Below are 135,000 nucleotides of genomic sequence, written 5' to 3'. Positions count from 1 at the left end.
ACTGAATCACATGATTACCTGAGACGACTAGAAGATCAAAATGAGACCTCTCCGTACAGAAATTGATAATGTAGCATCCACTCGCTCAAGGTCTAATCATTTTGATTTATCCTGCCCCTTTTCCCATAGCTCTACAACAGAATTTTCATGCTCAAACTTTAATTAAAGACAATGGATATACACGAGACATATCACTCATATAGTTTTGAATGGGGAAAAATGTAACAATCAATATGGCAAATGAATCGTCCATCGATAAAGACTGATGATTCACCGGGGGAGGGACTCGGACCAGACGTGAGTTTCTACACATTTTGTGTGATCTGAACGTTTAGAAATGAAACTAAAGAGACGGTTGTTGTTTAGTTTTGTTTATGATTCCTAATATGAAATTTAATTTTAAGCTTGGCAAACAATTTGAAGAATTTGATGTTTCCCCTTTCAAACAGAATGCCCAAGAGGAGTTTCAAAGACAGTCGCCGAGTGAAATGACAGAATGAGTTATTTTACCTCTGTGCCATCTTTTCTGCGTGGCATGCGTGCCAGTCCCAGATCAGCAAGCGGGCATCCCTGTGGCCATGCTGAGGGAGAGGGCAGGGTAGTGGGGGCATCCAGTGGAGACCCCAGTCCACCAGCAGGGTTCTGCTGACAACAGCTCATGAAGTGAGACACGGAGCCGATACCTGCAAGTACACATAGAAACATTAAAAATAAATTGCTTTATAACTGCTAAAGTATTCTTAGTGGCTTTTTCATGTGCTTTGGCGGATGTTTAATTGAAGCCGAATGTTTAATGCACCAAATGAGTTTATACGATTTTTTTACCACTTTTATCATGTCAAGCAAAAATCTTGATCAAATGTCTTAATTTGCTTAAAAAACAGCAAACCTCGCAACATGATTTATAGCAAGACACACAGATAAAATATGCACATACTGAAAATGTATGTGTAGCCAGAGGAATGTATGGCTGCATTTCATCTTTAAAACAAACGCAAACTATGAGGCGGGATGATGCCATTTCTTTTTGCGCTTACCAGCTGACCGCATAACTCTGTATTCACGGCTTTTTCACTGTTATCAGTTTGTCTGTGGCCTTGCAGAGCGGAGTTGATTGTGATAACGGGGTTTGAGTTTGATGAAGAACGGTTCCAGAAAGGAGGTAAAACTAAAACAAGCCAAAAAATAAAATAAACAAGTATATAACAGGGAGAGAATGTGGTAAAATCTGAAAAACGTGGTAAATATCAGGCTGCTACGAGGGCTTTTCTTTTTCTGGATTGCTTTTGAAAACACTGTTGGTTGGGTTTAGGAGAGTGGGTGGGCACTGGTCAATCGGTGCTTTTGAAAACACTATTGATTGGGTTTAGGGAAGGAGGAGGGTGGGTCAGTTAATCAGTCAGTCAGTTGACAGCGGCCTCTGGCGGATTAATGCAAGAACAGTAGGTGCAAATGGGAATTGCGAGAGAATTGAGATCTCAAAAAGCGTACACAGCCTTCGGTGGATTAGCGAAAAAAAAAAACTGCAAAAAAACTTTTTTTTTTTGCTGAACATACGGCAAACTATCTATGCGATTGATTTTTTAGAAAAAGATTTTTTCACCTTCTGACATAAATAAATAAATACATAAATAAATAACTTTACAGCTTTAACCAATATTCTTTTGATTTTGGTAGCAATTCAGTAGGAAATATATGCAAATCTGCGGTGGATGGATGGATGGAAAGTGATAGGATAGACAGACAGACCGAAAGTGATAATATAGACCGAAAGTGATTATATAGATATACAGAAAGATAGACCAATCGAGATCGATAATATAGATAGACAGATAGACAGACTAAATGTGATAATACAGACAGACATGTGCAAATTTCATTTTTAAAAAATGTGGTAAAATCTGAAAAACGTGGTAAATATCAGGCTGCTACGAGGGCTTTTCTTTTTCTGGATTGCTTTTGAAAACACTGTCGGTTGGGTTTAGGAGAGTGGGTGGTCACTGGTCAATCAGTGCTTTTGAAAACACTATTGGTTGGGTTTAGGAAAGGAGGAGGGTGGGTCAGTTAATCAGTCAGTCAGTCAGTCGACAGCGGCCTCTGGTGGATTTTTGCAAGAACAGCAGGTGCAAATGGGACTTGCGAGAGAATTTTGAGATCTCAAAAAGCGTACACAACCTTCAGTGGATTAGCGAAAACAAAAACTGCAAAAAAAGGTACCTCCTGGGATGAATAATATTAACATAGATTAATAAAACTGTAAAAATTCATTGCTCAATGGTAGTTTGTTTTAACTAATGTGAAATAAAAGTATTATTCTGAAGTGTTTCCACATTTACAGGCCTTTTTTCTCAAACTGAACATTTTTTTTTCATAACCATAATTCTCCAATAACATATACTGAACATACGGCAAACTATCTATGCGATTGATTTTTTAGAAAAAGATTTTTTCATATATCAACTTTCTGACATAAAATAGAAATAAATAAATAAATAAATTTATTTATTTATTTATTTATTTATTTATTTATTTATTTATTTATTTATTTATTTATTTATTTATTTATTTATTTATTTATTTATTTAATTCATTCATTCATAAATAAATAAATAAATAAATAAATAAATTTATTTATTTAATTCATTTATTCATTCATTCATTCATTCATAAATAAATAAATAAATAAATAAATAAATAAATAAATAAATAAATAAATAAATAAATAAATAAATAAATTAATTAATTAATTAATTAATTAATTAATTAATTATATTATTACTTTACAGGTTTAACCAATATTTTCTTGATTTTGGTAGCAATTCAGAAGGAAATATATGCAAATAATATAGACCGAAAGTGATTATATAGATAGACAGATCGACCGATCGAAAGTGATAATATAGATAGACAGATAGACAGACTAAACGTAATAATACAGACAGACATGTGCATATTTCATTTAAAAAAAATTATTCAGATATTTAAACCAGCATTTAAAAAATCCTGTGATATTAAGCAAAGTTTTTCCTCATTATGATTAATCAGCTGTAAAAACTCTGGTGGCCGCATATATAATACATCTCAAACACAAAAAAGGAACAAATAATTTCAACAATGAAAAAAAAAAATCCCAAAAATTCCACTATATCACCACTTACTCACCTCGTAGTCCAACGCCTCTTGTGCTGACCGTGTAGGGATCTCTAAGGCAATACGAGTGGTATATATGGCACGTAACACCTCGTTTCTCCAATGTTTCCCACAATGCATCATCTCTCTCCTTCAGCCAGGGCTCATACAGTGCCGTTGCTACAACTGAAGCTGCTCCCGTTTCATCTATTAACCCTTGCAGCGCAGTCAAAGATGAGGGCTCTGCCTTCAGGGTCACCAAATGACTTCCACGCTCCTCCAGAGAGCGCTTCAGACTCACTAGTGCCTGATGCAGCCAGTATTTAGAAGCCCCACCAGTTGACATAGTAACCCCAGGACCCTCCTCCTCCATTGCATTCCACAGAAAGACCGGTATGACAGGTGCACCGAGCTCCAGGCAGCCAATCAGAGCAGGGTTGTCCCACATGCGGAGATCCCTTCTGAACCACAGCACAACCGGTCGTGGTCCTGATGGGTTCTTCAGCAAATGCTGCTTCTTACGCAGGCGACGCTTTTGTGATTTTGTGATCTTGTCTCCATTTATGTGCGTTATTGCATTTCTGGTTTTATGTACTTCAGTATCTAGTGTACATTTCGCAGTAGGCTGGTTCTCTGGTACCACAGATCCATCAGCACCTGAGCTTTCTGTACGTACGTCAGCGTAGGTTTTGTAAGACCGAGGAACATGATGCTGATGATCAGAATTGTGCAGTTTGTCTTCTGGGTCAATTATTTTGGTTTCATATAGAGAGAGCGTTAGAGCCAGCTCCAATTCCTCTGATTCATCCTGGAAAAACAACATTTAGCATTAGCTTATACAGACATACAGTTGAAGATTTCTGTTTAGATTTTTCTCAACATAATAGTTTTAATAACTGATTTCTTTTATCTTTGCCAGGATGACAGCACATAATATTTTACTGGATATTTTTCAAGAGACTAGTATTCAGCTTAAAGTCACATTTAAAGCCTTGCCTGGGTTAATTAGGTTAACTAGGCAAGTTAGGGTAAGGCATTATTTGTATATTCCATTAATTGTAAAGCAATGGTTTGTTCTGTAGGCAATCAAAAGAAAATATTGCTTAAGAGGGCTAATAATATTGACCCTTAAATGTAAAAAAAAATAACAATAAAAAACTGCTTTTATTCTAGCCAAAATAAAACAAATAAGACTTTCTTTAGGAGGCAAAATATTATAGGAAATACTGTGAATAATTTCTTGCTCTGTTAAACATCATTTGGGAAATATTTGAAAAGGAAAAAGAAATTCACAGGAGGTGATAATTTTGACTTTAACTGTATGTCAAACTACTGATCTTACCTTTGACAAATTTTATTTACACACTCTTGTCCAAGCTTTTAATTATTTTTAATCACTTTTTAAAAAATTAATAAGTTATTAAAATGTTTAAAAACAATTTTCTTTTATCGGGTGAAGAACCATATGCGGTAACTTCATTGACATTGATTACGATACCATTTAAGTCATGTAATAACCCACAGTAACATTTTAGGGTTTTTCTAGTGAGCATCCTTTAAAGCAGGGGGTGTCCAAACTCAGTCCTGGAGGGCCAGTGGTAAAGTCTAAGGGTGCTTTCACACCTACACTTTTGTTTCGGAACGTATCTCGTTTGCCCAGTTAGTGCGGTTCGATGGGCATATGTGAACAGGGCAATCGCGCTCTGTTCCGCGCCAAAGTAATCGCTCCGAGATCGCTTGAATGAGGTGGTCTCGGCTCGATTGAAACGAACCCTGGAGCGGTTCGATTGCAGTGAGAAAGCGATCCGATCCGAGCGCGGTTTTATCACAGTGTTTTATGGATATGTAATAGGCTTACGGCTTTATGAAGAGAGAATTATGAGTATGGCGGGAAGTTTCACGAGTCTCTGGATGCCCGCAAACGAGTGATGATCTCCCGGTAATCTCACGTCTCTCTCCCAGTCCTCAAATAGGCCTCGTCGCGCACCCTTCTCACCCCTTCCCACCGTGTCTCTCCTCAGACACGTCGCGCGCGTGCACCCTGTCAATCACCACCAAACCACCACCTCTCCTGACAGCTGAGCGGGACGCTGCAAAATAAACCCTGACACTCTGACCAATGTAAGGAGAGTTTACTCGCACGTGACTTGTTTTAGCTCTTTTGGTCCGATTAGAAATTTTGCAGTGTGAAAGCGAACCGCTCCAAGAGCAAAGAGCAACAATGTAACAATTTTAATCTCTGTTTCGGAACAACTGAATCGATTCACAGGTGTGAAAGCACCCTAAGTTGGATATGCGACTGGCCGGAAGTGTGATATGCACAATAATAAAGCAGCATTTTTATTACACTGTATAACAATAATTCATATTTTTACAGTACTGTGATGGTTGGGTTAAGGGTTGGGGTGGGGTGGGAGTAAGCGTTAAAAAAAAACAATTTATTGGGTAATTTAATAGATAGCATAAATAATACTCGGTACAACTACTGTTTTTACAGTGCTGGGATGGTTAGGGTGGGGGTAGTAGACATTAACAAAATACAATAAATGGGAAATTTAATAAATAATATAAATAAATCTTGTTAACTTCCAGCCGAAAACGTATCCGATCTAGAAACAACCAGGGCCAGTGTCCTGCTGAGTTTAGCTCCAACTTGCTTCAACACATCTGCCAGGAAGTTTCTAGTATATCTAGTAAGAGCTTGATTAGCTGATTCAGGTGTGTTAGATTAGGGTTGGAGCTAAACTTGCCAGGACATCAGCCCTCCTGGACCCTGTTTGGACACCCCTGCTTAAAAGGGTTAAACTATTTTCTTCTCACGAAGACAACAATTATTTGATTAAAAATATAATAACCAAATACTACTACTTTTTGAGTATAATTTTAAAATGGATTTCATTCCTAAAATGCAAAGCTTTATTGTCGGCATCATTTACTGTAGTCTTCAGTGTCCCATGACCCTTCTGAAATTATTTTAGTTTTTAATATATTTTTAATATTTTAATATTATGATTTGATGCTCAAGAAACATCTCTTATTACCAACATTGAAAACCATAATTACATTTTCAGTATTAATTAAAACTACAAAAGCACAAAATAGTGACATTTATTTATAATTGTAAAAGTATTTCTTAAAACTAAAAAAGTTGTGACCAAAAACCTACCTAAATATCATGTTAGCCACTCTGATACAGATATATTTTATTTAGGTTTCTATTTAAAACGTACAACAATGCTTTTTAATAATTCATAGATAGAAAGACAGGCAGACATGGATGGATGGATGGAAAATCTTGTTACTTTTTATAAAACGAACTATCTTTTATGTTAAATATAACATTTTAACTACTTTACATAGATCTGTTTAGATATTATTTTCCTTTTCAATTAGTTATTTTGCATTATCATTGCTGTTTTATTTCTATCAAATATCAACCAATCACAAATTAGACAGAAAATCTGAAAAATAGACAAGACATACGAAAGACAGACGAATAGAGACTGAAAGTGATATTACAGAACATTTTGACTTGGTGAAACATGGCATTGATTTTACAGCAATTTAAATAAATTTCTTTATTATTATTATTATTATAAATGCAGTGCATGATTGTAAATTTAACTTGCTGAAATGTTTTTTATACTTATAAATGTATATATTTATATATATATTTTAGTTAAAATAAAATAAAATAACATTTGTACAGTGCAATTTCTTTACAGTAAACAAATTTAGATTCCAGAATATAAAAAAATGTATATATTTGTATTATTTCCGATTATTAATGCAGCATAGACGGGCGGGCGGGCAGACAGACAGACAGACAGACAGAAAGATAGGACAAAGTACCTTAGAGAAGTACTCTAGAAAGACTGAGGTCAGCTGACTGTGTAGATGTTCATACTCTGATGAAAGGGGTTTGATCAGGTCCAGAAAGAGTCTCCGGGTGTCTGCGTCTCCCAGCAGAGACACACACATACAGAAAAACCCTTGCGGATCCTCACGTCCCAATATCAGCTCTCTCAGTAGCTCTCGCACCTCAGACACAGGCTTCGTTTCTTCACCTGCCGACATTCTCGGTCACCAAATCAGTCACGAAGTAGGCTAAGATGCAAATGATATAAAACAGTCGCAGACAGATACAACATATTAAAATCACTAGTAAGAGTTTGCTTAATAAACAAAAAGTTGTAAATCCAGTTTACAAGTGAGCTGATTTACAAAACTAATGCATTAAAGTGTTACACTGAAGAAAATGATTCATTGGATTTACTTATTTTTAAGGTAAGTGGTTGCTAACTATTTATATGGGCTGAATTTAAACAAACAAATAACGTTGAACATTACTATATTTAATTGTTGTTTGTTTAAATACATCCCATACTAATTTTTGCAACCACTTACCTTAAAAATAAGCAAATTCAATGATTAATTTTTTCAATGTAAACATACATACATACAAACATGCAAATATACATATATAAATACATACATATATAAATACATACATAAATACATACATACATATATATATATATATATATATATATATATATATATATATATATATATATATATATATATATATATATATATATACACACATACACATACACACATATATATACACATATATACACACACACAGATATATATATATATATATATATATATATATATATATATATATATATATATATATATATATGCATATACATATACATACATAAAACAGACAAACAAATATACATATACACACACAAACACACACACGCAAACCAAACAAACATGCAAATACACGTATAAATAAATAAGTCCATCCATCCATCCATACATACATACATACCTATATGTATACATACAAACGTATACACATGCGTATGTATACACCATGGTACAAACACACACACATACACACGCAAATACATACATACATACATACATACATACATACATACATACATACATACATACATACATACATACATACATACATACATACAAACAAATATGAAAGCAAGTATACATGCGAGCCGACTTACAAAACGAATGAACGGAGGAATGACGATTTGTCAGGTTACACAAGCTGCTGCTCCGGCGGTTTCATAATCCAATCTTTCTACCGCTTAAACGTTCTTGAGATCAAATTGGTATGCATAGTCATCGATACATGTAAAAATAATTAAAATTTTGACCTGACTACTTTTAATAAATAGATCAACTTTTAAATCGTTAACATGAAGACTATGCAACAGCTGCTCCAGTGAGGGGCAGAGGCGGGGCTAAATGAGCGGTGTGACCATTCATGATCGAGCATCAGGCAATCCTACAGTGAGGCACGTGCCACGTGCTAACCCAAACATGTAAGAACCAATTAATCAGGAAATACAAATATTGCATTTTAAATACATTTGAGGACCAAGACCACAAAGATATCATGACATGCAAACTTAAATTCACATAGGAAGTAATTTTTTTTATTATTTTTTGTGTGCTGTCAGTATATACTCAATTTATTTGATACATTTGTTCACATCACATTATACACATTTAAAATAGTCCTTTAACTTCAGTCATAAATAATAAAATTAAATTAAATTAAATTAAATTACAAATTTTAAAATAAAATTGTTATAATTACTAAGAATATAATTTTTTTATATTTTTAACTATTCTCATAAATTATAATTACTAATAAATGCAATAGAAAATTTACAATACAACTCGATGTTTAATTTAATTAAATTTCTTTTAATTAATTATAATTTAATTTATTTTAAATAATTTTACTTTATTGTGTTTTATTTTCTTTTTTCTTTTTCCATTTTTTAATTTAATTTAATTTTATTTTATTTTATTTTATTTTTTATTTTATTTTTGTTTTATTTTATTTTATTTTGTTTTGTTTTGTTTTGTTTTATTTTTTATTTAATTTAACTTAATTGTGAAGCTTGATATTCAAGGTGTTTTGCAAAGACAGCAAAGTACCAATATGTGATACCAACAGGGGGTGTTGGTTTGATGTATCCTACTGTAATAATGCCTATAATCATAAAAACAAATAATAATAAATGGATATTTTTCACATTTAAAAATGTAAAAATAATAATAATAATAATCAAAATTAAATTCTGTAGTATCTGAAGTGTGCCTTTAAAGCGTATCTATTTAGTCTCTTTGAAGTTCAAACAAACACACACACACACACACACACACACACACACTCAGCACATGCTGTAAAACAATGTGTTACTATCTTTTTCTTTCATGTGTATTGACTTACAAGTAGACTAAAGCCTTTCTAAAGAGGAACAAATAGCTTTAAAATGAAAATTGAACAGGGAGCTTGTGTTTGAGGACAGTGTAATCAATAATGTTTAGACGGTAGAACAAGTCTAACAGACAGCAGATCAATACGAGGAGAAATACCCCCCCCCCCCCTCCCTCCCCCTCGTCCCACTGACCTCATCCAATGATCTGATCAGGTCTTTATTTAAAGCTCACTGAAGGCCGATTACAGGAGAGAGAGAGAGAGAGAGGGAGAGAGAGAGAGAGAGAGAGAGAGAGAGAGAGAGGGAGAGAGAGAGAGAGAGGGAGAGAGAGAGAGAGAGAGAGAGAGAGGGAGAGAGAGAGAGAGAGGGAGAGAGAGAGAGAGAGAGAGAGCATCATTACAAACCATCTAAATGAGTTAATTTAGTTAAATTTGAATAATAATTATATATTTTTTTCTCTTATTTTTTATACTTATATTTTGTTTTATGTCTTATTTGTGAATGTATTTATAAAAATGCAATTGTGTGTGGGGTTTTTTTCTGTATGTATATACACTCATCGGTCAATTTATTGGGTACACCTTACTCGTACGGGGTTGGACATCCTTCAGAACTGCCTTAACCCTTTGTGGCATGGATTGAACAAGGTACTGGAAATATTCCTCAGAGATTTTGGTACATACGGGCTAATAATTCTGACTTCAACTGTATATCTGCATATCTGAACGCCACATAAAACCACATAAAAACAGCTTTTTATAATGTTGGATCTTACTGTATCAGCCATAAAAAAACACTGCCATGATTTGATTGACTGTATTTAATGGTCAAATGTTAATTAGAATACATTAGGATTGCCAGTGTAATCCCATAAGAGCTGGTCCAACTGGCCCAGCCAGAGCTCGATCCAGCAACCTTCTTGCTGTTAGGCAATTGTGCTACCCACTGCACCATTGTGACGCCTAAAAAAAAAAAAAATATATATATATATATATATATATATATATATATATATATATATATATATACACATATGTGTGTGTGTGTGTGTGTGTGTGTGTGTGTGTGTGTGTGTGTGTGTGTGTGTGTGTGTGTGTGTGTGTGTATATGTATTTATATATTAATCCTAATTATTACTTCAGCACATGATTGTAAAGTATTTATTTATATTTATTTATCATTATTTATTATTATATTTATTTATCAACATTCTGTAGTGCATTTTCTTTACAGTAAACGTTAACTTATTCCAGAATTATATATATATATTTATTTCATTAATTTATATTTATTTTAAATAACGCAGTGCATGATTGTAAACATAACTTTGAATAGTTTTTTTTTTTCTTTTTCAAATATTTCCCAAATGATGTTTAACAGAGCAAGCTAATTTTCACAGTGTGTCTGATAATATTTTTTCTTCTGGAGAAAGTATTATTTGTTTTATTTTGGCTACAATAAAAGCAGTTTTTATTTTTTTAAACATCATTTTAAGGTCAAAATTATTAACCCCTTTAAGCTTTTTTTAATTATTAACCCCTTTAAGCTAATTCTGACTTCAACTGAATATTTAAATATTAATATTTATTTCATTTCAAATTAAATATTTTCTTTACAATTTAGAAAATGTGATGAATATCATTTAAACACCAATCTTATGTCCTAATTAATCAATACATGATTGAATTAAATTATTTATGATTAATTTTTGCAATGTCACAACAATATCTCAAACGATTCTCAGTTTTTATGATATTAACTTAAACTTTGGGGGGAAAAAAACTTTGCTAGACATATGCCATTGACTCATATCAATTCTGCAGTATTCTTTATCATTAATTTCATACAGAAATGTCAATATTTTTACAGTAAATTCCTTCATCTTCCTTCGGTTTAGTCCCTTATCTATCAGGGGTCGCCACAGCGGACTTATCCGCCAACTTATCCAGCATATGTTTGATGCAGCGGATGCCCTTCCAGCTGCAACCCAGCACTGAGAAACACCCATAAACCCTCACATGCACACACATACACTACCACCAATTTAGTTTATTCAATTCCCTATAGTGCATGTTTGGACTGTGAGGGAAACCGGAGCACCCGGAGGAAAACCCAGGCCAACATGGGGAGAACATGCAAACAGAAATCCACACAGAAATGCCAACTGGCCTAGCCAGGACTCAAACCAGCAAACCTTCTTGCTGTGAGGCGACCACTGAGCCACCGTGTCGCCCATAAAATATTATTTATTCATTTATTTTATTTATTTAGAGAAATGTAATTGTATTTAGAGTTCCTTATAGCGTGCCTCACCTGTGTGTATTATCAATTGGACTGGACTAACACTACTGTATGTGAAAACTTGAATCAATTGAGCTGAATAATATCACTTGTTACGATAACCAGCGATCATTCTCAAGGAAATCGCTGGTTTCCACTATACTTGAACTACACTTCTGCATATCCCAGGACTACATTTTCATACATGCCCTTCTTCCAAACACGCACCCCTGGTCATTCATCTATCCTGATTGCAATCACCAGCTGAACCTTGTCACAGACTGATATCACACCATACTTAAGCCACACATTCACGCTTCCAGTTTGCCGAGTCTTGTTAACTGTAATAGTAACACTACAACGCGGTTTCCTTGTCTTGTTTCGCCGTGTTTTGACCTTAGCCTAGTTTATCCTTTTGTCCTTGTTTGATGCCTGCCTTCTGACCTCCTTGCCTGTTATTCGACTACGGTTCTGGACTATCTCAATATACCTGTTTACACCTGTATTGACCATTGCTTGCCTGACTACGATTAAACCTGCATTTGGATCCTACCTTCTGTTGTTGGTGTCACTCCCCGTTGTTACAGCACTACTGTGCATTATATAGCAAAAATCTAATTTAGTTAATCACTGATGGATATCTGAAGCATTATCTCCTTCTGTGTATCACTACAAAGCTGCTTTCACACGATCTATGAAGTTTATTTTTCCATGAGGTTAAATAAAACACCACATTTGGGTTCAGAAAATGTACTAATTTATGCAGATAAAAATGCTTTGGAGTGGTTCTGCAGTAAAAGCAGAGCAAATGGAAAAATGCAACCGGAATAAAAAGATGCGTAATGGAAATCAAGCTATCAAGGCGTATAAATGGAGTCGTATATATGGAGTGTGTGTGTTGCTGTTGTGATTTCAGTGCATCCGACCTCTGATTTCTGCACATTCACAGCCGTCTGACGTCACAAATCCCTCAAACCCAAAATCCAGGACAGAATCTATAATGTGCACATGCAGCGTTTGCTGTTTATTGGAGTTGTGCATGTTTTGGTTGTGCTGTTAGTTTATGTGTGAGCATCAGTCTCTCTTAAAGCCTCTCTCAGACTCTCATTAACGCTGCTCTCAGACGCCGTACAGCAGGTGACAGCGAGAACTAATCGCTCTGAAGATTAAAAATAAATGAAGAGAAACGTGTTTTAGAAAAACGCTGGAACGAACATCATAAATCATCCAGGCGGGATCAGGTTCCTCCTCACTGTCCGCACACTGACACACACACACACACAGACTCACACACGCAGACAAATTACATTACTGAAATCACATTACTGCTGCCTTTCAGGAAGGACGCGCGAAGGGGAAAAGAGAGAGAAGGTGACAGAGAGAGAGAGAGAGTTATATTAGATGAGGCATCAAAGTGATAGAACTGCAGGAGAGAAAACAGGATTCTGCATCCAAACGCTTGCATATAGACTGCAACATAATAATAATACTAACAATAACAAAACTGCTTAAGTAGACCATATCCACTACAACAGACTAATATATATAGTCTATATATTATATAATATATAGAGTATATATAGTATGATAGTTATAAAAAAAAAAAAATATGTATATATATATATATATATATATATATATATATATATTTTTTTTTTTTTTATTATTATTTTTATTATAATATTATATGTCCAAAGACATGTGGTACAGGTGAATTGGGTAGGCTAAATTGTCCGTAGTGTATGAGTGTGTGTGAATGTGTGTGTGTGGATGTTTCTCAGAGATGGGTTGCGGCTGGAAAGGCATCCGCTGCGTAAAAACTTGCGGGATAAGTTGGTGGTTCATTCCGCTGTGGCGACCCTGTATTAATAAAGGGACTAAGCTGACAGGAAAATTATATATATAATTTTTACGGCTGTAAAAATTGCAAAATACTTTTAACAACAGCAATTATTATTATTATTATAATTACTGATATTAACAATACCAATTCATAGATGTTGCATTTATTATATTTGGTTGTATTTTGACATGCTTTTAAATAAAAAATCTAACAAAAAATATAACAGAACTGCTTATTTAGACTGCAAACACTACAACAAATAATAATAATAATGATAATAATAATAATAATAACAATAATAATAATAATAACAACAACAACAACAACAACAACAACAACAACAACAACAATAATAATAATAATACAATTAATACCAATAACAACAACAACAATAATACTAATAGTAATAATAATGAGTTGCAGTCTGCATATGCAATCATAATAAAAACAGAACAGAACTTATTTTGACATGCAAAAAATAACAAAACATATAATGTATTATTATTATTTCTATTGTTATTATAATTACTATTATTATTCAAAATATTCCTCCAAATATTAAATAATATTTTGAATAAAACCAGAGCTGCTTAGTAGACTGCTAATAATATTAATAATAATAATAAGCATTATTATTAATGTAATTATTATTTTTATTATTTTTAAAATACAAATTATTGATTTTATTTAAATGATTGTATTCAGTATATTACTAGATTTAATTAAATTTAAACAGAACTGCCAAGTAGACTGCTAATAATAATAATAATAATAACAATAATAATAATAACACGTTTTACTATTATTATTTAAATATGTATTATTGTTTTTATTTTAAATATTGTTATTATAAAATTTGATTTAGTTGTAATTAATTGCAATGAATATAATTTTTCATTAATTAAAATATAATTTTATTGAAAATGAAATAATTTTGCAAAAAAAAAAAAACAGAACTGCTTAGTTGACTGCTTGTATATATATATATATATATATATTCACACACACACACACACACACATAGTCGGCGATTCATTCCGCTGTGGCGACTCCTGATAAACAAGGCACTAAGCCCAAGGAAACTGAATGATGAATATTATATATTCTATACATAACTATATAAAACTAATAAACCAACTTGTAATACTAAAATAGTAGGCTACTCATGCTTTTATTATACTTTTAGTCATTTACTTATTACTGTAGTCGTTATTTGATGATTACAGCATGTTTAACATATATTTAATAAAAATATATCTGCTCTCATGCTTATTCATAAAAAGAATCCCTGATTTAAAATGCCAAGTCTAATTAAATATAATTATAAATACATAAATATCTCATTTTTATTCCTTTATTTATTTTTGTGTAATACAGACTTTTTTAAGATTCATACATTTTTCATTCTGGAGCTAGTCATGTGACCAAATACAACCTTTCTACCGGACAGATGGGAAGAAAAAAACATCCACACATTGCCTTTTATGACACACACAAATCATTCTGCGCATTTATCCTCACAATAGTCACAGAGCATTAGTTTAACGCCTACAATGCCTCAAATAACGAGTTTGCAGCAAAAGCGCAGACTGCAGTTCTTCAAGTGTCCTCTGGAGGTCACTGTTTGACAGAGAGAGCGGCGTCCGCAGAATAGCGTCTGAATCACCGCAGCGCAGGGCCAGAGACGACAACACACACACACACACACACAGAGAGAGAGAGAGAGAGAGAAAATGTCACACATTATTTGTGACTTTCTGCTATAGCAATACGTGTTTATGTGCTCATTTCTCAGTTGCATTTTTTTCAAGAGGGAAAGAAATGCTAGAAATGCAGGACAAATGGATAATACACAGAAGAAGAAACAATAACAACAACAAAAAACCTGATATGAACGGAGTGAGAACAGTAGACAGAACAAGAGGAATCAAGGAAAGCGCCATCCTTTGTTCTCCTCTATTCACTGGGAGCGCGTGTCTGACTCCCTATAGGCAGAATTTCATTTTGCAGCATCTAACACACACACACGCACACACACACACCATGTAATTTGCCCTCCAGGGACACTATCATTTTTGTGTCTTTCTGCCTGTGTTTTTCAGATGAAGTGTGGAGGCGCAAGACCCTCTTAAGTTTATTTTCGGGGGCTTTCCTTGTGATACAAGTAATATTGTTTTCCTTTCTTTCCTTTTTTACGCATGCCAGCATGAATAATAACAATGTTCGACACTAGAATTCATTGATATTGTTGACTTGATTGGTTTTCACTAAAAGATCAGAATTAGACATGAATTGCATTTGCTTCTGTATGGATTTAAGTCAGAATCGGAGAGCAATCGAAAAGATTGAAGCTTAATTTGCAAAAAATAATGAGTAATTGACATTGATAGCTGGTCACGAGTTAAAAATAAATATTAGGAAATGCTTGATTTGTAATCATGAACATAAATAATATGATAATAGCTTTGTCTGGCTTCTAGTAAATAGCTAAATATTCTTAAATTAAGAAGCAAAAAACATTGCCTTGCTTTCAGACTTAATATGCTATGCTAAGAATTAAGTGAGTTTTACCTTAAAACAAGCAAAATAATCTGCCAATGGGGTCAGTAAAATAATATTATATAAAAAGGTAAAACAAGGGTACTCCTTTGGCAGATAATCTATGGCATCTTATGTATTAAAACATTTTTTTTTTGTCTAAAAATACTTCTTAACTTAAGGATTTTTAAATGTTTGGGCTTGAAACGAAACAAACAAATCTAAGTAAGAAGAGCATGTTTTAGTGTAGTAGGTTCATTGTCCTAAATTGAGATTTTTATTGATTTTTATTTTTATAAATTAAATTTTTATTTAATTTAAATATTATTATATGCAATAATATGCCTTATTTTCTATTGAATTTTGAGATTAAATACTGCATTTTATTGACAATCTGTAAGCACTATTTTTAGCTGAATTAGTATTCTTTTTTTATGATTATTAGTTATATTTTTTAAGAGATATTTTTTAAAATACAAATTCTTAAAACTGCACAGTGCACACACAAAATGCAAAATACCTCACATCTCCTTTACAATGCAACACTGCGTTCACAATGCTATAAACACACATCAGAATGAAGCATTTGCATCAAATAGCAAACACGTCTTTCAAAAGCATTTTGTAGCATGTCAACACTGTTGTTCTAAATCTAAAGCTCTTTAGGCTTATATCTACATTTCAATACAACGTATACAAAGTATACAGTGACAGTAATCTGCTGAGAAGAGTCACAGGTACACTGTAAACATATGTATTATGCCTAACATTTGTTTATAGCAAAAAAAATAAAAATAAAATCATAAACATACTGTATGTAAAAATAAAAAAACAACATGTGTAAAGCAAAAGTATATTCTTCAAATATGGTAAAGAGTCTTGGGGTGGGGTGGGGGAGTTGTGTCCATTACCTGCAGAAGCGTCGTGTGGACATAGGGTTGGTCATCATACACTTTACAGCAATAGGCTCAGAAAAACTCTTGTAGTTTTTCAGATGAATTTAGGATTTAGAGAAGGTGAAAATGGAGTCGGTATGAAACTTGTGGATGCGAGGAAAACCAGTTTTCTTTTGGAGTAGAACAGCCCAGTGTCCCATCATATTTGGCCTATAGTAGACTACAGCAGTGATTGGCTAGTGATCAGTTAAAAATTAGTGTTTGCACATATGAGGAGCGTGTGTTAAATGCTGAGAAATAGTTTATGGTTTTGAAGATATGAGGTGTAGTTTTGCATTTTGAGCGAGATGTTTCAGAAATCGTGTGACGAAAAGATTTTGTGTGTAAGCAGTGAGAAAAAACTGTAAAAACTAAAGTATATTACTCTCTCAGAAATAAAGGTACAAGAGCTGCCACTGGTGCAGTACCTTTCTAAAAGGTACATATTTGTATCTGAAGAGTCCATATTGGTATCTCAGGTAAATTTTAGGTGCATTTGGGTACTGATATGTATCTTTGAGGTAAAACTAAGGACTCTTCAGGTACAAATATGTACCTTTTGAAATGGTACAGCCCCAGAGACAGCTCTCCTATCTTTATTTCTGAGTGTGTATCATTTAGGCAAATAACAAACTGGCCAGCACATTCAACTTTACACAGTCACGATTTGGCTATTTGAAAAATAAATAAATAAATTAATTAATTAATTAATTAAATAAATAAATAAAATAATAATAATAAATAATAATAATAGTAATATAATAATAATAATAATAATAATAATAATAATAATAATAATAATAATAATAATAATAATAGTAATAATAATGTAGAGCTTCACTTTTTTTCTAGCCTCTCTTGTAAAAAAGTACATCCATCCATTGAAAATCCATGGATAACAACAAAAGCCAAAATAGTACTCAAATCAATTTCAATATGGGCCACCTTTGTTGCTTTCCACACTTTCATTGCTCATTTTTCTGTTTAAGGAATAAGGTCCAAGATTTAGAATAAACATTACCTGTAAAATTTTTTTTTTTCATTGGCCAAAACCGATTAGCTGAAGTCACACTGAAGCAACAGCCAACGAAGGATTCTGCTTGGTATTAAAGCCTTTTTCAATGGCTTATTTTCACAATTTATAGCAGTCACAATAGGACAAATAAGCTCAAAGTGAGCGGCAGTGGTGGAAAGAGTACTGAAAAAGCATACTTAAGTAAAAATACCATTACTTGCCTAAAATGTAGTATGAGTAAAAGTACCTGTTGTAAATATTACTCAAAGTAGGAGTAAAAAGTAGCCCTTTTAAAAGTACTCATGAGTAGTGAGTAGTGAGTATTATGCGGTTAAAAGTTGATGCATTCACATGTAATTTGTGGATGTGTGTGTAAACGTAACATTCTTTAGTACATTTAGTTATTGCCCAGCAGGTACACAATATCATAAGACGTAAGGTTAGATTTAGGTTGTGATGTCAGGTGACCAAAATTCAATGTCTAGCCAGCGCCTAAGGACAGCATTATTTTGAGGTCCAATAATGATGTTGATTTTAGGTTGTTAGAAAGTGACCAAAATGCAATGTCGGGCCAACATCTTAATCCAACATCCTATTGACGTCAAATAGTGACATTTATTCATCAGGTATGGCAACCAAAATTCAACGTCTGATAGACGTCATAGTGGTAACGTTGACACACCGTCAAGCTTTAACATCATTAGACGTTGATATTTGGTTGGTTTTAGGTTGGACGGTGGACATTGACATCGGGCTGACGTTGAATTCTGATGTAAACCTGATTTTAATTTCCAAACAAAATGCAGTGTCCCAACAGCGATAGGGTATAATTTCAATCTGATGGCAGGTTGACGTCTTGTGCCTGCTGGGTGTTTAAGGCCATTTCGGTCATCATAGAGTAAATATCCATCATCTTCTCATCAGTGACATGCATCTAAACCAGGGGTGCCTAAACTCGGTCCTGGAGGGCCGGTGTCCTGCAAAGTTTAGTTCCAATCCCAATTAGACGCACCGGGGCTAGCTAATCAAGCTCTTACTAGGCTTTCTAGAAACATCCGTGCAGGTGCGTTGAGGCAAGTTGGAGTTAAAATCTGCAGAACATCGGCCCTCCAGGACTGTGTTTGGACATCGCTGATCTAAACAGTCTCTGGGTCAATGCGTGTAAAGGTTTTAAGCATCTTCTTGGACTCTTTTAATGCTTCCAAACAGTTTGCTGCAATGTAAAGTGCAAATGTCTTGAAGTAGTTCATTATGATGCAATTTACCTTCTATGTGTGATTTGACTGGACAGAAATTACAGGACTGATTTTCCTAATTCCCATAAACAAGAAAAAATAAAGTAGTGACTGCAGATTGAAGGAAAGTAGTGGAGTAAAAGTAGCCATACAGCACTAAAAATGTATTCAAGGGAAAGTAGAAGTACACATTTTTAAATTACATTCTTAGTAAATTACAATTTCTGGAAAAATACTAATTTTTCAGCAGTTTGAGTATTTGTAATTAGTTACTTTACACCACTGGTGAGCGGTGGGTCTTCCGAGCTATCTAACGCCCCCTGGCAAAGGGCCTGTTGGGAAAATAAAAAATGCAAAGATTGTGTACATTGCAAGTTGCTTTGAATGAATTACAAGTATAAATGAAAAAGAATTCTGTAGGATTAAATGTAGCATTGATGGAAATATATATACATTTGTTTTCCTTCTCCACAATCACGAATTGTATTTGGCGAATCATTAAGAACTTGTTTATTTTTAGGTGCAGTAAATGTTTATTTGTCTCACCATTTTTAATCACCTCTCTGCCTCCACCAGCTACATTTAAATAATCCTGTGGTGTGACAAATTAATTTTTAAAAGAACAAATACTTCATGTGGGTTCTCAATTAGCATGAGGACATAAACGCTGCATGCGAGACGATTAAAAAAGAATTAGCAAAACACTGCTCAAAACTCTCTGAAACAGGTCATGTCATAATGCAGGACAACATTGAACATCAGGTTCATTTCTGAATACATTTACCTTACAAAAATTCTGGAATGCATGTTAACAGTGTGTTAGGCCTGAGCACAACTACATGAACTTTATTTTCATAGAATTTTGTTCTGTTCTGTTCTGTTCTGTTCCTGGTTCTTTCCGTTCTGTTTTATTCCGTTCTGTTCTGTTCTCTTCAGACTGGATGGATTTATATTTTGGTGCTTTAGATTGTCATTATTATTAAATGTTTCCTCTTAATTTCACTAAACAACTGGTAACCTCTAAAAAATGGCTGATAAAATTCTGCACTGTTTCTATTCAATTCTATTCCTCTGGTGCATTTGTGTCTATTGTATCCTATTATTCATATTCTTATTACAGTTTCATACATTAGATTTCATTAGTGTGTTCTTTTCTTTTCTATTATGTTCTATTGCTTCCTTAGTGTATTTTATTCTGTTCTATTCAGAAGTGGATATTTGATATTTTGTTATTTTAGATTATCTCTAATCTTTTATTCTATTGTAATCTTTTCTATTCTATTTGGAAGTGGATTTAAGAATTTTTTTTTGTTTTAGATTACCTCTAATATTCTATTCTACTCTTTTCTATTTTGTTGTAATCTATTCTATTATATTTGGAAGTGGACTTCTGATATTTTGTTATTTTATATTGCCTCTTATATTCTATTCTACTCTATTCTATTCTATTTTATTTTATTCTATTATATTATATTCTTTTCTATTCTAAAAAAGAAAGTGGATTTGGGATATTTAGTTATTTTAGATGACCTCTAATATTCTATTCGGAAGTGGATTTGTGATATTTTGGTTACCTATAATACTCTATTCGATTCTATTCTACTCTATTCTTATCTATTGTATTTTATTGTCCTCTGCTCTAATCTATTCTATTTGGAAGTGGATTTGTGATATATTTAAATTTTAGATTACCTCTAATATTTAATTATTATCTATTCTATTCTATTCTATTCTATTCTATTCTATTCTATTCTATTCTATTCTATTCTTTTCTAGTTCTATTCAGTTTCTATTTTAGATTACCTCTAATCTACTATTTTTTATTCTATTCTATTCTAAACTATTCTATTCTATTCTGAAGTGTATTTGTGATACTTTGTTGTTTTATATTACCTCTAATATTCTATTCTATTCTAACCTATTCTATTTGGAAGTGGATTTGTGATATTTTGTTATTTTTGATTACCTATAATATTCTATTTGATTCTTTTTTATTCTATTCTATTCTATTCTATTCTATTCTATTCTATTCTATTCTATTCTATTCTATTCGTCGATTGTATTTTATTGTATTGTATTTTATTGTCCTCTGCTCTATTCTATTTTATTTGGAAGTGGATTTGTGATGTTTTGTTATTTTAGATTACCTCTACTATTCTATTCTATTCTATTCTATTCTATTCTATTCTATTCTATTCTATTCTATTCTTTTCTATTCAGAAGTGGATTTGTAATATTTTGTTATTTTAGATTACTTTTAATCTATTATTTTCTATTCTGTTCTATTCTATTTTTTATATTTGTATTTTATATTATATTATTTTATATTTTTATATTACATTATATTTTTTATATTTTATTTTTCTATTCTATTCTATTCTATTCTGAAGTGTATTTGTGATACTTTGTTATTTTGATTACCTCTAATATTCTATTCTATTGTAACCTACTCTTCTCTGTTGTATTGTATGTTATTTTAGATATATTAATATTATATTCTATTTAATTTTATTGTATTGTATTTCATTCTATTCTATTCTGTTTGGAAAGAGATTTGTGATGTTTTGCTATTTAATATTACCTAATTTTTAATTATTATCTACTCTATTCTATTCTGTTCTATTCTATTCTATTCTATTCTATTCTATTCTATTCTATTCTATTCTATTCTATTCTATTCTATTATTTTCTGTTTTATTCTCCTCTATTCTTTTCTACACAGAAGTGGATTTGTGATATTTTGTTACTTTAGATTACCTCTAATATTCTATTCTATTCTATTCTATTCTATTCTATTCTATTCTAAGTGGATTTGTGATGTTTTGTTATTTTTGATTACCTTTAATTATTAATAATTTTCTATTCTATTCTATTCTATTCTATTCTATTCTATTCTATTCCATTATTTTCTTTTCTATTCTATTCAATTTTATTCTAGTCTATTATTTTCTTTTCTATTCTATTCTATTCTACACAGAAGTGGATTTGTGATATTTTGTTACTTTAGATTACCTCTGATATTCTATTATTTTTCTATTCTATTCTATTCTATTTTATTCTATTCTATTCTATTCTAAGTGTATTTGTGATGTTTTATTATTTTAGATTACTTCTAATATTCTATTATATTTTATTGTATTGTATAGTATTGTTTTGTATTGTATATTGTATTGTATTGTATTGTATTGTATTGTATTGTATTGTATTGTATTGTATTGGTTTGTATTCTACTCTGGACCAGGCGATATAGATTCTGGTGTTTTATATCATGTGTTAATATTGCATTAATTAACATTTCTCCCCTCCACCAGAAAAAAAAAATCATCAGTACAACCGAGAAATGACTGATGAAATTCCACACTTATTAGGTATTTGAATACAATTACATCGCATTTCCTTAATGTATTCTATTTGTGCCAGGTGGATTTATAATATTTTGGCTTTTTAGATTATGTATTAATATTGCATGCTTCCTCTCGACTCCACCATCAGCAAACATCAGCATGATAGATAATGGCTGATGAATAAGCAATGCTATTTCATTTTTTCTCCAAGAGTGTTTTTTGTTGGTGTTGTTTCACAGTGCTAAGACCGATTTAATGATATTCATTTGAGTTTAGCTTGACTTCACACACTCTATAGCTTGGAGCGCAATGCATTTTGAAAGAAGGAAGCTCCTAATATTCAGCCATTAGCTTCAATAAACAAAAGTGCCCTGAAGTATTCCCACCACAAATGAAAGGAGAATGAAATAAAATGGCAAGATGGCTTCAAAATTATACATTTGTTTCTGAAGGAATATGAAATAATAAATAAATAAACACGAGAGGTTTGCTTGTCCCGTGTTCAAAATAGAATCTCAGATGACAATTTGTGCATGACTGATTGTACATGTAACACACATGCATGCAAGATCCAGACAAGCATAATAAACACACCTGCTGTCTTTATACTATTCTATTTCTCTATTTTATTCTATCCTATTACACAACCTTCAATACATTTCCTTACTGTACTCTAATCTGGTCTTTCCCTTAGCATACTTCATTCATTTTCCTTCGGTTTTGTCCCTTATTTATCAGGTGTCAACACAGAGGAATGAATCGCCAACTACTCCAACATATGTTTTACACAGCGGATGCTCTTCCAGCTGCAACCCAGTACTGGGAAACACCCGTACACTCTTACATTCACACACACTCATACACTACGGTCAATTTTAGTCGATCCAATTCACAATAGCACATGTACTTGGACTGTGGAAGAAACTGGAGCACTCAGAGGAAACTCACGCCAACATGGGGAGAACATGCAAACTCAATGCAGAAATGCCAACTGGGGCAGCCGGGACTTGAACCAGCAACCTTCTTGCTTCGAGGTGACAGTGCTAACCACTAAGCCACCATGCCACCCATCTTAGCCTCCTTCATTGTATATAATTCTATTCCATTTCGCCAACAACATTCATTACATCTCCTTAGTGAACTTAAGTCTACACTATTCCCCTAGCAAACTTTATCGTAAGTAGAAATTCTATTCTATTATTGCTTAAGCTAAGTTTTCTTATCATACTTTATTCTATTTATATTCTATTTATTTCCTTAGAGTAATCTATGGTATCTTTAATTAAAATGAAAACTTTATTCATTTTATGTCCTTGGTGTACTTTAATCTATTTTTTGCCCTCAGCATAACCTATTGTATACAATTCTATTCTATTCTATTCTATTCTATTCTATTCTATTCTATTCTATTTTATTCTATTCTAATATGCAAACAATTCCTTGGAATCCTTTGTTCTATTTTAATTCTATTTATTCTATTATATATTTTCTTAGTGTTCTCTAATCTACACTAATCTCTTAGCATACTCTATAGTATGTTTAAATTCTATTCCATTTTATGATTGCATATAATTCTATTTGATTCTATAATTGCATGAACTAAAATTTAAAATATTCTTATCATACTTTATTCAATTTTATTACTTTTCCTTATCTTGTTATTTCTATCCAATTCTACAATTACATTCAATATATTTCCTTAGTGTACTATATATATTCTATTCTATTCTATAATTACATAACTTACATTTCCTCAGCTAACATCATTCTATTTTTTTACATTATGCTTCCCTTCTCTATTTTATAAGAAAAGAGATGAAATAAAAACGAGAAACTGTAATTATATAAATTCTATTGTATTTCTGCATGATTATATTTCTTTAGTGTAGTTCATTCATATTTTATTATATTTTCTTTTGGTTAATTTTAATGTATCCAATAATTTTCTAAAATCACATTCATTATATTTCCTTAGAGTACTCCACCTCTAATTCTCCTCTATTGTATATTATTATATTCAGTTCTATAATGGCATGAATTAAATGTAGAATTTCATTAGCATACTTTATTCAATTTTATTATTTTCCTTAGTATTCTATCCAATTATTCAATTACATTAAATATATTTCCTTAGTGCACTATATCCCTCTATTCTATTCTATTCTATTCTATTCTATTCTATTCTATTCTATTCTATTCCATTCCATTCCATTCCATTCTATTCTATTCTATTCTATTCTATTCTATTCTATTCTATTCTATTCTATTCTATTATTATATTAAATTTTCTTTGTCTATTTTATAAGGGAAAAATTTTAATAAACAGAGAAACCCTACTATATAAACTATTAAATTACTGCATAATTATATTATCTTAGTGTACTTTTTTAAAAATTTTATTAGATTTTCTTTTTATCCAATTTTTTGCATTTTTTGCATATCCAATTTATTGCATTTTATCCAATCCTATCCTGTTATAAAATAATATATATTTCCTTAGTGTACTTTATTTTTATATTCTCCTCTAAAGTATATAATTCTATTCAATTCTATAATTGCATGAACTTAAAATTTTTATCTCCTTAGAATACCTTATTTATTTATGTTATTTTTTCTAAGTATCCTATCCAATTCTACAGTTACATTCATTATCTTTACTTAATGTACTATACTATTCTATTTTATTCTATTCTATTCTACTATATTCTATTCTATTCTATTCTTGCATGAATTACATTTCCCAGCATACATCAGTCTGTTTTTATTACTTTAAATTTCCTTTATAATGAAAGAAAATAAACTAAAATAAGAAACTCTCTTGTATAAATTCTACTCTATTCTGTAATTGCATAAATTCTATTTCCATATTGTAATTTATTCAATTTACTTTTTATTGTCTTGTTGTAATTTATTGTATCCTATCCTATTCTTCAATTACATACATTTTATTTCCTCAGTGTTCTATTCCACTCTATTCAATTCTATAATTGCATAAATTTCATGTCCTCAGTGTACATAATTCTATTATATTACATTACACGTCATTTGTGTATTTTATAAGGAAAGAGAATGAATTAAAATGAGAAACAGGTCTAAAATGATACACTTGATTCTAATTCAGAAAAAAAAAAGTAATAAATTTAAAAAACGTGAGAGGTTTGCTTGTCCTGTGCTCAAAATAGAATCTGAGAGATGCCTATTTGTGCACGGGAGTGTGAACATGCAACACACACGCATGCAAGAGCCTGACAAACATAATAGCGCCCCATAATAAAGATGCCCGTTGCTTCTCCACCTGACAGCCACGTGACAAGCATGGTAAGTTTCATTTCATGGTGATCTTACAGTAATATCACACCTCTCCATCTCTCTCTCCCTCTCGCATGCGTTTGTGTGTGTGTGTGTGTGTGTGTGTGTAGGTGAGGAGATTTACTCTCTGCGGCCCTGCTAATGGACAGATGTGAGAATAATGTAGTGTAGAAGAGCAGAGATCCTGCAGCTATCGACCAGGAGACACTCGCACGCACACACACTCACACATATACGTTTTCTTGAACACCATATCAGAGCGGAGGTCGGAGGTCAGAGCAGAGGCTGATGGGAAATGTGATTTATATTCCGAGGTAGCCAAGCGGCCTCCCCATTACTGTTACTCACTAAAATGTGCATGCACTAAGAGAATGCGGAGGAGTTTGAGACTCTCGTCATATTTAAAACACACATTTTGTTTCATTGTAAAAGGTGCATAAAAATGTCATACTTAAGCACAATTCCAAAATGCGAAAATACATATATTTAATTACATTTCTATTCTATTCTGCTCTATTCTGTTCTGTTCTGTTATATTGTATTCTGCTCTGTTCAAATTATATTCTCTTCTGCTCTATTCTATTCTGCTATAGTCTATTCTGCCTTATTCTATTTTATATTATTCTACTCTATTCTATTCTGCTCTATTCTATTCTACTCTATTCTAATCAATTATATTCGGCTCTATTCTATTTAGCTCTAGTCTATTCTAATGAATTCTGTTTTATATTATTCTACTCAATTCTTTTCTACTCTATTCTATTCTATTCTATTCTACTCTACTCTCTTCTATTCTTTTATATTCTACTCTATTCTATTCTGCTATATTCTATTCTATTCACTCCTATTATATTCTATTCTGCTCTATTATATGCTGCTCTATTCTATTCTGCTCTATTTTATTCTGTTCTATTCTACTCTCTTCTATTATTTTCTATTCAACTCTGCTCTCTTTTATTCTATTCAATTCTATTGTATATTATTCTACTCTATTATATTCTGCTCTAATCTTATTCTAGTCTGTCCTAATGCTCTATTCAATTGTATTCTGCTCTATTCTATTCTATTATATTCTGCTATATTCTGTTCTATTCTATTCAATTCTATTCTGTTCTCTTATATTCAGTTCTATTCTATTTAATATTATTCTGCTCTATTCTATTGCTCTATTCTATTCAATTATGTTCACTTATATTCAATTCTATTCTATATTCTGCTCTATTCTATTCTGCTCCATTCTATTCAGTTCTATTCTGCCCTATTCTGCTCTATTCCATTCTCTTCTATTCAATTTTAAATTATTATTTTCTATTCAGCTCTATTCTGCCCTATTCTGCTCTATTCCATTCTCTTCTATTCCATTTTAAATTATTATTTTCTATTCAGCTCTATTCTGCTCTATTCTATGCTTCTCTATTCTATTCTACTCTGCTATAATCTATTCTGCTCTATTCTACTATTCTATTTACTTATTGTAAAATATTTTATTTAGGTCTGTTTCTACATTCTATTCTATTCTGCTCTTTTCTATTATTTCATGTATTACTTGTTATACAGAAGTATTTATTTCAGGTCTATTTTCTTATTCTGTTCTATTTTGCTCTATTCCACTATTGCATACAGTTTATTTATTTATTGTAAAGTACTTTTTAGGGTCTATTTTTATTCTATTCTTTTCTACTATTGGATATTTGACACTTTCTTATTGTAAAGTATTTTATTCAGGCGAGGTGACACGGTGGCTCAGTGGTTAGCTCTATCACCTCACAGCAAGAAGGTTGCTGGTTTGAGTCCCTGCTAGGCCAGTTGGCATTTTTGTGTGAAGTTATCAACTTTGCATGTTCTCCCCGTGTTCGTCTTGGTTTCCTCTAGGTGCTCTGGTTTCCCCCACAGTCCAAAGACGTCCTTTAAGTGCTATATGCCCTATATTGAATAAACTAAACTGTCCGTAGTGTATGAGTGTAAATGAGTGTGTATGGGTGTTTCTCAGTGCTGGGTTGCAGCTGGAAGGGCATCCGCTGTGTAAAACATATGCTGGATAAGTTGGTGGTTCGTTCCGCTGTGGCAACACCTGATGAATAAAGGGACTAAGCTGAAGAAAAATTAATGAATGAATTTTATTCAGATCTATTTCCTTATTCCATTCTATTCTATTGGTATTTTAGATCATCTGCTAATATTTAATTATAATTATATATTGCGTTTATAAGCAGGTTTTTGCAGTTGTGCATTGAGCACGTGTGAAGGATCTCCCTTGTTTGGTTACTATATATTTATAACACATCTCCCACATTTTTTAATACAACAAAACCTCCCAATGTGTGTACTTAAGGCGAAACACTGCAGATGAATAGGGTTAAAAAATAGTTATCAGCTTACTTTCTCAGTTGGTTGATTAAAATAAGTATTGTGAAGATTTTTCATTTAATTTTATTAGGTTTTCTAATGCATGTTTGAATATGCAAATGAGGCAAATTTTTATACATCTCTGGTACAAAACTGAATGAAGCCTGATTTAAAATTGTTTCATTTTTGGAAATTTTAGAGTAAAAGTATTTTAAAGGAAGGATTTGGGGAATCTTTTTGCATCACTCCATAAGTGTGGTGTATGTAAGAGCTGCTGACTCGGAGATTTATTGCTCAGTGCAGGAGAAAAATGCAATTTAAGCCTTTAAAAAAACGTACTGTAATTGAAATCTACAGAGCCAAAATGATAAAGTTTGGTAAAAGCAACATTTAAAAATGTTTTTGAAAGTTTTCTGTCTACCAAACTTTAAAAAAATCCTTTTTTTCTGACAAGCCCAAAATTACCAAACTGACAGGTGGATAAAAAGTGTTATACCTGCATTTTTTCCCCATTTCAAGCACTATTTTGTTAATTTTTTTTTTGTATAAAAAGAATTAATATCAGTGTGTTTAAACTGAAATTCCAAAAAAACTAAATAAAAATACAATTGTGTTGTGTAGAAGTGCATAGTGTATCTTTCAGACAAAACATTAGTGTGAGTGTGGCATTAAGGGACTTACGCAAAATTTGGATGTGCTCCATTCTCTTAACAGTATCCTGCAAAAGCAAACATCTCATTTCCAGCCAGAATCACAGGAAATGCATCCGCTCAGTCTGAAGGACACTAAAAAAGGCAGAGAAATTAAGTGTACACTTGACAGGAAGTTACCAAAATAAACACATGATTTTCTTAACATAATGTATAACATAAGCATTTTCATTAAGTTTTCATATTAAACACTACACAATCATCAGAATATCATGGCTTTCATGTACATTTTTGGGGAAAATGAATAATGTGTTACATGTATAACAAAAGCACATTGTTTTCATATTAAACATTACAAATTTATATTATTATCATCATGTATGTATTATTGCATTTTTGTACTTTATTGCATTGTCTGTGCTGATTGTAATTATTCCCAAATATGTGAAACGGGACTGAGAATGCTACATTGTGCATTATCATATTACCCAAAATATTTCAGAAATGAGCATGCAATGTAATGACCTCATTAGCCATTTTTAAAGATATTGCGTCCTCAATCACTGGGTATAAATCATCAATTTGAAGCAATTAAACTGGCACTATAAATCATGCCGGGAATTGTAAATTGTGCTTAATACTCTCATCGGCTCATTCCTATTCACGATTTTGGAGGGCCCTCATTTTTCTAACTGTGTCAAAATATATTTTTTCATTTCAGTGTCTATTATGATAGTAAAAGTGAGGTTTAAGGTGAGTCGATTTGCATCACAGTGATAAATAACCCAGCTCTAGTGTTATTTATCTTCCATATTAAAAAAAAAAAAGAATCTGGTACAAGAATCTGAACGCTGGATGAAGACTGGTTTAAATTAGTTAATTTTTTTTGACATATTAGAGTTAAAGTATTTTACAGAGAGTGTTTTGGGAATCTTTTTTTGTATCACTTCATGAGTGTGGTGTATATGAGAGCTGCTGACGTGGAGATTTACAGCTCAGTGCATTGAAAAAAAACACAATTTAAAGGGCACCTATTTTACCCCTTTTTCAAGATCTAAGATAAGTCCTTTGTGTCTCCCTACGTGTCTGTAAAGTTTCAGTTCAAAACACCCATCAGATTATTTATTATACCTTTCAGAATATCAGAATTTGCTGCTCCGAACACACTGTAGCTGTTTTTGTTGCCTGTGCCTTTAATGCTAGTTCTCCTCGCCCACCGTTCCCTCATGCCTGTCAGAGTGTGCCTTAATCTCCGCCTCGGCTGCGTCAGATAAACAGCACAGTGACAGACATGAAGGAAGCTCTAAGAAATACTACAGCAAGAATTTTCCCAAACGATTATTTGATGTATTTGTTGAGGAGTTAATGAGAATGATGAGTCGCTCACAATGTCGTTACAAAGTTCACACGCGCACACACACACACACAAACACACACACACACACACACACACACACACACACACACACACACACACACACAAACATACACACACAAACATACACACGGTGCACACGTTTAACTATGCACCAGGCCCGGATTGGCCAGTCGAGAGGACCAGGAGAGTTCCCGGTGGGCTGGTCCGTTTTTTGGCCACAAGGGCCGGTGTTTCTAACTGTTTGCACTCTCAGCAGTCACACTTTTTTATTTATTTATTTATTTATTTGACCATAGCCTCACTCTTTTTATTCATTATTTTGCCACAGCTCCGCTCTTCTTATTTGTTGTCCCGCAGTCCCATGAGCAAAATCCAGCCTGCAGGGTAACGATAATGTAACTATCATTCCGGCCACACAAGCATAACAGCGACATTGTGGTCCAGTGGTCAGCACGTTGCGTTACGGCATCGTCGATCTGTGTTCGTTCCTCACCTGAGTATTTTTATTTATTTATTTATTTATTTATTTATTTATTTATTTATTTATTTATTTATTTATTTATTTATTTATTTTTCATTTTTATTGTTAAGACATATAAAACTGTAAGGTTGTCAAACATTTGAAGTTCTAAAGCAGCTGTCTTCTTGAAAAAGACGTGATCGTGTCATTAGAAACTGAATCGGAAATGACGTTATTTTAATATAGTCAGTCGTGAACTGAGGTGGGCCGGTCTAATGCTTGAAACTCCAGGGCTGAAAAAGACTCCCACTCCGGCCCTGCTTTGCACTATTTTTGCATGCAAATGTGACCTGATATCCACTGCTGTATGGATATCCGTTAATGTACAAAATAAACCTAATTTAACGTCCACAATCTGGGATTAAAGCGTCTTCTTTTATAATACTAACATGTGGCTGTGGTGATGAAGCAAAGCTGAAGTAAATCGCTGTAATTCATTAACATGCACGCTTTAAAAAACGTTTTAAACTTGTGAAACTCACTCTTGATCATATTTGATGATGATGATCACAGAGAGCTGAACAGATCTTTTAATCTCGGTAGTTTTGCGCACGTCCTGTCTTGTTGATATGATTACACGTGTTTCTATATGGAGACATGTTAATACACGGCTGTCAATCAATTAGGTGGTGAGGGAAACCCCACTCCTACGTCATGTTGTGGTAGACCTCAAAATGAGAGGGATTTGGATGCTATTTTGTAACACTTTACAATAAGGTTCATTAGTTAATGCATTTACTAACATGAACTAATCATGATAATCAACACTTGTGAAGCATTTATTAATCATAATTGAACATTTACTAATGCATTATTAATAATTAAGTCCATGCTTGTTAACATTAGTTAATGCACCATGAGTTAACATGAACTAACAATGAACAACTGTGTTTTCATTAACTAACGTTAATTAACATGAATAAATACTAATTGTATTGTATTGTTCAATGTTTGTTCATGTTAGTAAATGCATTAATTAACATTAACTATTGAACCTTATTGTAAAGTGTGACCTGCTATTTTAACATCAGGAAACTTTTAAAAAGGGACTCATTGTGTTTATATCACCCTGACTGTGGACTCACTAAATCTATGCATAGTTCTGTCCAAGCAGTTTCCAAATGATGATTTTCATCATAGGTGCTCATTAAGAAAAGAGTCTTTAAGAATGTATTGTATATGAAATAAAGTTCAATAAAAGAAACATTTAAAGGTGTATTTTGAAAGTTTTCTGTCTACAAACTGAAAAAAATAATTTATAAAAAGTCCAGCACTGCAAAACATGCTGGGTTCCACACAATCCATTTGTGTAAGGACAACATGAAGGAATTAAGTTAACTTATTAGTTTTTACAAATTTAAGTTGATTGAACATAAAACAAATAGGTTGTCCCAACGAAATCTCAAGAATTGTGTTGTTTCATTCATTCATTCAATCTTTTTCCTTCAGCTTAGTAGCTGATTACCCAGGGGTCGCCACAGCGGAATGAACTACTAACTTATTTGGCATGTGTTTTAAACAGTGAATGCCCTTCCAGCGGCAACCCAGTACTGGAAAACATCCATACACACTCATTCACACACATAGACTATGGGCAATTTAGTTTATTCAATTCACCTATAGCATGTCTTTGGATTTGTGGGGGAAACCAGAGCACCCGGAGAAAATCCACACCAACACAGGGAGAACATGCAAACTCCACACAGAAATGCCAACTGACCCAGCCGGGGCTCAAATCAGTGACCTTCTTACTAAGCCATCAGTGCTAACCACTGAGCCACCATGTCACCCTGTGTTGTTTCAGCTTATTAAAAAAAAAGTAGTTTGAACAAGCAACTGAAAAGTAAAACATGAGTGAAAATTGACAGCTGCATTTCTTCTGCATTCTCTCCATAAATCTCCACATCATCAGCTCTTACATACACCACACTTATGGAGTGAAACAAAAAAGATTCCCCAAATCCCCACTGAAAAATCCTTTTATTTTTCATATGCCAAAAAACTGAAACCCTTTTGAACCAGGCTTCATCCAGCGTTTAAATTCTTGTATCAAATTTTTGTTTTTTGTGATATACGGAAGACAAATTGGCGGTTCATTCCGCTGTGGCGACGCCTGAATAATAAGAACTAAGCCGAAGAGAAAATGAATGAAGGAATGAATGAATGAATCTAAAGGGCGTCACACACCAGATGCACCGCTCAGAGACGCAACACTGCGTGCACATGAGAGTTGAAAGTATCGCACACCAGACACGCACATTCGCACGCTATTTAAAATGAAACTAATCAGATGGCGCTCTGTGGTGCAGCAGAAATATGAAAAGTGTCCTGAGTCGTGGCTGGATGCCGCACCGTTTTGCGGCGCTGGTGTGTGTACCCTGATAAAAACCTATTTTTAGAATTCTAAAATGCATGGTGCTGCGTGGCTTCTGGTGTGTGATTCCCTTAAGACAAATAACACAAGAGCAGGGTTTTTATTAAAAAGAAAAAAAAAACTTTAATAAAAACCAACATAAAGGAACTGTATTGTAAAATAGAATAAGTTAGTTTCTGATTTTTTGTTTTCATTATAATGACAATTTTAGAGTATTTGTGTGTTCTTGTCATTTTCATTAGCTTATGCGGTAGAAATTCACCCTCCTGTGAATTTTTATTCTTTTTTAGATATTTCCTAAGTGTTGTTTACCAGAGTTTTTATTTAACACATTTCTTAACATAACAGTTTTGACAACACATTTTTGATAACTTGTTTCTTTTGTCTTTGCCATGATGACAGTACATACTATTTGATTAGTTATTTGTTCAAGATACTAGTATTTAGCTTAAACCAATTCTCTACTGCCTCAATGTTCAGTTTAGAATTGATTTTAAACTTATGATGTTTGTTTTTAATGCTGTCAATGGCTTTGCATTTTCTTATTTATGCGAAATTTTGCACATACACAAACCCAGCAGAGCTTTGTGATCTGGTGACCAACTTATGCTTGAAGTCCCTCAGTCAAGATACAAGCAGTGGGGTGATCGCTCTTTTGCAGTGGCAGGTCCTAAACTTTGGAATATCCTTCCTACTGAGCTTCAATCACTGACCAGCCAGTTTTTAAAGCCAAGACACTTGTTCAAACTGGCGTTTAATAATGCATAGCACTGAAACTTCTCTCTGTTTTAATGTTTGTTGTATTTTATTGATTTGTCTTATATCGTTTTGCATTGTCTGCTTGTGTTGTCTTGTATAATTTGTTTTACTGGTGTAAAACACTTTGGTCAACATTGGTTGTAGTAGGGTGGTATATAAATAAAGGTTAATTGATAAAGGTTGATATAAAAATATATCTTTTAAAATGATAAAAATAAAAAAACTGATTTATAAAAATAAAAATAAATCACAGAGAGAAAATTGAATAAATATTTCTAATAAAAAAGAGAGAGAAAAATATGTACCTCTACACAAATGTTGCAACCAAAAATTGGTTGGTTCATTATTGTTGCAGCTGTCGGTAATTTTAAGCTGCTTACTTGGAATTGCAGAGCAATTTAATTCCTAAATATAAAAGTACATTCTGTATTCAAAAATAAATCATGTGTTTCCTCCAACAGCAGAGTTAGGTGTAATGCATTCCAGAGTAACAAATTACTGTATTCTAATAAATTTTTGTGGAACGCATTAATCTAACAAATTATGTTTTTTATATGTATAACATAAAACTGAAATTTGTATAACATAAAACTGGATAAAACAACAATATTTTAATTTATTGAATATAGATTTATTGCAAAAATACAGTTTTATTTGTGTATCTTCAAATGAATAGAAATTAATAAAGAAATTAATTTTTCTTTTTTTCTTGTTCAGAATATAACTCAGCCTTTAAATGTCATATATAAGGTATTTATAAAGCATAAATAGTCCTCACTTTAGATTAGGTCACAAAACTAGATGAAGTTGAATTAAAAAAGCATTTATTAACATATACAAATGAACTATTGCTATATGCCTGAATAATAATATATACAAATGCTAATTTGAATAGTTTATTAATCATTTGCTCACACATTCTGAATGATCTTTAAAAACCAGCAAGTACTCCTAAATAACTGGTTTGTAAATGATGCAATACTTAATGTAGTAATGAAAAAATAACAATTAAAGTATGAAAATGCAAACATTAAGCACATTATGTTCTTTTAAGTCTAGAATACAGCATTTGTATCTGTAATTATAAACTGCTTACTACTGTCTATTAAATGTAGAGTTAATGCTTAACAGATAATTAATTTCCTATTTGCTAATGCTTAACAAATGAGTCATAGTGTGTAGTTATTATAAAGTGTTATCCAGTTTTCCAGTAGTAATCAGTAACTTGTAATCTATTACTTTTTTAAGTAACTTACGCAACACTGTCCACCGGTTTGTGTGCTACGCATCCCTGATTTTCTTCTGTGTACTGGGAGTTGATGCCCAGCTGGGTAGACATGCCCACAGGGCAGACTATATTTTACCCTCATACACTCTCAACACCCCTTGATAATCCTGAAGAAATAGCATTTCCCCTATACAAACCCTCAGAGACAGAAAGGTGAAGAGTAAACGAGAAAAAGCAATGAGACAGAGGAGATTAGAGAATGTAAAAGGCAAGAGGTATCAAGACGCACACAAGAAACTTATGCATCATTCAAAGCTGAAAACTCACAAACTAATTTGCATATGCATGCCACTAAATGATATGCTAATCCTCTTGATTTGCATCGCAGTGACCTCCTGTTGCGAAGTGCTTCATGCTTAGATTCGTCGAATGAAAGAATAAAAAGCAGAACAGAAGGGAGAACAACTTGTTGGGGCCCAGCGAACAGGCTTGGGTGTCCCTGGAAGTGGAGTATCATAAAAGCACACTTGTGATCTTTGAATGGCACCAAATAAAAGGCACATCAGAGCTGAAGAGCAGCGACAAGAAAAAACGCTATAGAAAGTTAGTGTGGCACGCCGTATGGCGAAGTAAACACGTCAGAAATCTAGCCAGTCATCAAAGAGAGCGCAGGGATCCGAAGTAGAGCGACAGAGTGAGGGATTGAAGGAGGAAAAGGGTGAAGAGTTGGGAGGGTGTGCGGGGGGGAAGGGCACGTCGCAGAGTGGCGAATGAACACGGTGGTTTTGCGAGGTTGGCACAGTGCCATCCACTCAGCGCCGGTGCCAAAGAGGGCGTGTAGGCAGGGTGGCATTACAGAGGAGAGAGGAGGAGAGACAGATAACCAGAGAAAGAGAGGCATCATCCTGCTGCCAATTCTCCAAATGAGATGCTTTCAAAAGTTGTAGCTCTTTGAAGATCTGTCCGCCAGCCCGTCAGCATGGCAACTGTGTGAGTATTTGCACAATGCATTGCCATTAACTGGTGTCTTTTTAACGAATCTTTTATCTTCGTATTGTTTCAGAAAAGCACGGATCTCTTCGCCGCAACTGAACCCTGCGACGGTGCCAGGCTCGATCCCCGGAGAGCTGCCAGCTCATGCCCTGAAGTCGGTGCCACTCGACGTGGGTACGGCGGCATCTGCTTTGCCATAATGGAGATATGCAACTTGTCTTGTTATTCTCGCTGGCATGCACAAACCTTCGGCAGGGTGCCAGGATCTGTGCGCCACCGTATGCCGCTGGGAAGTTGGCGGTGGCTCGGGAATGGCAGAGTGCCAACATGTTCCTGCGGTAACCAGACGCGTGCCACTTGGCAAAGACAAAGAGCCCTAGGGACGAAATACAAAACAAGATTGAAAAACACAATGATCCGACAGCTTAATTAACACTCACAGAGTTTGTTGGGTTAATTAGTGTGACAGATTTGGTGAAGACGAACACTTGTGAGAACAAAAGTGATGGGCAACCCAGACTGAAGGAATGTCAGCGGATGCCAGCGATCTGCATGCCAGCAGTGCCAACGCAAGCGGATGTTCAACAGGGTTTTGTAAGGGATGAACAGAGGGAAATGGAAGGATATTGAAGGCTTGTTGGACATCAGAGATGGGCAGGATGCAAGAACAACTACGGATACAAGCAAACAGGGAGGAGCTAATGCAAAACCAAGGCCTTGACTTGCACAGTGACTCAACAAATCACAGCTATCCTTACGGAATATGACTTGCATCTGCTGAGCAATGGTTGCATAAATACAGATATGAGTGAATGTGGCACGTCGGGGTCACCACAACTGATGGATATTACCATAACAAAGTTAATCAGAGAAATTAACCAACCTTCTAGTGTATTCCAAGTGCAAGGAGAGCAGCTGAAATCTTCATATAAGTGGCTTTTGAGTAACTTTGTGTTTGAATATACAGTAAACTACTCCTTAAAGGAGTTGTTGAGTCAGAAGACGATGGGGCTCTGAAAGTGAGTGAGAGAAATCGTTCCCTCACTGGATGCATTTGACATTGTGGAGGAGTATAAATAATGCAGATTTTCTCTCCTCCTCTTCCTTCTTCTGCTTTCCGAAGGAGTAGATTTATCCACCTTTGCGCTTTGAATGTTTCAGTGGCATCGCTCTCGTTATATGACGGAGGATTTGGGCATTGTTTTTTAGCGTGACCTTCAATAAACTAGTTTAAATTAGACGTTAACAACCTCGCGAAATGGGCCACTTAATTTGGGTTCCTGTTGTTTTTTCATTGCCTTTACGTCTTTCTTTGTACCGATTGCGGACAATTATGTACGGATATGCTAATCGCACTGTATTAATGAGGTTTGTATCGCTGGGATTCTCGCCTTTACTCCTGTGGGGATCTTAATTTTACCTCATCTTTATTATGTAAATGGATTATGCCAAAAATGCACACACACATACACAAAAGGGGTGCGTCAAAGGAAGGCAAAACAGTGGGGGGGAGTGACAGAAAATGAAGGAAGCGCTCCCTCACCGCATTAAAACGCAAGAAACTGCAGAGAAATCTGAAAGGATATTTCTCATCGATGCACCAAAAGATGAAGGACAATTGTGTTGAATTTTCAGCGTTTTAATTCATTCTTTTAGATATTTCTGCAGATTTGCAATGGAGTGACAGAGTTGAAGATGGGATTTGCTAGAAGGAGAGAGAGAGAGAGAGCGAGCGAGAGAATGGTTAATATCCTGCGCTTAATCATGGCACATGAGATTGGCTGTATGCATATCTCATTTGCATCTCATTAAATTGCTGGTGCACCTGCAGAGAGAGGGGAGAGGGGCAGTAGACGGCATAACGAGAAATGAGGGTGTTGTTTCCAAATGCAAATAGTTTCTTAAGCAGTAACTTAAATTCATCTTGATCTTTTGAAGAAAAAAAAAAACATTTTATAACACAGTGCAGTATTGATGATGCATTTCATTATTCTATTGTATTTAATATTAATATTTAATATTAATGTATTTAGTATGAATGAATATATACAGTTGAAGTCAGAATTATTGGCCCAGCTTTTAATTTTTATTTTTTATTTTTTAATATTTCCTAAATGATGTTTAACAGAGCAAGGACATTTTCATAGTATGTCTGATTATATTTTTTCTTCTGGAGAAAGTCTTATTTGATTTATTTTTGCTAGAATAAAAACTGTTTTTATTTTTTAAACACCATTTTAGGGTCAAAATTAAAAGCCCCTTTAAGCTTTTTTTTTCAATTGTCTACAGAACAAACCATCGTTATATGGCAAAGATAAAGTAAATCAGTTATCAGAAATGAGTTATTAAAACTATTATGTATAGAAATGTGTTTAAAAAATCTTCGCTCTGTTAAACCGAAATAGGGGAAAAAACAAATGGGGCTAATAATTGAGAGAGGCAAATATTTCTGACTTCAACTGTATATATATATATATATATATATATATATATATATATATATATATATATATATATATATATATATATATATATATATATATATATATATATATATATATATATGTTTGTTTTTTAAATATAACAAAACACTAAACCTTAAACGGGCTGTTTATGGGGTTGTAATTTTAAATATGCAATAATTTTTTTGACTATTTAATATCAATATTTTACATTATCATTCTTATAAAATGAATATTTTTTTAAACAGGGTTTCATTTTATGCTATTTTATTTATTTTTATGTAAAAACATTTTTTTTATATTTATTAAATAAATAATTATATATATACAGTGCTGAGCATATATAAGTACACCCCACACAAATCTATCTTTTAAATTTATATTTTAATTTGGAAGCTGTAAAATATTATATTTGTGCATATAGATTAGTCACACTGTAAAACCCAGTAAGTTAAGGTCACTCAAACCGTTTGACGAAACCGATTGCAACCAACCATTTGGGTACAAAAACTAATCCTTATGAGTACGGTGAACTTAATCCATCTGAGTAAACAAAGCAATTTGAGCCCAGTTAAACCAAATAAATGAAGAGAACTCAAACCAACCGAGTACTGTAAAACACAATAAGTAAAGGCAACTCAAACCGCTTGAGGAAACTGACAGCTACAAACCATTTGAGTTAAAAATGAATCTATATGAGTACTGTGAACTTACTTTAAGTTGAAGTAATGAGGTATTTAGTTTACTAATTACCTTTAACACTGAGTTCAAAACTCTTTTCAAATGAGTAGAATTACCTTTCATTTAATTTTGAATTAACTACACTTCATTCTTTTGATAAAATTGACTGTTGGGTTTCACAGTGCAGTACTGAAGCCAAATCTGGAGCTTATCTAACAAAATAACTTATGATAACGGTCCAAAAAACGGAAAAATCAAGGAAAAGTCAAGAGAAGCAAAAAAACCTAAATGATGTAGCTGAAATTGTGTAGGTTGTAATTTATTTTGCAATATTTTGCTTGAATTTAATTGTATTATCTCTCAATTTCTAAATATGTTTGGTGACTGAAATATTTTTTTAATAAATATATCTGTTTAATAAATCTGTTTTGTTTAAATGCACCAAATACATTGCCTATATTCACTAAGAAATTAATCAAAATATTTATTCATTATGGAGTGTTCTCAGTTGTCCTGAACATGTAATTATGTATATTTTTTGTTTGTTTTTAAATGGAACAATGTGCCATTGTTGTACATTAATTTTAAAGATACATTCTATTATTCTCTCTCTTATAACATAATGCCTTATCAGACTCATGCTAATTCTCTGTAAACTGTAATTGTAAAAAACACTCGTGGATGATAAATCTGAGATTTGATGATTCTGAGGCATTAAACACAGTATCTAAAGTCCAGCACCGGCCACCAGTTTAATGTATGCATGATTAGTATGCAGCTCTCTGCGTTCTCTAATAGAAGTCCGGGTGAAGACTATTGTCTCTGATTTCAGGATGTGCCATCTGCCCGGCTGCAGAGACTGGCCTTTCTCTTTTGTGTTTCGCACAATGGCCTATTCTGCACTGGACATCCACACATAACTCAAATAAATCATGCCCCAACCAACGGGCCACCAGAGGACCTCCGCAATATTTTCCATAAAAGAAAAGAGACGACTGCACGCCGAGTCGAGGAGAGATTAGGGAAAATTAGAAAATTTCCCATTACTGAAATATAATGACAAACACAGTTGAATGGAAAGCGGAGGACGCGAACATGAAAGTAAACGGGTAACAGTTTGCTCTTCACATTCGCGTTCAGCGCTTACATATTCTGTAAATAAAGTGCAAAAACCTTCAGACCCAAGAAAGGCCGTCCTCCGCTGTGACTTTAATGTAATTACTCTCTGACGGATATATTTAAATCTGTATGTAAACACTGGAGCAGCCAGGTCCACGTATGATAGAAATGTCTGCATCGATTACCCGCTATGAATGTGAAATGTTTAATCTCGTTAAAAATCTCATGCCTAAATTAGACTCCCTCAGCAGCTTTTTAAATTGGGCTATCCATCATATATAATGAAGAAGTGACACAGTGTGTATGCAGGGGGCTCTAATATAAAAATTGTACAAAATATTCCTCATATTAGCTCTGCTGTGGCATAGCCTGGTGCTTTTTTTTTTTTTGATGACATGGTAAACAAAAGACGCCAGAATAAGCCCTAATCCATCGCTTTTGTATACGGTCTGAGTCACAAAGCATTGCTGAGGGACAAACTGTGCGTCAAGGATTTATTCTCCTTTAAGAAACCAAAAGAAAAGGGGGCAAAATAGAAAGAGGGAAAGACATGTGGTGTTGGCCACCACCTGGTGTGATGTCATGTACGATTAAGTGTGTGTTTGTCTGGCACGCTTCATGCCGTTATCAAGTACGCACAGCTCGAACCACTACACTGCGCACTTTTCTTATGCTAATGACTAAATGCTAAAGCCCTCCTCCTTTCCATCCTGCCCACCTTTTCCCGGATCATGCCCACCTGTACACACTCTTAAAATAAGCATCTTCACTTATTTTTACGCAGGGTGTCGGGTCTCCAAACCGTATAACCAACCTTCATACGCCAGACTCCCCCCAGGTCAAAGGGTCAGAGATTTAGCATAATTTATCATATCAGTGCAAGATATTCACGGCAGCCACGCGTAGCCTGTTCATGCTCCTGCTGCCTCTGATTAGCATCTCATTTCACAGGCTTGATTTTTAAAAAGCCCCCCTCTACTAACATGATGGCTCAGTTCCTGCCCTGTAGAAACAGATGCTCGACCGAAATATTATACGGCGACCGTGTCAAACTGACAGCGCAAAGCACAAAAGAGGGGGGAAAACTGCGTGTCTTAGTCAGCAAATGTTTGGATTGCGTTTGCGCTGCATGCTAGGATGTTAAAGAAATGCTACTAACAGCTGTTTTTGCAATGGTGTTTCCAAAAGTTGTTTTGTTTTATATGTTACCAAATTTGATGTGTGTTTTAAGTATTGATTACCAATACAATTCTGTCTAATGAAGTGTAACAGGAGATTAAGATGCATAAAGCTGAATTCAATATTATACAACCAATTTGGAAATGCTAACTCATTCATTCATTCATTTTCTTGGAAAATGCCACAGCGGATTGCCTTCCAGCTGCATCCCATCACTGGAAAACACCCATACACTCTCATTCACACATACACTACGGCCAATTTAGCTTACCCAATTCACCTATACCGCATGTCTTTGGACTTGTGAGGGAAAACCGGAGCACTCGGAGGAAACCCACACAAACACAGGGAGAACATGCAAACTCCATACAGAAACGCCAACTGACCCAGCCGAGGCTCAAACAAGCGACCTTCTTGCTGTGAGGCGGCAGCGATACCCACTGCGCCACCGTGCCACCCCCATGCTAACTCATATTATTATAAAATTAAATGTTTTTTGGGTAAAGATAAACAGTGAAATCATATGTCCAAGGCACTTGAAAAGGGAGTAAAATAATTAAAAAGGCTTTATTTACATGGTAATAAAGGCTTTTAAATATTTTCATGATTTCCTTGTTTATCTTTATGAATCGCTTATCTAAAGAGCATGAACATGAACCCCTGAAGCACTTTTTATTTGATTTTGGATGATTTTGACAATATTTGGGAGTCTAAGTTAAATTGTTACTTTTTACCTACTCGGTATAATACTGTATTTATTAATTTCCACTTTAGATTTAATCTGATTTCATTGTAATCGTATATACTCTAATTTATTGTTTATTTTTCAACTGTTAATATTAAAATTTAATTTTATAATTCTTGTATTTTGTATTTATTTTTTTTACATTTTTTGTTTTTAAATTAACACTTTGTATTATTTTGTAATTAATTATAACTCATAATTATTTAACTGTTTGAATCAATTTCACCCAATTCCTTCAGCTTATTCCCTGCTTTATAAGTAGTCGCCATAACAGAACAAACCACCCCGAATCAATTTATTTAAATTTCAGATTATTTCAATATATAATTATTAATTCATTCATTTTCTTTTCGGCTTAGTCCCTTTAGTAATCCGGGGTCACCACAGCGGAATGAACCACCAACTTATCCAGCACGTTTTTACGCAGCGGATGCCCTCCCAGCCACAACCCATCTCTGGGAAATCTCTATACACACTCACTCACACTCATACACTACTGACAATTTAGCCTACCCAATTCACCTGTACCACATGTCTTTGGACTGTGGGGGAAACACGATCACCCAGAGGAAACCCACGCGAACGCAGGGAGAACATGCAAACTCCACACAGAAACGCCAGCTGACCCAGCCGAGGCTCAAACCAGTGACCTTCTTGCTGTGAGGTGACAGAACTACCTACTGCACCAATGCTTCGCCAAATATATAATTAATTAAATTTAATGAAATAATTATTTTACAAATAAATTAAATAAAGAATTATTTATATATCTATATATCTATATATATATATATATATATATATATATATATATATATATATATATATATATATATGTATATATATATAAACATTTTCACTTTGTTGATCAATTTAAAGCATCTTTTTTTAATAAATGTCTTAATGATAATAACTAATTGTCTTCATAGGGAATTTGATTTTAAGAATAACTGATATACTCTTACTTGAGATGCCATTCTTTCACACAGAGTTTGGCTGATCTGCATCTGACCTCCAATTATGCTTCATATGTATGGAATGAGCTTTAAGATATACTACATCTGGAATCAGAACCATTTATTCATTCATTTTCTATTCGGCTTAGTCTTTATTAATCAAGGGTCACCACAGCAGAATGGACAGCCATCTTATCCAGCATATGTTTTACGCAGCATGTTTGGCTTCCAGCCACAACCTATCACTGGAAAACACCCATACATTCTTGCATTCACAGACACTACGAACAACTTAGCTTACGCAATTCACCTATATCGCATGTGTTTGGACTGTGGGGTAAACCGGAGCACCTGGAGAAAACCCACGCCAACACATGGACAAAAATCTTGCTTTAAGGCTACAGCACTACCCACTGCGCCACCTCACCGCCCTGAAATCCATACCATCTATCGTTATATTTAAAAATATTTTAAAGTCTGTAAATTTAGCATAGTGGACATGTTTTAACAATGGTTTATACTATTTTGTGTGTCTATGTGTTGGGATATGTTTTTTTTGTAACTGTCCTATGCTGCCTGTCCTTGGTAGAAGAGATATTGTATGTCAATGGGACATTCCTGGTTAAGTAACTAAATAACTAAATAAATAAAAATAAAATACCTATAGCTCTGTGGTTGTTAATTGGTCGAACGTGCATTTGTTGAACCCGTTTGCATTGATTCAAATAAAAAAAAAATTGTGTTTATTACAAATAAACTACGTTACCCATCATGCTTTACGAAGAGTCAACCAATCAAAATGGATCTTTAGCTCCACCCACTCATATTAATAACCACAAATTGACTCCATATGCTCTCAAGAGATTTAAATACTAGTATTATTTACATTTATAAACTATATTGGTTATGAAAACCAGAAACTTTCATTTGGGGTGACACGGTGGCGCAGTGGGTAGCACATTTGCCTCAAAGCAAGAAGGTTGCTGGTTCAAGCCTTGGCTGGGTCAGTTGGTGTTTCTGTGAGTTTGTGTGAGTTTCCTCTGGGTGCTCCGGTTTCCCTCACAGTCCAAAGACATGCCCTATAGGTGAATTGAATAAACTAAATGTGTGTGAATGAGAGTGTATGGGTTTTTCCCAGTGATGGGTTGCAATTGAGTGGGCATTCGCTGCGTAAAACAAATGCTGGATAAGTTGCCGGTTCATTCCGCTGTGGCGACCCCAGATTAATAAAAGGACTAAGCCAGGGGTGTCTAAAGTTGGTCCTGGAGGGCTGGTGTCCTTCAGATTTTAGCTTCAACTTGCCTCAACACACTTGCAAAGATGTTTCTAGAATGCCTAGTAAGAGCTTGATTAGCTAGCTTAGGTGAGTCTGATTGGGGTTGGAACTAAACTTTGCAGGACACTGGCCCTCCAGGACCGAGTTTGGACATGCCTGGATTAAGCCGAATAAAAAATGAATGAATGAACTTTCATTTAACTGTGTCAAACTCAGTGCTTCAAGGGATCGTAGTTCTTTCCCTCATGTCTTATATTTTTGTCCTGTTTTCATATACTTTGCTCCAAATGCAATGGTCTGATTCACCTTGTGTCTGGTTTGGTTCATGGCTTATTAAGCTTTAACAAAGACTTTGAATGGGAAACAAAATGAATTGGACACCAAGATTAAGTTTAAGAACCAGTGCTATTGATATAGTGGATAGGTATAAATACACTCTATAAATGGGCATGAATATAACTGTACAACAGTCAAAAAATGACTTGTATGTCCATAAATACAATTATGTTTTGAGTCATTTTAGTAATAATACTGCTGAAGCTTTGACAGAACGTCACCAAAGCATATTTTTTAATAAAACCTGCTACCGCCACATTTCCCCATGAGCCTGCCCTGGTTTTACAGCGATTTATAGCTACCTCCGCAACCCGACTCCATGAGCGAACGATTCAGTAAGAGAAAAACCCACTCAGATGAATTTCTCTGCCACAGCATGTAAAGGACTGCATATGGAAGAGTGCGATGGCGGCTGCATGAACATTAGTAACCGAATCTATTTGAGTTTATCGGAGAATCAAGAGCGCCGCGGACCCGTGATAGATGAGCAAATCTAGTCGGCCATTAAAAAGTCATTTCAGAGACAGATAGCTAGCAGGTCCCCCTCTAAATGTCTACAGCGGGAAGCATACTCTAATGGCGCGCCAGAGAAAACAGAAACAATATAGCCTATTTCCAGAAATAGAAAGATAACAGGTGACGTCCTGCGGTTTTTGCATCTAATGGGGTTCTTAAATGAAATACAGATAGAAGATGGCATGTATCCGCTGCTCCAATCTCTCAGCGCTCGCATGCTAAGGAAGCAAATTGTCTTAAGCAACGGCGTATAGTGTTTTTAATGAGTGGAAAAGAGCGAGAGTGGCCGGTGCTTTCTCTGATTCTGGGAGATCATTATAGCAGCCTGGACCTGCTTCAGTGGAGAGGGACAACATGACACACAGTCCGTGAATCTCTTAATGACTCAACTGAAAAATAATGATAATGCCGCTACAGGCTAATCTTCTGTGAAAAACATTCATGAAATCTGAAGCAAACAATATCTGTTTGGATGAAAATTCATTATGGTCGGCGCACTTAAAGAGCCTTGGTGGTATTTTAAAATCACAACAACAACACCGGTAGCACTTTAGCTACAATGCAGCTGCAACTGGAGCCAATGCGGCGCACTGTCTCTTTAAGAGGAAATCACAGCTCCGAGCTCATGAATAAAGATGAGCTGGCCTTTCTCCGCATACATCATAGATCATGTATCAGCAGGGCCCATCTATCAGAACACAAGAGGAGCTGAAATGCTCATAACGGCCCTGCGCTGCCCAGTATTAAAACCAATGAGATGGGGGAAGGGGCTCGCTGAAGATACCACAATCCACTTTGTTTCGAAATAGCACGGGTGGGCTTGGCGTTTAATGCAATTTTTTTATAAATGATCTCCATGTTAATATGTTGACATGCAAAACCAATGATGCTATTGCATTTTCCATCTATTAAGTCAATGCAATTACTGAAATGATTTGCTATTAAGCACGTGAATACATTGTATGCTGCATTATGGAATTTAACCCGCTTAATCCCACCGTTCTTAATAGTAAATGTAAAAATGTTACTAACTGCTGTTTTAGTGCATTTAGAGTCTCAATTAAATATGTGCAGTGTCACGTGACTAGAGCAATCTAATTTCTGATTAGAACAAAATGTTAGCAAAGAATGCTAAAGGTATGAAATAGACTTTTGGTCCAAATTATCTTTAAGGTGTCTAGTTTTAACGTGAATATTTACTGACAGCTCCATATGAGAAGATGATGGTTTCATCATAACAAATTGCTAGCAAAGTATGCTAATAGTAGGATAAAGACTTTTGCATATTATCTTTAAGGTGTCTCGATTTAAAAATATAAATACATTTTCTGATGGCACCATGAGGAGATGATGGCTTCATCAAAACAAAAGGTTAGCAAAGTATGCTAATGGTATGATAAAGACTTTTGCTGTATGTTATCTTTAAGAGATCTAGTTTTAACATGAATATTTTCTGATAGCACCATGAGGAGATGATGGCTTCATCAAAACAAAAGGTTAGCAAAGTATGCTAAAGGTATGATAAAGACTTTTGCTGTATATTATCTTTAAGAGATCTAGTTTTAACATGAATATTTTCTGATAGCACCATGAGGAGATGATGGCTTCATCAAAACAAAAGGTTAGCAACGAAAGCTAAAGATATGATAAAGACTTTTGGTCCATATGGCTATTATCTTTAAGGTGTGTAAACATGTATACGTTTTCTGATAGCCCCATGAGAAAATGATGGTTTCATCATAACAAATTGTTATCAAAGTCTGCTAAAGGTATGATGACGATTTATTGGTGCATATCATCTTTAAGGTGTCTCAATTTAAAAATATAAATACATTTTCTGATAGAGCCATGAGAAGATGATGGCTTCATCAAAACAAAAGGTTAGCAAAGTATGCTAAAGGTATGCTAAAGACTTTTGGTGCATATTTTCATTAAGGTGTCTAGATATAAAAATACATTTTCTGATAGCACCATGAGAAGACGATGGCTTCATCAAAAAGTATGCTAACATAAAGCTATGATATAGATTTTTAGTACATATTATCTTTAAGGTGTAGTTTTAAAATATAATTACATTTTCTGATAGCACCATGAGAAGATGATTTCTTCATCAAAACAAAAGGTTAGCAAAGTATGTTAAAGATATGATAAAGACTTTTGTTCCATATGGCTATTATCTTTAAGGTGTCTAAACATGTATACATTTTCTGATAGCGCCATGAGATGATGATTTCATCATAACAAATTGTTATTAAAGTCTGCTAAAGGTATAACAAAGGTTTGGGTGCATATCATCTTTAAGGAGTATCAGTTTAAAAATATAAATACATTTTCTGATAGAGCCATGAGAAGATGATGGCTTCATCAAAACAAAAGGTTAGCAAAGTATAATGAAGACTTCTGGTGCATATTATCTTTAAGGTTTCTAAATTTAAAATATAAATACTTTTCTAATAGCACCATTATGAGATGATTTCATCATCAAAACAAAAAGTTAGCAAAGTATGCTAACATAAAGCTGTGATAAAGACTTTTGGTATCTTTAATGTGTAGTTTTAAAATATGAATACTTTTTTTTTTTTGCAAGATGAGACGGCGATAGCTTCATCAAAACAAAAGGTTAGCAAAGTATGCGCAAGGTATGCTAAAGACTTTTGGTCCATATTATTTTTAAGAGGTCTAGTTTTAACATGAATATTTTCTGATAGCACAATGAGTAGACGATGGCTTCATTAAAACAAAAGGTTAGCAAAGTACGCTAAAGGTATGATAAAGACTTATGGTGCATATTATCTTTAAGGTGTCTTAATTTAAAAATATATTTTCTGATAGCTCAATGAGAAGATGATGGCTTCATCAACAAAAGGTTAGCAAAGTATGTTAACATGAAGCTATGATAAAGATTTTTGGTCCATAGGCTTTTATCTTTAAGGTGTCTAGTTTAATATAAAATATATTTAATATAATGTGTATAAATATTCACAAAAATGGTGACTGGTGGGTTATTTTATTATTATTTTTTATGACTGGTGGGTTAGCCAACCAAGTACATCCCTTTTATAGCTATACACGTACTCACAGTGACACAGAGCTATGGTAAATAATGGAATTTGGGGTGAAATTAGTTAAAAACACACAAGACAGGAAAGTAGTTTCCCAAAGCATTAAACGAAAAACACTTTAAAGCAAAAAGCAAGCACAAAACGCCTGACGCATCACATTTAACTTTGACACCAACCATGCACGAGCCAGGATCTTCATATCCCATCCTGCTTTTTTCATTTTAAAATCTGCTGCTGGAGAAAGATTCAATCTCTCTGATGCCATAAAAAACACGGTCGGTTACAGCTTCTATTCACACAGGGCCGTTAATATTAATAATATCATCCTCACTCAGAGGAAACTCATCTGGCTAAATGTCACAAGTTTAATTAATGACTGGTCCGGGCTGACCTCGGCTGAGAAGGGGTGGGAAGGGGGGTCTTGCGGCCCCTAATGCCATGCAGGCAAACTGGAATAATTTAGCATGTTAAACGCAAAGTCAATTAACCTTCCTCGGCAGCCAATGACGTGCGACCCGGCGTCATTCTATAGAATCGTCGGGAGCGCGCCGCCCTGATGAAGGGATACGCAGATGCATGACTCATTAGTGGGAAATGGTTTCTGTTTTCCGCAAAGCCACGGACTAATTGTACAATAAAAAACAATTAGTGCGTATTGATTCGTTTATGCCGTGATTTACCTCAGCTCAGACAGGATTATGATGCACGGTGTGGGTAAGTGCTATGGCCGTGCAAGTTCTTTGAGTAAGAGGTTTGAAATACCTCTGGAGGAAACTGGTTCCTTTTTATAGCTTTAAATGTACAACAAATCCTAATTAACAAAAGAAGGGTGGACATAATGGTCTAAAATGAACCATTTGAAACATGCTTTTTCAGATATGCGGCTTATAGTTGTGCCCATCACCCTCCTGTATCTCTTTTAATGAGATGTGCAGAAATCATTCAGGACGTGATGTAATTTAGTCCTCATCTCCCAGCATGACATACAATCACAGAGGCGCTCGGACTCTCCTGACTGCGACTGAATAACGTGATGCGAGTATAACTAAGGCCCGGTTATAATCAACGAATCAACATGGGTCCGTGCACTGTGGAATAGTTTGATGGTTGTGACGGGAGCATTGCGGTTTGTTTGTCTTTCAGCCTATGTTAAATTTACTTGCGACAAATTGACTGATATATTTTTCATTAACAGGACATAGGCCTACACACACACACACACACAAAAGAATGCTTAAGGAAAATGACAGAAGTTGATGAATGATTTTGATTGGCCGATGAGCATTTAAGGTGTGCAGTTATTTTCAGAAGTAGGCTAGCTCTTGACAGATCTTGACTGTATTTCAGACACGACCTATGCGTCTGCTTCTTAATTTCTTAATAAACCAATACAAAATAGCCTATAGCAATGTTTTTTGTGATTTACATAATTGTTATTTTATTCTGCTCTCGCATCTTGTTTTAAAAAACCTTTATCTTGCAAGACTGCTGTTTTACTTTATTTCATTTTCGGTTTGATTCTTTCTCATTTCTAATTAACATCAAGCAAACATTGTAACGCCAATTCTTGTTCACAGCAATACATAAAACTAAAGAGATTTTATTTTAAAATACAAGATTTAATTTAAAAATGTAACAACCAATAGAGGGTGAAATGTGATAAGAATGTAACTCACCTTAAACAAAACAAGAAGAAAGAGGGGACATGGTGCTATTCGGTTGCGTTTGTCAAACAAGAGTGACCATAAATTAACCCCAATGTACGCATCTGCATAATATTATGTAGTTCGTGTAGTGTTTTCCTAAAGTGACCAACCACTGCATGGCAGACATGATGAGTTTTCAGGTGTTTTCGCAGATCTGTGAGAGGGAATTGTTAAAACAACATTGTCTACGGTGGCCGAAAGATCTTATTTGCTGCAATTAAAGTAAACACATGTAATTACAGTAAACGGCAGCAAATTGAAATAAAATCTTCATCACCCTGTTGAAAAATCCAGCTTAAACCAGCCTAGGCTGGTTGGCTGGTTTTAGCTGGTCGACCAGGCTGGTTTTAGAGGGGTTTTGGCCACTTCCAGGCTGGTTTCCAGCCATTTCCAGCCTGGTCTTAGCTGGTCAGGCTGGGAGATGACCAGCTAAAACCAGCTTGACCAGCCTAGCCAAGCTGGGAGTCCAGCCAAAACCAGCTATATCCAGCTTAAACCAGGCTGGTCAAGCTGGTTTCAGCTGGATTTGGCTGGTAATTTTCCAGCCTGACCAGCTAAAACCAGGCTGGAAATGGCTGGAAACCAACCTGGAAATGGCCAAAACCCCTCTAAAACCAGGCTGGTCAACCAGATAAAACCAGCCAACCAGCCTAAGCTGGTTTAAGCTGGATTTTTCAGCAGGGCAGTTTGTCAGCACACATGCTGCAAATCGTCACAACGCAAAAACATAAAAAAAAAAAAAAAACACTGCATTTTCACACAGCGCAAACAATTTGTAAAACACGCAACATTTTCTCACAACGCAAACATTTTACGAAAACGCTCAGCATTTTCACACAGCACTTGCAGAAAAAACGGAACACGACTGAAATGTTTCAAGGGGACCCAAAACTGTGACGGACGTCATTGTGCCGTGGCTATTGCTCAGTGAAGTTGTAGGTGATCTTTGAAAGGTGAGTTTTGTTTTAATATTATTTTCATATCCAGATTCCAATGTTTTTAGTATTTATTAGCCTTAATAACCATAACCTGCTGTAAATAGCTGGGTCTATCACATTTTAGGGTCTCCTTGAAACTTTCCATTGTGAGAAAATGCAGCGTGTTTTTCGTAAATTGCTTGGGCTGTGAGAAAATGCAGCACATTTTATTAATTGTTTGTGTTGTATGAATATGCAGCACATTTTATTGCTTGTGTTGTGAGAAAATGTAGCGGGTTTTACTAATTGTTTGTGTTGTATGAAAATGCAGCGCGTTTTAATTATTGTTTGTGTTGTATGAAAATGCAGCGCGTTTTAATTATTGTTTGTGTTGTATGAAAATGCAGCGCGTTTTATTAATTGTTTGTGTTGTATGAAAATGCAGCGCGCTTTATTAATTGTTTGTGTTGTATAAAATTGCAGCGCGTTTTATCAATTGTTTGTGTTGTATGAATATGCAGCGCGTTTTATTAATTGTTTGTGTTGTATGAAAATGCAGCGCGTTTTATTAATTGTTTGTGTTGTATGAAAATGCAGCGCGTTTTATTAATTGTTTGTGTTGTATGAAAATGCAGCACGTTTTATTAATTGTTTGTGTTGTATGAAAATGCAGCGCGTTTTATTAATTGTTTGTGTTGTATGAAAATGCAGCGCGTTTTATTAATTGTTTGTGTTGTATGAAAATGCAGCGCGTTTTATTAATTGTTTGTGTTGTATGAAAATGCAGCGCGTTTTATTAATTGTTTGTGTTGTATGAAAATGCAGCACGTTTTACTAATTGTTTGTGTTGTATGAAAATGCAGTGTGTTTTATTAATTGTTTGTGTTGTATGAAAATGCAGCGCGTTTTATTAAAAATTTGTCTGTGTTGTGAGCATACGCAGCATGTTTGTCGTTAAACTGATGAAGATCTTCTCAATTTTTGTAATTGTATGTTTTCTGAAATTGCAGCACGTTAAGCTCTCTTGGCCACTGTAAGGCTGGCTCTAGACATATCTTGACCGAATAACCATTTCATGTCAGACACAACATATGTGTCTGCTTGAGAGGGGTCTGGCTGCAGACTTGGTGCAGTGCAATCTGAGCTGCATCCAATGCTTTTTAATGTGCTCACCTAACCCTACCCGTCACAGTGACATCACTCACTCCATTGAGTGCATTGTATCTGACAATGCATCGCTGAGTGATGCAATCTCAGCTTGCATCATAAAGGCTGCATCCAGATATTATTGGTCTGCTTCTTAATTGCTTAATAAATCATTACAAAATAGCCTACAGCAAAGTTTGTTTGTATGTTTGTGATTTACTTTTTACATTTTTAGTTTATTCTTTTCTCGAATTGTGGATTTGAAATGATCATTTTCTTCCTAAATGGAATAAGACGGATTTAATTGTGGAAGCAAAATTACTTAAGCCGTTTTAAAATAAATTTATCTTACAAGTCTGCTATTTTTAATTCATTTTTCATTTTATTCTTTCTCAATTCCAATTAACATCAAGAAAACAATGTAGCATCAATTCTTGTTTACAGCAATACCAAAACTTAATGCATATTTTATATAAAAACGACGATATTTAATTAAAAAATTTAACTACCAATCAGACGGCTAAATGCGCTAAGAATGTAACTCACCGTTAAACAAGACAAGAAGAAAGAGGAGACATGGTGCTACTCAAGTAAGCAAGTTGGGTTTGTCAAACAAGAGTGGCCATAAATTACCTCAACGTGCGCATGCGCATATTTTTTTCCCCCTAAAGTGACCTCCCATAACACTGCATGGCAGATATGACGAGTTTTCAGTTGTTTTTGCAGATCCAAGACAATGTTGTCACCTATTTTGTACCCATTTGTGTACATCATTGTCATGTAAACTTATCCAAGACTGGTTTTACTCACCCATAGACTACTGAACACCTTGATCCTGATTGATCAGCAAATTGTAAGTCAAACATTTCGGAACAGGACACAGGACAGTTTCGTAGTCTCTGTAAGAAAACTAACAGAACAATTTCATTCATACCAATTTTTTTACATTCATTTTATAGAGCAAACATACGGTCACTGAATAGTCCATATAGCCAAATTAGCCTAAAGTTGATAATCCAAGCCCTGTGTTGTCATTTATTATTATAATGACCAGGTTTCTGTTTATGATCACTGAAATATCCCTTAACCAATATGTGAAATATTTCACACACATATAGGCAATTTAATATCAATACTGAGAATATCAGATCCTAAAACTGACAGTAAATAATGCATTACTGCCCAAATACCCAGTGCAGTGGAAAAACCCAGTGCATTATATATATATATATATATATATATATATATATATATATATATATATATATATATATATATATATATATATATATATATATATATATATAGAGGACAACAATGATATCAATGCCGTCTCTAGCTAATACACATGAACTTGAATCCCAGTTTGAACTTTAGCTGCATTGATTTTGTCTCGTTTAACCTCCATTGATTTCTAGTGCTTTGGCTGATTGCCCGTCTCCTTTACACTGCCTCAGCAGAGTAGGGTGCATACAATCAGATTAAGGACATAGCAGAAACGCACTTGATCAAATCACAGAACTTCGATCACTACAAATTTGGTGTGCATTTTCGGTGAAAATATGTTACTTGCAACCTTCAATCTGTCAGACAAGCGAGTCAAAAAAAAAAAAAAAAACCATGAAAGACGGGCCGCCTTATTCTGAAGACCACAGAGACATGGCGAGTTATTAAAAGGAAACAGATTTTATTCACTTTGAATGCTTGTATATAAGAGGACAGGAGACATTAGCCCAGTGAGTCACATGAATAAACACAAGTGCATCATGAACATACATTATTTGGCGATCGCTACAGTAATAACATTTCCAGGAACACGCAGAGTAAACAGTCTCTCACAGCAGGTCCAGACTCGGGAGTGAGAGCATACGTTACAGTCCCCTTTAGAAGCAGAATACAAGAACAAAAAAAAAGAAATCAATTGAAATGACAAATGTGATATTTGGAATGCAAACTTTGTATAAATATAACATCATTGGTTTTCAACATTGGTTGGCTAAGAGAAGAACGTGATGTAGTTCATGGAGAGTCACAGTCTTCACAGTCATGTGTGGACAAAACTGCAGTGGAACGGGGATGGGGTTTGTGGCTACTGACAGTCGTCATTAAAGCTTCAGCAAAAAGCAAAATCAAGCATGCATCTTAGTACAAACCTACATTAGCAGCACACTCTATTTCCTCAACAATTAGACCCAGTACATTTAGTAGAACAAACGAACGAGAAGTAACGAAATCAAGAGATAATAACCAGACGAAAAAAGAAAGAAAGGCCAGACACAGAGAAGCAAACTGTGTGAACTCCGCCTCTATAATACAAACTACAATGGCTGCACGGAAGTGCTGTCCCATTTCCTCAGAGTAAGCTTTTTTTTGTGTGTGTTTTGTTTTTATTTTTGGTTCTCTGGTTGTTTCATATATGAGGTCACAAATGTTCTAATAAGTTAGCTAAAACAGTATTCTCATAGCTGGCTCCATCATCTAAAAAGATTTCCATTCCATTTAAAAACAGTAATATTTTCTAAAGTATAAAGTTTTTTTTTTCCATCCTTTGTATGCACCAATGGTAAGACTACGTTATCTTTGGATTTTCCATTAAAGCAATACTGTAAGTTATTATTGTTTCATAATATCGTCATTGTTATTGTTAGTCATGGCAAGTGCAGAAACGTTAGGAAACTAAATGCCGCAAAAGTGAAGGAGAAATCAAGAATTGCCTTAAGTATTGAAGGCGCAAAAAAAAAATAAGTGCACAATCGAAATGTTCTGTTTAAAAGACAACAAAAATAGAAAATATCTCATAGATGTGCATCGATCTAATTCATACACAGATAGGGTCTTTCAACTTGGCTCAGTGCAGGAGAGGAAGTTGGTTGTACAGTGACAATTTTCGACAGCATTCGAAGTTCAATGCTATGTTTTAACATGAGCACGGCTGAACAGCCTCAGGTGTCTTTGACTGGGACAATACAAAAGTTAAATATACAAGTCATTTGTTTTAAACCTACCATACAATTAAAGTCATTTGAATTCAACAATCTACGCAACACCAAAATGTTCATACATGTATCTATCATTAACACAGAATGTTTTTTGTCGTTTTCCCAAAGAAAGAAGCTAAATAATAGTTTTCCACAATTTACAACGGTCTGCAATACGCTTTGTGTCTGGACAAATACATGTCCACGAATAAAAAAAAAAAAAGGAACATCTACTAGCTTAATTGCAATTTCAAATCAGAATTGGCTTGGTTTTCATTCAGTACACGTTTCTTTTGGGCTTCATATATTTTCTATTGGTATGTCTTGTAACAGAACAAAATTGAGAGCTGTTGACCTGAGAGAAGACAACATCAAAATACATTACATCACTTCATTAAGCCAATAATATAATATCTTAACACTCGACAGGGCAAAAAATAGTGTGGGTGTTTTATGAGTGTCTGTTAAAACGTACACGTTATTAACAGACTTTTGGTTAGTTAGATAATCATGAAACCATCTTAGGTTCTTCACCAGTCTTTAGCTGTGCACCCTTTAGTTTTCAAACAGTTTACATATACTCAAGTTTTAGTTAGAAACCAGCATATTGAAATGGAAAAAACATTCTACTGACACTTGTTTTTGGTTACAAGCACTGGTAATGCAAGTTAGATCCTACAGGATTCAGTCCTTTTAAAACAGTCTGCCAAACTAGCTCTGGGTCATATCCTTTCCCCAGTGTAATCTACAGTGGAGACGTTTTGTATCGCTTTCCTCCAGTCTTTTATTTCATGGAGTCAATTCTGTGGCTGTTCAATCCATAAAAACAACTCTTACGGAAAGCATTAAACCTCTTGCTCCAATAAATTATGTTGAGTCTTGTCCCTTCTCTGACTCGTTGCCATCACAATGCCCATCCACAGAGTCTATTGGTTTCATATGACAAGTCTTTGCGAGGCTCGTCAGGCTTGAGGTAACATTTGAAGGCGAAACAACATGAGCCGGGGAGCTTTGGGAAGCCTCGGGTAAAGCTGAAGTCAGGGGCGAGCTTTGGAGAAGTCTAACGGTCTGGTCAGAACTGGTCGGGGTAGGGATGGAGGTTTCAGGGGGAGTTGCTAAAGAAGACTGGGCGGTTGAAGAGGATCTCTGTTTACTGGATGGGTTTGGCTGAGAGGTAGATGAGGGACTGATGTGAGGTAATCGAGGAGAAGCATGCTCTTTGGCATTCAGTCTCTCTGCCACTCTTTGTCGATGCAGAGGGAACTCAAGATGTTTGATGAGCTCTGCATTCCCAGTGAGAGACACCTCACAGGCGAGACAGTCATAAAGATGGCCATCCTTGCCTTCTGTTCTACACTCTGTTTTGGAGACAATACAGTGGCTTAGAAGAACGTTATTATCCAAATCCGGCTGCTTGGAGATGACCGAGTTCATGAAGAGGGAATCTGTGCCATTGGATGTACCTTGCTTTTTGTCACGTTTGGATGAAACTGTGTCCTCCGCATGGGGTCGAGCGGAGATTTGGCTAGGTTTTGGTTTCTCTGGTAGCTGCACTATCTGTTTCTGCTGCAGCTGCAGTCTTTGTTGCATCAGTGCACCCTGCAGATTTTGTTGATATTGCTGGAGAATGGTGCTTGGGTTCAGCCCCATAAGAGCCTGTGGCAAGACTGGACCATATGGGAACATGCTATCCATGCCAAACATGGGCTGCAAGAGGCCTCCAGGCATAGGCGTAGGAATATGGGGGGAGAACAGTGGAGGGAAGCCAGGCATCAGACAAGGCAAAAGGGGACTAGTTAGTAAAGAAGCTTGGTCAGTTTTCATTGCTGCATGAAGAGCTTGTAGCTGAGCTGGGTCCATGGCATATTCCCTTCCTGGGTTTGGAGTAGATACTGTTGTCCTGGAAGAGTCTGACTTCTCTTTACTCGAATGGGTAGCATTTCCCAATGGAGTACTATCAGTCTTGTTTGTGGGAATCCTGTTACTCTCTTTGTCATTTTCTTTGGGTAACTGGAGTTCTTGTTCCTTGGTCTTTGGGGTCAAGACAGGGTTGGTTGTACTCACTACATCTTTGTCATCCAGAGCTGATATGGCAGAAGTGGCGGCTGTGGTTGGCTTGTGGGTTGCTTCTTTTACAGGAGGGTCACTGGCACCTTCTATAATAACAAATAAAATATGCATAAATATGTTTTTAAAAAGCATGGATTATAAAAAAATGTGAAGATTAAGTAAACTCATTTAAAAACAAAAAGTAGCCACATACCTGTTTTTATGGAAGAAACCCCCGCAGTCATTGTGCTGCTACCACTTGGTGTGTTTGCAATGCACTGGGCCTGCAGACCTGAATACATTGAAGACTGGCTCAGACAATGAAGGGCAGTTTGGTTAAGGCCCAGTATAGCTTGTGGTTGGACATGTCCCAAAACATCACTTGTCTTTTTCAGTTGCTCCAACTCTTGCTGAGCCATCAGCTGACGCGTAGATACTGAACCCAAATATTCCCTGTCCCTCTCCATCTGGCCACCTAGGGCTTCTTTAACTTTAGCAAGATGTTGCTGGGAGAAGACATGGTCACGAATAGACAAGGAGCTGCTGTATTTAACAGAGCACAGAGTACACTCTGTCTTCGGTCTGTCAATTGAAGTACTTTCTGTACCAAACTGCTTTGCTAGGCTAAGCTTGGCCTTTTTCTCCTTGGCACGAGCATTCTGAAACCACACCTGAACCACCCTTTTGGCAAGTCCGATGTCATTGCCCAAGGCTTCACACTCAAGCATTGTTGGGGTTTTATAGTCACTAAAGCAGGCTTTGAGCACTTTTACCTGAAGATTGCTCATTTGAGTACGGTAGCGTTTTTGGTTATGTCTGTCATAATCAAAGTTCTGACTGTTGGAGCTACCAGGGCATGGTGAAGCTGGATCAGCTAGACTGGAATTCTCACTGTAATCCAAGAATAACTCATTATCAAGATCTTTAGCATTAAAACTCATTGCAGGGCTAACCAGTCCAGAAGACATCTTTTCATCACTTTCAGAAGAAGCCTCCCTTTCGGTGCTGGGAGACATGTGTTCAATACTGCCATGTTGAGCTTCTAGTGAGTCATTTCCTTCATCGTTTGTATGGTCATGGGTTGTATTTGTGTTAGCCTCATGGCTATTGAGCTTGCTCTGTTCAAAAGTCTGATAAACTGACATGGAAGGCATCTCAAATTCCTCCATACATTCACCTTTGATAGGTTTTGGACTCAAGCGCTGCTGATGTGAAGAAAGGTCAATGCTCTTGCATGCTATAGAATCTGCATCATCAGTAGAGTTCAAATACTGAGAATAAGTGGCAAAGTCAAAGAGATCGGATTTGACTGGAGAACCTTCCTGCTCATGACCCATACTAGACATTGCCATACTGTAGCCTGCATTCCTTGCTTCATGCCAGTGACGTGAGCGTATGTGAGCTGCAAGAGCTGTCTGTGCTTTAAAGAGAGCTCGACAGAATGGGCAGCGACGATGGATTTGAGATGGTCCCAATGCCCGAAACTGTCCTTTCCTCTCACGAGCTCGGGTGTTCTGGAACCATACTTGAACCACTCTTTTCTTCAGACCAACCTCATTGGAGATGTGGTCAAGCATCTTGCGTGTAGGATTGGAGTCCAAAAGATATTTCTGATATAATACCTCTAACTGCTCTGGTGTTATGGTGGTCCTCATACGTTTGTCGCGGTGGGGTTCGTCCCCATTATTTTCCCAATCATTTTCCACTGAACTAGATCCTGCTTTCTCTTCAAGCTTCCTCTTCAGTGAGTTTATGGTTGAATCAGTAATAGAAGTTACTGCAGGGGGATTGGCTACCATCTGGGAAAGTGTTCCTGAAAGTAGATGCCTTGCAAGTAGGGGGTTAGCTGGATCAAACAGCATAAGAGGCATGTCTACAGAACGATCTAGGAATGGTGGGGTGGGAAAGTAACTTTGGGTAAGGAAGTGCATTTGCTGGTGCTCCTGCCAGTGTTCAAAAGAGGGAAAGCTCAGTTTACACTGAATGCAGTTGTAAGGGCTCATATCCTGGGATAGTTTCTGTTGTTGTTGTTGCTCAGATACAGGAGTCTCTAAAGGGCTAAAAATCTTTTGTGAGCTCTGTGATGGAGCTGGGTTTGTTTCAGATGCTGTGCAGGAAATCTTTTGTTGTTTAGGAGATGAGTGAGATTGAATCTCTGTGCTTATGCTTTGGTTCTCCTCACAGAGAGGCTTTGGCTGCTGCATTCGGTTTTCTGTGTCCTCAAACTCACAATTGATACTAACAGCCTGTTTAGGTTCAGAAGATGTTTCATTTGTTTGTTTAAGCTCTCCGTAGACACTTGTTGTGTTCTTATGCTCAGAATCAGTGGCCTTCACATTAGTACTAGACACAGATGAGCTGGAGGGGCTTGAGCAAGAAGTCGCTTGTGTTAAACAAGAGGGTCCAGATATTGGACTAAGAGACTCCTGATATTCCCCTGCAGTTTCATTCAGACTATTTTGCAACTCCTCATCATCATCTTTGTAACACTGCTTTTTCTGGTGATTTATGAGATCAAAAATGCGTTGAAAGACAATGTTGCATTTCTTACACTGGAAATTGTTGTTGGAAGTACGAAAGTAGCGGTCATTGGAAAGGTCTCTGCGTTCACTTTCCTTCCCTCCCTCTCCTTGGTTTTCATAGTTTTTTCGAGCTTTTTGCCGGGCATTTTGAAACCATACCACAATCACACGAGTAGAAAGATTAAGAAGGTTGGACAGTTGCTCAAACTCATCATCTTTGGGGTATGCATTGGCATCAAAAAAATCCTGCAGCACTCTTAACTGGTAGTCATTAAACCTGGTTCTTGAGGACCTTTTACCCCCATAAAACTCTTGTCTTGGTAGTTCAGGAGAAGGTGGTCTAGAATCCACCTTTACATCATCCAATGTTGTGATGGGAGGATTACTAAAGTTATACGGAGAATCCTTGTTGCGCTGGCGTTCTTTGAATAGAGTGTTCCGAAACCAGTGCTTAATGACCTTATGTGGCAAACCAGATTTGTTGGCCATCTCATGAATTTGGTCCTCATTTGGAGAATTGTTGATATCAAAATATTGACGGAGGACTCTCAGTTGGTCATCTGTGATTCTGGTTCGAGGTCTCTTACTTTGTTGCTGTAACATGGCTGGAGTTAACTGTTGTTGATAAAGCTGTGTCAAATCAGGAGTTAATCCAGCATCCACTGGGGGCAAATGCACAGGTACCGGAGGAGTTAAAGCTTGCAAAGGTATGGGAGGCATTAGCAGTGGGGGGAACAGGGGCAGTTCCATGGGTATGGAAATTTGAGCTAATGGTGTTTTAACTTGAGGAATGGAGACAGTAGTTGGAGTAGCACTGAGTGTAGAGGGAGCAATAATTGGTTGCACTGGTTGCTGTGGCTGCTGTACTGAAGGGTTAGGAATCACAGGAGGGGAAGGGGAAGGAGACGTGACAGGAGAATCCTCCGGAGTTGTAGGTCTTAGTGGAAAGAGTTTGTCATATTGCTCCCTGTAGTCTTTGGCAAATTTCTCCAATGACTTAATAGGGAATATGGAATGATGGATCTGCTCTTTATGACTCTTCAATATCAGTGCATTTGAGAAAAGCTTCCTGCAAGATTTACACTCTAGCTTCTCCACGTCTTCTGAATGATCCACTTCTTTGGTGTCGGGCACATCCCCAACATTTGGTATTGGCTCAGTAAGATTCTTCTGATATCGCTGCCTATTTTCATTGAACTGCATGACTAATTCAAAACCAAAATTTTCAAGCAAAGCCTTTGAAGCATTGCCAGGTGCATCGTGAGAGATTCTGGGTGGAAGAAACTCATCAGAACTGGTTGACTTGTTTTTATTTAGGTCTTCATTTTCATTAGTTTTGGGATGGGGCTTTTCATTTGCGCACACATTGTCAATTTCTGTTGATCCTTCGTTACTGTTCTGTCCATCTTTGTCATTTTCACACTGGGAATCACTTCTCAGTTTCTGTTCAGTAATTTCAGGATGAATAGCAAGATCTTCGTTTTGTTTCTGTTTAGAAGTATATTTTGCGCCATCGTTTTTGGAAGCCTCAGTAATATCCTGATTAACAGTAGGCATTAATGTGCTTAAGTTTAGCCCAGAGCCTTTAAGGCTTACCTCTGGATTCATGCGGAACTCTCCTCCTGGAATAAGAAAAGGAAGAAGCAATTGTTGCTGCTGTTGGACTGGAAGAAGAGCCTCTGTTGCCATAGGAAAAGGGTGTAGGAGTGCGGGATTGAATAAATGAGACTGAAGAAGAGCAGCCTTCTTTTGGAGCTCTTGCTGGAGATGGGCTTGAGCCTGGGCTAACTGCTGCTGTTGCTGTTGTAATGATTGTTGATGTTGTTGTTGTTGTTGTAATGACACCTGTTGCTGCTTGCTAGCTGAATCAATCATGGTTACTAACTTCTTTCTCACATCAGATGTCGAAGGATGGCTTGTGTCTGGGTTTGCAGGTGTGCCATTGAGATCCGTGTTTTGTTGGTGGCTTAGTCCACCATTGTTCATGGGAGTAGCAGACTTCATGGACACAGGGGTGCTGGACAATGCTTTGCCTGGGGGAGGGCCAACAGATTCAGAGCTAGTGGATGAATCGACCTTGGATGCCCGGGCTTTTGTCTGGTGCAAGACAGAGCGCATGTGAATCTCTAAGGTTGAACTTTGACTATATGCTACATTGCAAATGCTACATTTAAACGGTTTGTTATCTGTATTGGTTACAGGCTCCTGCAAGCCAGTTGGAGTGTCCTGCAGAGACCGTTTAAGTTTGTGCAAGTGTGATACTGAGTTGTAGTGAACCAAGAGAATGTTCTTCTGTGTGAAAGATTCCTTGCAAACGGTGCATTTGAAAGGCCTGGATGGGTCCAGAAATTTCTCCATGGTTATATTTGGGCCCTTTCGAAGTGGCAAAACGGGCTGTTTGGAGTCACATTCAACGTTATCTTTAACCACAATTGAATCATTGTCTGTAGGACTTAGTTTTTCCTCTAAATCACATTCTTCCTCATCTTTCAACCCGCCTTCTTCTGAAGATCCCTCCTCTTCACCAAAAGTTTGATCTCCAGAGATGAGGCTCTCACCATTCATCATTAAACCACCATACAGCTGTTGTATCTGGGCTTCGCTTAGCTCCAGGTGGCTTGTTTCCAGGTGTTTTCGAAGGGCCTGCATTGTCCGAAAACTGCGTTGACAGAGGCAGCACATGGTCGCCGCTCTTATAGCGTGGTACTGAGAATGGAGCTGTAACTTCTCGGGGGTTTTGAACGCCAGACTGCACTGATTGCAGCGGTACTTGTAAATGTGGCGATCAGATATTGCGGTTTGAGATTTCTGGCTGTGGATCTGGTTGAAGTGTGTCTGGAGTGCACTTGAGGATGTAAAGACTTTGTTACAGCCTTTATGCCAACATGGAAAAGCCGCATTGTTCTCTTTTGTGGATTCTGCATCTTCTGATGGTTGCTTATAAATTTTCGCTGCCTCCAAGTGAGGTGTAGTTCCTCTTTCAGGTTCAGCATCAGCTGTAATTTCTAAAGAATCGACAGAAAAAAAACATTGTTTAATTACTTTATTATGGACACACACAAACAATAAAAAGACAAAACAAAATGAATAATTCCACATATTTACATGAAGACTAAAGCCTGGTTTATACTTTTGCGTCAAGTGACCGGCGTGACCCACGGCGCATTGCAACGCGCGAAGCTGTGCATTTATACTTCTGCGCGCTGTCTCTGTTGGTCTGCATTAACACTTCCGTAACGCTAGTTGGCAGTGAGGTGTAAATGTTCCTCTGTGTCGAGTTTCTTCTCTGCTGTTTTGCTTTTCCTGAACACTTCCTGGATGTACAAGTGGCTCAAACTCGCTCATTTTGAGGCAGGAACCGGCGGATGTGCAACAACTTTAAATATGAGATAAACACAAAACAAAAATTTCCATCCGGAGCTCCTTCACGGGACTCCACACTTGTAAACAATCGCTACGTCGGGCTCACGCCATTCGCGCGGCTCTCGGTCCTGCCCAGACTCGTCAGCGATACCAAGCCGACCAATCACAGAGCTTGCGCTACACGTTATTGCGACGTGTAGTTACAATTTTTGAGAGGTGCATGTCAGTGACGCCGATGGCCACGGCAAAGTTTGACGCAGAAGTATAAATCAGCCTTAAGACACCAGTGGTTCCACACTGTTGTTGTGCATGTATAATGAAGCCATTAATTAAATAATTAATTTGGTAATTAAACCAAGCACAAATATTCATAAATCACCTTCAGACTAATTGAGTCAGATGTTTCCTTATTTAAAACTATGACAATTACTCGACTTAGGCTAAAAATAAACAAATAAAAGAGTGATATTTATACTAACCATCATCCAGTCTTTTTGCTTCATTAGCATTTATTGGCTGGGTATCCGAGTTATGCACTGGCAGAAACATCTTCTCCGGCAGCACGTCTGAAGCAATCACCTGATCACAAGGGAGAAAAGAAATCATAATAGGTTTGATAAATCCATTTTGTGGATTAATTAATCCACCAAATCTCATTATTAAGTCATTTGATTGTTATCTCTGAAAATGATTGGTCATTATGCTGTGCTCCTGCTACATGCATGCATTAACGACGCATTGTGCGAGAGAATAGACCCTTAACTTCAGATGGCAAAATGGAATCGCAGTCATGAGCCAACACTTAAAGCAGTTCAAAGGTTAAGTTTGAATGGAAGCCCTCTTTGGTCCATGACAACACAATTAGCCAACTTTGGATGTAAAAAAAAGCCACTTTATTTATCTTCTCTCCTTCTGTACCCACTCAAGTTTAAAATGTGTAAATCAATGCAACTTTAAAGGGGGGAGAGGGAGGGAGAGCAACCAAACAAAATGGCTGCTATTTCCATCACAAAGAACATCATTTCAGGAAAGTGCTGTATTAAAGGGACACGAGGCAGGCACACAAGTCCTCTTCAAGGTCACATTTAATTTAGAACATAATTACCAGGCACGGTTCATAACGAAAATCACCTAGCACTGGCTCAGAACTAATGAAGCACAATTATTTTCATTACTGTATTTCAGTTCGGCTGGGGGGGGGAAAGGGAGGAGACGAGCAACGCAAAGTGCCGAGGAGAGAAATCAAGAGAGATGAGAGAACAGAGGGCAAGGAAGACCGAGAAAGATAGCAGAGGAGAGAACACATGAATGGAAAGAAAAGGCTTTTACGCAAGAAAAAGCACTAGCTGACTGAATTGGCAAAAAATGTCCAACCTTTCAGAAACACTGAGGCATGTCTGCTTGGGGTTCAGACAAGCTCTGGGTGCATTAGTATCAATTTATATTCTGCAGATAAAAAAGCTCATTTTAATATTCATTGGATCTGAGGCAGCTACCTCTCCCCTCCCCCCACTCAATGTCGTTACTTGTCTCCGCTCGCTCGCGCTGGAGTCACCGAGGGTCTAAACACCCCTCCACACACGCACATTGCATGAATACAATTTTACACCACATATATATAGCGGCGGATTGCTCTTTTTTAATTATATCTAGAATAAGAGCAGGACTGACAGTTAAAATGGCAAAAGTAATTGCTGAAATTAAGATGTCGCTACACAAAATGGCAGAATTTAAATGAGCACTGTGCAATACTAACTAGCACAAATATTTTATTCGTAATTATAAAAATCCTTAAAACAACATACATTTACAAACTATTTTGTATGATTGTTTTGTACTTATAAGTAGGCTCACACAGAATCTGGGTGTGCGATTTTAGCCCATCATTGTGTAAATGTGTGTAAATTTATATTTATTCAGTTTTTAAATTGATTTCAGTAATATTATTGACTAATATGGAAATATGCATATGATTTATTTACAATACAGTTTGTAAAGTAATCTTTTCTGTCTTTTAGTTAATATATTATATGAGAGACTTGCTTTGTTTACCAAATAAATTGGATCTAATTGGATTTGCATTGTAAACATTAAATAAATGGAAAAAGGTGCTACTTTTTATTTCATATATTAAGGATTTAGTTATGATACTCCCACAAATCATTCCACATAAATCTGCAGATTTTTTATAAAATTCTGTGCAAAAATAGCAAAAAATGTCCGCAGATTCCGTCTGGCCCTACTCATTATTTAAGGGACAATACAGTTTCGTTTTTAAAGGAATAGTTTACCCAAAAATTTCCCAAGTGGTTACAAATATTTATGAGTTTCTTTCGCCTGTCGAGCACTAAAAAATATCTTGAATAAAGCTGAAAACCTGTTACCGTTGAATTCCATAGTAGACAAAAAAATACTTTGCCACATAGTTTTAAGTGATCCCAGTAAAGTTGTAGTAGTCTAATAGTGCAGAATATTTCTTTGAAGACTCGGAATTCACCAAAATTTCCTCTATATTGGAGAGCTCTACGGATAGTTGGCCTCTCTTTTCATGGCTAGTTATCAAATGGCGAATTTGCAGATATTTAAGTGAAGATATTTTTAAAGAAAACATGGCAACCTGTAATCATTGGCTACGAGATTTGGAATATAATTTTAATGAGGATCAATAGGAGACTATATGCCAGAATACTCTCATTCTCCTTTCCAATAACAAAATAGTTTAACAAAATTATAAACGTATGCATAGGATGTATGTGACCCCACTTCGTTTAAGCAAAATCATCCAGGTGTCACAGATGTAAAACCTATTCATGATATTCTAAATCATGCAGATTTTTTGGCAATGCAAAAAGCTAAAAAAATTTCTGGAAAGCAACACAGGACTTCACAGCCAAAGCTTTGCAAACTCCATTGGACAGCACACCAACACTATACCTCTTTGGTACAGTACTGAACAAGACACTTCATCCTATTTCTACAAAGAGACTTGGCATCATTTCCTATCTAGCAAAAATGTATTTGCTTAACTGGAACCAACCTTCAACATTTGAACTGTTCATACAATTCTTGAATGAAACAATGCTCTTGTAACAATATACAAACTACTTAAGAAACAAAGGGGATGTCTTTCCAAAAATATGGATGCCTTTAATAAACCTCTGACTCTCTGACCACGACAGATGTATTTTCATAATAAGTGTGACTTTACTCAATCACGGCAGAACTTTATTTCATTATTTTGATTTTTGTATCTTGTTTGTATTTTATTTATTAATTAATTCATTAATTATTTTTAAATGACTTTACTGATTTTTAATGACTATATATATATATATATATATATATATATATATATATATATATATATATAAATATATATATATATATTGTATTTTATTTATTAATTAATTCATTAATTATTTTTAATGACTTTTACTGATTTTTAATTACTATATATATATATATATATATATATATATATATATATATATATATATATATATATACACACATTGTGTTTTATTTATTAATTAATTTATTAATTATTTTAATGACTTTACTGATTTTTAATCACTATATATATATTGACCTTAGAATGGTTTAAAAAAATTAAAAACTGCTTTTATTCTAGCCAAAATAAAACAATTAAGACTTTCTCCAGAAGAAAAAATATTATCAGACATACTGTGAACATTTCCTTGTTCTGTTAAACATCATTTGGGAAATAATTGAAAAAGAAAAATTGACTTCAACTGTATGTTATTATTTAAAAGAACTAAACTACATCAACACAAACACTAAATCTGCACCATACACACGTCCTCTGTCTTTTGTCTGCTCACCGTGTTGATGAGCTTCTGAGTGCAGTCTGCTGTGACACTGTGCAGGTGTGTGAGGTGGGTACGCAAGAGGGCAATACTGTGCAGTGTGTCCTGGCACAGTGGGCAGCGCAGAGAAGGCTGAACAGCATGCTGGTTCATCACATGACTCCTTAGACGCTCAATATCATTATGACGGAACCTACAGAACGGGCACTGCCGCATCTGAATGAGAAGAAACAGACAGAAATACAGTGCTCAGCATAAATGAGGACACCCGCTTTTAAAAATGAATATTTGTATTCATTTCTCAGTGAATATAGACAATATAGTAAGTCAAGTGCTATTTTGAGGTTTCCGCCTGGATTTTACCCAAATTAAAAAGCTTCCCAAATCCACATGCAGAGGTGTAAATACAAACGTTTGTTATCATTTTAAAGAAAACCCTTTGAAGTTTCATAAAGCACTGTTAAAAGTGATTAAAATAATTGCATATGTGGTCTGTGTTATAATAAACACCCAAAAAAAGAGGCACTTTTTCTTTTGTAAACTCAAAAGTGGTCTAGGTTGCTGTTATTAATTTTGGTGGTTCCTGCACATGTCAGTAATCATAGGAAAAAGGAAAAGTGTCTCTATCATAATCTTTGCAAAAGTTATTCTATTCCAACTAATGAGAGAACCCTTAAAATTTAAAGAAGGTCACAGAGTTTAGGAGGTTAAACAAAACAGTTATATCAATTAAAATAAGAGTGACATGTCAGGAAATCGATAAGATTTATTCATTCATTTTCTTGTCAGCTTTTTATTAATCCGGGGTCGCCACAGCGGAATGAACCACCAACTTATCCAGCAAGTTTTTACAAAGCGGATGCCCTTCCAGCCGCAACCCTTCTCCGGGAAACATCCACACACACATTCACACACACTCATACGCTGGACAATTCAGCCTACCCTATTCAGCTGTACCGCATGTCTTTGGACTGAGGGGGAAACCAGAGCACCCGGAGGAAACCCACGCGAAAGCAGGGAGAACATGCAAACTCCACACAGAAACGCCAGCTAAGCTGAAGCTCGAACCAGCGACCTTCTTGCTGTGAGATGACAGCACTACCGACTGCGCCACTGCTTCGCCCAAAATCGATAGTTAAAAATAATAAAAATAAATTACAAAATACAAAATTGCAACTTAATTTGATATTTTTATACTTTCTCTTGATTTTTCCTGTTTATTAAACTTTCATTTAATATCTTTCACCAACATATTAATTTGGGTGTACTAATTTTTGCACTGTGATCTTAAGTTTTTTGTTAGATTAGTTCCAGTTTTGGCTTTGGTACTGACTAATCTAATGTATATGCACATATATATTATTGAAAATTATCCTATAGGGGTGAATACTGTATATAGGTACAGTAGTTATGCTTTTTCAGGCTTTGTTTGGATTCTTATTGTAAAAGTGGTATGATGATGATATCAGATATCCAGTGGTATTAAATCATTTTTAAGTGGGTACCGATCCAGCCTCCCAGCAAGAAGGTCTCTTGGTTCAAGCCTCAGCTGGGTCAGTTGGCATTTCTGTGTGGAGTTTGCATGTTCTCGCCGTGTTTGCATGGGTTTCCTCAAAGTGCTCCGGTTTCCCCCACAAGACCAAAGACATGCGGTATAGGCGAATTAGGTAAGCTAAATTGTCTTTAGTGTATTTGTGTGAATGGAAGTGTATGGATGTTTCCCAGTTATGGGTTGCAGCTGGATGGGCATCCGCTGCGTAAAAAAAAGCTGGAAAAGTGATTCATTCTGCTGTGGCGACCCCAAATTATAAAGGGACTAAGCCAAAAAGAAAATAAATAAATGAATGTATTGGTATAGCTGTTTCCTCGAAGAAACTTTAACACCCACAGCACAGACAGGTTCTCTACAGAGAAAAAAGCTTCCAAAAGAGGCTTTCATGCCATTTAAGAAGCATTTTGGGATCCTCAAAGACAATCTGATGATTTAGTGAATAGCTCTAAGAGAACCTTTTTTTTTTTTTTTTTTAATATGAACATTTGTAAAGATCTAAAGAAACCTTTTCACTGTAGAGATCCTGTCTGTGCAGTGGGTGTTGAAGTTTCTTCATGCAACCATCAATACCAATAATGAACCTTTATTTTTAAGAGTGCATGAATGGTATGAATTTAATACTAATGCATATCTGATGTCATCAACATACCACTTTCACATTTTTTAAAGAATGTATGAACAATCCATTGTATTTTTTCTGCCGGATGTACATGAGTTTTTATACAGGACAATGTTGTTTATCTCATGTACATATTATAATTGCACACCTTTGCTATTGCCATGTTTATTTTAAGAGTTAGTCCAAACATTGCACTGTTTGTGTGTATGTGTGTGTGCAAAATATATCGCAACAGACCTCTTCTTGCATTCGTGGCTGTTTGCAGGGAGAAGCTTCATCTGACTCCTCGGATCCAGATGAGGGACGTTTAGGACTTGAAGATGATTCGTTTTGCTCCGCCTCCGTTTCAATAATTCCTTCTACAAGCAAAATATGAAAAGGAAAGATTATTTTTTTAAGTGAGGAAAACTTTGAAAACAGTGGTTCTAGGGCTGAACGATATTGGTAAAATCTGATATTGTGATAATTTATTTTTCTGCGATAAATAGAGATTGATAAATAGAGATATTAACTGAATAATCACAAGGCAAACAATGCTTTTTTTACTTTGTTTTTAGTTCAAATATCTAAAAAAAAATTCTCAGACCGAGTACAAATATTGTTTAATTTTCACCATCAGAAGAAATAAGTGAAAATTAAGAGTTTTTCTGCTTGTTTTAAGGAAATTATCTGCACTTGGAAATTATGCATTGTGTTATGTATAGTTATTTTTAAGCCAAAAGAAATGGTCCATATAAATGGTTGGTCTCTAGCAAGTGTTTTTGTTCAGCACAGTTTTTTAGGCAATTAAATGGATACGTATTTATTGTAATCAACCAAGGAAGCTGTTGGTTATCAGTTTCAGTAATTTTAACCCTTTAACTGCCTGCTCAACTAAACGGTTGACCATATGTTGACTGTTTTAAACAATGACTGTTAAATTAATTTAAAGAATGTCTTAAATAGTGGCTTGCACACACAGCATTTTTGGTATACATAAAATAAATAAATTTAAAAAACATCATGTTGCACCACTACACTTGATTTTGGTTTTATTGTAAAAAAAAAAAAAAAAGCGAACAAGAAAACTTGTTAAATGAAAATCTGAAATATGCTATAGCACACTTCAAAAATAAAGATGATTTAGTATTCAAAAAAGTTTTATTTTCATTATGTTTTTAAATAAATTGGTCTTGCACTTCATATTTTCAGATTATTTTTATAGTATATATATTATTACCGGAACTTTTACCTTTTAAACCGACATATAAACCATTTGGTTGAGGTTGATATTTTAGAAACAATGGGATGTGTTGAAAAAAATGCATTGAGTGTGTTAACTAGTGACATCAGGAATAAAGAAATGCAATCCAACATTTTTTTTAAGAATGTAAACAAAATAAAGCAAAAATTGATAAAAAAGAATGCTAAATTGAACAATTTTAGTGATGTTTACATACAATATTCAAAATGATCAAAGAAAAAAAATCATAATGCGTTGCATGCTCGAATTTTGACAATGGCAAATGATTTACTTTATGCAAATGTTAATGTTAATCCAATTAATAAAAACTCTTAGTGGGACAGCTAAAATGTTAATTTTATTTATAAAAATAAATGTAAAATAGATTTAATACAAGACCTGATTTTTTCCCCATTAATTCTCCATGGTTGTTTCCATCTTCTTGGTTAACTAAAACCTCAGTGGGAGGGTCCAGTGTATGATTTACTTTATGCAAATATCAATGCATTGTTCAAACATACTACTAGCTGTTTTCAATTATACATTTTTTAGAGCAAAATAAAGCTAAAATTAATTTTAATATATGTTAAATTTACCTATTTTAGACATGTTTACATGCAATATTGCTAATTATCAAAGAAAAAAAATCATAATGCATTGCATGCTCAAATTTTGGCAATGCCAAATGATTTATTTTATGCAAATGGTAATGTTTATCCAACTGGTGGGGCAGTTAAAAGGTTCATTTTTGTAAAAAAAAAAATGTTTTTGTAAAATGGATTTAATACAAGACCTGATTTTTATCCCCATAAATTCTCCATATTTGTTTCCATCTTCTTGGTTAGCTGAAACCTCAGTGGGAGAGTCGAGTTTATGATTTACTTTATGCAAATATTAATGCTGTGTAAGCATACTACTAACTGTTTTCAATTATACATTTTTTTCAAAGCAAAATAAAGCTGAAATTGATTAAAAATATGTTAAATTTAACAATTTTACACGTTTACATACAATAATTCTAATTATCAAAGAAAAAAATCATAATGCGATGCATGTTAAAAAGTGACAATGGCAAATGATGTTTTCATGCAAATGTTAACGTTAATCAAAAAATATATATAAATTTTGGCAGTGCAGTTAAAGGGTTAATTTAGCAATAAAACTAAATGTAAAACAGATTTAATACAAGACCTGATTTTTTCCCCATTAATTCTCCATGTTTGTTTCCATCTTCTTGGTTAGCCGAAACCTCAGTGGGAGAGTCCATCCCATTCATATCTCCTTGAAGAGAAAAAAACAACAACAATTTCTCAGTTTTCATGTATGCCACTGAATCTTATTTGTTTCCTAAACATATTGATATTTCAATCAGCACTCCAGTTATTTGACTGCAGAATAAATGTACCTTAGCAAAACAATTCTGAATGCAGGATCACATTCAAACCTATAGGGGTCAGTCTACACTAGCTCCTACACTACACCTATCTAACCTGCTCAAACGCTAAACACAAAGACAAACCCACACAAAACAGTAGCTAGTAATGTACACATTCACGCAGAAGTGAAATATATATATCGATCCTCTATAGTTTAACATACACAGAGAGATATGAGGGAAGAAAATCAGCAAGCGGCGTCAGCAGAGCTTCATTTGACCTGTGGGGATTTGAAAAGTCACAGGAGGAAGATAATGCAGCAGAGGTCAGGAGGGTCGCGCACAAAGAGTCCATTTCAAAGCACAAATTGGGGAACAATGCCGCCATGACAGCCTTTAAAAATTATCTTTATACAATAGCTCTGCGTATTGTGCTCGCTTGGAGCGCGTTGTACTTGTTTTTTTGGTTAAAAGAGACATTTTTAAATGCACTCACTCCCTGACTGTGCAAATCCAAACCATGTGGGCTGACAATATTTTGACATGTGTTTTTTAATCTTCCTGATGAGCGCAGACACTCTGAAATCAAAAAAAGAGAGCGTGCACTGATTCAAAAAAGCGCAATGATGCACTGTTGTTCTTTTGCAGCGTCTGTAAGCTTCGGCTGAGCTCCGTAGGTACAAAACACACAGCCTCGGGACACACTAAACCAGATATCCCCCCCCCCCCCCCCATTCAACACCCTCCCTCTCCTCATCCTCTTCTCTCTTGCTTTCTGCCTTTCTGCTTTCTTAGCAGAGTAATTGTTCTGCTACGTTGGGGGAAGGGAAAGAAGAACAGAGTTGATTTGGGTGGGTTTTGGGAAGGGGGGTGGTTGGGGTATTAGAGGGGGGCAAGTGGAAACAAAAAAAGAAATGCATGAGGCTTGTCATAACAGACCAATCAAAGGCAGGCCGAGGTATCTTCTGGTGGTTCTTTGAGAAGGTGATTATGACAGAGGGTGAGAGAGAGAGCGAGAAAGGCCATCTGAACACCAATTATCCTGACAGACACGCTATTGATTTCCTATCAAACCAACACACCCATAAACACAGAACACATAACCTGAAACTGTCAAATCCGCTCTAGTTACGACCGCCCCATTGAGCCCTCTCGCTCAGTCATTCTCTCAAAGTCACACACACCGCACTAAACCTGACCGAAAAACCTGAGTCTATTGTTGAGCAGCTCTCACGGGGGATAAAAAAAAATGACAGCTTGGAGAAATACAATTAATAAATAAACTGCACAACAGCAATTAAAAACTTTCATTAATTGGGAAAATGCACGCTCAAACTGTTACAAAATGGCAGATAATCTACGTTATGCACTGTTGAGTTTTACTGCTAACTGTTTAAACTGTTTTTTAGTTATAATCATTTTTAAAGCAATTTTTTAGACAATTTTAGACACTTTACATACAATTATTTTAATCATCAACAGCAAAAATAATGTGTTGCATGTTTGAATTATGAAAAAAAAGGTAGATGATTATCTTTATGCAAATATTAATGCAATGTACTACTAAATGTTTTCAATTATATATTTTTTGGAGGCAAAATAATGCTAAATTGAACCATTTTATACACGTTAACCTGCAATAATCCAAATTATCAAAAGAAAAAGTAGATGATTTACTTTATGCAAATGGTAATGTATGGTTTAATTTACTACTTTTTTTAAAAGCAAAATAAGCCAAACGTAACAATTTTAGACATTTTACACACAATAAATCCAAATTATCAAAGGCAATAAAATCATAATGTGATGCATGTTCAAACTGCGACAATGGTGAACGATTTACCTTATGCAATGTTAATGTACTGTTTATTTTTAAAGCAAAATAAGCCAAAATCTGCATTTTAGATTTTGTATCTTGATGAAATGCTCTCTGCTGTCTTTCATGTAGTAGATACTGATTATGATTATTATTTCAGTGAATTTATTTTTCTGTGAGTGCGGTATAAATTGATCATGATATTTTTATAAAACTGTTTATTTTCAATTTTGGTTTTGAGCGATCTATTGGTGGTGATATTTCAGTGATGGAAAATATAAATATTTCAATACATACTCATTTGATGAATTTGTGTCAATTTTTTGTCTATTTTGTTTGTTATGTTTAGTAATGGTTTGTAGTCGGTGGCTTACAGCTATCTGGGCTAAGGGTAAATTTGTTAAATTGACGGATGTATTCCGTCTGGCACTCGAGCAAAAGTAAAATATCACCTACTTGGGGTTTAAGGTAGGGCCACCGTTACAACTTTTACATACAATAATGTATATTATCAAAGGCAAAAAGCATGTTCAACCTGTGAAAAAAATGGTAGAGTAATTTTATGCATTTATAATTATACATTTAGACATTTTTAGAAACATTTACCTACAATAATACAAATTATCAATGAAAGACAATCATAATGCACTCTATTCTCAAATTATGACAATAGCAGATGATTTACTTTATGTAAATGTTAATGTATGGTTTAGTTTTATTTCCCACTGTTTTCAATTCTAAGAATCTTTAAAGCAAAATAAGTCAAATGTAAACATTCAGGCACTTTAACATACAATAGCAATTAAATCAAAATGTGATGCATGTTCAAACTGTGAAAATGGCAGATGATTTACTTTTGGCAAAAGTCACCATTTTAGACACTTTTAAATACAATAATGTATATTATTAAAGGGAAAAAAGCATTTTCCATGTTTAAATTGTGACAAAATGGCAGATTTACTTTAAGCAAATATTTAATGCATTATCAAAACTTTCACTGTTTTCAATTATACATTTTTTTGAAAGCAAAATAAAGCTAAATTTAACCGTTTTAGACACCTTTACGTAATAATACAAATTATCAAAGGGAAAAAATCATGTGTTGCATGCTCAAATTGTGACAATGCCAGATGATTTACTTCATGTAAATGTTAATGCATGGTTTAGTTTTATTTCCCACTGTTTTAAATTGACACTTTAACATGCAATAATGGCAATACAATCAAAATGTCATGCATGTTCAAACCGTGACAGTGGCGAATGAGTTAAAGCAAATGTTTCATTTTTAAAAGCAAAATAAGCCAAATTTCACCATTTTAGACACTTTTACATATAATAATGTAAAAGTAAAAATATAAAAAATTAACCATTTGAAACACCTTTACCTACAATAACCTATTATTGAAGGCAATGAAATCATAATGTGATGTACATTCAAACTGTGACAATGGTGAATGAGTTAATGCAAATGTTAATGTACTGTTAAATTTTTGAAGCAAAACAAGCCAAATTTCACCATCTTAGACACCTTTTCATATAATAATGTATATTATCAAAGGCATGCTCAAATGGTGACAAAATGGCAGATGATTTACTTTATGCAAGTTTTAATGCACTTTAATTGCACTTTAAATTAGTAGCTCTAAAAAATTAACACCAAAATAAGCTAAGCGTAACCATTTTAAACGCTTTTACCTACAATCACCTAAATTATCAAAGGCAATGAAATCATAATGTGATGAATGTTCAAACTGTGACAATGGCGAATGATTTTCTTAATGCAAATGTTAATGTACTGTTTAATTTTTTAAGCAAAATAAGCCAAATTTCACCATTTTAGACACTTTTACAAACAATAAAGTATATTATCAAAGGCAAAAATGTTACATGTGACAAAACGGCTGATTTACTTTATGCAAATATTTAATTCTTAATTGTACTTCTCACTGTTTTCAGCTCTACATTTTAAAAAAGCAAAATAAGCTAAATTTAACCATTTTAGACGCTTTTACCTACAATAACTTTAATTATTAAAGGCAACGAAATCATAAAGTGATGTATGTTCAAACTGTGACAATGCCGAATGATTTACTTAATGCAAATGGTTATGTATTGCCAAATTTCACCATTTTAGATAAAATAATGTAAATAATCAAAGACAAAAAGCACTGTGACAAAAAGGCAGATGATTTACTTTAATGCAAATTTTAATGAACTCTTTAATTGTACTACTCTAAATGAGACGCTCTTAAAAAATAAATAAAAGCTAAATATGCTAAAATTAACCATTTAGACTCTTTTACCTACAATAACCTTAATTATCAATAGCAATGAAACCATAATGTGATGTATGTTTAAACTGTGACGATGAAGATTGATTTACCAAATGCACCGTTCATTTTTTATGTAATAATAAGTCAAATTTAAGACTCGCATAAGACTCTTCTACCTACATTTATCCTAATTATCAAAAGCACATTCAAAATACAGTTTAAAAATGGAATAAAGTGCATTCACTCTGAATGGGCATGACGCTTCAGTCTGCGCTTCGCTCTCAATGCACGTCTTGAACAAAACAGATGGCCGTGGTTCAGCGTGGTGAGGTCATTTCGGCCAGTAATGAAGTGATCAGATGCACCCACACATGCTAACACACTCCAGGCGCACACTCAACACACACTTCATCAGCACTTCCTCCTCGTCCCGGGGATCGATATACAAATGCTCAGCAGCATTGATCCAGTATTGATTATAAATTAGGCAATGCCCTGGTGTTCCTAAAGAGATCAATAACCAGCCATTCAGCTGCGGCGCTCCAGCAGGTCAGAAGCAGCGCTGATCCGATGTTTCTACAGGTTCAAATTCACACTAAAATAGCTACTCACTCTCACTCGCTGACTTTAGCATTGATTGAACACGACATGCTGGATTCCAACCTGTTTTTGGAGCTACTTGTTGACCATCTCATCTCCTTTTAAGTAAAGTAAAATGAATTGGAAGCTATTTTTGTTATTTTTATTCATTTTTTTTTGGCTTAATCCCTTTATTAATATGAAGTCGCCACAGTGGAACGAACCGCTAACTTACTCAGCATATGTTTTACGCAGCGGATGCCCTTCCAGCTGCAACCCATCACTGGGAAACACCCATACACACTCATCCACACACATACACACTACGGACAACTTAACTGGAGCACACGCAGGAAACCCACGCGAACTCGGGGAGAACATGCAAACTCCGCACAGAAATGCCAACAGACCCAGTCGAGGCTCAAACCAGAGACTTTCTTTCTGTGAGGAGATCGTGCTACCCACTGCGCCACTGTGATGCCTGTTTTTAAATGTGCTTTATAAATTATTATTGTATTGTATGTTGAGTGAGCAAATGGGTTTTGGGTGAACTATCCCTTTAATACATAACATTTCTCAACACCAAAACAACACTAACAACATTAACAAACACCTGTCAGTCTTTAGGAATCTCTTTCAGAAGCCTTCGCTTTAAAATGTTAATTTGAGCATGTTAATTAACTCATGCCTCATTAGTGGGTTACGCCTTTATTGGCTGCATTGACTGGCTAACCCTCTAGTTTAGCCCCTTTCTGGCTAGTGAAGATGTTACAAATGTGATTATTGGCAAGTCAATTAACAAAATCAATCGCTACCATTCTGTACAGAAAGCACACTCTCTGTCTCTTTCCTCTTTTCTTTCTTCATTCTTCCTCACAAATGCATATGTAGATGCACATGCACATAAAAAACAGGCTGGGTGCCAAGGTCGGCTATTGTTCAACTCATTAGCTGAGCTTATTCTGTGTTAGAACTCAATGCTAATTGCCTCCACCACCTGGTTTTCTCAATTACCCCAGTGTAAATATCTGCCCTCTTCCCTTCTCTTTTCTCTCGGTTTTTCGGGATGTCTGTCAGCCCCTCCCCCTCTGTTGTTCTGTTGTGTGTTATAGAGCCTTCAGCGTCATGAGCACAACACACAAGGGACAGTTAGTCTTTTGATTTGGGTTTTAAGGAATCCTCCCTGACGTTCTCTCTAAGGTTAATCTGGCATCAAACGCTGGTTTTCTGCTCGTGAGCATCCTCTTATTCCTGAAATCGGACTTTTATCTGCTTTGAAAACACTAATTTGGTGCATTGCAAAACCTCCATTTTACACAAACTAAGTCATCTGCAATTTATGAACAGACCATGCATGTGTGCCTCATACCATTTTCTTGAGCAGGGCTTTTTCGGATTGTAAAGATGGCACCAAGCTCCTCCTCATCCTGCAGGCCCTTCTGGATTCGCTGTAGTCTGAGGAGCCCCTCCCCGCGCTGGTGGCTCAATGAATGGGAGTGCTGCACTAAAGAAAGGCTGCTCTGAGTGGAGAAATCACACAGCACGCAGTGCAGCCAGACATCTTCAGACTCCAGTCCATCCAGCTGCTGCAAATACTGGGAGAAAGTGGAGATAAACATCAATCTTAAATACATCCGGGACAGTGCAAGGATAGAACAAGTAAAAGAAGTTACATAAATGAATAAAACACTCATCCAGCTTGCATTTCAACACCAGTAAATAACATGCTTAAGTTGTTTAGCGGAAGCCCTATATTGACCATATAGTCATAAATGATCAATATGTGGCTTCCTCTTATGTGGACAGCACAATATAGATCAATGCAGGATCAATACAACCCTGTAAAAACAACTGTGTAGATGTTACTTATCATGGTTTGCTTAAATAAACACTAAATCTCTCCATCTGTCTGTGGTCTGGTGAAAGCTGAGCTGACAGATTTAAAGTAAATTAATCTGACAAAACACACCCAGAGACAAAAAACACACATACTCACGACCGCAGTGAGAAAAAACAGTCCACTTGTTTTACAGAACTCTAAACTGATTAGAGATGTGCTGAGTTAATGGACCACATTAGCAAGAGGGAAAAAATAACATACAATCCATCTCAATTACCAAAGAGGCCTTGCAGGCCTTGGGAATAATGGCGTCAGTCAGGGCATCTTGGGCTTTTGTGGATTTTACTGACAGGAATATTAGGCGCCAGACTTTGTGTGCATTGACTTTATGGTTTTGTAAGATTTACCTTGTATAGTCTCAGGCTGGTCTCATGTCTGGTGTTCATGGTGTGTAACTTCAGCTTCTCCAAACTGCTGGCCTTGTAGTCACAAGCATTGCACCTGAGCTGCACCTGGCTTCCAGCAGCAACACACCTGAGGCGCCACTCTTCTTCCTCCTCCTCGATGTTTCCTTGTTGACTGCTGGCCTCTCGAAGATGTGCAGCTAGCTGGTAACGCTGAACATGTTTGTCTGTCTGGCAGTGCAGTTGGAAATTAGCTCGCAATGGCGTGGCGTAATGACAAAGCCGACAGTGATGGGTGTCTCCGGTTGTACTCCTCCAATAGGAACTGGGTAATGACCTCTGCATGGTCAGGTGTTGACTAAGTTCCTCCAGGGTGTCACAGGAAAACCGGCCACATAGTATGCATTCAAAGAGTTTCTGTGAAGACGTTTCATGGCAAGACAGAGAAGTGATGGCGTCGGGAAGTTGGGATTGAGGTTGGCAGTGGCGGAAAAGCTCGGAGGCATTGTGCTTTCGTTGACGTTGCATGTGTGCCAGGTTCTGCTGCAGTAGAAGCACGTTGTGTGTGTGCTTTTCACTGGTCATGTGGATTCGGAGGTTGCGTGCCACATTGGTTTCATAGTCGCAGACTTCACACCGCCACGAAGCACGTCCCCGGAGCTTAGATGGAGATGGGGAGTTGGCTCGAGATGGGTGAGTGAGAGTAGGAAGGGAATGAGTTAAAGGATTGGGCTGGGGTGCTGGGCTGTGTGCATGGGGCTGTGGCTGCGACTGCAGGCTCTGCATGTTGTTGAGGTGTTTGTCAGACTGCATGTGGATGCTCAAGTTGCCCTTAGTAGTGGTGGAATATTGGCAGACCTGGCAGCGGAACGGCTTGTATCCACAAGAATAAGTCTCACCCCTTGCTAGGCGTGGGTGACTCTGCCCACTGCTGCAGTATGGGCACTGTTCAGTCTCCGACTCCGGGTGCTTCTCCTTCATATGGGCCTCGAGAGTTTGCTGGTACTTGTAGTGCCAGTTGCATTTTGGACACTTCAATGTCTTGCAGGAGTTTCTGGTGTGTGCCAAAGAGGCCTGAATACTAAAAGAGTAAGACGATCCTTGGGCATCATCTCCAGCTGCAACGAAGCCTCCATCACTAGCCACCACCAACCTTCCTCTGGATGCTGTGTCCGAGTGCCCTTCTTCAAGAATAGGCTGAGTAGTCTGGGGTAAGGTAGGACTAAGTGTAGGGGACATGGAATGGCTATGATTATTGGGCAGGTCAGAATGAGTGACAGCACGTCTGTCATCTTCAGACAAACTAGCAGTTGGTTCAATTGCTATGGCGCTACCATTCTCTAACTGGTCATTTGGTTTGGTCGCTGTGGCACTCTCTTGGTTGGCAAGTTGTTCTGTAGTAGTGACAGTGGACGGGTTTACCACAACAAGGGAAGCAGGTGCAGGGTCGTGGCAGTTAAAGCTTGTTCCACACTCTGACTCAGAGTCTGTAAGGGTTTTGGTGTTGTTCATAAAGCTGGTTGCTATTGTTACAGAGTTTGGAGGTTTTGAAATGCTTTGGTTTGACAGAGCAGCTTCAGTAATGTGCTCTTGTCCGCTACTGCTGCTAATACTGTGAGCACTGTTACAATCTACAGTGCTGCCTACCTCTAAACACAATCTCCTCTCTCCTTCCTCACTACTTTCTCCGTCCTTCCTTATTTCTTCCACCTTGCCTCTTTGAGTGCCCTCTCTTCCCAGGGTTGAAGGGTCTTTGGCAGGGCTTGGTACTGAGGTAGCAGGGGAGGTTCTGGGTGGAGAGGGCAGGAGAGAAAGTCCTGGCTTAGAGGTCAGAGGCTCTGTGTTCTCTTTCCGTCTTGCTGTGTCCTCCGTGCTGTTCACAGAGTTTGAAGATGCCAGGTTAAGTGGTACCACAGACTCACAATTCCTTTTTGGTTTTAGGAAACAGAGGAGTGGGAGGTTGCCTGGGCCGGCAGGCTGTAAGATGGCAGAGGCGTGCTTAAACAAGAGCAGATGTTGTTCTTCATCACTGAAGGTGATGTTGTGTTGTACAGAAGCATGAGCCCTAAATGAGTGTGAACGGCCAAAAGACAGCCGACACAAAAAGCACATCAGGATGGGTTTGGGTGGACCAGACCACATCACCCCTGTCTCTGATGATCCAGCCACGTCAGGAGCACTATCTTTGGATTGGCGGGTCATCAGAGCTAGACTATCACTGTCACCAAGGTTATGTAATTGGAAGACACGAAAAATCTGTGGAGTAGGGCTTTGAGACAAAGAAATGTAACAGGTTCTTATAATGGAGGTAGGGGCACCTAATGAGGAGGAGGGTGCACCACTTGTAAGTTTACTCTCCATCACATAGGCGGACCCATCAGGCTGGTACAATATCTCTCCAATAGGCCTCTCCACATCCTCACCTTCTTCCTCTTCATCAGCCGTCTCCCTCTCCACTGCATCTTTTAACACTTCTCCGGTTGAACATTCATTGACCTGTTTTTTCCTTAATTTTTCTTCATACCTCCCTACAAATCCCTCCACCTCAGCCACCTCTGCTTGTCCACCCTGCTTGGACGGCGTTGCTGTGCTCCGATGAATGGCTTGATCTCTGGCCAGTAGGAGTGCACTGGGTGCCAGTGATCTGCAGAGCCCAGGAGGCTGTTGTGTGTGGGGGCCAGCGGCTCCATTGTTGGAGACAGAGTCACAACACTCCATCCTCTGAGCTACTGAGCACATTCATCCCACCCTGGCCTAGAAAAAGAGAGAAAGAAAAGGGGTGACATTTTAAATCCAAACCACTTGAACTTAAACTTTAAACGTTTCTAAATAGCTTTGCACCATACACCATTTTAAAATTAAGCAACCTAACGAACTTATGTGCTGCTATTCATAGAGAAACAACGGTGAAGCATGGCAGAAAGAGGTCTAGACTGTGATCAATAGCTCTTTGCCAAGCTGTATCACTGAGAGCTGAATATTACATGAGAGACAATTCCAGGAATCACCAAGATCTGCTCAATTAAATGTCTCTGTCTGTCTCGGCCTCCCCCATCCCCCTCCATCTGCATTATATTTCCCTTTAGGCAACTGAGCAGAACATAGGGCCGTGTCTACGGGGGATTGCCCCGTGACAGAGCCTCCGGAATAAGTTCCCTATTGACTCTAGTCCCAGGTTTCTCCAGAGACTCAGCCCCCACAGGCCTTGATCAGTAAAGCAGCTGAAGTGAATTAAATTAAATTATATTAAAGCAGCCTTTCACAACAGGGTTCACCTTATATTAGCTGTCTATAATAATTGCAATTTGCATTAATGCCAAGTAGAAGCAGGTTAACATCTGGATAGGCGTTTTTATTGTACCTACAGTACACATTTTACAAATGCAAATAAATGATGTTGCCACTTAAGCTTGCCTTGTGGTTACACCGTGGGCTATAGTTAAATAATTAAAATGTACTTACAGTTATTACAAGATTTATCTACAGTTAAGCCACACAAATAGTCAAAAAACAATATGTATATGCGGAGAAAGAGTCTAAAGGGAGTATATGGTGTGTGGATTGCAGTTGGGGGGCTAATTGCTCTGTTTCTAGGTTGAAGAGTGCAGATTCTTGAACTCAGATTCAAGCTGTTATATTGAGCTCTCTCTGATCCTCTCTACTGGAGGGGGCTAAAGTGCTAATGGGAAAATCAATAGCATGAATGCTAAGCATCTTACTGGAAGCAAGAGCAGGATGCTAGCACACAAGGCTAAAGGATGTGTTCACTGATTTAAGCTCAAACCTGACCGAAAACAACAGGCTTAAATGGTCAAATGCAACGTTTCAGCAATGATGAACAGCTCTTCTACGTTGGAGTCCACTTATTTATATGAACACAAATGCTTATGGAGCGCCGGAGATACATATTCATAAACAGACCGCCATGCTGACACAAACTAGACTTCCTGTACAGATCGATGAATATCCAGTCTTATTTGCTCCGTGTGTGCATGTGTGTGTGGTGTAATTAGTGAAGTATATCATTAGCTGCTAGGTTAATTACCCATCTCTCTGGGATACCTGATAGGGGGCACACAGCTGGAATCAAGACACATCTTAAACCAATTACTCTATGCAAGTGTGTGTGTGGATTAAGACCAAGATGTCGAATGAGAATTACACAAAATAGCTAATATTAACTCTTATAGTAATGCTGGCAACAATAGAGCTGCACGATTCTAGCAAAAATGAGAATCACAATTTTTTTTTTTCCTAAAAATCAAGATTTTCACGATTTTGTAGATGTATAGATGTAAAATTAATGTTCATTTGAGTAGGTTATTATTATTGTTATTTCTAAAACATAAGGTAAATAATAATAATGATAATAATAATAATATCAGGCCTCCTATATGTAGGTCTACTGTTGGTTAAAATGCTAAATTTTGTAGACTTGGAATGGTGGACTTGAACAGACTTTAAATTTATCCTGGTCATTAATGCCAATAAAGTGACGACATCAGAATACAACTATTCATAATTCTGAAATTGAATTATTAGGTTTGAGATATTTGCTTCTCAATTGTCTTTGACAACATTATTAGACCATTTTTTCAATGGTAAAATGAGACATTTATCACTATCAGATTCCCTCTTGCATTATAATGAACATTATATAGGCTAGAGTAGTTATACTGACCCCATAAACATTTGTTTTCATGCACAACACTTTGTGTTCTTTATAAAAAAAAAAACCTATCAAATGCTTGTCGTAATCGTAACTCAGTGCGATATGAACATGTAAACGTGTGCGGTTTTGGTTTCACTTTCACTGCCGATGTCATGTGTGCTCATGTCATGGCTGCCGTCACTCTGAGAAAAAAAAAACATAGATGCAAATCATACTGTCCGCACAGCTTCCAAACGGTCACTCTGTTTCACAAACTGAACGTTATTTACAACCTTATTACCTGCTATTCAGAGCCTATGCAGCTTCTGTTCACTAATGTAGACATCATTTGCGTGTGCACGTTCTCTCTGTATTAAACAAGCAGTGCGTCAGCTCACGTATGATTTCGCGGCCGTGAATACATCACTACGTTAAGATAGAGAAGACATTTTTAGGTAAAATATACCTTGTAAATACATTATGTGACACTTTTATCACTACTTGGATGTTATCATGTTGCTGAGCAATGTATATAAAACAATGTAAAGTAGGGCTACAACTAACGATTATTTTAATAATCGATTAATCTGTCCATTATTTTTTCGGTTAATTGATGAATCGAATAAAAAAGCACAAATTTCCAACTGTTTATTCAAAAAAGCTCATCCCTGAGCTGTTATAATAATAATATTAATAATAATAATAATAATATTAATAATAATAATAAAATGTTTAAAAACTAAGAATTTTTGTCCTGTTTTCAATCCAAATGTCTAAATATTTTTAAATCAAGATACATACTAGACACATGAAATAGCATAAGAAATAATGTCTTGTTTTCTGAAAAAAAAAACACCTCAAAATTAAGTAATTGCTTAAAACAAGTTTAATTATTTGCAAATTGGCCAAGAAAAATTATCTTAATGAGATACAATCTCGAATAGATGTTTTACCAGTTCACATAAACGTGCAAGTGATCGTGATCTATAACGTGAGATGCCATCGCCATGTTTACTTGCGGCCGCACGTTTGCCTCATTCATAAAAAGCAGAACATGCAGAAACTCAACACGTAAATTCACCAGTTACTCTGTGAAATTAGAAAAGATTAGATTCAACTTTATAGTTACTTTAACTATGTGTATGTGTATCTGATATGAATAAAACACATCAGCAAATTAAATTTGAATGGATTGTTAGAAGTCCTTGTGTTTTACAAACTCTTAGAAATGTTTTGTTTTACTAGTACTTGTGTGTATATTCATGTCTAAAACATAAATTAAGCATTATGCGGTTAAAATGCTGCATAATTGTGATAATATGACACGTCTTTCTCAGCTGGGTTAAGTTGGCTTTGTTTTCGAAAAAAAATAAAAAATAAGCACTTTTCCGACGGTCCCTTATTGAGAGCTCTGCTCAGCGCGAGCTCTCTCCGGCTCAGCGGCAGAAATCACATCATCACCAGGGACTTTACGGTCCTCACTTCAGAACGGAACAAAAGTAGAATTCTGTGGGGTTTTACCCTGTTGTTGAACTCTCTTTCTGCTCATCCCTGTCTATGAGGTGCCAAACTCTGTAACAGTGCGCAAGAGAGACCGTGTTCACTCCGCTCCGCGCTGAATTAAAGTGTTTTTTAATAATCAAACGTCTCCGTGTTGTTGCCGACGCTTTTAGTAATTCAATTTTTATCGATTTAATCGATTCGTTGTTACAGCCCTAATGTAAAGACTTGTACAACCCCCTTTATGCTTTTCCCGAACTTGAAAATCTAATTGGCTGAATTGTAGAAATGCTGGATTTTGATCATGTGAGGGGTCGAATCGAGATTTCGATCTTATTCAGATTAATCGTGCAGCCCTACAACATATTATAAAAATCACTAAATAAATAAAAACCATATATACACAAGGAAAAACATTTACTTTTATTGAAAACTGACATTATACGTAAATTTTTCAACATCTCATTAATTATTTTCTAACATAAAAACTGACCAATGTGTTGTAAACAATTCCTGTTACATAAATCTCCAAATGATATCTTTAGCTTTAAGTTTAATCTACTTAGACTGACTCTTAACATTTTCTGGCCACTCAAAGAAAGTGCTTAACCTGGCAAAACAAGGTGATACTATGTGGAAAGCCCCACTGTTTTGTTGAAAGGAGTGATTTCACATTCACATCACAGATTGCTGATTCAGGGACTCGGCTTCTTGTTTTAACACTAATCTAACATCGGCTTGGTATCAAACATATTATTGCACAGATATGACTCTCAACAACATGACACAAACTTCAGAGTAGCCGAGTTATCCTTAAAAACACCCGTGCAGATCAAACGTTTGCCTGATTTTTCTCTTTTTAAGCTCTTGCTACATGCATGAATGCACGAGCGCACAAAAATGAAAACTGTAGCGAGGGCTGAACAGAATAACGACAGTATCAAACCAATGTTAAACCTGCTAACCCCTCAGCCTCTCCCATTCCCTCTTCACAGGCACGCAAACACATACACATTTTCTCCCACTGTATTTAGACAGCTGTCCTCTCTGCTGTGTGCTTGTCTTTGATCTTTGATTTAATGCCCCATTTCCATTAGAGACACTAGTCCATTCAGGAGCCAAACTTCAAAAGACGGAGCAAAAGAAAGAGTGGACGAAAGAGAGCGCTGGGAGGAAATGCATGACTTATATCATTTAGAAAAGCGAGGTTTGCTTTGGTTTAGTCTGTTAGAGCAAAATACATTCGCAGGAAGTAAAATGCTGATGAGCTTCCTGTATGACATGCAAAAAGGAAGTGACAGAGCTAAAATGTAAGGGTCAAAGGTCAAAAGGTAAAGCTGATGTTGTGACAGGGCTATGGTAGTGTTGTGACAGCTGCCTCTTTGAAATTAGCTTTATATCACACACACATGCACACACACAGATTTATCCGTTTCCAGCAGGCAGGAAAATATGTTTCACAAATGCACAGTGATTAGGGCGGCACAATATATTGGAAAATTATCGCTATTGTGATAATAGTATATGTAATATCCATATGGCAGAGAAGCTTTGTTTTGGTCTGCTTTGATTTTCAGTCATTCGTGGTGTTTTAAAGTGCAAATGTTTGCACCGTGACAATTCAATTCAATTCAATTCAGCTTTATTTGTATAGCGCTTTTACAATGTAGATTGTGTCAAAGCAGCTTCACATAAATGGTCATAGTAACTGGAACAGTGTGGTTCAGTAACTGGAACAGTGTGGTTCAGGTTTTAGTGTTTAAGTTCAGTTCAGTTCAGTTTAGCTCAGTTCAGTGTGATTTAATCATTACTGAGAGTTCAAACACTGAAGAGCAAATTCATCGATGCGTAGCTCTACCAATCCTGAACCATGCGAGGCAGTGGCGACAGCGGACAGGGAAATAAAACTTCACCTGATGGGACTGAAGAAAAAAAACCTTGAGAGAACCAGACTCAGTTGGGCACGACCATTTTAATTTCTCCGCTGGCCAAAAGTCATTGTTTTGTAGATTTAATTAGCTTAAAAAAATATCTATTATCTGTTTATTTTAGCCTGATTGTGAAATAATATATATAATATGCTAATAAATGCTAATAAAATAGCATTTTGCAAGTTTGTTAGATCGTAGGAAATATCGTTATTATATTTATTATATATCATAAAATTACCGGTATTGTGATAAAAGCATATGCAATTACAGTTTAAATGACATTTATTTTAAGCATTGGTTGTTGACCATTTGACCAATCAGATGGGGATTTATAACCTCCAAAAAATATGCTAATTAATAAATAATATGTTAATAATAAGGATAATAGTAATAATAATATTATTATAAATAAATATATTATTAATAAATAAATAAATATATTAATAATAATAATGATGATAATAATAATAATAATCATCATCATCATCATCATAACAATATGCTAATAAATAAATAATATGTTAATAATAATGATACTAGTAATAATAATATTAATAATATGATAATAAATAAATATGTTAATAATAATAATAATAATAATAATGATAATGATAATAATAATAATAATAATAATAATCATCATCATAATATGCTAATAAAGAATATGTTGAAAATAATCATAATAAAGATAATAATAATAATAATAATAATAATAATATGCTAATAAATAAATAATATGTTAATAATAATAATAATAATGATAATAATAATAATAATAATAATAATCATCATCATCATCTTCATCATAATATGCTAATAAAGAATATGTTGAAAATAATCATAATAAAGATAATAATAATAATAATAATATGCTAATAAATAAATAATATGTTAATAATAATAATAATAATAATGATAATAATAATGATAATAATAATAAGCCAATAAACAAAGAATATGTTAATAATGATAATAGCATGAATAATTTCCTAATAAATGCTAACAAAATAGAATTTTGCAAGTTAGTGAATATCTATTACCAGTTTAATTTTGCATGATCGAGAGATAAATAATATGCTAATAAAATAGCCTTTTGCAAGTTCCTTCGATTGTAAGAAATACCATTCTTGCAACTAGGGATGCATGATATACTGCGAAATCACAAGTATTGCAATAACAGTATAAGCAATTACATTTTAAATTACATTTATTGTATGCATTGGTTGTTTATCTAAATATGACTAATCAGGTGGGGCTTTGCAACCCTCAAATAGTATGCTAACAAATAAAATTTTAATAATAATAATAGCATAAATAATATGCTAATAAAGGCTAATAAAATAGCATTTTGCAAGTTAGAGGATATCTATTATCTGTTTATTTTAGTATTCTTGTAAGATAAATAAATAATATGCTAATAAAATAGCATTTTGCATGTTGGCTAGGTCATAAGAAATGTTGTTAACACAATTAGGGTTGCACGATATATTGCAAAATTACCAGTATTGTGATAATAGTGTATGCAATTACATTTTAAATGACATTTATTTAATGCATTGGTTGTTTGTTTAAATTTGATGATTCAGATGGGGCTTTTATAAACTCCAAATAATATGCTAAAAAATAAACAATGTTAAAAATCATAATAGCATAAATAACATGCTAATAAATGCTAATAAAATAGCATTTTGTAGATTGGTAAATATCTATTGCATGTTTATTTTAGCATTATTGTATGATAAATAAACATTTTAAATAACATTTGTTTTATGCATTGGTTGTTTATCTACATTTGACCAATCAAATGGGGCCTTACAATCTCAATAGCCACCTCCCCAGTATAGTTGCTGTTCTGCTATTGGATATAGCAGTCCAAACCAAGAGCTGAAAATAAATACTAACAGAAATGAAGGAACAACAGCCAATCAGAGTCAAAATATCTGCTTAGGTTTACCCTCATTCATAGTGTTTTAAAGACTAAATGTTTGCACCTTGACACAGTTTTTTTTGTGTCTGAATTAGAATTTATTAGATCTGCTTATTTTAATATAATCAGATAAACAAATGATTTAAAACATAGCTAATAAAAAATAGCATTTTAATTTACAGTTAGTGCTTCATGATACTGGGAAAATATGCAATACTCAACAACAATATTGCATATTTTACAGTGATGCATTCCGTCAGCGTGCTTACAGTAAGTCACACATGCTTCAGTTTCTAGTGCGAAAGTCTGAGTGTGATGTAAACGTATTGATCTAAACTGCAGCAAGATCCGGCGGGATTATGAAATCAATGCAACACTGAAAGAGTTCTTATTCATTTGACTTGATCTTATGCCTCTGACAAGGCATGGGAAACGCTTGCACACACTGCTCTGCCACAGTCGAACTGCAGCACTTGTTACACACATACAGCACTGAAGCATTTATCTGTAAGGACTATTCATGTAAACATTCTGCATTCATTACCGAAGTATGTGTGAAATGAGAACCATAAGAAAGCATTTGTGCAAGATTAACACCTTTTAGCAGCTAGATCATAATCCAAAATCTATAACCACACATGCAAAACAAAACAATGAAATTGATTAACTGGAAAAGCAGGGGTACTGCTAGGTTGTTTTGAATTATTGGTATTATTAAATGATTTATTCAACCTCACAAAACTATATATATATATATTCTGTTGAAAAAGGGGTAAATGAGGCGACATGGTGGCTTAGTGGTTAGCACTTTCGCCTCACAGCAAGAAGGTTGCTGGTTCAAGTCACTGCTGGACCAGTTAGCGTTTCTGTGTGAAGTTTGCATGTTCTCCAAGTGTTCGCATGGGTTTCGTCCAGGTGCTTCAGTTTCCCCCCACAGTCTAAAGATGTTATGTAGGTGAATTGAATAAACTAAATTGGCCTTAGTGTATGTGTGTGAATGAGTGTGTATGGGTGTATCCCAGTACTGGGTTACAGCTGGAAGGGTATCCGCTGTGTAAAACATGCTGTATAAGTTGGTGGTTCATTCCGCTGGGGTGACCCTGATGAATAGAAAGACTAAGCCAAAAAAAAAATGAATGAATGAAAGAAAGAAAGAAAGAAAGAAAGAAAGAAAGAAAGAAAGAAAGAAAGAATGAATGAATGAATGAATGAATGAATGAATGAATGAATGAATGAATGAATGAATGAATGAATGAATGAATGAATGAATGAATGGGTAGTTCACTTATAACATTAGTTTATCTATTAGGAATCGAATGGATTGTTAAAAGACGGCTGAATTGTATGTTTGCTAAGACAGAAACTAATTTATTAGGCTTTCCTTTAAGTAAATGGGGCATACTTTGTATGTTCACATCTATACTGTACAATATATAAAAACTATAAAAAATAAATAAATAAAATATTATTAATTGATTACTTAATCTTTTATGTGACGTGTGACATAAGTGTAATTTATTATATATGTTTTTAAAAATTGAGATGTATGCAAGATTTATATCTGAAAATTGAATAAATAAGCTTCCTTTGTTGTATACTTTGTTACTTTGTTTTATATATATATATACACACACACACACACACACACACACACACACATACACACATACAGTTTAAGCCAGAATTACAGTTTAAGCCCACCTGTTTATTTTGTCACCCAATTTCTGTTTAACAGGGAGAAGATTTTTTCAACACATTTCTAAGCATAAAAGTTTTAATAAGTCATTTCTAAAAATGTATTTATTTTATCTTGCCATGATGACAGTAAATAATATTTGACTAGATGTTTTTCAAGACACTTCTTTACAGCTTAAAGAGACATTTAAAGGCTTAACTAGGTTAATTAGATTAACTAGGCAGGTTAGGGTAATTAGGCAAGTTATTGTATAACGATGGTTTGTTCTGTAGACAATCGAAAAAAATGTGCTTAAAGGGGCTAATAATATTCACTTTGAATGTTTTTTATTATTATTAAAAACTGATTTTATTCTAGCTGAAATAAAACAAATAAGACTTTCTCCAGAAGAAAAAATATCTTCAGACATACTGTGAAAAATTCCTTGCTCTGTATATATATATATATATATATATATATATATATATATACACACACACACACACACATATATATATATATATATATATATATATACACACACACATATATATATGATAGATAGATAGACAGACAGACAGACAGACAGACAGACAGACAGACAGACAGACAGAAGTACTTCCAATTTAAAATGAATATTTAATATTATTATTCTATTATGCACTTCTCAGTGAATATAGACAATAATGTTTGGTGCATTTAAACAAAACATTGGTAAACATTTTTAACATGTTTACTGTCACAATCACCAGTGATCTAATCCTGGCAGATCACTGGTAAACACAGATCACTTAAGGACTACAAATCTGGCATTAGATGGACTACAGATCCAGTCATGCACTGCTCACAAGCACCTGTTCCGGATTCTGTTGATTTCACACACTCACGACTGAGAGCCGCTCATGAACTGATTACATAGACTTTAGAAACCGCACACACTTCAGTGCTGAGTCTTGTAAACTGTACTGTGAACATTATTTTGCCTTGTCTTGCTGTGTTTGACCCTTGCTTTGTTTTATTGTTTATTCCTGTCCGCTGCCTGCCTTTGACCATCCGCCTGTTTATGACCATGACTCTGGATTTGTTTGCATACACACAGCAAAACCATCAGAGTAAAAATTTCACAGTTCAGAGATTATTTGGTGCCTATTACCAAACAGATTGGTAACAAGTAAGCTGCTGTTTGCAGAGTTGCTTAAAGATCCTGGCGCTAAGATTTTAAGAGATTGAATGTCTTATATTTCAGCTGATTTCAAGGTTGTGACTGAAGTCAGTTATAGTTTTGTGTTTCTATATATTATGATCAATCTAAACTATCTAAAGGATTTGCGTGACCATTCTTGAAATAAAACCTGCATTTGGATTCGCACTCCGTTGTCAGCATCCATCACATGGCATTCATTCATTTTCTTTTCGGCTTAGTCCCTTAATTAATATGGGGTCGCCACAGCGGAATGAACCGCCAACTTATCCAGCATAGGCTTTATGCAGAGGAGCCGCAACCCATCACTGGGAAAATCACATGACATATACCCCTTAAAATAGGAACTAGGTCATCTAACATCTTTAGCAATAAAAATATTATATATTTGAATTCAAATTATTGGAAAACAAATGACAAACTTTCAACTAAATTATAATTTTTTTCTCTTTATTTTTCCTGCTTAATAAAATTGTATTTATATTTCCCCCCAACATATTAATTTGAGTGTGTACTGATTTTTGGCTTGTGAGGGGTGAACTATATATGCTATATATACAGTGCTCAGCATTAGGCATGGGCCTATGATAACCTAAGGTAAGAATATCACGTTTTTTTGGTGTTGTGATTACTGCTCTAAAATAAGTTGTTTTTAATTGTCTGGGTAGACAACAACTAATTGTCCCTCCTTTGAACACAATATATTTTACGTTGAGAAACATTTAAAGTATTTTGGGACAGTAAACATGTCAGTCTAAATAATTCAAATGAAGCATTGACTTCTGCTGTCTTTATTTGTTTCAAAAACACTGATTTCTTTACAATATAAAACAGTATCTTTGGACATCTTTTCTGCTGGTGATACTGTTGTCCTAAAAAAACAAAAACAAAAAAAATCTTACAAACACAGTAGAAACAGTATAGCGGAAAAACTGGGTGGTTTTAACACCTTGACTTTTCCAAACCGCGGTATACCTTGAAAACGGTTATCGTCCCATGCCTACTCAGCATATACAATACACCCGCCACAAATCTCTCATTTAGATTAATATCTTGTATAGGACACTTTAAATTATTATATTTGTGCATATACATTATATTAGTCAGTACTGAAGCAAATTTGGAGCTTATCAGACAAAACAACTTAGAATAATGCTTCAAAAATTAGTAGGCCAAATTTATATGTTAGAGAAAATATTCAATTAAATTTAAAAAGAGGAAAAATCAAGAGAAACAAAAAATACCTACAATTTAGTTGAAATATTGTATATGAAATATAAATATTTTGCATGAATTTAGATGTATTATCTTTCCATTTCTAAAGATGTTCTGTGACTAAAATATTATTTAAATAAATATATCTGTTTAATAAATCTGTTTCATTTAAATGCACCAAAATATAATTCACTGAGAAATGAATGTAAAAATGGGGTGTATTAAATAAAATGACTACAGAAAACACAATACAACAGTAACAACACTCATGTTTTTACCGTTTAAGAATGTGTGTAAAGGCACCAAAATTGTCATGCAGAGCTGTTTTCCTCGTCTCTTTCATAAAATGCCATCCTTCTTCCACAAATGCAAGAAAAATGCTAATCAAACACCGACCCCTACAGAAACACATTTCACCATATTTCAAAACACTCGGCGAAATCACTGCTGCTCACTACAGGCGCTGTCCGTCTCCATTCCCACTCCGTTTCCAAGCCAAGGTGTTCAACAATCCCACTGACCTTTGCATGACTGCGGTTTATGCACCTTTTATAAACTACAGCTTCATTCTATATATTCAACGGCCACGGCAAACATCACACACACACCTCACAATCTGCCCGGGCTACAGCAGCCGGTGTAATATAGTTCAATATTTGCAGTGAATTCTGGTGAGAGTTGACAGTATTGCGGAGGTGAGGCAGAATCACAGATCACGCTCGTTCTGCGTGCACACACACACACACACACACACACACACACACACAGTCTGTTTAAGGCGTGGATGGAGAGCAGAATTTGAACTGACAGGCTGGGCCCCCATGCATTGTTCTCTGGCTGAGTGTGTGTGTGTGTGTGTGTGTCCATGTGTGTGTGTCCATGTGTGTGTGTTCAAGAGGCCTTAGTGACTGATCTGCCGATGTGCCTCACTTCTCCACAACCCCAGCTATTATTATGATAAACAGAAAAAGTCAAACCCTGAAGGCAGTGTGTGCACACAGACTCACAAACCAACGCACACAATTCATTATTCAGACGTTGCAACACCTTATTTACAAACACAATTGCGTCTACACAACCTTTACTTTAATACGGTTACAAATAAACACAGACACACCATGAATGAGTGTATTTTTCTCATTCTTTCATTGCACATCAGTAACAAAAATCAATTTTAATTATGCAATTAATTAATATCGTATTATTATGCAATTAATTATATCAACAACATCTACATTTACTATAATTTCGCCTTGCCTTGCAATGTTTGAGACTACATTAATACTAAAATAAACCAAAATGCCAACATACACACCCAAAAATCAGCTATTTGTGAATTTCTCTAATATTTTCTTTGCATATGAATGATAAAAGGCAACATTAATTACACTACACAACATCCTTACCAAGTCCTAAAGGCTTGGAGAATATGCTAACCCTAAATTTAAAACAAACAGACCCACATACATGCTATAAACTGAGCTAGTTGTCTAATAATGCATTTATAACGCTACTTACAAATCAAACAACATCTGCACAGTTCTGTCCTGTGAGGTTTTGGGACTATATAATAAAATAACACATGCAATAAACAAAATGGCCTACATACACATACAATCCCTACACAACACAACGTTTTCCACATCTATTTAAAGCGCATGCACAAATTTATGTTATTGCACCGAAAGAAATGGATGTCTCCACGAAACCCTGTGGCGAACAATTCCCCTCAGACTCTCTCATTGGCTCAGCACTATCTGTTTGACACCGCTAGCCCGCAGAGTCCACTTTTCTCTTCTCTCGCTGTGCCCTTTCATCCCATCTTCTTCCTTTCACCCTGTTCTCTAACTCCGTGAACTCTGACCTGTGAGCCAATCCTCTTTCACCCCACACCATCGTCTCCTGTGTGCTCATGTGTGTGTGTGTGTGTGTGTGTGTGTGTGTGTGTGTGTGTGTGGAGTCGCAGAAGAAAGAGTGTTTGCTTCATTTGTATCTGCTGCTCAAGTACACAGTGTTTATTTTTTGCAGATCTGGGTACTTCAGTGTAATAATTACTATATTAAGGGTCAAACGTTGACTTTATATCTAGAACTGTGGAGTTGTATGCATTTTATTTGGAGACTTAAATATTTTACCAGTAAATTAGCTAAATTAATAGCTGAAATTGTACTTTTTTTGATCAAGTATAAAATCAGTCCTTTCTTTTGTGAGGCCAGCTGGTCAAAAACAAACTATTGAGTGGAAAACTATTGTACAAAGTATAAAAAAAGAAACTATTTGTCACAGCGTGACAGATTCACAAAAGGACCGAAAAACAATACCCAAACACACGGTCAGTCGGTCACACACAAGCACATCTACACACATACATACACGCACACACTCAAATAACACCTTTATCCATCAAAAGATGGACGTGGCATTGTATTATATAGATAATAGCAATTAAAATGACTACATATTGAGCAATATGGAAGTATTTAAAAAGAATTTATCAACACATTTGTGATTTATCAACAATTTCAGTTTGTAAATACTCAATTAATACACGTTATTAAATAAAAGTGTAATATGATTGCATTTTAGAAGGCGATTAAACATTTATAGTCACTTCTAGGTAACAGCACACCCACGCTCATACACACACACACACACACACACACACACACACACAGACACACAGGAATAAGTCCAAGCTTGACCAAGCATGCTCAGGACATCAGGGCCACCCTAATTCTTCTTCTTATGCCATCCACGCTTCACTTAAGAAGCAAACGCAGAAGTTACACACAGAAGAAAGCTTAGCTTTATAAATAAACTAAGCTAATGCGCGCGCACGCGTGCCGCGACGCGGAGGACGCGCTGAGGATTTGGATACTTTAAATCGTTTGTACGGACGGATCTGCGAGTACAAACAGATGCATTCGCTGAAAATGAGCCTGATGCACTAGTGTTGACATGAACAACAGCAACATGAGCACTCGTCAAAGCAAAAGCACGCGCACAAAGGACGTTTCTTTACGCTTTTCTCTCTTTTCCTTACGCAACTATCGAGAGGGCGACAACTCTTGGGGAAAAAAACAGGTAGGAGAACTGAAGAGCTTTTCTAACTTCAACCCGAACTCGAGAAAGACACCAAAGAAAGTGAATAGGAAGCGGTACACATTCGCGAATGTGTCATAAACATGTCACGACAGGATTTACTAATAAGAAACACAACAAAAACAAGCGACGACTGCCACATAAGCACGCGCTATGTACTTCACACTGTTTACACCTACGTAAATACGCCGCGTACTTAAATCCTGAGGAGACAATGAGCTTTAGAGAAGAACAGTCATCGGAGACAAACTTACATTTGGACGCGTCGCTTTGTATTCCAGTAAACACGTTTATAGATCCCATTCGCGCAGATGCATGCGTTCACACATCATGCCGCTGAAGTTAAACGAGGTATTTCAGTGTTTCTTAAAGCATTTAAAAGGGTTTGTTTTTTGGTTGTACTGCAGACGACAGACGCGCCCTGGCTTCGGTTCGAGGAAGGAGGAGAGAGTGAAAAAAAATCAGTCCGGTCTTTATTCCTGCTAATTACTTTCGTGCAAAAAAATGGCTGGAATTAACACACTGCGCATGTGCTGATTACACAGTCACGAGGGGAAGAGATAATTAGCTCCTCCTGGATCAATAAGATTCCAGGATGGGAGAGAGAGAGAGGAGGGAGATTCAGGGAGGAGAGAAGGGGGGGAAGTGATGGAATTAGACTATAGGACTATTTTACATTTGCACATAAACAACAAACAATAAACAGGAGGGGGGAAAAATAACAAAGTTGGCATGAAATTAGAAGGCAGTTGATTGTGTGTATGTATATGTGTGTGTATCATATTTATGGAAATATTCAATAGATACCCCCCATGTTAAGTACGCACCAATGAATTAGGATCGCATTGTTTTGTTATACTCGTGTAATAACGCATGCTCTAAAAATCTGATTTACAAACAATGTCAATCAATAGAGCCCGATGAAAAGTTTGAAACGCTGTTTAATAAGTGCATTTACTCTTAAAATACATCTATTTATTGCTTGAATATTGAATAATGTTGCAGCTGGTTGCGATATTCAAAATAGTAAATAACATGAAATATTTGAGCATCACAACCGAGCGGTTTAGGCTATTCCACCACTTCTAGCTGTTAGGAGAAAGATATATAAATTGTTAATAAATATTACATAGATAAATAAACAGACCTACATTTATGAGATTTCATATTTTTATGATGAAACGGTATAATGAATAAATAGGCTATTGTTGACTTTACGTATCTCCATCAAACCGCTGCGTTGAAAAATACAAATATTACAAACATCTAATCCTGTTTTAAATTGTAGCTAATTCGAGATTTATTAAATTAAAACAACTATTACTATTATTATTATTATTATTATTATTATTATTATTATTATTACTAATAAAAATAACAATTCTAAAATTTAATGATGATGATGATGATGATGACAACAACATAAATTACTGACTACATTTTAAAAAGTAAATAACCAGCCAGGAGTTCAAATGCAACATAAAACACAAAATATTAAATTATACATGTATAAAAAAAAACTTCTTAAAGGCAGAGTTAAAGGAGAATAGCACACACACACACACACACACACACACAACGACATCTCTATAATAATCGCATCAATATTTTACCAGTAGCACATGGCATATGTTTCATCTGTGCACGAGCTGGAAGAAAATTGTTTCCATTAAAACTTCTACATGAAAGGAGCGAGTGCTGAAGTGTTTTTCACTCTACTTGTGCCTTTTGTCATGATAATTCTTTTGTGTTCTTCGTGAATGTGTGTGTGCAAATGTGTGTGTGTGTGTGTCCGTGCACGCGCGTGCTTGAATGGTTGTTGAGCTGTTATGGTCAACGTTTCCGTTTTGTCATAAAACCGAAGAATTGATCCAACCTCGATGCATGTGCACGAAAAATAGTGTGTGGGATTTTACGAAATGTGCAAAATCTTCTTAAAACTTGAGCAATCGAGTAAATACGAAAATGCATTTTGATATACATATATATTCACAAATTTTATTAAGATAATGAATATATTTATTAGCATTGTTTTTCATGAAGAGCCAAAAATGGATTTCACTTCGACGAATGCTAAGTTTGTTATGGTTATATAAATAGCCACAAATGCGTGAACATTGTATTTGCATGACAAAAAACATCTGTATGCAACATAAGCTGTGTGTTTGTGCATCACAAAATATCAGTGCAATTTATGCGTCTTAAAAACGAGAGATTATTTAAACGCGTGCGTCAACAGGGCTGCAGAATCATGGTCATTTTCAAGCCCATATATAATGACGTTTCTTTGAAAAGCCTTTATAGGAACAAAAGAGCAGAATTCATCAGTCACAGATGGACCAACAGCTGAATACAACTTCTGATTCATGCACCCATCTGCAGAAACACACTCACAGATTTTAGCTTTGTGCCCTCTTTTTGTTTATTCGTAATTTTTTAATCAATAATATGAAGATGCAAATTTAGCATGCATCCTGTAAAACAAATACGCATGCATCTTATTTAAATAAGCAAATGCATTTTGTAGATTTTACAAAAAGACCAAAAAGAAACGTTGTCTTTAGAACAATTAACTAAATGTTTTTTGCATTGTGTTCGCCGATACTAAATATAATTAAATGGTCGCCCTTTTGTACTTGTCATACAGTCCAAATGTAACTTTTTACTAGCACTTTATCTAAATCAAACGTGCTGGATGCACGGCCAGATGAGCGGTGTGTGAAGTAATGACAGAGGCAGGTGTTTCTGCAGCGCCTCCTTATGGCTGCTTTCATTTTTTAGGCGCATATATAAAACGTATAATCTCTTATTTGTATTTTTCATGCCTTTTATTTCAGGAGAACTTTAACTCTGAAATCTGGACTTTACTATAACTGCTATGTTAAGCTGCTTTGATCTATCAAGTGTACAATCTACACTGTAAAAAGCGCTAATAAACATGAATTGAATTTGTTTGTCTTTTAATAAAACAACACATTTAATGTCAATCACAAAACCAGTCTTGTGATCTAAAAGAGTTTAAAGCAAAGCCTGATTAATAAAAGTATTCAAATGAATCTTTTATAAATGCATAAATATCAAAGTAATGACATTAATGGTTTGTAAGCGACCAAAATTCAAACATAGTCTAAAAATAAACAACAAAACATATTAATGAATCATAATGAATCATATGAATAGAACAGTGCAATCAATCTATGCAATTCGCCTATTTTTACAGTGTTTTTTGACTTATGTCAAAAATGTAATATACAGACGATTTAACAATATACACAGATGATTTAGGCCAAATAAATGTGTCCTGCAAAATGGAAGCATTATTAAAATATTCATTCATTCATTTATTCATTCATTTTTCTTCGGCTTAGTCCATTCAACAGGGGTCACCACAAAGGAATGAACCGCCAACTTATTCAGCATATGTTTTACACAGCGGATGCCATTAAAAAAAAAAAAAAAAAAAAAAAATATATATATATATATATATATATATATATATATATATATATATATACATATACATATATATATATATATATATATATATATGTATATATATATATATATGTGTGTGTGTGTGTTAGAGATAGAATTCATTCATTCATTTTCTTTTTGGCTTAGTCACTTTATTAATCAGGGGTCGTAACAGCGGATTAAAACCAACAACTTATCCAGCAAAACCAGTGTTTATATATATATATATATATATATATATATATATATATATATATATGTATGTATGTGTGTGTGTGTGTGTGTGTGTGTTAGAGATATGTTAGAATGACAATGCAAACTGAAAGTAAACTCAAAAAATGCACATTTAGTCTTGATATTATATAGTCCTACTGTATATGCTGAAGTAAGCATCATTAAAATATGGCTTTTCACAGATTGTTAAATAATGAAATATTTTAATAAATATTAAAACAATGTGTTCATCCTATTTATTTTTATATTAATGTTAACAAAAAACATTATTAAAATATATACAAAAATATGTAGGAGATATTTTAGACAACGCAAATTGAAATAATGCACATTTAGCCTGTTTATCATTATATTTGTATAGTACTTTATATGCCGAAAGGAAGCATTATTAAAATAATGATTAGGTATCATTTCTTATTTTTCATAAAACAAAGCGTTTAATGTCAATCGCAAAACCAGCATTGTGATCTAAGAGAGTTTAAAACAAAGCCCGAATAATAACAGTATTAAAATGAGTCTTTTATAAATACAATAGTATATATTGGGCAAGTATATAGTAGTGACAAAAGTAATGACATTATTGGCTTGTTAAAGGCCAACATTCAAACATAGTCTAAAAATAAACAACAAACATGTAAATAAATCATAATTAATCATATGAACACAACAGTGTATGATCAATCTCTGGATTCTCCTATTGTAAGTGTTTTGTTGACTTTATTGATATTTTTTCATTCATTTTCCTTTTGCTTAGTCCCTTTATTTATCAAAGGTCGCCACACTAACTTATCCAGCATATGTTTTACACAGCAGATGCCATTATTAATATATATATATATATATATATATATATATATATATATATATATATATATATATATATATATATATATATAATATGTTATAGATATAATAGAATGACGTGGCAAATTTAATGCAAACTCAAATAATACATATTTAGTCTGTTTATCATTATATAGTCCTAATGCATATGCCGAAGGAAGCATTATTAAAATATTGCATATCACAGATTGCTATATTTTAATGCAAATTAAAACAATGTATGTTCAGCTTATTTATATTTATATAAATGTACATGCAAAAAAAGCATCATTAAAATATATACAAAATATGTTGGAATGACAATGCAAATTCAAATCATGGACATTTAGTCTTTTTATCAGTATATAGTCCTACTGTATATGCTGAAAGGGAGCATTATTAAAATATTGAATGCGTATCATCTCTTATTTTTCATAAAACAAAATGTTTAATGTCGATCGCAAAACCAGTGTTGTTATCTAAAAGAGTTTAAAACAAAGCCTGAATAATAAAAGTATTAAAATGAGTCTCTTGTAATTACATACATATCAAAGTAATGACATTAATGGCTTGTTAAAGACCAACATTTAAACATAGTCTAAAAATAAACAACAAACATATTAATGAATCATAATTAACCATATGAACACAACAGTGTATGAACAATCTCTGTGATTCTCATATTCTTACAGTGTTTTATTGATCCATAATGTTAAAAATGTACAATATACAGACGATATAACAATATATACAGATGATTTAAGCCAAACAAATGTGTAAGAGTAGAAGCATTATTAAAATATTTATTCATTCATTTTCCTTTGTCCCTTCATCAGGAGTCGCCACAGTGTAATGAACCACCAACTTATCCAGCATATGTTTTACACAGTGGATTCCATTATTAAAATATCTATCTATCTATCTATCTATCTATCTATCTATCTATCTATCTATCTATCTATCTATCTATCTATCTATCTATCTATCTATCTATCTATCTATCTATCTATCTATCTATCTATCTATCTATCTATCTATCTATCTATCTATCTATCTGTTAAATATGTAAGAGATATATTACAACGACAATGCAAATTTAATGCCAACTCAAATAATGCACATTTAGTCTGTTTATTATTATATTGATATAGTAATGTACAAGCGGAAGGCATTATTAAAATATTGCATAACACAGATTGTTAATAATGCAATATTTTAATGCATATTAAAACAATGGATTTTCAGCTTTACTATTATATAAATGTATTTACAAAAAAAAGCATTATTAAAATATATACAAAAAAAAGTGGCGGTTCATTCCACTGTAGTGACCCAAACAAAAAAAGAAAAAGAATGAATGAATGATGAAAAATATCTAAGAGATCTGTTAGAATCACATTGCAAATTAAATTTATGCTCATTTAGTCTGTTCATCACTATATTGATTTAGTCTTACTGTATATGCCAAAGAAGCATTATTAAGATATTACACAGATTGTTAATAATATTGCAATATTTGAATGAATATTAAAACAATGTATGTTCAACTTATTTATTATTATATAATGTACTTGCAAAAAAAAAAAACATTATTAAAATATATACAAAAATATGTAAGAAATCTGTTAGAATGACAATGCAAATTCAAATGCACAGATTGTCTGTTTATCATTATTTAGGCCTACTGTATATGCCAGAGGAAGCATTATTAAAATATTGCATATCACAGATTATGCAATATTTTAATGCATATTAAAACCATGTACTGCATATTCAGCTTATTTATTACTATATAAATGTACTTGCAAAATAAAGCATTATTAAAATATAACAAAAAATATGTAAGAGATATGCTAGAATGACAATGCAAATTCTAATAACGCACATTTAGTTTGTTTATTATTATATGGTCCTTCTGTATATGACAAGTGAAGCATTGTTTAAATATTACAAATCACAGATTGTTAAATAATGCAATATTGTAATGCATATTAAAACAATGTATATTCAGCTTATTTATTATAATATAAATGTACCTGCAAAAAAAATCATAATTTAAGTATATGTAATTATTATTTATCATTGATCTCCTAGACTTTGAGTTCAACATGCTGAGATCTGTCGTATAATAATCATCTTAGCGTAAATCTTTTATATGGAACAGGTAAATCAAAAATTCAGCTAAATTATTCATACCGGCTAGTCTGTGAGATGTGTAAATTTATATGGTTAAGCCAAAGGTGGTTTCCATAAACGTGGGTGGCTGCGGTAAGGCTTATTCTTGTTGAAAAAAAAAAAGTGTGTAATCTCACGACTCACTTTAGGTATATATATGTATACATATTTATTTATTTGCAAAACAATCCAGCATTTCTGGGAGGCATTTTTCAGCAACATGGAGAGAGACACTTTGCATAAACACATATTTCTCAGCTGGAGAAAAAGAGGAATTGGAATAATACACAGTCTGCTGGGAGATCCTATTTACGTGATACCTGTGTGGAGGATCTTCAGAAGAGGATAACAGAGCACGAGAGCCCTAAATCCAGTCGCTATTGATCCAGGGCAAAGTTTCAACAGCTGCTAAATCCTTCTGTGCATTTGAATCTTTTGCAAGGAAATTATTAGGATAATTCAAGTGGGAAACTGGGGATCTTTACCCCAGATTTGCCAGATTCTGTCATACAGAACGATGCCCTGGGAATCAGCGCAACATCGAGTGGTGCTTCTTTATTTTTATTCCTTTAACTGCCTGCTCTACCAAATGATTGACCATATTTTGACTGCTTTAAAATATGACTGTTGAAGAAATGTAAAGAATGTAAAGTTTTAAATAATGATTTACACACTCAGCATTGTTGGTTTACAAAAAAATAATCAAACAAACATATGCCCTCATTCTGTTGCACTACTACACTTAAAATTTTATAAGAATCTGAAATATTTCATGGCATACATGAAAAAGTAAAGATGATTTAGCACTAAAAATGTTTCATTTAGATTTTTTGATTTGATGTTTTTAAATAAATTGGTCTTATACTTCATATTTTTTCATAGTATATGTATTACTTACCATAAACCGACATATCTACCATTTGGTAGAGGCTGATATTTTAGAAATTATGGAATGTGTTAAAGAAAAAAAACGCATTGAGTGTGTTAACTAGCGACATCAAGAGTTAAGGAGTTAAGAAAAATTCTTGGTGGGACAACTTAAGGCATAAGGCAAGACACTGCTGGGAAAAACAGTCAGAGTCAAAGTGTGTGTTTCAGTGTAATGGAAATTAAACCTCAAGTGTTTCTTTTAGTGCACGTTATCAATTTGTGTTTGTATTTCAATTACTATACTTACAATTACAATATATTTTAAAGGCTGCCTTTTTTTCTCCTGCACTCGCCACAAATCTACATTCAGCATCTCTAACATACACCAGATGTAAAGGTTTTATGTATTTCAATATTCTGAAGGTTACAGAGAGATTTGTTCATACACAATTAGCCTATTTATTAATTTTATTAATATCTAATTGCAACAATTTATTATTGTTTTTTTTTACTGTTTGCAATACTTTCTGAATTATATAATTATGTAAGAATCTTTGACTCTAATATCTAAATAAATTCTGATTTTATCCAGTGTTTAGTTTTTTATGTGCCACAAATTAGTGCATATTTGAATAAACAATTGCTTATTTTTGGAAACCTCACTCAAAATAAAAAGTTGCAAGGTTTTTGCAACTTTCTAAAAATGAACTTGCCTTTATGAGTTCATTAAACTCATATTTTTAATATCATTCTGTTTACAGCTTATTTTCTATTTTAATGCATTGTTTTATCAATGTTATAACTCGTATAATAAAGCAGACCAATCCCAGATAGATAACACGTTTTTTGGGGGGGGACAACTTAATTGTTTTATGTTCAACTTCAATCCATTTAAATTTGTAAAAACTGACAAGTAACTTAATATCTTCATGTTGTGTCAACACAAATCGACTGTGGATTTTTTTACAGTGAACTGGAAAAAAAGGATTCAAAGATGATTCCTTGGATTTACTAATTTTTTTTAAGTTAAGCAGTTGTAAACAATTTATTTGGACTGAATTATATAAACAAATTCAGGTAAACTTTACAAAATTTAATTTGTTTGTTTAAATTCAACCCAAATAAATTGTTTGCAACAGTTTTGCAGATATAATTTTTTTCAGTGTGTAGACAGACAGATAGTTAGATAGATAGATAGATAGATAGATAGATAGATAGATAGATAGATAGATAGATAGATAGATAGATAGATAGATAGATAGATAGATAGATAGATAGATAGATAGATAGATAGATATTTTATTATTATTAGAATTTTCTGAATTATGGAAATATTTGACTCGTATCTATTAAAAAAGAAATGAAAATTAATTTTAGACCCGCTTTAATCTAGTGTTCAATGTTTTGTGCCATAAATTAGAGCAATTTTAAATAAACAATTGTTAATTTTTGAAAACCTCACTCAAAAAGGACATTTACTGTTTGTTCCACCAACTTTCACCAAAATGAGTTGAAACACAACAATTCTTGTTTTTTTAGGGGGACAACTTAATTGTTTTATGTCCACTTAAATTCGTAAAAAACTAATAAGCCAACTTAAATTCTTTATGTTGCACCAGCCCAAATCGATTGTGTGGAACCCAGCATTTTTTACAGTGCTGTAGTACAATTTCATTTAATATAAATGGGGTGATTATGGTGATAAATAGTGGGCTGCATGGTGTTTCAGTGGTTAGCACTGTCGCCTCACAACAAGAAGGTCTCTGGTTCGAGTCCCAGCTGGGTCAGTTGGCATTTCTGTGTGAGTTTATGGACCAAAAACATATGGTATAGGTGAATTCAATTGGCAGTAGCGTATGAGAGTTTGTATGTGAGAGTGTATGGGTGTTTCCCAGTACTGGGTTGCGGCTGGAAGGGCATCCCCCGTGTAAAATATATGCTGGATAAGTTGGTGGTTCATTCTGTTGTGGCAACCTTAGATGAATAAATGGACTAAGCCGAAGGAAATTGAACAAATAAATGAATGAATGAATCAATTAATCTTTGTGTATAGGAGATAAACATTATACACTTTGTACACCCCATTTTGAAAAAATGAATATTTTTATCCATTTCTAAGAGACATTAGATAATGTATTTTGGTGCATTTACACAAAACAGATTTATTAAACAGATACATTAATTAAAGTAATATTTTAGCCAACAAACAGATTTTGAAAACAGAAATTGAAAGATAATTTAATTAAATTCAAGCAAAATATTGCAAAGATAAACTACAACCTACACTATTTCAACAACATTTTTTATTGTTTTGCTTCTCTGGATTTTTCCTTTTTGATGCTGGTTAATCTAATGCACTGTATATGCACAAATATAATATTGTATTCCTATTACAAATATAAACTTAAAAGAGAGATTTGTGAGGGGTGTATAAATAAAATCATACATTTTTTGAACTGAAATCACCCTGCACTGACTGCGCTTCATTAATGGATGGATCAGCATGCATGAGCGCATGGATCTGGTGTGCTTGTGTCAATGTGTGTATGTGTGTGTGTTTATTTATGCGCGTGTGTGTGTGTGTTTTTGGCCCGCTGCCAGACCTCTATATGTCTGTGTGCCCCTCGGCAATGCTGGGGGTCACTGTTTTCATTGTGATACAAATGCCACCCTCATAGATTAATCTAATGTGGGTTAATTACCCCAACATGCTAAACACACACACACACACATACACACAGGGCGCTGGATGTTAATTCTTTACTTGGCTTTTTAGCAGCATTATTTATGTGCATTAGTCTATTTACATTTGATTTCACAATGCATATTTAATGAATGACAGAAACTGCATGTATATTTATAAAAATGTCTGACTGGATAAATTAGATAGATACAGTGAGTATGGAAAGTATTCAGACAACCTAAAATTTTTCACTTTTTGTTACATTGCAGCCATTTGCTAAAATCATTTAAGCTCATTTTTCCCCATTATTTGGGCCAGACGGAATCTGCGGACGCTTTTTGCTATTTCTGCAGAGAATTTTGGTAAAAATCTGCGGATTTCTGAGGAATTATTTTGAGAGTATCATAACTAAAACCTTAATATATTAAATAAAAAAATAATATATTTTTAACTTCTATTTAATGTTTAAAATGCACATCCTATTAGATTCACTTTATTTGGTAAATAAAGCAAGTTTGTCATATAATATATCTAGTAAAAGACAGAAAATAATACTGTACACACTGCATTGCACATAAATCAAATGAATATTTTTGCATTAGTCAATGATATTACTGAAATTAATTAAAAAACTGAATAAATATATATTTACACACATTTACTCAAGTAAATAAACAGAATTAACGATGGTCTTAAAATCTGCGGAATTCTGCACGCGCATATTCCAGGAGGGCCTACTCATTATTGTTCCCCATATTGACGGAAAAACACAAAATTATTGAAATTTTTAATAAACTTAATTAATAAATAAAATGTATTTATTAATAAAGCAAAACTGAAATATTAAATGGTTCTAAGTATTTAGACACTGTTCTGACACTCATATATTTTACTCATTATTATTTTTCCATTTTCTTCTGTTCCCCGTTGAGATGGTTCTGCACCTTTATTTGAGTCCAGCTGTGTTTGATTTTACTGACTAAAACTATACTGATTGATACTTACTAGAGCCCCTGTATATAAACATCAAGAGCTATTTTGGCAACTTGCTAAAAATGAACTTGCCTTTATTAAAATGTTATTTTTGAGTATCATTCTGTTTTCAGCTTATTTTCTTTTCTAATGCATTGTTTTATCAATGTTATAAAGCACATAGATACAATTAAAAAATGACATTTGCTGTTTGTTCAAAGTACTCATTTAAAATGAGCTGAAACAACACAATTTTTTAGGGTTTTTTAGGGGGACAACTTAATTGTTTTATGTTCAATCCACTTCAATTTGTAAAAACCGATCAGTAATTTAATATCTTTATGCTGTCTTAACACTGTGTGGAACCTAGCATTTTTGACAGACAGACAGGTAGACAGATCGACAGACAGATTTTCATTTATTATTTTATATATTCATAAGCATATAGGCCTTTTTCAATGAGGTCAAGGCCCATGAACATTTCCTGCTCGTAATCAAACTATTTCATAACTGTAACAAGAGACTATAACTTCATGTTAAAACAGCCATCATAACATTACTTATCAATATGTGGCTCTTTTTGGATTCTCGTAAGCCAATGGAATTAAAAACATAAAACAGGAAATACGTTGGGTCCAATGTTTTTGTTTACATTCCTCAAAATGCTCTAAAGGATTATACTTTCTACCCAAAATATCAATGCATTAACTAATTTATTTAACTAATTAATAAAATTATTGTTTTTTACTTTTTTATTAAAGATTAATTAGCTTTTATAAAAACTAAATTAATTTTTTCTCTGTATAAACCTTTTTCACTTGTATTTTTTGACATTTATTTTTTTTTCTTTCTTAATCTAGTCTTTTTTTTAAATCATATTACAATCTACAACATTTCCCGCTGGAAAGGCTTCCACAGTGTAAAACATATGCTAAATAAGTTGGCGGTTCATTCCGCTGTGGCGACCCCTGATGAATAAAGGGAGTAAGCCGAAGGAAAATTAATGAATGAATCTACGATGAATCTATGACCGTTTTCTTTTCTTTTTTTCTTTTTTTTTTCAAAAAATAGTAACCAATCACAGCGAATCATACATAAATTCATATGTAAAAACGACATCTGTGGCAGTCTGTCAGTCAAAAATAATTGAGTCATCATATTAAAAAAAGGCATTGACAATGCACACAATACTGGCTGTCAAAACACAGTTTTTGGATGAGTTATCATTATTGTCAATATATTGTAATAGACGTAATTCAGATTTCAGTAATTCAATCATTTACGTTGAAGATCAGAGAAGATGATCATTCACCTCAATGTCTGAGCAATACAACAAACCACACTGAAAAAAAGATTCATTGAATTTACAAAATATTTTTAAGGTAAGTGGTTGCAAACTTATATGGGCTGAATATATAAAAAAACAAATTCAATTTAGTGATGTTCAACTTGATTTGTTTGTTTTAATTCAACCCATATAAATTGTTTACAACAGTTTACCTTAAAAAAAACTGTAAATCCAATTAATCTTTTTTTTCAGTGCATAATACTGTTCTCCTGTGCACATTTTGACTGTTTGTGTTTACTAATATTAATATTTATAATCATTTGTTAGTGTGAGAAAGACAATATGCTATTAGCCAATACACAGGTGTTTGTTTGAGCCATGTCATCTGCCATCATCATTGGTCTATATGTCACAGCCAATGGTCACAGCTCTCTGTCTGTCTTAAGACATACATTGTGAAAAAATCATTGAACAAATGTTTTTAAGGTAAGTGGTTGCAAACAATTTATACGGGCTGAATTTAAACAAACAACTTAAGTTAAACATCACTAAATTTAATTTGTTTAAATTCAGCTCATATAAATAGTTTTCAAACACTTACCCAAAAAGAATTTAGCAAATTTAATTAATCTTTTTTTTTCAGTGCATAATACTGTTCCCCTGTGCATATTTTGACTTATTAATAATTATAAGTATTTGTTAGTGTGAGAAAGACAAAGTGCTATTAATACACAGGTCTTTGCTTGACTTCATTTGTGTATATGGACATAATCATCACCTTCTCCACGTCTAGCCATGGGACGGTATAAGTTTCTGACAGTATGATAACCTTGGATAAAAATAAATACCATAGTATCATGGTATTGTGATTAATATATTATATTTAAATGTCTGGGTAAAAAAAAAAAAAACATTGTTACCCCCTTTGAACACAATATATTTTAGGAAACATTCATAATATTTTGGATCAGTAAACATGTCCGGGTAAATAATTCAAATAAATCATTGACTTCTGCTGTCTTCATTAGTTTTAATAGCACAGATTTCTTTACAACACATGAAAAAAAATCTTACATAAACAGTAGGAACAGTATAACAGAAAATCTTTGTGGTTTTAAAACCTTGACTTTTCCAAACCACGGTAAACCTTGAAACTGGTTATCGTCTCATGCCTATCCACATCACAGTCCTCTGTCTGTCTTAAGACACTGTATGCTTAAAATAAATCATTGAATTTACTCAATTTATTTAGGCTAAGTGGTTGCAAACAATTCATATGGGCTGAATTTAAACAAACAACTTAAGTTGAACATCACTGAATTTAATTTGTTTAAATTCAGCCCACATAAACTGTTTGCAGCCACTTACCATAAAACAATTAGTAAATCCAATGAATCATTTTTTTCAGTGCATAATATCATTATCCTGTGCATATTTTGACTGTTTTTGTTCACTAATATTACAGTTTTTTCAGTGGCTTTGGGGCATTTCTCACAATTTACATTTGCACAACAGGTAATGCATTTCTCAAAACAATTAGTCATTTGTGCACATCATAGAAGTTTCTCATTCCTTCCAACAAATTTTAAATGCTTTTGGACATGCAGCAATTGCTTTCATACAACTCTGTGCTGATTTATATTATCATCTGCTTATGTCATGTCAGTCAAAATGAACTAAACTTGTGAATGCTGAATAGTCATTCCTTATAAAACTAATAGTCCTCATTTCATTACTTGAGCCTTTACATACAAAAAAAGTTGAAGTAACTGTCAAAATCTGTAATTTTATATAAAAAAATCTTTATTTTTTGAAAATGTCTTTTAAATTGAACAATTTGATGAATGATTTACAGAACTGTATGTTGTAGGCTCAGTTTCAAGATGTACTGCAATATTGTTTACAGTTGTGCACAGCTCTAGCCATAGAAAGTATATGTGTGTTGTAAATAAGGGTGTATTCTTTTGCACAATGCTGTGAATAAATTAGGATTGTAAAGAGCAAATGCAAAATGTGAAACATACATATTCAGTGTCTTGTACTCAGATACCTTACTAAATGCAGTGATGTCCAACTTTACTGTAGTTTTCAATTGGCTGTGCAAATATAGTGCTTTCTTGAGCATTTTCAGGAAGTGTCACCAAAATCTGACTTTTTTTTTGCAGTGAAATAAATGTAGAGAGTAAACTGTCATAATGAAAACAGGACAAAGCCATATGAGTATCTTGTTCATAAACAATGCTGTCAGGACTTTTCATCTTGATGACACTGACACTTTGATTGACATCAATCCTTGCTTTTGAGGAATGAACTATCCATTCTGAGCATTTGACACACTTTTGCAGGTTATCCACTAGGTTTTGTAGTTTGTACAAATTTTTTTGAGAAATGCATTATCTGTTGTGCAGAAATGCACTAGTGTTGGGAGAAATGCACCAAAGTGACTGAGAAAAACTGTAATGATTATAAACATTTGTTTGTATTAGAAAGACAACATGCTATTAGCCAACACACAGGTCTTTGTTTGAGCCATGTAGGTCATCTGCCATTATCACTTGTCGATAAACACAAGCGTCACAGTCATGTGTCTGTCCACCGAAAAAAAAAGAAAAAAAACTGATTCATTGGATTTACTTTTTTTTTTTTTTTTTTTTAGGGTAAGTGTTTGCAAACAATTTATGTGGGCTGAATTTAAACAAACAAATTAAAATTAGCAAAGTTCAACTTAATTGGTTTGTTTGGTTGGCTTTCAGCCCATATAAATTGTTTGCAATCACTTCCCTTAAAAAAAAAAACAGCAAATCCAATTTTTTTCAGTGTACTTGACTCCAGTATACTGCCCTGAAAGGGTTAACAGTCTTACAGGGGATGAATATCCACCACAAATTTTAAAACCATCCGTTATCAGCCTTTGCTCTTGACTAGTAGGCCGCATTATTCCTTGTTTTCATCTTTTTTAATCTAGATGTCCCTCCACCCTCCACCTTCACCCTCAGACGGGACGCTAATAAGAGCTTTCTGTCTAATACTGCTGTTGCCACAGTAACACGTCAGGTGGCCGGTTGATATGGCAACCATGCTCCTCTATTTGAGTTTCGGGAGAGGACGACTGGGGTTTGACTGAATATGAAAGGATAACAACAAAAATTGTCATCACAATATAGTTATTTAGTTTACGATTGTGTGTCATATACAGTGCTCAGCATATATGAGTACACCACCCACAAATCTATCTTTTAAATTCATATTTTTTAATAGGAAGCTTTACAATATTATATTTGTGCGTATGAATTAGATTAGTCAGTACTAAAGCCAAATCTAGAGTTTATCTAACAAAATAATAATATATTATTTTAGAAAAAAAAATAATTATATAAAAATATTAAATCCAAATTTAAAAGAGTTGTAATTTTGCAGGTTGTAATTTATTCATTCATTCATTTTCTTATTGGCTCAGTCCCTTTATTAATCTGGGGTCGCCACAGCGGAATGAACCACCGGTTGTAATTGATTTGTGCAATATTTTGCTTGAATTTAGTTGCATTATCTTTCAATTTCTAAAGATATTCTGTAAATAAAATATTATATTAATAAATAAATCTGTTTTGGTTAAATGCACCAAAATACATTGCCCATATTCACTGAGAAATTAATCAAAATGTTCATTTTTAAAATAAAGTGTACTTAATTATGCTGAGCACTGTATCTATATATAATATATATAGCGTTTCTTTTCATCGTTTAAAATGACAATTGACCAGAATGAGGGCGACATGGTGGCACCATGGTTAGCACTGTCGTCTCACAGCAAGATGGTTGCTGGTTTGAGTCCTGGCTAGGCCAGCTAACATTTTTGTGTGGAGTTTGCATGTTCTCCCTGTGTTCAAGTGGGTTTCCTCTGGGTGCTCCGGTTTCCCCCACAGTCTCAAGACATGCGCTATAGGTGAATTGAATAAACTACATTGGCCGTAATGTATGAGTGTGAATGTGAGAGTGTATGAGTGTTTCCCAATACTGGGTTGCGGCTAGAAGGGCATCCGCTGCGTAAAACATATGCTGGAATAGTTGGAGATTTATTCCACTGTTGCCAGAATAACAAAAGTTTTCATTTGTTGTGATTTAAAATGAACATTACTGCACCAAACACTGATTTCTTAATTCTTCTGAGGTTAAAACAAATAGCAACAATTAAAATTTTAATTAGCAGGAAATATCATCATTAGTTTACGCAATAAAACTAAATTATGCTTCACTCAAACAAATACTTACAAAAAATTTCAGAGAAACTGAGAATTTTTAAGTGTATGCACTAGGCATGGGCCGGTATGAGATTGTGACATATATAATAACCTTGGATAAAAATATCACGGTTTCACGGTATTGTGATTACTGCTCCAAAATAGGTTCTTTTAAAATGTCTGGGTATAAAACAACAACTTTTTTTCCAACATTGAACACAAAATATTGTATATTAAGAAACATTTACAATATTTTGGACCAGTAGCTTTTGATTTGGAGGTTCCTTTTCTGTTCTTTTTCTGTACTGTTGCCCCAAAAAACTAAATAAGTTGTGAAAAACAAGTAAAAAATAAACCAACACAAAACTTACACATACCTTAGGAATGGTATAACAGAACATTTTTCCAAACGACAGTATACCTTAAAACCTGTTATCGTCCCATACCTAGAACGCACATGCAAAGGAAGATTTCTTTAATAAAACATTTGTGAATTGATTATATGAATTTTTATTCAACCTAAAATATTTTTCATTAAAAAAGGTTACATTTGATAGAGCTGCGTGCGTGTGTTTGTGTGTGTGTGTGTGTGTGTGTGTGTGTGCTAGGGCTGCATGATATTGGAAAAATCCATGAATTTTCATTTTGCGATATATATATTGCGATATGAATGCAATTTCACCAGATGACTTAATATTTCTATTTGGAAAGAATTTATAATGTTAGATTGTCTTCATTCAAAAGAAAATGGAATGAGAATGGTCACATTGCGATATCGATGCTGAAACGATATATTGTGCATCCCTATGCATATGCATGCCATGTACTATTCTTTAAGTTTTTATTTATATCACTTTTAAATTGAATGTATTACAAACACAGTTTCTTGTGACTGCATATAAAATTTACCAGATTACAAATTAATCTTAAAATTATCAGTTTTTGCTTATTAACAGATGCTTTTTGGCATGTTTTAGGAAAGGTTTTTCCTGCATGCATTAAAATATTTATTTTCTATAAGCTTGAAAGAGCACTCAAAAAAATAAATTAAGTTGCTTGTTGAAACCACTTATTTAAAATGAACTTAAAACGACACAATGCTTAAGTAAAAATAAAACTTAATTGTTTTATGTTTCTTTTTTAAGTTAACTTAATTTATTAGAGTTCAGACAACATAAATGAATCTTATGAAACCATGCATTTTTACGATATGATAACCTTGGAAAAAATAATACCACAGTTTCTCAGATAATGTGATTAATATACTCACTGTAAAAATGCTGGATTCGATTTGCGTTGGAACAACATGAAGGAATTAAGTTAACTTATTCGTTTTTACTCAATTTAAGTGGATTGAACGTAAAACAATTAGGTTGTCCCCCCAAAAAAAACTCAAGAATTGTGTCGTTTCATCTCATTTTAAATAAGTAGCTTGAACAAACAGCAATCAATTTTTTTTAAATGTCTGGATAAAAACAACAACTTTCTCACCCCCACTGAACACAATATCTTATATTTTAGGAAACATTTATAAAATATTGAAACAGTAAACATGTCCAGCTAAATAATTCAAATACATAATTGACTTCTGCTGTTTATTAGTTTCTAAATTACACATTTCTTTACAACAAATAATGACAATTCTTGAAATTTGTTTGGAAAACTTAATTGTTTTATGTTCAATCTACTTAAATTTGTTTACTTAATTGATTTGTGTTGGGACAATATAAATGGATTTTGAGGAACTGTATTTTTACTGTTTATTTTTCAAAAGGTCATGATGAAGAATAACATGAAAAGTATCAGCCAAAAACAAAATTATTTAACTGATCTCTGCATATAAATGCAGGTAGCAAAAATAAAGACAGAAATGCTGCCAGACGCACACATATAGAAAATACATCTTAATTTTTAAGTATTAGAATGAAAATCTCTTCACGACTCTGTGCAAAATGTCAAATAGAGATTGGGGCATCTTGATGCTATTCATGGAATTGTAAATCCTTATTTAACCCACCCAATTTCTGCCCTCCATATGACAACCAATGTGCTCTGCGGTTTAAAGCCTGTGACTGCTGTCTGTCTGCTGACCTGTGACCTTCACCTCCAGCAGCTACACACACACACACACACGTCTCACACACAGTGTCTGCTGCTCAAACCTCACCAAAATCTGCACACAACACCAACACAAGCCCTGCTCTCTCCACTGCCTTTCTGTAGGTGAGTCCACATCGCAAATATACTTCTGTTCTATTAATATGTGCATTTGTTGCTTGCTGTGCACAGCTAAATACACTTTGACTCTGTGTTGTTGTTTCTTAATATGATTTGTGTTATAGACTACTGATTGGCATCATGTTATATTAATTCATATTTTTGTCAAGGCCTTATGTCTTGCTTTAGTGGATACACTGACCTGTATTCGTTTGGAATTGTATATTAAAATGGTAGCCTAAAACATAAGCATTTGTCAAATTCAACATTTTAATGACAGTATACTATTTATTGTGTCAATTTTGTTAGTTATTTGTTACGTTTTTGCCTGTAAAATGTTTATGAGATGCTAAGATAAGATGAACATGAACTTGACTGGAAATCACCGGCCTAAAATCACGTTGCATTGATCGGAGAAGATCAGAAAGGTCAATCATGGAGCTTTAATATAATCTTCAGACAGACAGACAGACAGACAGACAGACAGACAGACAGATAGACAGATAGACAGATAGACAGATAAATAGATAGATAGATAGATAGATAGATAGATAGATAGATAGATAGATAGATAGATAGATAGATAGATAGATAGATAGATAGATAGATAGATAGATAGATAGATAGATAGATAGATAGATAGATAGATTTTATGTCATACACCTTTCGCGATATTTTACGCAATTCAAAATGTCAGATTTTTGTTGTTTGGTTTACCTGTCGGTGTTTAAAAAAGACGACAGATACATCTGCAATGCGTTCATTTTGTTGGTTTGTTTAAATACAAAATCTAATTATAGTACACATTCATTATAAATTAGGAAATCAGCATTGAGAAAATTGCTTGGTATTTTAATTTCTAATTAACGGGAAACACCGCTGAATGAGGAAAAGCCTAAATGCCAGGCTCTGGGATTTATCTTTTTCTACCTGGAAAATTTCATCTCTTAAAAACGTTCGTGCTGTTTAACCTCTGTGCCACGAGCTGAAGTATAATATAGACTCTTCTGAATTAAAATAGAGCGTATAATTACGATTCATACCATATTATAATTTAATATCGGGCCTTTGATTCAGCAATTAACATTTTAGCATTCAAATTGTAGGCAAATCCCTGAGTAAATATTTAACACGTGATGCTGTTCTTGCTTCGAATATTAATCAAAATATTATCAACATTTGTTATTGGCTATAACTATAAGTTATATGTTAGCATATTAATATTATTACAGCTACAAATTTAGCAGAGAAAATACGCCTTAATGTAAATAGCCTATTGTGTTTAACACAAACCTATTCGTTCTTAAAACACATATCAGACTTCATTCTCTTTCACAAATAATAAGAATAATATAATCTAAAATGAAATTACAATAAAATTATAATCAAAATACAAATATAAAATAAGAAACCTTTACCGAACCGAAATTTTGCATTTTTCATAAGATCTCTGCTAAGTAGCTCTTAAAACTTTAAGTTATCATTATATATAAGCTATTATTATCACATTAAAGTTATTATTATATATAAGCTATTATATATTGTCATAATAAATTATCATTATATACGAGTTATATAGCCTATAGATTATATACACAAACCAGAACATTGGCTCGTACTGAAGACACAAAAAGAACGATATAAAAGGGAAAAAAACAACATCTTAGTCACAGAACATACAATCAAAACTATATAAGTTATCAAACTTAAACCTCAGAGGTGTTATTGGATTGCTTTTGAGTTTAATATTTATCAAATAAATCAAGAAATTGACAGCAAGTAGCCAAAAATGTTTTTAAGGAGCTTAAAATCGGAGTCTCTCCAGAATAACAGAGATCATGTCGGAAATCCAGTTCTGGAAAAAAAAGGCTGAACAATATTTTAGTAGCTTGATTTTAAATAATTTTTGCCATCATATTCTCCACAATAAAATACAATTTGCCAATGTCCATTTAGATGAAATAAATGCTATTTAATTATTCGTAGGCTATAAATGCAGACGAATCAAGTTAAACTAAATGATTTTATTAATTCACATTTTCATCGTCTCAGATTAATCCACCGCGTCCACGCAATTGGACTAACACAGAAATTATATTATATTTCTATTACGAAAAATTCGTTACAAAATAATCATTAGAAAATAATTTCGTTACAACGAAATAAAGAAAATCTCAATTTAAAAATCTGGCATTATTTGATAAACAAACGGAGCCTTAAAACATGAGTCACATAAAAATATTGAAGTGTGTCTGTGCCATTCGATTTAATCTGAACGAGTTTGTAATGAAGTGTACAGTGTGTGAACTTTAGCCATGTGAGAGGCCGTGGTCAGTGATTTGTGTAAATGGCCGTGATTTCTCGCGCAGACGCTGAAGAGACCGTGATGCAGCAGCTGTTCTCCGGTTCAGACGGAAGGTCAAGTGCATGACCTCGGGACAAAAGCCCAGTGCAGCCCAGTGTGTTTATCTGCCCATCACACGTACACGCACACACACACGCAGAGACAGACACACACACACACACACACACAAATCTGTTCCCCTGCATTGGCTATATTTTTGCCTTCATTTTATACAGCATAACATGTCAACGTTACGCATGAAATCATGCATAATTTATTGTCTCACACACAAATATCATGCACAGTTTTAATATTAGTTAAATGTTTTCGTGAAGTATATTTAAAAGCACATTATTGTTTGTTGTTAAATAATGTTACGTTCTGTGAGTAACGTCTACAAGATATGCATGCCCAAAATAATAAAAATAATATCAAAAGGGGAAAGAAGGAATAAATAAAATATTTTACAGCAAATTATTTAATTAATAAAGAAATAAAGAACATAAATGAAAAGAAACAAACGAAAAATATTAAAAGAAAGGCATTGTGTTCATTTTAGGCTGACATTTCTAATGCAGGCGGATAACTACACGTTTAGTTTACATTTAGCCCTCCAGAACTATAAAATAATAATAATATTATTTAATGGAAAGAAAAAAACTCATCCGAATCCAAAAAAACGAAATACCAGGCGCAAAATACGATTCACAGACAGGGATTACTTAAATTGGAGCCATTTATTCTGGAATTAATTGAGTCTTCGTAATGTTGAATTCTGAACACGGACTGTGTTGTTTTAGGATTTGGGTTTTTATTATTTTGTCTTTTAAGCTCGCGGACCGAGTGAGAAATCACATGAGCCGTTATTTCATATCAAAATACTGATATTAAAATACCAGCTGACAGAAATAAATCTGTACACAGACCGCCATCTGCTGGAGCACAGAAGAACAGCAGGAGGATCAAAACCTAATCACAGATACATGGAGCAAAAAGACCAGTGTAATGCCGATTTAAATTTCGATCACACTAGTATTTGCAACATTAAACACTTTATTTGCATTTTATATGCTTTTAATGTACTTATATAAATTAACTTTTGTGTGAACTTAAATGTGCACACAATAAAAATCTGCACTTTAGATGCTGACAAAATATCCATGTTTATTGCATAAAACAATAATCAGGATCCAGAATTATAGCTTTATTTTGTATAATTGATACTTGATACTGTACTTTGTTTTTATTTTTTGTTTTTCTGTTAACGTCTATCGAATGAATGCCCGGGTTTAAAGAGATTGCACGGAAAAGGTAGTTGAATTTAATTAAATAAAAACACAAATTAACATATTTAATTATATTGTTTTTCAGCCTGTATACTTCGTTAATAATACTAAATAAAATAAAATAAATTATTAATTAACTTTTGTAAATTTCATTTGATGCAAACCCTTAAAAGGGAGTTTTGTCTTTGACCATACATACAGTAGTCAAAATTTGAAGAGAATCAAAAAGGTTTTTGAAGGTGTGTTTTCAATAGTTGTAGGACAACTTTGATGAAAAGTGAACCACTTTAAATGTTGAATACTGCATATGGCTAATCACATAGTCCAGAGAAGCCCAAATGGCCTTAGGGCAAGAGTTGGCCCATTGTAATCTTTGATTTGGCCCACTATCTAAGAAAAGAGAGAGAATGATGGAGAGGGTTAGGGTGAATGACTTTAACATCGACTTTCCTAATTAGATGTAAACTTTTTGTTTGTTTGTTTGTTTTATTGCAAAGCTACAAAAAAAGCAAACTGAAATTAAATGTTTCAATAAATGTTGTAAATGAACCTCAATTTTTAAAATGTAAATAGTGTGACGACAGATAGAGGACTGTACAGAAGACATCAGCAACAAATCAAGGCAAAAACTAGTGTAATAATAATAATAATAATAATAATTTTTAGAATAATAAAAATATATATCTGTATTAATTCATATAAAGCAATGTTTTCTAGTTATTTTTAAATAGTATTAAATAAATTAGGAAATCACTCATGGCAGCTATATTTACCTTCGGCCCTCTATCCTCGATCAAGTTTGGTTTTAGGCCCTTCATACGATGTTCTGAAATCATGAATGTACAAATTAAAAGATTCACTGGATTTAATAATAACAATTTCTGCTTTGTCAAACAATTCCTCTACTAGGTTTAGAAGGTTTCCTTTGTCACTGAATGTTTTGTTGAATATTTTAAAGCTGCTAAATAAAAAAAAAAATGCATGCATGTATAAATGACTATGTTCATCACTTTATAACCACAGTCTACCCATCTTCTGATGGCTACTTCCAGTAGGATACTGCACATATAAAGCGCGAATCATCTCAGACTGGTTTCTTTAACATGTCAATGAGTTCACTGTACTCAAATGGCCTCCACAGTCACCAGACTCAATCCAATAGAGCACCTTTGGGATGTGGTAGAACGGGAGACTTGCATCATGGCAGACAATCTGTGATACTATCATGTCAATATGGACCAGAATCTCTGAAGAATATTTCCAGTACCTTGTTGAATCTATGCCATGAAAGATTAAGGCAGTTCTGAAGGCAAAAAGGGGTTCCAACGCGGTACTAGTAAGGTGTACCTACTAAAGTAGTCGGAACAAAAACATACGGATGTAAATTGAGTTTATATGCTTTCCAAGTATACAAATTAACTTCTGTAAATTTCATTTAATGCAAACAATAAAATGGGATGTTTTGTCTTTGACTGTATACCTAAGCATATATACAGTTAAAACCAGAAGTTTACATACACTGTATAAAAAGGAACAAAACAATTTTTTTCAAGTCAGATGTTAATGTGACTAAACTTTTTCACTTTAAGGAAAGTTATGATTATCAAATTTGTTTCTGTTCTGCTTAATAGCAGAATAATAAGAGGCATATTTGTTTAGAAATTGTTATAACTTCTCTTGAAAGTCAAGTTTACATACAATAAGATTATTATGCCTCTGAAAAAGCTCAGATGATGATGTCAAGACTTTGACAGTTTCTGATTGGCTAATTGACAACATTTGATTTTAATGGAGGCGTGACTGTAGAATAGTCTTTAAGGAAAACCTCAAACACATTGCTTTCTTGTGTGACAACATAGGAAAATCAAGGATCCATAATCAACAAAAGAGCCAGATTACAATTTGCTGAATTACACTGGGGAAAATAATCATTTTTGGAGACATGTCCTGTGGTCTGATTGAACTAAGATTGAACTGTTTGGCTATAATGACCAGTGTTACATTTGGAGGACAAAGGGGAAAGCTTACAAGCCTAGGAACACCATCCCAACTGTGAAGTATGGGGGCGGCAGCAATATGTTGTGGGGCTGTTTTGCTGCAGGAGGGACTGGTCCACTTTACAGCACAGATGGCATCATGAAAAAAGACCATTATGTAGAAATACTGAAGTAACATCTCAAGATATCAGCCAGGAAATTAACACTTGGCCACAAATGGGTCTTCCAAATTAGTTAAAATGTGCTTTAAGGACAACAGAGTGAATGTTCAGGAGTGGCCATCACAAAGCCCTGATCTCAATCCTATAAACAATTTGTGGGCAGAGTTGAAAAAGCTTGTGCGAGTAAGACAAATCTGCAAATCTGACTCAGTTACACCAATTCTGTCAGAAGGAATGGGCCAAAATTCCTTCAAACTATTGTGAGAAGCTTGTGGAAGGATACTCAATACACTTGACCAAAGTTATACAGTTTAAAAGCAAAGCTAAAAAATACCAAGGAAATGTCTAGAAATTAATAAAAAATTTGTAATTATTCTGGTATTTAGCAAATGTAAATCATTTATGTAATCCTAACGGACCTAAAATAGTAATCGTTTAGTATGATTTATTATGATTTATATTTTTTATGACATTTGTTTTAAATGGTTATGTTCCTTTTTTAGTGTATGTAAACTTCTGGTTTCAACTGTATCTTTCTTATAGCATTCATGTTAAAAATAAAAAGATTGACTGGATTTAATAATAATTTTTGCTATGTCAATTCTTCTGCTATGTTTAATAGATTTTTTCATTGCCACTCACTGTTTTGTTGAATATTTTAAAGCTGCTATAAAATTGAGGTAAAGGTGGTTTTATATTTCGCACATTCAGACTTTCTCCTCACTAATATAATTTCAGAAAAGCATCCATTGCAAATTCTAAATAGGGGAATCACATTAGCAGCCAATGATTATCAAAGTACAACATTGTTCACAGTCAATTAAATAGTGCTAATGTTGTTCTGAAGTCATACCTGCATGCTATTTTAGACCGAATACTCAAAGTAGCTTGGTAACCAATATAGGGACATTGTCAATGTTGTCAATGTTAAAAAATGCACAAATGTTTGAATATAAAACCACCTTTACCTCAATCTAGATTGTAAATGTAATGGTGTTGCTCAATTTGGTGCTACTTTAAACATGTACACATACTCAGAATTAAAAAAATAGACCACAAATGATCAATTTCAATCAACTGTTTGAGTGAAAAATGAATCAAATGAGCATTTGCAAGTAGATCATATATGGTAAAAAGAGAGATATTTCAGTGACTGTGAATGTTTATGTAAATGTTTAGAAATACCTCTTTAAGGTAACATCTTTACTAAAAATGTCGCAATCATGTTACCACAAGCAACATACTGTTGTCAACATAAAACAAAATACTCAAATAAACCAATGCAAACCTTTAACATGAATTATACTGATTTACTCACCCTTATTTTGTTTCAACCACATACTGTCTTTTCTTTTCTCCACTAGGCTCAACAAAAATCAATGAGGAATTGGAATATGAAGACTGTAAAACTCCAAAATTGTCAATAAAAAAACTAAAATACATGACTGTGTGCTGTATTCCTCAAAACACTTCCGTCTCTCAAGTTATAAAGGTCATCATTTCACAGCATGTTGAGCTATCAGGCTAACTGCTAACCACAAATTCACACAAATGATAAAAACAATAATAATATTTAGTCAATTATTTGAGCAAATGTAAATTGTAAGTTAATTATATACAATATTTTTACAGTATTTACTCAAAATGTCACAATCATGTTACCACAAGCAGACATCAACACAAAACAAAGCATTTAAATAAACCAGTGCAAACTTTTAACATGAATTATACTGATTATACTGATTTACTCACCCTCATTTTGTTCCAACCACATCATGTCTTTACTTTCCTCCAACAGGCACAACAAAAATCAATGAGGAATTGGAATATGAAGAATGTGAAACTCCAAAAAAGGGCAATAAAAAAAACTAATAAACACGACTGGTGTGCTGTATTCCTCAAAATACTGCAGTCTCTCAAGTTATGAAGGTAATCATTTGACAGCATGTTGAGCTATCAGGCTAACTGCTAACCACAAATACCAGTAAATGACAAATCTTTATTTTGGTAGACTGACTGACTGGCTAAACTGACACCATGCAAGGTGTAGAGAAAGCTCTACACACCTGCCTTGCTTCATGTATCAATCCAGATTTTAAAACAGTATCTTAAATTCATTTTTTTAACACTACATAAAAAATACACATATTATCTGACTCATAGCACTAAAATTGCTGTTTTAAGAAATGTCAACTGTCTCTAACAGACCAAAATTATACAAGGAGTCAGTCTGTTAATGGTCAATCATGTCACACAGTCAGGTGTGCTGATATCTGATTGGCTGACGTGACTAGGAAGGCGGGGCTTCAGAGAGGAAAGGTTATCGCTTGTAAACAAATGTATGTGGAGAGGCTTTACTCGACATAATTTGGAAGGATATAGAAACGTAGTAACATAATTTTGTAAGTTTAGCTGAACATAAACTTGTATATTAAACTTGGACCTGTATATTAGATTATAGTGTTAAATTGTCTGTATATGGTTTCTAATAAAGCATTGATAGAGTCTAATGTTTGTACATATTCATAAAATAATTCTGGATAAGTTAAGCTTAAGAGTGATAATAATAATGATAATAATAACTAATGATAATAATGATAATAATAATAATAATGATAAAATGATAATAATTATAATAATAATAATAATTATTATTATTATTATGATAATGATGATGATGATGATGATAATCATAATAATTATAATGATGATAATAATAATAATAAAAATAACAACAACAACAACAATAATAATAATAATAATAATAAAACTTATTTAGTCTTAAACCATATCAAAACAATGACTTTTTTTAATACCCCCTTAAAAATAGACGGTGTACTAAATTTCTTAATTTATTCTGTAGCTAAAAACACATTTGTGATTCATGATGTTAGTTTGGCTGTGAAGATGTTTTTAAAAATGTTGAACAGCGTACAGAATGCCAGCAGGAGAGACAGTATTATTGACCTCCTGGTAATTCTGGATGGATGGATGACCGATGACTAGTAGGTAATAAATTAGTTGACATTTATGGCTGTCCTGTAGTTATTTATGTCTAAGCCTTTCTGGATTGATGTCATTAATCTTTGGCCGCTGGTCCATCACACAATCCTTGACCACATTTATAAACGCATTTCATTACAAAGTCCACTAGGTGGCAGTAAACGCAACACTTGATGAAAGATTTCAAACATTCGTCTTGTGCATGTAAAAACGTGTTTAGGAATATAAAGAGTGAATAATAATATAATAAAAGCTTAATTATTGGCTGAAAAGGTTTGTTTTAATGCTTGTTTATGCTGGAGAACCAGCAAAGAAACTAGCATAAACCAATATCAAAAAATACTGTTTTTATACATTTTTTTCAGCAGTGACGTTTAAACAACATAGCCAGGTAGCAAAGAAATCTGGCCCAGATTTGGCATAAATCATCCGGCACTGGCATACTGCAGGTGAGCCAAACATGGCCCTGGTTGGCAGAGGTGGCACCATCTTTAAGGTGGCACATGATACTTGGGCCAGAGATAAATTGTAGTATTTGGCCCAGATGTTAGTAATTGATATGTGGACCATGTAAGTTTAGCCCATCTTGACCCAAAATTAAAATACCTTGTTATTATTGTCAAAAATAAATAAATAAAATCTACCAATCACTTCAAGAAAAAGCACACCCATAGCGTGCCTAAAGCGCAATGATTCATGGGATTATTCATTTTAATTGCAGTCGTAACACACCAATATATTTGGCCAAGTTCAGTTTCAGTTATGGGTTATTAACTTAGCTGAGACTTGGTCCAGATATGGTCTGTGTTTAGCCCTTCTCTGGAAGCCAAACTTGGTCCAATCATGTACCGTAATTCATTGTGGCATGTGGGCCAAGCAAAAGCTGAATATCAGGGCTAGATCTGGGCCAGAGAGATTTTGCTACGTGGGTACATACATTAAATCAGCATCACAAAGACATACAGTTAGCCTACTAATTGACAATAAAGCTTATTCTACCATATTTCTCAAAACCATACTGATTTGAACAATAACCGATTAATCTTTAAATAATCTAGCTCCTTTTTATCTAACCAACTTTCTGTCTTACTACAATCCAATGCACTCTTTAAGATCTCAAAACTCAGAGCCTCTGGTAGTACCTAAAATAGCAAAGTTAGGTAAAGGAGGTCGAGCCTTCTCATTTATGGCTCTTAAACTCTGGAAAACCCTTTTTGATAATGTCCGAGGCTCAGACACACTCTCTCAGCGCTATATATTGAATTGAACTCAATTAAATTTAACCTTTAAAGCATATTGGAGTTGTTGCTGTCTGGGGGGTGGGAGAGCTCTCAGATTTCTTCTAAAAATACCTGAAATTGTGTTCCGATGATGAACAAACGTCTCAGGAGATTGAAATGATGCGAGGATGAGTAAATAATAACAGATTTTTTCATTTCTGGGTGAACTAAATTGGGGTAAAGTTGGTTTGATATTGACACATCCGTTCAAGTACAACTTGTGACATGTCCTGACATTTTCTTCTACCCATCAGATTATGCTACCAACACTGTATTGGAATGGTTCTGAGGTTGGGGTTATGGATTAGGTAGGTTAGGGCGATATTACAGCTTCTCATCACACTACTCCACATTAAAATTTACTCTGGTTGCAAAACCTGATAGGTAGCATGTTGCATCCTCAAAATGTGTGAACTACTTTTTTAATGGGAGGTAGGACAATCTGACAAGGTTGGAAAAATGGACAGAACATTAGATTATTTTGTAAATGTGATCTTCAGGAGCCTCATGAACAAAACCTGAAGAAGAAGACAAATCACACACTGAAACATTCTGATATTCATGTTATGCCATTTTCAGTAGCGGGACTCTCATTATCCAGATCCTCCTGGGTTACATAAGCCTCTTAATGCAGAGGAAGACTGGCTTTGACTAAGACAAGTGCCTCATTATTTTATGCATAGAGTATTTCATTATCATCTTTACTGATGGCAGCGACCCAAGTGACAGCAATCCTCAGGCCTTGAACAGTTGTTTTAGGATCATATCACGTGGTTAATTATTGTCCTATAGAAGCTTTTATTTTTGCAATAAGAAGCTGAAACAGGTCATGCTTAAGTACTAAAATGAGATGGTTTTGGCTTTCTGCAGGTTGTGTTTTTAAGATCCTCCAGGACTAACTGAACATCTCTGCAAGTGTCTTCCCCTGAGACGCCCTGAGATTCATCTTTTCTTTTTTTAAGGTCATGCAAATGTTTTCATAGTGTTCATGTGTCTTTTGCTGCATATGTTAACATGAAGGCAGCATGGTGGCTCAGCGGTTAGCACTGTCGCCTAACAGCAAGGTCGCTGGTTCATGTCCCGGCTAGATGATGATGTAAATCAGTTGTGGCCAACCCTGTTCCAGGAGAGCCACCTTCCTGCAGATTTCAGTTGCAACCCATATCAAACACACCTGCCTGTTATTATCAGGTGGTGTTCAGGTCCTAATTAATTGGTTCAGGTGTGTTTGATATGGGCAGCAACTGAAATCTGCAGGAAGGTGGCTCTCCTGGAACAGAGTTGGCCACCCCTGATGTAAATACACAGAGGATCATGAACTGATTACATACAGGGGTGAGACACAGGTGGAAGTGATGAACATAATGATATGGCAGGAACAAAGGAACACATGGTGGAGATCCCATGACGAAAACAAACACACAAGGGAGACTGGGTGTGACATCAAAATTAGGGGAAAAGAGAAATATTGTCTATACCATGGACTACAAGACCTATCATAGGTCAAAAATCAAAATCAATGTCAGAATCAATCAGCTCATTTTAAATAAGTAGTTTGAACAAATTCAAATATTTTTAATTGTATTTGAGGGTAAAATAAATGAATCATATATCAAAATACTGAGAAAATCACTAGTCTAAAAGGAATCTTGCAGACAATACTAAAGACAGTTGGGGAGTTGCGGAGGAAAGTGAAGAGCCGTGTAAGAAGGGACATAGGTAAAATGAGGTGCTGGATCAGATTTCAGACGTGCCGGATCTGGGTCTGGCACAAATTAAGCCCTGGTTTTAGTTTTAATAATAATAATTCCTTACATTTATATAGTGCTTTTCTGGACACTCAAAGCACTTTACACATTGGAAGGAATCTCATCATTCAACACCAGTGTGCAGCATTAACCTGGATGATGTGACGGCAGCCATATTGTGCCTGATCGCACATCAGCTGAAGCTGGGTGAGTAAGCCAATGATAAGAGGATGGTTAAGAGACCATAGCCCCTTTCACACAGTGATACCGGTAAATATCTGGAAAATTTCCGGAATGACTTTACCGGTATATTCAAAAAAGCGCTGTTCACGCAGGCGAGGACGTTCCGGAAATTTTCCGGAAAAGAGCATTCACACATCCATTCCAAAATACCAGTAAATTCTGACATCATTCACCACAAATGAGCTTTAAACGGCTGCGCTTGTGTTTGTAAACATTTGACTAAATTACAAACTCTGTGGATGATCAGTATTGTGAACAACTTTCGCAGGATCACTTTCGCATGTCGAGATGTTCATAATATGTGCGTGTGCTGGCGCTCACAGGCTGTTTCACAGGCACACGCAAAGCTTGAAGGTAAACAAACAACGGCTTATCATAAGCATCTCATCGATTATTATTTACACAGTTAGCATTAAGAAGAACATATAAACGTGATCTGACTAACTTCTAGCAGCTAAATGTATCTGGAAAAATATTCAAAGGCTTTTATTCTCATAAACCGCGCGGACGTGAATGCGTCTGACTGTTGTGATTGGCTAAAGCAGACGTCTCACGTCAGCACGTTCTAGACGTGCACGCGCTTATTACGGCAATCTTCCTTCTGCATTCACACAGCGAAGCATTCCGGCAAATTGCCGGTAATGTTACAACTTCTCTTTCCGGAAAATAGCCAGAACGAATTTACCGGTATTTTCAAAAAGGACCTGTTCACACATACAACCTTTACGGAAAATTGACGGCAATTTTCCGGAAAGGTCTGTATGTGTGAAAGGGGCTCATGATGGACAGAGGCCAGTGGGCAAATTTAGCCAGCATTCCACGGTTTACCCTAGTAAAAAATAAAAATAAGAGTCACCCGACTCTTTACGTCTCATCCAAAAGACGACACTGGACATCAATATACTGCGGCATGAAGATCGACACAGACCGCAGGTTGAGCGCCCCCTGCTGGTCACACTGACACCAATTCCAGCAGCAACTTAGCTTTCAGTTGTGGTCTCCAATCAAGGTTCTGACCAGGCGCAACTCTGCTTAGCTTCAGTGGGGGTGACCATGCCAGATTTGTAGAGAGCTAGCTGTAAGTTTTAGGTAACGACATCACACATGAATATCAGCTTAAGTTCATTTTAGTATGCATAAATAAATCCTTTAAAAAATAAATAAATGATCCACCTCTTAACACTATTCATTAGACAAACAAATTTATTAAATATTCATGAAATCTTTTTGTGAATTCATTTATTCTCCTTTGGCTCAGTCCCTTCTTTATCAGGGGTCGCCACAGTCGAATGAACCACAAACTATTCAAGCATATGTTTTATGCAGCAGATGCCCTTTCAGCCGCAATCCAGTACTGGGAAACACCCATACACTCTCACATTCACACACCCACATACACTACAGCCAATTTAGTTAATCCAATTCACCTATAGCGCACGTATTTGGACTGTGGGGGAAACAGGAGCACCCGGAGGAAACCCACACCAACACGGGGAGAACATGCAAACTCCACACAGAAAATGTTACCATATTCAGTTTGTCTGAAAGTAACAATATATTCATGTTTTCTGCATCACACACTTCAACAAAACTGCAAACAAAGCTGAGTACGAAAATCTACAGCATTTTATTAAACTGATAATTCATCATCTGTACAGAATTAGAGAACAAAACATGTCTGATTTGTCACATTAATGATGCAAGGCAAAAATGTAGAAACAGAAAATGTCTTCTAATGTTTAGTCAGTATTAGTGTTAAGATGAAAGATGAAAACAGGCGTCCAGCAGAAGTAGTTTTGTTTTCTAGAAGAGCAGAGAAAGGCCATTTCAAACAATGCAGGATCATCTTTGGCTCTGCACTGTATATGACTGATAGCAGTCGCTCACTTTTCAGAGTAACGCCTTTCATTTAGTGCTTTTGGCTTCAGAAATGTCTCCAAAACGAGACTCCTTGATGATGTTTCAACAGCAGGGATAAACCGGACGTCCTACATTTGCTCAGGCAATATGATTTGTGCGCACAATGCAATTAAATGCATTAAAAAACATATACTGTAGTTTTCCTCAAAGAGAAACGAGCATAAAAGTTTGAAGAGTTGGAAGGACTCCTTATTTCATGCACTTTCCGATGTAAGGATCACTTGATTCCCACACGGTCCAGATTGAGATGAACGTTTTAAAAGGGTGAATGATGACCCATCACAGTCGGCTTTCTGAGTTTTTACAGTCCAGTGGTGTCCAAAGTAAAGAAAATATGAAACAGAAAAGCATCCAGTTGTTTGTGAAATGATCAAGAACCAAATTAACTCAACCTCCACAACTCAAGAGAGTATATATTGAAACAAATGGCCAATCATGATGTCTAAAAAACATGAAATATATCTGAAATAACATAAATCTGAACATTTACCTATCTACAATATATAATCAATGATGATCAAATGATCAGTAGTACTTTACAGTTCAAATTATAGTCATCCAGAAATTTCGAACAGTGTGTGTGTGATTTGCAGATTAGATCTGTTATTTACAGAGTAACACTGAAATGCTTGAAAAAAAGTCTGATGTACAAATCTGTTCCCACATTTTGGAGTCTAGGATATTGTTGAACGTGTTAAAGGGGCAAAAGTCCTTATCATACTCATCCTCATGCAGTTCAAGACCTATTTTTAATATATATTTGTATGTTTGTAATACTTAGAAGAATGCTGGTAACCAAACCTTTTTGCTTTCCATCGACTGTAGTTGTATAGACAAAAACATACAATAGAAGTATATTCATTTTCGGGAACACTTCCCAAAAGACGTTATTATTTGAACGGCATCTGAGCTTAAGTTAGTCTGCTTTTTCATTATCCTGAGGTCTCCATAATCCTAGACCACGCCGTATGCTGAGCAGGAGTGGAGAGGACGAGACTGATTCCTGAAAGACTCCAGTGAAAGAAGAGTCTCTGCATTGATCTCTTGGTTCAGCCTGGAGACTTGCCAAAGGCCTCTTACACCTGCAGCATCTCCACAATGGACGTCCAGCGTTCTCCAGTCTACGCTGCCTGGACTGCAGCTCTGCACAAGAAGTTTGGCCAGAGGAGTAATGGGTGTGCCCAACCGAGCCTGGTTTCTCTAAAAGTTTTTTCTATGACTTTCGTCAATTAAAAAAGTTTGGTCCTCGCCACTGTCACTAATGGCTTGCTTGGTTTGGGACATGTGGAGCTGCGCATCGATGGATTTGGTCTTCAATGTTTGAATTCTCAGCTGTGAAAATTAACCCACACTGAACTGGACTTCAACTCTGAAAACTGGACGGACACAGTTTTTATATTACTTGAACTTCTATGTTAAGCTGCTTTGACACAATCTACATTGTAAAAGTGTTATAGAAATAAAAGTGAATTAAATTGAAGTCAATGGAAATCAAAAGTGTCTAGTTATCCACGCTCTTCAGCAGAAGCAAAGTGGTTAGATTGTTGGTTTGCAAAATAAGGGAAAGGTTTGAACATTAAATCTTTTTGGATGAACTATGCCTTTAATGCAGGACAATATGAAAATTATTTCATGAAGCTTTGAAGTTGTTAATTCTCTACACTGTTTTATCCATTAAAGGTTAAAAACCTCTAAAAACACAAAGCTCCTGTTAAAACATGAAAGTGTGAATCTCAGAAAATTCATTTAAGTAATAGCACAAAAGTGAATATTTGCACTATTAAATACTGTTTACATGCAAATAGGCAACATTATCTACTCCGAAGTTGGTAGAAATGAGCAATTTAGCACAATCATTGTGTGTGTGTGTGTGTGTGTGTGTTTGTTTGTGTGTATATATATATATATATATGTTCATTTATATGACAAACAATATATATATATTTATATGTTTGCCATATAAATGAACAGTTCAGATGGTAAAGCCTCTAAATGCTGACAATTCCTTCTAAAAATGATCATTTTTCTCAACCTTCCATCCAAATGTTCAGTTATGTCAAAGCAATGAAAATAACCTATGAAAAGGTAATTACTGAACTTACACACAGCAGCCTGAGAAAAAAAAAGCTCATTTTTGAAGAGATTTTTAAATGGCATGTAGAGCTTTGTGCATCAGAACTCTTCATATATACAGTGGGGAAAATAAGTATTGAACACGTTGTGTTTTTTCCTGGGAATATTATTTGTAAAGGAGCTGTTGACATGGAATTGAATCAGATTTTGGTAAAAGACCCAAACAATACAAACATAAAAATACAACAAATCTGAAAATGAGTTGTGTGTGATAACAATAAAATGACAGAAGGAGAAAGTGCTCAACTACTGAAATGTATTTAAAACTTTATATAAAAGGCTTTATTGGTGCTGGCAGCTTAGAGCCTCTCATATGAAGAATGAAGGCACATGCACTGCTCAGGTCTGGGTTTTTCCATAGACGTCAACAGAGTGTACAAATCTTGATGGTTCTGTGGGTCTCGTTTATCAAATCTGAGCTTTATTTTGTGTTTTCTATTGAATTAAAGTCAGGTGATTCTACAGCTTGATTTTCTGTCTCTGAAACCATTTAAGAGTTTCCTTGGCTGTGTTTTGGATCATTGTCTTGCTGAAAAGTCCACTCTGGTTTCATCTTCATCATCCTGCTAATGTAGATGTTGGACTGAAACAGCTGATAATAATTGACACTGATGAAGGACAGACGGTTGCTGAAGAACTGCTGAGAGATTTCAGCTGCTGTCTGGGATTTCACTGCCAAACTACACCTCCCTTTCTTCATGTGTTCAATACTTTTTCTTTTGCTTGATTTCATTTTATTAGGCATAACTTAATCTGTAAACTGATTCGTTTTGCTTTGTCTGCCTTCATGTCAAGTCAACAGAACCTTTAGAGAAAAATGAGTCACATGTTCAATACATGATTTCCCCACTGTATATATACAGAATGAGTATTAAGAGGAGCATGCATGAATATTTTAGAAAAAAACATGTTCAGTAAATGTTCTGCATATAATCAATCGTCACAGTTTTAGTCAGAGTAACTTAGTAATGAATTAAGACAAGTGTCACTCCTGTTCATACTTGAGATGTTTGAGCACTGTAAAAAGCGTTTGGTTTGTTTACTTAAAAAGAAAATCTGAGTAAACCCATTGATTTAAAGTGGTGAGTTGACTTTACATAAAAACATGAGTAAACCTGTTTGTCTTAAAATTATTAAGTAAATGAATTATGTGCATAATTAAAAAAATTAATTAAATTCAATTCAATTCAGCTTTATTTGTATAGCGCTTTTACAATGTAGATTGTGTCAAAGCAGCTTCACATAAATGGTCATAGTAACTGGAACAGTGTGGTTCAGGTTTTAGTGTTTAAGTTCAGTTCAGTTCAGTTTAGCTCAGTTCAGTGTGATTTATTCATTACTGAGAGTTTAAACACTGAAGAGCAAATTCATCGATGCGTAGCTCTACCAATCCTGAACCATGCGAGGCAGTGGCGACAGCGGAAGTTTAAGTCAATTTAACCGTTCCAAGTTACTATAGATTTACTCACTGTTTAAAGTAAAGTCAACTTGTTGCTTTTAAGGCAACAGATTTAATCACTCATTAATTTTGCTTTGGCTTATTTATCAGGGGTCGCCACAGCGGAATGAACCGCCAACTATTTCAACTTATGTTTTATGCAGCGGAAGCCCTTCCAGCCGCAATCCAGGAATGGGAAACATCCATACACTTTCACATTCACACACTTATTCAGTATGGCCGATTTAGTTCATCCAATTCACCTTTCAAGAGTTCACACTTAGATATTGTTTGACAAATTATAGCAGGTGTGGCATGCTGTCCCAGGAGAGAACCCTGAGCTTGGAGATAATTGAGCCCAAGGCTCCCGCCTGGTTGATTGAGCATGTAAGGGAAGTACGAGATCAGGTAGTTTTCGAGAGCTCCCTGAGGTAAAGGAAGAAAGGGGGAGAAGGAGTGGATGGGGGTTCCTTTGGCAAACGAAGATGAGGGAGTAATTTTTAGCTGGGCTACTTATAGTGAGTTTGGATTAATCTGATTGGCTAACTAGTGATTGTAGATGAGATACCAGCTGCAGTCATATCACGTGCTCCTCTCGAAATTTGTTTGTTAAACTTCACATAGCGCATGTGTTTGGACTGTGGGGGACACTGGAGCACCCGGAGGAAACCCACGCGACACAGGCAGAAAATGCTTAACAGTGACCTTCTTGCTGTGAGGCGACCACTGAGCCACCACAACAGATTTACCCATTTTTAAAAGTAAAGTAACTAATCGCTTCTTACAGTGTGGGAACAGTTTTGAAAACCTAGAGAGCCACTTTGATGGGGACGTTTGTAGGTTTCCTGTCACTGCTATGACAGAGAAAGAGAAAAGGCAACATTAGATCCGAGCTATGAATAAGTTCTGAAACATATTTATATCTCTGTACACACACATACACAGGCACGCAAATATGAACCCAAGATCAGCACATTTGTTGTAAACAATAAATAAGGCTTCAGCCAAACAGATCAAAGCATCAAAAAAAGTGCAAACGTCCTGTGAACATTCAAAGTACCTCCAAAAAAACACATTGGTCCGCTGGAAACTTGGCCCTGGACAATCAAAACTCATCTGATCAAATTTTCTATTTTAATCGCTTAATTATTCAATGTGCAAAACCAATTTTAGAATACGGATCAATAAGTATATCTCAGAAAATCTTATTTGCCATTACAATAACATGACAAGACTTTAGTTATATATGCAAATAAATCAACTTTCTGCTGGATTACAGCTACACATTGTGTATATTTGTGCATGACAGATTTTCATGAGATTGACTTGAAGATGTGTACACTATTATAACATTTCTTCAAAGAAGTTTGGTAATCAAACCATCCTGAACTTTAACCTTTTAGCACAGGTAAAGGTCTTTAAATAATCATAATCTTCGCAAGTTTTTCGACGTAATAAACGTCTTTGACCTGACTGATAAATGTATTTCATGTGTCAGGATCTCTCTGACTGGACTAGAAAAACCATCTTACCTTTCCAGTGCCAAAACATTCACAAAGACACACGAAAAAAAAAATCTCATTCAAAGTGGATTCCACCTTGTGATTTAAGATAAAAAATACTACTGATGACTCAAAAAACTAATAAAAAAAATTATTGTGAACGATAAAGGGGATAGTTCACAAAAAAATGCATCATTTACAATCCTACTTTTCTCTGACAAACAAAAAGGAAGATATTTTGAAGAATGTTGGAAACATTGACAGGTAATTGAGTGAAAATGTCTTCTATCATGTTCAACATAAGCAAAATATCTCGAGGGTGAGTAAACAGTGTAAAAATGTACATTTTGTGTGAACTACCCCTTTAAATCTTCATCAATGACCACTCATTTATAAAAATGACAGCAAAAAATGATCCAACAACAAAAATACTGCATTGACACGTTACCGTTTTACAGTTGAGAAGTGAGGCTGTCCCTCTCAAAACAAAAAGAACATATTAATCAAGGCATAATATCCCAAAAACAATCTTGAACCTGTCCGAGGAAACGTCTAGAGTTTTCCGTTTGGATTAATGTGGGATTCAGAGGGTCCACAGCGCCACTGACGGATCCCGGAGTCTTACGGGTAAAAGAGGACAGGAACTGAGGTGTGGATTCTCTATGGGCTCTACCTGTCCTTCAGCTCTCTGGTCACTCTTTTGGTGATTCGGCCGCACAGAAGCCCAATGAGGAAGAGGACGGAGATCGCCAGCGCAATCATCAACAGGATGTAATTCTTGGATGGAGACGTCATGACCTGAGCAGCAAGGTCTGAGAAACCTTCGGCTGGTGCCACCTAGACAATTACACAGACATATGAGAAATAAAACACAGGAGACTTTATCACTAGCTAAACGTTACATAATGTTCTTTGCTTGTTTGTTTGTTTGTTGCCACAATAAATACTTATGGCAATATTAAAATGGATTAAAAAATTTTGCATATTAACAACAACGTCCGTAACCCTAACTTTAATAAGAGACAATACAATAAAAAAAATCATTTAAATGAATAAATAAATACAAATAAATGAATACAACAAAATAAATAAAACATTT

General features: G+C 34.8%; 2 protein-coding genes and 1 long non-coding RNA gene across 6 annotated transcripts in view; 1 reads left to right on the top strand and 2 right to left on the bottom strand.

Moving 5' to 3' along the window:
- si:ch1073-390k14.1 overlaps positions 1 to 8,416 on the bottom strand; it is a 24,313-nt gene extending 15,897 nt beyond the window's left edge. For all 3 annotated transcript variants that reach the window (XM_087292857.1, XM_087292858.1, XM_087292859.1), the window contains exons 1-4: positions 8,175 to 8,416; positions 6,982 to 7,236; positions 3,163 to 3,937; positions 511 to 683 (exon numbers count right to left, since the gene is read on the bottom strand). In XM_087292857.1, the coding sequence (XP_087148983.1) occupies positions 511 to 683; positions 3,163 to 3,937; positions 6,982 to 7,206 (1,173 nt within the window). In that variant the 5' untranslated portion in view covers positions 7,207 to 7,236; positions 8,175 to 8,416. The remainder of the gene's footprint in view (positions 1 to 510; positions 684 to 3,162; positions 3,938 to 6,981; positions 7,237 to 8,174) is intronic.
- A 45,503-nt stretch (positions 8,417 to 53,919) lies between these two features.
- Positions 53,920 to 96,325, bottom strand: zfhx3a (zinc finger homeobox 3a). Of its 2 annotated transcripts, XM_087292751.1 has the most exons (9): positions 96,128 to 96,325; positions 78,675 to 81,425; positions 77,797 to 78,022; positions 71,576 to 71,665; positions 69,400 to 69,521; positions 67,007 to 67,207; positions 63,644 to 63,743; positions 57,494 to 62,806; positions 53,920 to 57,386 (listed from the first exon to the last, which is right to left on the bottom strand). In XM_087292751.1, the coding sequence occupies exons 2-9, from the start codon at positions 81,408 to 81,410 to the stop codon at positions 56,098 to 56,100; spliced, it is 10,077 nt and encodes a 3,358-aa protein (XP_087148877.1). In that variant the 5' UTR covers positions 81,411 to 81,425; positions 96,128 to 96,325; the 3' UTR covers positions 53,920 to 56,097. The 2 variants fall into 2 exon arrangements, with proteins under 2 accessions (XP_087148877.1, XP_087148878.1); XM_087292752.1 differs by lacking the exons at positions 71,576 to 71,665; positions 77,797 to 78,022; positions 78,675 to 81,425; positions 96,128 to 96,325 and adding an exon at positions 70,784 to 70,852.
- LOC137488251 (uncharacterized) lies at positions 95,446 to 121,554 on the top strand. Its single transcript, XR_015514692.1, has 2 exons — positions 95,446 to 95,855; positions 119,500 to 121,554. It is a non-coding gene; the product is annotated as an uncharacterized LOC137488251 (long non-coding RNA).
- Positions 121,555 to 135,000: the final 13,446 nt, after the last annotated feature.

The sequence above is a fragment of the Danio rerio genome, chromosome 18 (assembly GCF_052040795.2).
Source record: "Danio rerio strain M-AB ecotype USA chromosome 18, GRCz13ab, whole genome shotgun sequence".
NCBI lineage: Eukaryota > Metazoa > Chordata > Actinopteri > Cypriniformes > Danionidae > Danio > Danio rerio.
Note: the sequence above shows the minus strand (reverse complement) of the source record. Positions and strands in the feature narration are given on the sequence as shown.

Coding starts and splice junctions, on each gene's coding strand:
- zfhx3a (XM_087292751.1), bottom strand. CDS start 81,410: ATGTGCTCAGTAGCTCAGAGGATGGAGTGTTGTGACTCTGTCTCCAAC. Junction 67,208..69,399: donor AGCCACGAATGCAAGAAGAG/GTCTGTTGCGAT, acceptor CTTCTCATTCAG/ATGCGGCAGTGCCCGTTCTG. Junction 63,744..67,006: donor CTCAGAAGCTCATCAACACG/GTGAGCAGACAA, acceptor CCTTGTGATCAG/GTGATTGCTTCAGACGTGCT.